This window comes from Saccostrea echinata, unplaced genomic scaffold (assembly GCF_033153115.1).
Source record: "Saccostrea echinata isolate AGI-Se365-2 ecotype Australia unplaced genomic scaffold, CSIRO_AGI_Sech_v1 ptg000030l, whole genome shotgun sequence".
Classification (NCBI taxonomy): Eukaryota; Metazoa; Mollusca; class Bivalvia; order Ostreida; family Ostreidae; genus Saccostrea; species Saccostrea echinata.
This window is the reverse complement of record NW_026889779.1, coordinates 19213176-19325372: the sequence shown is the minus strand read 5'-3', so window position 1 is coordinate 19325372 and position 112197 is coordinate 19213176. Positions and strand designations below refer to the sequence as shown.

The 112197-nt window shown below is 32.3% G+C and overlaps 6 protein-coding genes across 6 annotated transcripts; 4 read left to right on the top strand and 2 right to left on the bottom strand.

Annotated features, from left to right (window-relative positions):
• Positions 1-30234: 30234 nt before the first annotated feature.
• Positions 30235-40344, top strand: LOC133196501 (uncharacterized). Its single transcript, XM_061332381.1, has 10 exons — positions 30235-30419; positions 30501-30560; positions 30764-30809; positions 30950-31051; positions 34595-34759; positions 34906-34959; positions 35257-35364; positions 39470-39562; positions 39678-39716; positions 40064-40344. The coding sequence occupies exons 1-10, from the start codon at positions 30255-30257 to the stop codon at positions 40123-40125; spliced, it is 894 nt and encodes a 297-aa protein (XP_061188365.1). The 5' UTR covers positions 30235-30254; the 3' UTR covers positions 40126-40344.
• A 4261-nt stretch (positions 40345-44605) lies between these two features.
• On the top strand, positions 44606-49546 carry LOC133196500 (neuropilin and tolloid-like protein 1). Its single transcript, XM_061332380.1, has 5 exons — positions 44606-44736; positions 46263-46416; positions 46567-46790; positions 48042-48155; positions 48341-49546. The coding sequence occupies exons 1-5, from the start codon at positions 44637-44639 to the stop codon at positions 48751-48753; spliced, it is 1005 nt and encodes a 334-aa protein (XP_061188364.1). The 5' UTR covers positions 44606-44636; the 3' UTR covers positions 48754-49546.
• Positions 49547-50160: 614 nt separating this feature from the next.
• Positions 50161-54514, bottom strand: LOC133196910 (uncharacterized). The gene is made up of 7 exons (XM_061332758.1): positions 54432-54514; positions 53853-54335; positions 52670-52834; positions 51865-52053; positions 51415-51522; positions 51186-51272; positions 50161-50409 (listed from the first exon to the last, which is right to left on the bottom strand). Exons 1-7 carry the CDS (start codon positions 54511-54513, stop codon positions 50168-50170), a joined length of 1356 nt encoding a protein of 451 aa, XP_061188742.1. The 5' UTR covers position 54514; the 3' UTR covers positions 50161-50167.
• A 342-nt stretch (positions 54515-54856) lies between these two features.
• LOC133196909 (uncharacterized) lies at positions 54857-57857 on the bottom strand. Its single transcript, XM_061332757.1, has 6 exons — positions 57746-57857; positions 56816-57343; positions 56541-56705; positions 56159-56377; positions 55186-55272; positions 54857-55074 (listed from the first exon to the last, which is right to left on the bottom strand). The coding sequence occupies exons 1-6, from the start codon at positions 57855-57857 to the stop codon at positions 54857-54859; spliced, it is 1329 nt and encodes a 442-aa protein (XP_061188741.1).
• An 850-nt stretch (positions 57858-58707) lies between these two features.
• LOC133196499 (membrane frizzled-related protein-like) lies at positions 58708-61874 on the top strand. Its single transcript, XM_061332379.1, has 5 exons — positions 58708-58806; positions 58902-59111; positions 60015-60176; positions 60319-60456; positions 61715-61874. The coding sequence occupies exons 1-5, from the start codon at positions 58725-58727 to the stop codon at positions 61867-61869; spliced, it is 747 nt and encodes a 248-aa protein (XP_061188363.1). The 5' UTR covers positions 58708-58724; the 3' UTR covers positions 61870-61874.
• Positions 61875-70443: 8569 nt separating this feature from the next.
• On the top strand, positions 70444-81823 carry LOC133196908 (uncharacterized). Its single transcript, XM_061332756.1, has 2 exons — positions 70444-70666; positions 81340-81823. Exons 1-2 carry the CDS (start codon positions 70444-70446, stop codon positions 81795-81797), a joined length of 681 nt encoding a protein of 226 aa, XP_061188740.1. The 3' UTR covers positions 81798-81823.
• Positions 81824-112197: the final 30374 nt, after the last annotated feature.

The window sequence follows — 112197 nt, the reverse complement described above, 5'->3', positions numbered from 1 at the left end:
CCTTTCATTTCGTTTTTTTTTTTCAAAGGAGTTTTGTGAGATTTTCTACATTAACTATTGTATATATAGGTTACTATCAGATGCTTTCATGTACATATTCTGTGAATTTGAAAAGCTTCTATAAGGTTTTAATATTACTACTTTATTTTGTGAGGTAAATTTGACATACATGTAATAAAATTCAGGAATCTAATCTGACTTAAGTGACTTTGCTACATTATACGATAGAAGTATAATATATATGTATAGCAACGCATCAAAGCTTGCCTTCAAAGAAAAACTATCTAAATTCTAATTTAAATTTATACCAGCTAGGCATATGCAATATAAATATGTGGAGTATCGAAGTATTCTCGTAGGTTGAGTCGAAGATATATCCAGAATTTGCTATAACAATGGCTACAAATATCTTGAACCTAGGGGATCGTAATTTGGACCTATCAGCGAGTCGCCCGCGTGGCGCAGTGGTTAGAGCGTCTGCTCTAGAGTCGAGGAGTAATGAGTTGATCCTTACGTCGCGGGTTGGAATCCCACTGTGGGGCGTGGAGACCGGTCTTTCGGATGAGACCGTATAAACAGAGGTCCCGTGTCGCAGTAGTTGCTGGCACGAAAAAGATCCCTCACTGCCCAATGGCCCTGAGTGCCGAGTATAGGACAAAATTTGCAGTTCTCCACCGGCAAGTGGTGGCGTCTCCATACGAGTGGAAAATTCTCGAGAGGGACGTTAAACAACAGAAAGAAACAAACAAAAATCTATCAGCGAAGTCAATCAAATATTGGAGACGTAGTCATATTCTTGTGCGGTCAATTATAATATTTTTTTAAATTTCACTGCTACAATTACTGATGTACAACCTTACTTCACTAAATAAGGGAGTACAGAATAAATCACCTTTTTTATATATCTGAAGAGATACACATGTAGGCCACACAGTTTTATTTTAGTTCAACTGCCACAGTCTCACTTAAGAGATGACATTGAAATACGACACTTGTTTTTTTTTTTTTTTTTTTTTTTTTTTCTACGGGATATAATGTTAAAGTCGAGCGATGGCGAGAATGTGGAAAAATCTTAGTAACATACTATAAATGCTGCTTTGAGGATGATTAAAAATTTATACTTCTTGATAAATAGGACTCATCGATTCAATACGTTTAATGCAGTAGAAATATGGTTAACTATAGAATATAAAATTTTTCTTTTTATTTCGAAACTATGATTGTCGAGAGAAAACGAAAAATATATTTTGTAAAACTATCGTTAAATTGCATACTTTATTTTTCGAACAGATCATTCTATCAAAAATTTCACTGTCAGTATTCCAAACTTTATTTGAACAATTTTAAAAAAAGGATCTCCTTCATCTGCGTATAAGCTTCGAAAGTTTAAAAAAACTATACGCTTTGTTATTCAGGTATTTCTAATAAATATTTAAGTGAAAGATCATCTTCTCCGTCGTCAACAAGACTGTCCAATGGATCTTCTCCAAAAAACTTTATGCAATATTTTTTTTAAATTGAGGGAGCACATGCAAACCTATACATTCAAATGTCATTGCTCATTGTCTATGATGAATGAGGAAGAGTATTATGTTAATCATTCATTTATTTTTAAAATGTTCACATAGCTTTTTTTTAAAGTATAACGTGAATTCACCCATCGATCGTGTGTAATGATCTATTTTGAATTGAATTGAATAATAATATGTAAAGGATACGAAATGAAAGAAAATATCTGAGCGTTATGGAATATAAAAATTGATATTTATTTGATTGAATTTAGATTTCTCAAGAGATTTGCACAAGTCTCCATGCCAAAAACCTTTTTGTGTTAATATTTGTTTCCATTAAAGCATTTTTAGATCACCTGAGTCACTCAGGTGACCTATTGCAATCTGCTTTCGTCCGTCGTTGTGCGTCGTTCGTCAGTCGTAAACTTTTCAACATCTTCAGCGTTTTTCTCTGAAACCACTGAACCAATTTCAAGAAATTTTGGTATAGAGCATCTTTAGGCAAAGGGGGAAAATTGTGAATTTCATGGTCCCCGCACCCCCCCCCCCCCACCAAAAGCATTAAAATTAATGTAATTTTCAAAACCTTTTTCTCTACTTCTTGGCCTCAGGGTCAGAGGTTCTGAAGTTAGGGTGGGGCTCTATTGATCATATAGTGAAATAACATAAATTCTTTAAAAAGCTTCTTCTCTCTCCTGCATATTAAACAAAGAAACTAAGTGCATCTTTGTGATGAGCAAAGGTTCCTCTTCTAAAATTATGAAAATTTTGAATGTCATGGCCCCTGGGGCAGAGGATCTGGTATAAGGTGGGCTCTATAGATTATACGATGAAAATACATTATTTCTCTAAATTTTTTTTTTTTTTTTTTTTTTGCTTCTAGGTATAATAATAATAATAACTAGATACTCGTTGCGAGCAACGAGAGGTCTTCCGTCCGAATAACCATCCTTAAATGTGATATTCTTTGCACGCAAATTTACATTCATATCTGCTCGTAGTAAAAACACCTAAAAAATTAACATGGGTTTTTAAAAAGATTTTTTATTTATAAAAAAAAAAATGAATAGAGCACAGAATTCACAAAGAGAAAAAAAAAAGTTCAACATCATCGATAAAGATGAAAACGTAAATTTAAGCAAAAAATTCAGACATAGTCGGGATTAAAGCAAGATCGGCTGCCTGAAAATTTAAAATTGAAACCACTACACTAGCGCAATGTACCAGCCATCATCGATGTTTACCTTGCACTCATTCCCTGAATTAAAGAGTGTCAGGCAGGTTATTTTTTTTTCTTATAGTGTGGAATTATAGGATGAAAACTAGGCAGCTAAATTTTGTGCAAGTACTAGTATATATACATCGGAATTTGTTACTTGAGTTTTAACAATAATATATAACTGTTAGCAGAAGAAATAATCTGATACTGATAAAAACTATTGAAAAAAAACTATTGTGTTTACTTCCTTCATTCTTTATGCATTCAATTTTCTATTCTATGCAATTCCAAATACAGACATGTCCGTGTAATCTTTTTCTGTTCTTCTACACTATACTGCATCAGACCATTTGTGAAAGGCGGGTCACGATACATTATTTCGCGCCAAGCGTCACGAGTACATCTTGACGCCTTTTCTTTAGAATGTGTCTTGAATAAGTGTACGTGATAGCTTCAATGAAATAAAAAAATTATCTTGTTATAGCTTGATTTTCGAGCCTAAGAATGTATATTTATCACACTGTACATAAAACGTACATATCGTATATGGGCAAGTAACATAAAGGCAGCGCTAAGTTTTCCTACATATTTTATATTCCCCTTTACCCCCAAAGTGAACTATTCCAATTAGTAATACATTAATGAAAAGACTGGAATGTTTTGCTACAAAACATGTCTCGCCATACGACGCTCAACGAATCTGATACCTATTATGTTCAGTAACTTGCATCTATAAACCCTACATGTACTAATATCATAGAAAAATATTGAAGAACATAAAAGTTGAAAAATTTGACTTTTAATTTGCTTCCGGTAGCTACCGGAAGTACTCATGACGCACAAAATGGCAAATCCGCACATCTAGAAGCCATGTTCTATGCTCTTCAATAAGTCTTCAGTTAATATCTTTAGCCGTTCTTTAGATTCTGCGCGAATGAAATTTCATTTAAAAATCAAAAAAATTTCTGTAATTTGGAACCGGAAACGAATTTCTCCGTAATTCTTTCAAATGTAAAAATGGCATTTTACAGCACATTATCCCTGAAAGTTTTATGCAAACCATTGAATAGAGATATTGCCTGCACAAAATTTATCTAAAAAATCTATTTTTAAAATGTCTTCTAGTGAACAATTTTAAACACGAATTATATATTAAGCATTTCGATAAGAATCTCTATTAACCCTACTAAAATCAAAGAAAAATATTGAAAATTGTAAAAGTTGACTTTTTAAATTCACTTCCGGTAGCGATCGGAAGTACTCGCGATGCACGAAAAAGCAAACCCGCACATCTAGAAGACACGTTCTATGATATCCAACAAGTCTCCAGTTTAGCCGTTCTTTAGATCTCGCGCGGATAAAATTTCATTTTACAATCAAAAATGTCCATAACTTGGAACGGGAAGCGAATTTCTCCAAAACTCTTTCAAATGTAACACTGGCATTTTATAGTGCATTATCCATGAAAGTTTAATGAAAAACCACTGAATAGTTCTCCCAATCAAGTTTTTCAAATAAAGGTTTTGATGGCGTGTCATAGACAGCATCTAGAATACAGCGAGCTGCCCGTTTCTGTAACTTATGAATCCTCTCGAGGCTAGAGGCTGATGCATTACCCCAAACTGTTAAACAGTATTCAATTGATGACATTATATAAGCATTATAGAATATCTTTCTTGTATTTAATGGAAGATATTTCTTAATTCTGCGTAATACAGATATCTTTCTAGAAACTAATTTACAAACAGCATCGATATGTGTATTTAAATTGAGTGAATTATCAATATGAATTTCAAGTATTTTTCATATGTGACACTCTCAAGAAAATGATCTGAAATTTGTAAATTTACATTTTGGTTCGTCAAATTTGATCGCCTTTGATGTGTGCCTAACAACATGCATTTTGCTTTACTAGTGTTCAAAATCATCTGATTCTGAGAGCACCATGTTTCTTTATCAATTGCTTATGTCAGAGGATAAGATATTTTGAATGGATTGATTCATTGATTGATTGTATGTTGTTTTACGTCCCATTCGAGAATTTTTCACTCATATAGAGACGTCACCATATACCGCTGAAGGGCTTCAAATTTTGACCTTTACTCGGCACTCAGGGCTATTGAGCAGTGAGGGATCTTTATCTTGCCAACGCCTGCCGTGACACGGGACCTCGGTTTTTAAGGTCTCATCCGAAGGACCCACAACTTTCACTTCAAAGTGCCGAGCGCATGGCGAAGGAACAGTTGCTACCCATTTTTAACGACTTAGGTCAGTCGCGGCCGAGATTCGAACTCACGACCTCCCGATCACGGAGCGAGCGCTCTACCGACTGAGCTACCGTGAACGGTGTTAAGATAGAACGCTGATATGAATTATATGTGCTTATAACATGAAACATGTATACATGTAAATAGCAAGGTACTGTTTCAATACAGGTCTGGCCCTGTATTTTTTTAAAATATGAAAAATGTAAGAACCAAAAACTCGTGTTTTCTGAATCGTTGAAATTCCACTCAGTAAGAACATACAAATGGATTTCTCATATGTCCTCCTAAATGCTAATTGTGACGTCATGAACGTCTGCATTCTCCCGTATTTCCTAAAAAAGTTGCAGAAGACATTAGCATATGCATCGGCCACAAAGATTTTGAGAAATGTGATTTTTCAATGGATTTTATAAAACGTATCCAAATCCAAAAATTGAAGTGGACGAGGGCTATGGACACTATTTTTTTTTAAGGAAAATAACTCCAGAGATGAGTCATTTTAAGGCTTTTCCTGATTAAAACTTCGGAATGCATCACTAATGTCACCATATTTCCAGAATGCCTCCCCCCTTTCTGCCATATTCTTCCATGATTTATCACATTCATATACTCAACTCGAATTTAAACCAATTTCATAATTTTTTGAAAACGTTAAAATTTTAGGGCACAATAAAGCCCAAACCGTACCTTCTTCTTTAAAAAAGTAATAGCAACTTTTATCAGATAGTGCATTTATGCGATTGACAAAACGGGGAAAGTAATTTAAGAAATGAAAGTAATATTTTTTTCTTTCACCGACGTATCAAACCAAAATTTGGACGGAAAACGGCATCAATGCGCGGAGCGCATTGATGAAAAAGAAAGAAAATATTACTTTCATTTCTTATCATTTAATTATGACTTCAAAATAATAAAAATGAAACTTCCTTTCATTTTAATATTTAATTTAAGCATCAAAGACAGTGCGTAGGAATACGTCACAACAACGTTGCTGAAATCACAGGGGCTTGCTCCTGGCGTGTGATAATTAAAATTTAAAATGACGGAATGTACAGATCTACGCGCATCAGATTGATGACGTATTACGTCCAAGCTTTCTATGATACATCGATCAGAGAAAAGGTTATAAAATTTATTACTTATCATTTAATATTTATTTTTCAAAGATAAGATTTAACTTGAGAACGAATGACTGTCCAATATAATGGCATGTATAGGTTAGGCCTAGCTTAGTTGCCTAAAGTATAACGAACAAACAACGTTTCCAAATATTGTCGTGTAAATACCAGCTTATTTTAAAAACAATAACAGTTTTAACACAAAAAAACTTACCTGTCGTGTTATTAATTTTTGCTATATCCCAATGGTTATATTCCCCAGGTAAGCTGAAATCTTTAGGTTCGTAAATGTAAAGGGAAGCTAATACATGTATAACCTTAACAACTCTTTCTAGGTCACAGAAATTTTGAATTTTATTTGCACATCTCTTCATCTGAATTTCAAACCGAACATATCTAGCCTACGTATCACAACATGTCCATGCATAACAAAACATGCTTCAAAATATGGAAGAGTCAGTTGCCGACTGTATAACTTTGAAAGAATTCCGTCCTCGCTCAGTGTCGCGTCGTTTTTCTCATGCATTCGTTTCCTAAGAATTTTAACGACAATTCCCCGCTTTGGTAGCATAAAACATTTCTTCACAGTTCTATTGTTCGTACCAGTTATCTCAAAGACAAACATTTAACATACGTATGATGATTTCTTTCCTTTTTTCCCGCAACTGCATTGTTGTCAATGCAGACGATCCGATTTGTTTACCAAAAGGAATAATTCGAAAAGAAACGAAAGTAGAAAATAACTCAGGAACGCAACGGACACGTTTTGAAATTCAGGAAAACAGAGTAAAAGTTTTTCATTTTACTTTCACAAAGTAATATGGAAGCAGGAAATATACATGTAAAGTTCGCCAAAGTAGCTCCGGCTGATAAGCGCAAGTGAACACCAGATTCTACCGATGCAGTTATCAAAAGAATTTTTAATCCAATCAGAATCAGTTATTTTATAGAAATTAAATGATATCAAAATGAATTTAAGTCAACACATTTTAGTTAGAATACCGTTCTCTTTTTTCGATCTATTTCGCTTCCCCAGTGTCATATACTTGTCGAGGTCTCAGATATCTAATATTTACGAGATGTCTTGATATGGAACGGAAGAATATAACCGATTTTACGTTTAAGAACAAAAGAAGTACATAAAACAATCGCATATCCCTAACAAAAAATACTATAGTAAACTATAGTTAACTATAATTTACTATAGTTAACTAATAGTTAACTTTAGTTAATCAAAGTTTCAAAGTTATCACTATAGTAAATCACAGTTTTCAAAGTTATCACTATAGCTAGTGTCACTGATCACTATAGCAAATTAAAGTTTTTAAAGCTCTCACTATTATAATAGTAAATCAAAGTTTTCAAAGTTATCATCCTAGTAAATCAAAGTTTTCATAGTGATCTCTATAGTATTTCAAAGTTTTCATAGTTATTACAATACTGTCAAAGTGCTCACTAAAGTAAATTAAAGTTTTCAGATTTATCACTATAGTAAATCATAGCTAACGTTAACTATAGTTTTCATAGTTTCAAAGTTATCACTATAGTTAACTACAATAACTTACAGTAAACTAAAGTTTACAGCAGTATTTTTTGTAAGGGATATTTCAATGAATATTGTTTTAATTTAATTTACCTGCTCATACCCCCGTCTTCTCTCTTTCTCTCTCTCTCTCAAACATACATCCAGCCAAGTCATTAATTCATTTCTTTTTCAAAAGGTCACGATGTGCGTCGTCTTCAGCTTTGATAACAAAGTAATGAATTTTAGATTTAAATTGTTAAATTTTACCGCAATTACTTTAAATATAATTTGTTTAAGGATACACCAAAGGTTTTTTTTTTCAAGATTTTCATCAATTTTGAGATTTTTGGCTAAGAAAAAGAAGTTAATCACTGCTTTATAATGCATGTAAAATTCTTGATAATTATGAAATGGTTTTCTAATTATTTAACAATAATGAAACATAAACACTACCACATGTGAAAGCTTCAGATTTGATCTGTGACTGCCTGCTCATGAAAGATGCAATAAATCACTGTGACCACTTGGGGAATTCTTCACTAGCCACACAGAGGTTATCAGTAATTAAACTACAGGGACTCTAGATTAAGAGAAGGAGATCTAACAGATCACTGATGATCATAAAATTGGAGGTGGAGCTTAGCTCTTGCCATTTTGCCGGGAAATCTTTCTGAATTGAACCTATTTTACTTAATTAAAAGCATCTAAATACAGAAAAGAACCTCCCATTCTTGTAAATATGCATGGGAAATATGGCTAAGTGACAGGTATCCAAAGCTGAATCTCCAAGGTGTCATATATTTCTAGCTTTGGCACATTTTGTTGTGTAATGGGTTTTTGCCCTCTACTGTAAAGTAAGATCAGGTAGTTTGTGGTATTATTTCAGAGGATTCAGCTCCCTTATTTATTGACCAATTTATCTGAAAATTGGATGGGTTGCTTCTCAAATGTGTGTTCACAAAACCGTATCTCAGATTTTTGATATCTAGCTTAGTTTTGGAATTATTGAGGGAAATGTTAATAGCGATTCTCTGTAACCACTTAAACTTCTTTGCCACGCATGGTCACCGATTTTGATGAAACTTTGCCCATTATTACAACTTGACACCAGAAACATATATCAAATAAAATTTCGTTGCTATGTGTTTTGGTTGCCATGGTAACAGCCAGAAAAGTTGAAAAAAATTGAGATTTTCAGCTACTTTGAATCTTTATTGAGCCTTAATAAAGACCAAGAAAAACAAACAAATCATTCTCCCAAAAACATGACACCTTGTTGCCACTTATGCTATAAAGAAACTATTTAGAATTTATCTCTAAGTAAGTGGTAACCATGGGTACATTTGGAATACATTTTAGATTCTAAAAAATGCTAAAAAACGCTCAATATTCACAAATGATAGATGTTACATGATCAAACTCAATCAACAACCTAAGAAAAACAATAAAAAATATTTGACCTTAAGTAACTACGTATTGGCAATTTTATTCTAAATATAACTTTCATGGTTGCCATGGTAACACAGTGTTACAATGCAAAATCTGTTGCTATGATTGGGTTAATGCTACTATCTTGAGGAAAAACAATAAAATTCATGACTGGCACATATACATCCTTATGACCTTGCAACACCGACAACATAAGAAAAATTTGGATAAATTTTTACTTTGCAGTGTAACCATGGAAACAACGTAGTAGCTGTTTAAAGTGATATTTTTTGCTGCTTTAGGAATTTACTGACCTTGTAACCAAGAAACATATTATTTGACCTACCTTGATTAGTACTTATCTGGTAGAACTAAAGTTTAATATCATATATTGATAAAGTTTGTTGAAAAATACAACACTGTTGCTATGGTTACCAAGAAGAGAAAATGTTCGATTTTGTTAATTTTATGTCAATATTAAACCCTATGTGCCAGCTTTTTGCATCCAGTTAGAGATTGGGTGGTAGTCAAAATTGAAAGTCAGGTTAGTTGTTCATATATATCAATCATTAAAGTTTTGGGAATCTACATACAAGTGTACGTATCCAAGGAAACAGAATATTTTTCAGATTTTTATGCATGTTTTTTCGCCCTATTTCCATAGCAACGCTCTATTTAAAGAATTGAATATGAATTTTTTGAAATGTGAAAATTATGGTCACACCAACGCCTTTAAAAATTGATCATCAGTTATACAGAAATATGCTTTTTAAAAAGATTGGATAAGATTAAAACACTAAGAGAGTAAATTTAAAATCCCTTAGTGGTATTAAAACCATGGCAACCATTGCTAACCTATGGGAAATATCATATTTCGTCCTTGGAATATGTTACAAGGATCTCTTGTCTATTATTTGCTCGCATTTCAACCTATAATTGTTTTTATTCTTAAGTGTATGACTTTTTAAAATTAAATGAACAAAATTATTACTTTTGAATACTTTGTTTCCATAGTAACGTATATAATAGTTGATTTACCAAACATGTTTATCATGCATTTAAGACTTCAGGCCTTCAACTTTCAGAAACAGTCATTGCCACTTGTTTGCTTTGCTGCAAACGTTAACTGTGGGACTCTGAACATGTTAAAAAATGCCATTTTTCAAACTTTAGGACACGTTGCTATGGTAACCATGTCAAGTAGCAACCAATTTTTGCCTGATTTGAGTTTACGGTATTAAAGACTTTTATCATAGAGAGTTTGGAGAAATTCTGTGACTATGCGTGCCACAGCTCCTATATAAAAGTTCAAGTCATTACAGAGAATGGCTTTTAAATAAGCCAATAAATTGGAAACATTGAAGGGCAAATGGCTGTAACTTTTGAATTAGAAGACCACTTTGAGGGGTTAAAAACAAAAAAGTTGATTTATAAAATATTTATGCACTTAAATTTACATTAATATTTAAATAATTTTTAAACAAATTATTAATTAAAGTTTAAATTAGGATAATTAAATAGTATATTTAACAAGCTTTCAAATGATATATACTAATATATATCATGTTATCTTTGATAATTAAAGAATTGCATGCAAATTAAATTCTGGCATTTGGAAACCTTTGGTGTATCCTTAATCATAAAAATTACATGTTTGTTGTGAATAAATCCTCTAAGAAGACCTCATCCGTATATTTCTGTTTTTTTCTTCGTTTTATTTGTCTATTTCAAATGGGAAATAACTTCAAATTCAAAATTGCGCAATATTTTCTGTTGCTTTGACTGACTTATCCCTCCTGTCTCCTATCTTTGATTAAATGGAACATGCATAATCATTACATTTCTCTCTCTCATTTCCTATTATTTCTAAATTTTTTTTAATTTTTGAAGAAATTAAACACAAATTCATGTCGATAAATTGACCAATTACTTAGGTCATTTATGTTGTAACGTTTAAATCATTAAGTTATTCTAAAGCATTTCAACCTGAAATCACATCATAAACAATGATATTTAAAGTAAAATTGTTTGTAATTTTAGTATACCTTTGTTTATGTAATAAAATTTATTAAAATAAGACTACCATTTGATAAAAATATGACTTTCTTGAGTATATAACTATTTATTTCTTTAATACTATCTTCATGCTTTATACATGTATCAGCCTATTGATAAGAAAGATTTCACAAATAATCGCAGATAACCCTATTTGACACCTGACGACGGCTAACTTTCTGAACGACCACGCTTTAACTGCGCTGAATTTATACCTATTTTCAGACTTATAAAGTTAGAGTTGTCGATGTAACATAACTGCAGTTTAACTATATATTATTTACTTTTTTCCTTTTCCCATGAAATCTGATGTTTCATTTGTAACTATCAAATCGCTATGACTTTGGTGTTTCAGATTTTGTACATATTAAGTACGCTATGACTTTGAACGAAGAAGGAAGTGTACATTTCTGAAGTATTTTTTTATCTAGAGAGTCGAAGTTACTACAGAAGTTATCTTATATGACATGATCCAGTCACCTGTTAAAGTGACTTTGGGGACATTTATTTTGTCTCCTTATTGCATGTGCCCCATGGTAAAGTTTGATTAGCTTAGGAGTGAAATAATGACTAAAAAACACGAAGTAATGTGTTAAAGCTGAAAAATAGCTTCTAGATATGAAATGCATTATAAGTATGATTGAAAGAAGCTTTAAATACATATTGTATTGACAAAATCTTAAAATTTTTCCTTACTCTCTTAAAATTGATGTTTTTTCGGTTTCATGATTACATGATTCAAAAGCGCACATTAATTCACACACTGTAACCTACATCATAGACATATTTTCGTCATTTCTGGTCTCTTGATTTTAAAGAAAAGGATTTCTGGAACGAATCCACTCATTTTGAATTCTTTCTTAATCTTTTCATCTGAAAGGGATTTTGGTAATTTTCACATTAGTGTTTTTGCTTTTTACAGATTTTGTTTTTATTTTGCTCAGAGTTTAGTTTTACCTATACCTGAAAAAGGGTATATGTTTATAATTTTTGTAGCATTAGTTTCAATTTTACACTTACATGTAGCTCATTAAGTCAGACATATTACAACTATGAAGACCGTTTCTTGGATTTCTTGTTCGGACCCAATCCTCTATCGATATAGAGGAGATCAGTTTATAAAACCTATACGCAGAGTTCTTGAATTAACTCTTTTACATGTACAACTGAGGTATTTAGGTTTAAGTTTATGAATAGACACTTTACTCAATAATAAAGGTAATAAATAAATAAATTATTTTTATTATATTTTTAACATTTGAATACAAATAGGATCTCCCATTGGTTTGTTTATGATTTTTTATCCAATTTAATGAGTTGTGTGTTTTTATCCCCGAGCCTTGGTGAGGGGATAAAAACACACGAGTTGGCTAAAAAATCATATCTAACCATAAACCATGGGATATTCTTTGTTTTATATATGTAAATCCACAATATTTGATCTAATCAAATTCACGCTAAAACCATTGTGACTTCACAGCCGTGGATATGAAAACGATATTCTATGAGCAATATACACCATATAATGCGTAAACATGTGATAATGTAACTTATCCATTGAATAAAAGTAACATGTTCGAGTAATATTTTTCAACGTTAAAATACCGAAGTGCGACAGAACTCTCGATTTTCATTCCTTTCGCAAAGGGCCGGTGTTATAAAGTATTCCATGTGATATGGTATAGCGATAGTAAATAAACATCCTGACACAGACGAATTTTACCAAAGCTTATTAAGTATTGTTGTTCATATTGTTATTCAAATCCATGTTTCCAACTTTTAAATTTACAATCGCCTAGCCATTGAATCTCACAGTCCCTTAACTATATAACGTCACAGTTAATGACACTGCGTTATGAAAAGACAGAAGCAAAAGGAAAATCAAAGGAAATGCATTTAACCGAAAATCCAATGTCTTGTAGCTCTCACCCGAGCTGAAAGCTAAAGTGAGCTCTTCTTATCACATTTTGTTCGTTGTCTGTCTGTCTGTCCGTCCGTCTGTAAACTTTTTCACACTTTCGACTTCTTCTCCAGAAACACTGGGCCAATATCAACCAAACTTGCCACAAAACATCCTTGGGTGAAGGGAATTCAAGTTTGTGCGAATGAAGAGCCACTTCCGTTTTTAAGGGAACATAATCAAGAATAAGTGAACATTTGGTGGTATCTTTTAAAAATCTTCTCAAGAACGACTGAGCCAGAAAAGTTGAAACTTAAATAAAACCTTCATTAAATAAGGAAGATTCAAGTTTCTTCAATTCATGTCGCCCGGGGGTAGGGTGGGGCAACAGTGGGAGATCAAAGTTTTACATTTAGAAATATATAAGGAAAAATCTTCAAAAATCTTCTCAAGAACAGCAAAGGTGATAAGTTATAATGATAAGTTACACTGATATGAAAGATTCAAGTCGTTCAAAGCGTGACCCCGGGGTAGGATCGGGTACCTATGGACGATCAAAGTTTTTTCATAGAAATATATAGTTTAAAACTGTTCTCAAGAACAGCAAAGCCATGAGTAGTCATATTGATATGGAAGCATCCTCAGGTTGTGTAGATTAAATTGTGTCTAAATTATGACCTCCGGGCGTTGGGTGGGGCCACAGTTGTGGATCAGAGTTTTACATAGGGATATACATATATAGGAAAAAATCTTGAAAAATCTTTCTCAAGAACAGCAAACCCATTGATATGGAAGCATACTCAGGTAGTGTAGATTCAGGTTTGTCCAAAACATGACCCCAAGGGTGGATGGCGCCACAGTTTTGGATCAAAGTTTTACAAAGGAAAAATAAAAATCTTCTTTTCAAGATCAGCAAAGACATTATTAGTCGCATTTGATATGGAAGCATTCTCAGATATTGTAGATTCAACTTATAACCCCCGGGAGTAGGACGTGGTCAAAATTGTTTGGGGGATATATAAAAGTTAAATATTTCTTCTCAAGAACAGCAAAGACATGAGAGAAGCATCCTCGGTGTAGATTCAAGTTTGTTCAAGTCATGAGACCAGGGGTTAGGGAGAGTCCACAATGGGGGATCAAGGATTTACAAGGGGATATATAAAAAAATCTTAAAATCTTTCCAAGAACAGCAAAGCCATGCTTAGTCATATTAATATGGAAGTATCTTCAGGTAGTGTAGATTCAAGTTTGTTCATATCATGACACCTGGTGGGAGGTTGAGGTCACAACAAGGATGCAATATGTGGAGATAACAATCAGTATTCGAGGTCAAAAGTCAATTAAACATTACAAAATAGGAGCAGAGCAAACACGAACCTCTAAGACATCAGAGGTGGGATCAGGTGCCATGGAGAAAGGAGCATCCCCTGCCGACCGGTCACACAGCCGTGTGCTCCTTGTCATGATCGGGAAATAACGGAAAAATCCGTCGACAATTCAGTGTGTAAATAATGGCCTAACAATTAGTATGAAAAAAGTTAGTCAGCATTTGACTTAATGAACGATTGCATTTGCTGACAAGGTCATTGTATCGACCATAGAACTTACGAAATGATGACTTTAAACGACACTGCTGATATTCTTGTTTCATCAACTTGTTTGTCAATAACTTACCTCGTTTTAGAAATTGTTCATACGTAGAGCATGCTCTGGGGGTATCGAATCAACTGAGAGATATAAACTCCGTATGCAGGTGATAAGGGTATATTGCATAGGTAAGGGAAGTTGACGATTGAAAAGTTAAAGTCATCACGTTTATCATAAAGCTTTGTTGTTAGATTACCATTAACGTCTCTTTCTAATAAAATATCCAAATATGAAACAGATGTGTCAGGCTCTGTGGTATCTTTTATCTCAAGCTCAACGGGATATATCGTGTCGACATAAGAATGAAAATAACCATTGTTGATTGGCAATACGTCGTCGATATATCTAAATGGCGAGTTGAAGGCCACAGCAAGTGTTTTCTTCTTTTCTCGTAAAAGATTTTGAACAAATTCTGCTTCATATGAATACAAAAATAGGTCTGCTAATAACGGGGCGCAATTGGTACCCATAAGAATTCCAATAGATTGTTGGAAGACCTGGTTTCCAAAAACCACAAAGATATTGTCAATCAGAAACTCGAGCATCTTTTTAATGTCAACTTCAGAGTACTTGTGTGTACAATCAGGTATATGAAATTTATTTCAATCGTGTGACAATATTTTATCTCACGCTTGGCATTCGTGAAAATATAAGGAAAAAATCATGCCCTACACATGAAATAAAGTTAATATTCAACTTCAATACAATGAATATCCTCTGTACATGCATATGGTTTGAAAAAAATACAGGAACATAATCTGTAACTTATGATCTTAAAGCGTATATAGCTTTAATAAATTAAGCAACGGGGATCGAAGGATAATTATAGATCATAAAAAAAGCTTCTAATAATCAGTATGATTTTTTTTAGCTCAATCATGGTTCTTCCGTATTTTATGTCATACGTTTAGTTAGGTACATTGTATTTCTTATCAACAAACCTTCAGACATTCATTATGTCGGTCAAAAGCTTTTCAGGGCTTATGTTTCATGATATATACACACATGTTGACTTGAATATTATATACACATGTTGACTTGAATATTATATACACATGTTGACTTGAATATTTTTTAATTTATTAAATAATATATTATTATTTCATTATTATTATAGTTATTACATAATCATGCTGGCCCATACCGTCTGAAATTATCACCTAAAATACACAAAACGATTTACATTATTTTAGTGTACAGAAGATCTTAAATTCCTTTCAACGATTTACTAATTATGTATTAAAATAAATATGATTTCGCACTGTGACAATGGTCTGTAGCATCCTTTTGCTGACGTGACAAAGAAATTTAAGAATATCTTAAGCCAAAAGGCACAGTAGGGGTGCCAAAATTACTCCGCTCCATTTTGGAAAAGTTCATGTACCCCTCAAGGTGACTTCACTTATTTCAAAATAACCAAATAAAATATTTTCGGCACAATAAATTAAATCATTTATGATGCCGTGACAACATATATCTTTTTATGCATTCAGCTGTGTATTTAGATACCCTATAACGTACAACGTCTTTGAAGCCAATTATAGATAGATTGAAAAAAGCAAGGACCTCTAATAGATGCTCTGGTGATCATCGCTGAACCTTTTAAATTACATATTTTTGGTATTCTAACATGGATATGCTTTATACTGGGGTTAATTGATTTTTTGTGAAAAAAGTATATATATGTAATTCATTGTATAATTATCTTAATTTTGTAAAATAAAACAAATAAATATCCCTGTGATGACCGTTCATAAACTAAAAAGAAAACAATACCTGAGAAATGCAACATTGATTTACAGGTTGTTCAGGTAAAATAAGGATACAAATAAGTATAATCGTGTTTAATTAAAGCATAATTACTAAAGTTTTCATTTTGTAAATCTTTGTAAGAAAATAGTTGGGTTTTCTCTTCTTCTTTTTTATATAGAAATTTAATGATTGGTGATTTTATTATGCTCTTAAAATATTTTTTAAATTAGTAGTTATAGAATATTGAATTTATTTTTCTTTTTCATTTTCAAAATTTACAATGTGAAAAAATGGATAAATAGTAGGGATGTCAAAATATTTATTTCCCTTAGTCAATTATTCAATTGCATTATTCGAACGATAGTCGAATATTCGGAACATGTTCTGAAAATAAAAGTTTATTTAAACTTCATGGGTACTTGACGTATTTATAACTCAAAAATCTTTTTTATCTAAAGTTACATTAAATGTCTGTGTTGCACACAGATGTTCAAAGGCACCTAGCTAACGTGTGGATAGCGTGATTATATGAAATTAATGTAGACCATCAATTTCTCCTTCGTAAATCGATCTGAAAAGTCAGTTTTTATTTTAGTAAGCATTAAAAAAATGCCAGCACGATATTTTTCTTCTTAAAATAAATGGGAGAGGGTTTGGGGTTAGGGAGGTTAAACACACATTATCCACACGTCTAATGTCTGTGATATTGTTAAACAGTTAAATACTGCTTGTTAAATTGTTGACTGATAATTTTATCAAATGCCCTTACAATGTTAGTAAATTGTTTTAATAATAATTTGTCAAAACATTTCACAGCTACTGTGTGTTCCCTGCATTTGAACATTCCTAAAATAACAAAATATAATTGGTGCATGGTATGAAATCAGGTTTAATTTAAAAATATATACAAAGTCCAGTAAAGTGATGCATAATTTATTACAAAAACAACTCATACAGTAATTGATAAATGATTCTCGCGGTAGTAAAGCAATTATAATTACTTTCTGTATGTACATAGAAAGTCAAGAGTGAGACTGTTGAACTGTAACACCAACATATTTGTCAGTTGCCGTTTGTCTTACAGTTTACCCAGGATGAAATAACAACATTCAGTCGACGGGATGGTAACTGAATGCCCTCTGAAAGGTCACTGAAAAGTCATTTAAAAGACCCTTTTCCGTGACTTTTCTGTGACCTTTCAGTACTATCAGGCGACTGAATGGCGAATACATTTCAGTGACTTTTCAGTTATCTTTCGGTTGTATAGTTTTATTAAATAATCTGCCTTTATAAGAAATTTTATTTCACTTTATTCCCAATATACTTGTAATAGTATTAAATTAATATATTTTCGAATTTTGAAAAAATGAAAAAAGTGAAACTGAGAAAAAAAAAATGCTGGCCAAAACTCGGGTTCCACCTGCTTGATAGTCTGAAACCTTATCCATTACGCCACGGCGTATTGTTGAGTAATCAATAAATTTGTAGAAACTAGGTCAACTCTTGTATCGAGATGTATAAATCTTGTGCACATTTCGTATATTCTATGTTAATTGCGCTGATTTTTGGGGCAGACATAAATTTATAACACATCTTCTATCGGGATAATGACAATTATCGGCGACGGGTACCTGGTTTTCAAAGAAATGATTCAAGATAAATTTTCACCTTAGAGATCACTGTAAATTCAACATCTAGAGAATTATGTTCAATAATTTTAAAACTATATATATTTTAAAAATCGAAAATATCAGTTGAATTTAAGAATTAAGAAACAAAATTTCAATATTGTTTTCTTCCACAAGAGGAATAAATAATTAATTCTGTCTCTTCTTTCACTGCGACCAGTCACGGTACCCTAGTGGTCGGGCGCTCGCTTCGTGATCGGGAGGCCTGGGTTTGATTCTCGTTCGCCGCTCCGGGTCAAACCTAAGGCGTAAACATAGGTAGTGCCCGGCACTAGAAGTGTAAGTCACGGGTCTTTCGGACGAAACCTTAAAAACCGAGTTGCCGTGTCACGGAAGACGTTGGACCATCAAAAAAACCCTCACTGCTCAATGGCCCTAAGAGCCGAGTATAGGTCCAAATTTGTAGCCCTTCGCCGGCATACGGTGACGTCTCCATATGAGTAAAAAATTCGCAAACGGGATGTTAAACAATATACAACCCACCAATCAATAAATCTTTCACTGCGAGATTTTTTCCATGAAAACTAACCGCACTAAATGGACATAAGAATAATAAAAAAAACTATATTACAGCTGAAAAAAATTAAAGAAAACGTTTTTCTTTTTTTCTTGTTTATATTACGAGCAAATTGACCAATATACTCGATTTTTTTAACATTGGCTGTATTCATTTAAGAACCTATGGAATTGAATAAGCTTGTAAAAGTATTCATCACTGATTAAGAGATTTTCTAGAAAGAAAAAAATAGGACAAATCTATGTCAATAAATTAAATTCTGATACGAATATTGGCTATTATTTTTTTTTATCATTTGAATAATTTTCTTTTCTAAATCAATTTTCATGCAACAAATTAATAATTCGAAAATCATTTTGAGTTTTATGAGTCCACAGTTAAATCTTTAATGTTACTTAAATTATATAAGGCATAAATTTTAAAGTCAATAATCAATTTTTTTTTCATTTTGGTAAACAATTTAAACACGACTGAACATCTTACCATTACCAGTTCAACGTATCTGAATATTCTTTTCACAATAACAGATACATATTTTAATATAGATAAGAATAATTTTATTGTTTGGAAATAACTACTGATATACCAATGAAAAGTCGAAGAAAAAGTCGTTGAATTACGACTGAAAGGTCACTGCAAGATGACTACTGAAAGATGACGGAAGGGGTCGGAATGATTGCTGAAAGATAACTGAAATGTGCCCGCCGAATGTTGACTGAAATTTGCTTGAAATTTGACTGAAAGATAACCTAAATGTCACTGAAATGTACCTGCCATTCAGTGACTAAATGGTCACGGAAAAGTCATTGAAAGCCGCTTTTAAATTTTAACTGAAAGGTCTTGTTTCTCCCTGTGTTAGTTGCTAGTTTCCCATCAACTTCTGTAGTCATATTCGGTCAGATTCAAATTTATGCCATGGCACCATTATTTATGTGAGGCCGGTTTAGGGATTCAAATATTCACATCAAATATCTAGAAAAATGAAATATGAAGATAACAAACAGTAACCAAGCTCAAAAGTCTAATGAAACGGTACCATTGGAAACAAAACAAACACGGATCTCTAAAAAATCAGTGGTGGGATAAGAAACCATGGAGAAATAAGCATCCCCTGTCGACCTGTCACGCCTTTCGTGTGCTCTTGCCCTGCGGGCAAGCGGCAAAATCCGTAGACGATTCAATGTGAAAATATTGGCCCAACAATTCGTATGGAAAACGTCGGTTTATATTCGACTTAATGATAGATTGTGTGTGCTGATAGGGTCTTTGTATCGACCAAAGAATTTTCGAAACCTTTCAAAATTCTCTTAATAGCTGCAGTGCATCAATTACTCATAACAATACAAGCATACAAATAAAGTGCAGGTAAATATTTGTTCAAATCATGAGCTTTGGGGCTACAGTACCAACCAGACCCAACCTGACACCAAAGCAGTCCCAGAAAGCAGTCCCCGGGACTGCTGTGGGACTGCTCTAGAAAGCAGACCCAGCAGTCCCAGCAGTCCCTGGGACTGCTTTCTGGGACTGCTTTGTTCACTCATGCGTGAAAAAGGATAGCTCCGCCCCTTGTGTATTCTGAATTTCCAGCTCCTTGTTGTTGTTTTGTTTACTTTCTTTAGAGAGGTGTTTAAGATAAAAACAAATATAAAAAAAACAAGTATTGATTTCTTACAGAAATTAAATCGATAGAGAAAGTTATACATGTAATTACTAAATGTCTTCAGAGGGCTGTAAATTTACACAATTGTAGTCTAGAATAAATTTTAAGAAAATAGAAGTAGTTAAAAAGGGAAGTCAGGGGATGATTTTAATCTCTTGAATTAAACTTCAATACAGGTGTTTGAAAAAAAATTTATCTAGGCCTATTTAATAAATTAATGCTGTCAAATTACATATGTACTCAAAGTTTGCATTAGCACTATTTAAAAAAACAAAACAAAAAAAAAACAAACTTGTCATTTCAGTAAGATACATGTATTCAGAGGAACGTACTGTACCGGATTTTTTTTCCTTAATTGAAAAAGCTAATACCATGCTTAAAAAAGAGCACTCCATGCTATTTTTTACCACCCTCAAATAAAACTTAATAATTTATTTAATGACCATGAAATAAAATTATTCTACCATTCTTCTGTCACATAAACAATGTGAACAATTATTCCGGGATTTATTTATGAATTAGTTTTTAATTTATAGACAAGTCATTAAAAGAGTACATTTATTTAAAAAATAAACATTTGAAAATATCGGGAATTGTGACTTGTTTCTTATTTCTTTTGTTTGTGTTTACCTGGCCAGTTAATACAATGGGATTGTATAAAATGGTGTCAACACCTGAGGTTTCAATCGCCTTTGGGCATAATTAGCAGAAAGTCAATGCATGTTATTTGGGTATCAGTGTTACACAGTGTTCAACGTTGAAACTAATTTCAAACTATGTAATGCAAAAAATTTTAGTTGCATTAATTGAGTATCAATTTATTTCGGGATTAACTAATTTTGAACATAATCTGAGGGTTCCATTTGCGTGATTTACAGATGTACACTCGAACATCTATATAATAAAACACTTTAAAACTGAGAATCTAAAGATAATTAAATTGGGAAGTCATTGAAAATAATCATGACTGAAATATAATACTCGACAATGTTTAACAAACAATTTTTTAAAAGCTCCAATACTTAAGAAAAATGCATTCAGAGTATAGTATGGGAATCGGCCTTGCTCTATAATTGTTATTATCTATTTAAAGCTAATTCTGGTATAAAATAAACAATTCAAGTTTAATTTTCTATATAAAAAAAATAAATATGAAAACCAATATCAATCACAACAAATGAAGAAGTTGGTTTATTTTGGTTAAAAATTAATATACCAAATAATTGTGTTTAAATATTCATGTTATTAATAGGTGTGAACGTCTTCTTCATTCAATAATTATAATTTGTTTCTATACGCGTAATGTGATTTACTTAACAGTTCAGAAATGACTGTTGCGTAAGAATTGTAAATATTTGTTGATACTACTCAGAAAGAATTGCTCATCAATTTCAACTGACTTTTATATAGTTATATTGTTTATTGGTAATCTCATTCTGAGTAAGCTCCGCCAATTAAATTCATTAACCCCGCCCACTGGGACTGCTGGGACTGCTTTCTGGGACCGCTGGGACTGCTGTGGGACTGCTCTGGAACTGCTCTGGGACCGCTGTGGGACTGCTTTAGCAGTCCCAAAAAGCTCCCCGGGACTGCTCTGGGACTGCTTTGTGTCAGGTTGGGTCTGGTTGGTACTGTACATGTAGGTGTTTCTAAATTAGGCATTCAAAATTTTACAATGGAATGTATAGAGATTTTTTTCAATAGTAGATTGATTGATTGATTGTATGTTGTTTTACGTCCCGTTCGAGAATTCTTCACTCATACAGAGACGTCACCATATGCCGGTGAAAGGCTTTAAATATAGACCTTTAGCTTTACTCGGCACTCAGGGCCATTGAGCAGTGAGGGTTCTTTATCGTGCCAACGCCTACCGTGAAACAGGTCCTCGGTTTTTAAGGTCTCATCCAAAAGATCCGCAACTTTCACTTCAAAGTGCCGAATGCTTGATGAAGGAACAATTGCAACCTATTTTTTATCGACCTAGGTCAGTCGCTTCCGATCACGGAGCGTGCGATCTACCGACTGAGCTACCGTGAAGGCTCGAGAGTAGAATAGTGACATTGAATCACATTGAAATGCAAACATTCCAGCGTCGTGTCAATTTAAGCTTGTAATGAATATTTGGGTAAGATTGGGACTAAATTTAGTGATACAGTTTACAATATAGATGTATACAAAAAAAATCTTTAACCTATCTTCTGTTCAGATCAACATCACCACTTAAGTTATCATATTGGTGTTCACAATCCAAATGTGAATTCAAGCTTAGTTAAGTTATCGCCCCTTGGAGATGGGATTAGGCTTCAATATGACATCAAATTTTTCTTGACAATATAGAAGGAAGAAGATAACAGAACCAAGGTGACTCAGTCGAGCCTTGTGATCCTCTATATTTTTCGCTGATGAATTTATATTAATCTTACTATTTGCACCACTCTGGGACTCCCTCTTTACATAACTTTTACATGTATATTAGAAAAAGCATTTTATGACAGTTGCTATGTTGGATTTAAAAAATGAAATTTGTGGGTGAAACGTTTTACAAAGTAATGATCTTGCGGTCTCATCAAAATACATAATATACGATATCATCATTATGCATATTACTGTAACCCAAATGATGTATACGTAGCCTTAATGTTTGCAGTAATGGTAGGTGCAATGCAGGACATTGATGACAGCAACAATATGTGTCGTCAAGATATCTTCTGCTGTTTTGCAATACGCAGTTAACTACTAATTATGCCCCTTTGAACTAATGCATTGCTCATTATGAATTCCGAATTTTTTCCCTTCTTTCAATGAAACTTTGGTACAGTGAAATATAAGGTATTATTTAATGATTTAAAAAATCAACAATGCTTGAATTCAGTGGGGAGATGTTTAATCCCATTTAACACGCCTGGATGATTTTGATCGTGATTGAAAAAAGCCAACAAGTGGTTAAGCAGAATTTGCAATCGTTTCTTTGATCTGCTGTCCGCTATACTCGAATAAGCAGAAATTGAAAGTCGTGAGGGAAAAGTTCAAATTCAGCACTAAAATAAATCGTTCTATATATTTTGAATAAGTATTAAGATTTTTATATTCAGTTTTTAATGATACACACCCTGACGGTTAAAAGCACACAAATTACATTATGCCATCTTCTTTTTTAAAATATTTTCTTTTATAAACAACATTTTGTGTTCATTTGAGAGTAAAATATGATTACATTACTGACACATCCAAGCACTGAAAGGCGACAAACAAACTTTTGATTAAGTTTTCCAAAGTTCGTCTATAAAAATCGGCCCCACTTGAAATCCTTTTTCACATGATTTATTGTTGTTTATGAAAAGAGAAGGTTAATGCGTTTGTTAAAGATTTTTCCATTTTTTTTAAATAGGTAGGAAACTTAAATAAATCAAGAATTGGCTTCTTTATGACTGTGTTTGGTTGAGAGAGACAGAGAGAGGATATATGTTACTTAAAATCTACACATTCTGAAGACAGAGCCAAATGATATTGTTGATAATTTGTATGAGAGCTAAAATCACATTCCTACTATATCAAGTTATAGAAATCTATCTAACTTCTACTTTTCTCCACCCCTCCCTTACCTACACTTGATCAATCCTTCCTATGTACATCGTTGAAGCAGTATGTGATTTTCTGATACAGACATTCTGATTTATGAACAGACAAACATATACGGAAAGATACCTGTGAAATAAATCATAACTTCTTTTAACCTTGCTACTGGTGGCATGTTAAAAAATTAGCAACAAATTCGATAATCATCAATATCCGGAATTGATTTCTGTATAATATCCATATATCTTTTATGAGGTGGTATTCAGCCTCAGAGGGCATACACGATATAAAATGCTGTGTTTATTATACGGATAACATTAGTTGCAACTTTAAGAGAAAAAACCCAACAGATTTTGCATTAACGTAATAGGTATTTTTTTCAGCAATGGTAAGTTGCAACCTTTATACCCCGTATAACACAACAGAGTATGACCGCATAGGGGGTTTCTTTAGCGGGTGTAAAATTTGGCGTTTTGCATGCTCAGGGGTATGCCAATAATTTTGACGGAACCATTTTGGCGGACACGGTATTCCATGAAGCTGCAAGCCAGTAACATTATTTTGTATGGCTTAACAGAAGACTGTTTGTGGAACCTTAGATACGTAATTATATCTTCAAGGGAGCCTTCTGTACGTTTTAATACCGATTTATAGAATAGTTAAGAAAGTTTAAATGTTCATTAATGGACTGATCAAAATTGTTTTCCTGTGTTTAGTACTTTTCAGTATAGTACAAGTTTAGCCATTAAAATTTTAGCGGGCTACTACCAAACCGCTAATAAGTCGCCCGCGTGGCGCAGTGGTAGAAAGAAAAACATTTTAACTTTTAAAATAGAAGTAGGCATCACATGATTAGCAACAGTATGTTTTTACTCTTAATGTCAAGGGAAAAGATAATGACCTTGACCTGACCTTGCTTCTAAAATAAAACGGTCAAATTCAATTTAACTGATACCATCACTTAGTGATAATGTCTTCTTGAATCTATCAACTTTTCATTAATTTTTAAATACAAGAAATATGAGAAGAATCCCTCCTTAAGGTCAAGATCTAGTAAATGACTTTAGAATAACTTTTTAGTGCTAGATCCATTATGACGTCATAATCAATTTTAACTTTATTTTTCCGGTACTTTACGGCTGTAATAGAATTTTGTAGAAAATAAGGTACTTTCCTGGAATTCAATTTGAAATCATGTGAAAAGTAATCCCGAAACCTATATTTAATTTAATATTATTTTAAAGAAGAGGCCAAGAACATATAAATTATCGTTTTCCGAGAGACTGTAGGCAATCTGGATGCATTTCTTTGTCTGATATGGAAAGAAACTCCCATATTCATGACTGGTTTTCTTAATTTTTCATTGAAAATGACAGTTCAAAATGTGATTTTTCGTCCTGTTCATCTACATATTATGCCCCGAAACACCTTATTTGACCAAGCTAAAGTTATAAAGCACCATTAAAGGAATTTATTTCTTAAATTTGAGAAATCTGTAGGCACCTTTCATTTACTAGATCTTGACCTTAATTAAGCATGGTCTAATTAGACTTATGTACCCTTCATGTTACGACCTCCTGGTAGAGGTAACTTAAATTTGCCCTACTGTAAGTTTCATTTCACATATTTACAATTATTTATTGTTAAATCTCGACATTAGAACATTTCTTGATTCATATTATGCATTAAACAAAATAAATGTCTATATGTAGTAGCGGCATATAAACGGCCTCCTGCGTCCTCATGAAAGGGGGGAGGCACAGAGATAAGTAAATAATGGCGTTATAGAATTTAAGGTTTACTATATATTTAAAAGATTATACATCAGAATGTTCTTTCCCTTTATAAATTACAAGATACACAATATATTTACTTCCATGAGGTACATCTTTAAAAAAAAAAAGTTTTTCATATGTAATATACAAAGTTGCTTATCATTTACTGTCAACAAAACGGCAAGTCCCTTTTTTAAAAACATTATACAATTATGGACTCTTTCGGTGGTGAATATGGTTTGTTATTCACCAGAAAAATATCAATATTGACCGAGGCGAAGCCGAGGTCAATATTGATATTTTTCTGGTGAATAACAAACCATATTCACCACCGAAAGAGTCCATAATTGTTTTATTATATAGTCCGGATTTAAATAAATAAGACATTGAAGGCTGCATGATGATATCACTTTCATTTACGAACTTTTGTCGTGGAAAAATTAAAAAAAAAATGTCCAGATTACAAGTTATAGCTTCCGTGTTTTCCTTTTGCTGTTTGTAAGACATCGAAATGTTTAGAAAATAATCCTGCGATAGGCTTGGCTACTGTTTTTCCTGCTCAGATACACAGCTGGCTCTTGCCGTTGCAACCATTGTTTACAACGTTGTTTGAGATGTTGATTGTGACGTCACAATGCCGCTGCACGCGCACCGACCCTCCGGTGAATACGGCTTCAAAACCAGTGAATATGTAGTATTATGAACTGTTTGCGTTTGTATAGATTATATAGGGACTATAAATAGACTATATCATAATAAATTTTACTTATCGCATAAGAACGTACGTTACACAGTTTGCGTTCTATATTCATTAAGTCAAATGTATTTTTGATGATAGGTGATACATGTATCTGAGTCTAATTTATATTTTATGCAGCCAACAGTTACTTGAGGAAATATGAAAATTTAAAACGGTATCTTTTATGTTCGAATTCAATCCGATTAGAAGCCTTCCGTAAGTCAATCTCGATCGTTCAGACGTATGCCTTTATCACACAAATCGAAGCCCTTTAATGATCAAGATTTTACTTCATTTTTTTTTTTTGTTGTTGATCGCAACATCAATGTATTCTTGTTACTAATTATTTTAATAGTATCATAATAATTATAATTTGATACGAAGTCCACTATAACCTTTAATTGGGAATGACGTTCAACTTTAAGTTAAATATAAAACATAACTAAATGTTTCATTGATAATTTTTTCCTTAAAAAAATTTATCAAAATATGTAAATATATTGAAAAAATATAGGATATTTCAGAAGTTTTGAGAACATAAATTTGAATTAGCTAAGACCTCGCTTAGTTCGTTCTATGTTACAGCATAAGACAGTACTTACCAAGTCCTAAGACAACGCCCAAGTCATGCTTATGACCTTACTTAAATTAAAATCTTAACACATTTTATGTTACGAGCCCCTGGTCTCCAAAGACATCATGGTCAATCTGAAATTCATGTTTGTTCTTTACATAATTTCAGGTTGGTTTTAATCGAGATTGTTGATATTCTTGTTCATTAACTCATTTGCCAGTAGCTTGTCTCGTTTCAGAACTTGTTCATACGTAAAGAATGCTCTTGCGTATCGAATCAACTGGGAGACTTAAACTCCATATGCAGGTGATAATGATACATTGCTATATAAATAAGGGAAGTGACGATAGAAAAGATGAAATCATTTATCATAAAGATTTGATGTTAGGTTGCTATTAACATCCTTTTCTAATGAAAATATGTTCCAAATATGAAACAGATGTGTCAGACTGTGGTATCTTTTATTTCGAGTTCAAAGGGCTATATCAAATCAACGTAGAAATGAATATAATGTATATTGTTAACTTATAAAACGTCGTCGATAAATCAAAATGTTGAATTGAAGGCCACTGCAATAGACTTCTTTTCATGTAGAAGTTTTTGAATAAATTCTGCTCCATATGAGTACAAAAATATGCCTGATAAAACCAGGGCGCCCCTAACAAAAAAATACTTTAATAAACTATAGTTAACTATAGTTTACTATAGTTAACTATAGTACCAAAGTAAAAACTTTGGAACTTTGATTTACTATAGTGAAAACTTTGGAACTTTGATTTACTATAGTAAAAACTTTGGAACTTTGATTTACTATAGTAAAAACTTTGAAACTTTGATTAAGTACGATAAATCCTGTGGAATTATGTTTTTGATTTCCATTCTTTACATTTTATGATATTTCAAGTTTAAGATTCATAAAAGCTTTAGAGAACATTTTTAAAACCCGACCCCTCCCCTAAAAGAATAATGTACAAGATATGAATTTTAATGTAAAGGTTGTCGCTTGCGCCGATAAATAAGCAATATTTATTTCAATGTATTTAATTTTAATATTATGCAGATGTAACGTAAGTCTTATTTATGGAGAAAAAATAATATATTATTGTGTCATTTAGAATCAAAATATCTGCTTCATCAACTTCAGTCAACATGTATTTTTTTAAATTTATAAATGTAAATATTGCATTTGAATTAACTACTTTGTATATTTAAATAAAGATGTACAATAAAAACCAGCCCCAACCAACCCCATATCCACCCCTCCCCTAAAACGGCTAAATAATAAAAAAAATTAATAAAAATACATAAGTTGTTAAACTAATGAAAAAACTTTGAAACTTTGATTAAGTATAGGGAAAACTTTGAAACTTTAATTAACTATAGTAAAAACTTTGGAACTTTGATTTACTATAGTGAAAACTTTGGAACTTTGATTTACTATAGTGAAAACTTTGGAACTTTGATTTACTATAGAAAAACTTTGGAACTTTGATCTACTATAGTGAAAACTTTGGAACTTTGATTTACTATAGTAGAAACTTTGGAACTTTCATTTACTATAGTGAAAACTTTGGAACTTTGATTTACTATAGTGAAAACTTTGGAACTTTGATTTACTATAGTAAAAACTTTGGAACTTTGATTTACTATGGTAAAAACTTTGGAACTTTGATTTACTATAGTTAACTATAGTAAACTATAGTTAACTATAGTTTACTATAGTATTTTTTGTTAGGGGCAATTAGTATCCATGGGAATTCCGACAGACTGTTCGAAGACTTGATCTCCAAAAACTACAAAGATGTTGTCAATCTGAAATTCAAGCATCTTTTTAACATCAGCATCGGAGTACTCGTGTGTACAATCAGAATATTTTAACAAAATAATTTTGCAAATGACCAATGACAAGGTAAGTAAATTTACGAGTTTCATTTGTATTGAAAAGCAGCTTTCTATGATGTCAAAAAGCCTGGACTTTAATTTATCGTGGGGAATCGTTTCATAAATAAAATGTTGAAAAGTCGAATGTTTTGATGTTATTTATATCCGTAAAATACTGTGATTTTGTTTTGATGTTATTTATTTCGGAAAAATACTGTGATTTCGAATTTTGTAAAGTTCCTAGGAGATATGAAGTATCCACATCTGATTTACACTACTTCTCGAATACTTACAATCATGTAGTGTGCTGTTGTACAGTACTCCTGAAGTATATCTCGCTCACTGCTGTTAATATTTTAGTGAGTAGTAAAGATAGAGGCTTAGTAGAACATTTACTGGAACCCACTGTATATCTTTCTTTTGTAGCAAACACAGTTAAGTTTCATCTGCCAAAATATTTTTCTTACTTATGCAATTTTACACATTTTTTGTGCTTTAGACTTTAATGGTAGTCTAACAAGAAAACCTTATAATAAACGTGATGACTTTAACTTTTCAATCGTCAACTTCCCTTACTTATGCAGTAATATACCCTTGTCACCTGCATACGGGGTTTATATCTCTCAGTTGATTCGATACCCCAGAGCATGCTCTACGTATGAACAATTTCTAAAACGAGGTAAGTTACTGACAAACAAGTTGATGAAACAAGAATATCAGCAGTCTCGTTTAAAGTCATCATTTCGTAAGTCCTATGGTCGATACAATGACCTTGTCAGCAAATACAATCTATCATTAAGACAAATGCTGACTGACTTTTTCATACTAATTGTTAGGCCATTATTTACACACTGACTTGTCGACGGATTTTTCCGTTATTTCCCGATCATGACTAGGAGCACACGTCGGGTGTGACCGATCGGCAGGGGATGCTCACTCCTCCATGGCACCTGATCACACCTCTGATGTCTTAGAGGATCGTGTTTGCTTTGCTCCTATTTTGTAATGTTAAATGGACTTTTGAGCTCAAATACTGTTCGTTATCTCCACATTTTTCCTACTAAAATATCGCTGGCATATTGCTCAAAACATCAACTCGCCAAACAATAGAAAGATGCATTATTATGATTTACCTTTGATCTCCGTCGTTCATTATAAGGTGATTCACGATTTATATTATATAACTGACAAATCTAAATTTAATCAAAATTTGTGGTCTTATGCACGACAAAAATATGAAAAACATGACTATTTATGGTCCAATAGCTTTTAAAGTCATTCTTATGTATTTCCATTTACATCTTTTAAAATCATCCCGAGCTAGCATATAGGTTATGTGGTTTCACCCATCCATGAAGAAAACCACGTGTTCTTTCTGCGCATAAAAACTCCGTCATCTTCTAGAACAGCAATTGAATAGAGATGGAGAAAGTGGTGTGTTGCACCGCTCTTTTGCTGGCCTTATATTTTGTGCAGGAGTCCAGCTGTTTTCCACGATCAGTTTCTAAATCATCCTCCAATCTTCTGAAAGCAAAGCTGCAGAGAAAATCTATTTTATCACAACCGTTGAATGTTGCCCATGGAAACGTACGTATATTACATTTACTTGATCTTTAAGAAAAACGCTCATTTCTCGTAAAACTGTTTACATTTGATGTTTTCTTACAGACTGCATTCAAACGGCAAGGCAACCCTCCGCCGCCACCACCTCCACCCCTGCCACCAATGGTGAATATGTTTATTTCCTTTCAAAAAAAACCCCCAAACTTTTATTATTAATTACTATGTCTGAGAAGACAAGAGAAACACAGGTTTCTATATACTCGCTATTTTGTGGCTCTCTCTTAAGCATTTTGTATACTCTCACACTGACAATAATTTTAGGGGACAGATTTCTGGAAGAAAATTATTGATATTTATATATATTGCAGTCTGTATGGGATTTCATAGGAATAACAAGAGAAGACTTCATTGATGGTAAATATAATTCTTTTTCTGAACTAAAATTCAAAGAAATAATGCATTTAACAGTAAATAAAAGTTCTGTTTCTCCTTCTCTCTCTATCTGAAAAAATATATTTCTTTTATGTTTTCTTTCACTCTATTGACGCGTACAGACCACAAAGATAATCTTACGTCCGAAGTAAGGACCAGTATTACAGAGGAAATGGAGAATATAGTGACAAATATCAAGAGGGGCATGGAAGAATTTGCTAGGTGTAAGTAAACCATATTTTCTTTTGTCAAGGTCAACCAACAACAGCATTTCATTTTAATGTTATTTTATTGTTTTTACAAAGAGGGTGTTGCAGAAACTCGCGATTATTCCCTAAATCGAGAAGGACATTTAAATACCCACAATGCATGAAGAGTTATCTCTAAATATTGATAATGCTACCTAGATGACTTTATTTATACGACGGGTATGTCCAGCTTGTTATAACAAAACATTTCACATTTTACGTTTATTTAATTTCATGCATAGTTTTTTTTTCTAACATAGACGGCGACCTGTACGTAAACTTTTTTCACATCTATGGTCACTGTTGCCATATTGCACGAGAAAAGTTCGAACGATAAAAAGCACAATTAATGGCAAGTGCACCTCGTACATCATTTTGAAAGATGTATTGTAGACAGCATGCATTAATATTTTTCAATATATAAAAATGTGTCCAATAACCAAGCTGTTGATGCAATATCCAAGAAATTCCATTGAGTCATTTCAATTTAGTTGTTTCAAGTCAAATCTGAGCCATTAATTAACAGAACAATAATGAAACGAAATCCGTATGAAAAAATTAAATTATTTAAAATAATAGTACTTTATTTTTTAAGACATCGACACTAAATAATAACATTAAATATATCTCTTATTAGTTTTAGATTACAATATCAATGAAAACAATTTAATTCTGCATGCATTTAAAATTTTACCCATTACCTTTCTGACATTTTCTTCCTCTCTCTTTCTCTCTCAAGAGAGATGTTACATTGTACTGTATACAGGGAAATATTTGCCCCTTTTTTTATTTTCGCCCCTTTCACCCTAGACAGAAGTGGGCGAATTTAAGACGGGGCGAATTCAAAGAAAAAAGTATAATTTCTTAAACAATACTGTGACTGGGCGAAATTAAAACTGGGCAAATTTGTTTGAAAGTGTGAGAGGACGAAAATAACATGGGGTGAAAATAACCCTGTATACAGTACTTCCATCATATAATATATATATATATATATATATATATATATATATATATATATATATATATATATATATATATATATATATATATATATATATATATATATATATATATAAACTTTCATGTAAATTAGTTGAATCTGATTCGTCGAGAAACATTTGTTATAAAACACTATTACCCCCTGAATAATGAAGCCACGCCCTCCAGCGTAGCAACAGTCAACATTGCTTGACGACGGGTGTTATTACAAAAAATACTGACTGCGTAGAATTGATGCGCGCAAGGTTCTCTGCAATATGTTTTTGTATAAAACATTCAGTATAATATGATACATATAAATATTGTATGTAGTTGAGTGTAACATTGAAAATTTTCACCCCTCGAAAACCATTGTCAATCTCGGCTGCGCTTCGGTTGACAACGGTTTTCTTGAGGTAAAAATTTTCAATGTTACACTCAAATACATGCAGTATTTATATAATATATACCAGCCATTCCAGGATTCGAACCCATTTTCAGGTAAAAGAATCTGTATAGAGTCCACACGCTTTACCACTAGACAAGCTCCGACAGTGACGTATCATCTGCTATTTTATGTGCACATTTTACATTTCGGATGGATAATAATTTTTATTCGATTTTTGTGATTTTCAAAACTATGCCTCTTTGAAACAAAAATCGGAAATGGCAGTTTTGAAGAAAAATTCTGTCTCTTAATGCGTATATCAAATTCATTCTGTTTCAAGGGGACAATTTTTCAGAACAATGGGGATTCCCTATTTGAAAAACAGAAAACTTGACTTATTTTGCTATGTGACTAATTTACACTTCATTTAATGGCTAATTGGAAGTCGATATGCATTTACTAAATATTGTTCTACATTGTGTTGTATTTACCGTTGTATCTGAAAAATTTAAGACCGTTTTCTTTAACTTAAAATTTTTCTTTTAAACTGCTACAACTTTAGGGAAAATAACAAAAAAACTGCAACACCCTCTATGTTTTAATAACATATTTTCAACTTTTATTTTTTCTCTGAACATATATAAATTTTAAATACATGTAACATATTACAAAATATATTAAACTTTTGAGGATTTTCTAACGAGGAAGCTTTCTTCTTTCTAATGGCTCAGAGTATAGTTGTGAAATCCTCCAGGATGATAAGATATGCTTCAAGTATTATTATTTTTTTCTTGGACACTGTAATTCAAAAAAGGTTTGTATAAGTTTTATGAGTATATTTTAAAACTAGGTGGGTCGTAACGCCACGAATGCCCCCGCAGGCAGCCAAATTTCAAAAGTCATATATAGTTCTAAATTATTTGCACAAAAGATTTTTTCCTCAGTTCAAAGGGCATAACTAAAACTATACAAACTATATATTAAGTTAACCTTATTAAGGTGGCTCTATACATGTACATCGAAGCTTATTCTTTTTTAAGACACTGCGTCACAAGATGGCAATTTAAATGGTTAATGAAATTGTTTGTATAGATCGATTTGGTCAACTATTATTATAGCGAAGTCTCTACAGTAGTAAGAGGGCGGAAAGCCGGAAACTGAAAATTTCTTGTTTTTTCTGAGTTCAAGTGGGATAACTTTGTCAAAAATCATCGGACCAAATTCGAGCTTCACTTGTATTTTCTGGTAAAAACCCGCATACGCAATTTCAACCTTATACATACATCCCTACAAAAGTTAGAGAGCGGAAACTGAAAATTTCTTATTTTTTTCTAAGTTCAAGAGGGATAAGTCTGTCAAAAATCATTGGAACATGACCAAATTCAAACATAACCTTCATATTCCTATGATGTATCTATATGTTGAATGTGTGCAACTGTTGCCGAGATAATGAACGGAAAGTCAATGATGACGGGATGACGGAACAGCGTAACAATATATGCCCCGGCCATTTCATCTGCAAACATTTATATCTGTAAAACGTACGAGTGTCTTCCGTAATAACAAGTATTTATTGATTTATTTTATGTTGTTTTACGTCCCGTTCGAGAATTTTTCACTCATATAGAGACGTCACCATATACCGGTGAAGGGCTTCAAATTTAGACTTTACTCGGCACTCAGGGCCGTTGATCAGTGAGGGTTCTTTATCGTACCTATGCCTACTGTGACAAGGGGCCTCGGTTTTTAAGGTCCCATCCGAAAGACCCTCAACTTTCACTTCAAAGTGCCGATCGCTTTGCGAAGGAACAGTTGCTACCTATTTTTTTTTTATCGACTTAGGTCAGTCACGGCCGTGATTCGAACACACGACCTTACAATCACGGAGCGAGCGCTCTACCGACTGAACTACCGTGACGGCACGAGTAGTTGAACAAATGACTGTACGAATCTAGGAGATTTGTAAAGATAGTTTCACTAGTATTATGTTTTTTAACATCTTCTTTATTGATAGTTTATACTAAAGCTGTGTAGAAACATTTTTTCTGGAATTTCCATCCCTGTGATGTTTTCAAAAATAATAAATATTTGTCAAATTTATTTAATTTGTATACTTTTTTAGTATTCTTATATTTTTTTCTTTAATTTAGACTTGTCCTGCATGGTGATATCAATGTCACAGGGGACGCGTTCAGTTGATGCTGGCGCCGATTTAAATGCAGTTAAAACAGATATCGTGGCAGAGGAAGAGGCAGAGGAGAAGGAATTGGATGACTTGTTTAAGTATCTTGGACTGGAAGACGAGGAGAAAGTTTGTACGTTCAAGTAAAACCCTATTTATTCGACATTTTATAAACGTTTTATGTTAAAAAAAAAGTTTATCCCATATATTCCATCAAAGTCATTCCATTTAAAAAAAAGTACACTTCAATGTGCTTTTTCAATTCCATATTATTTCCAGTGGACATGGTACAAAGCTTCCCGTTACCTAGATATGTGAAGGACTGTCAAAAGAGTAAGTCTCAAATTTCTGATTGATTTCATGTTACTTTTAAAATAAACTAAATACCAACCAATTTTACAGAGAAATATTCGATAAACATTGTATTAAGATAACAGTGCATGTGTCGTAAAGTTTAGAAACAATAAATAGATAAACCCTTAAAGCGAAACATTTTAAACAAGGTTTTAAACTTTTCTTCACTTTTCAATTTATCTCTGTGGTACACATGTATTAGCATTTAAATTAGATATTTTATTTCGTAAATACATATATACAGTGAAAACAATCACAAAACATTTATATATCAAGGTCCAATTATAATGGATATTGGCGATGAAGACTTCGATGATGTACAAGAATTTGCTGTGTGTTCAAGACTCGCTGCTCTACATACCGAAAAGAAAATGGAAAGTAATGGTATGTATTACATGTACGTACACAGTATAACAAAAATGAATTTCATATTCCAGGTAAAGGGTTTTCTTTAAATGCAGAGAGTTTATATACATGTATTTGAATCCTTTTACAAAGATTCTTCTCTTTTTTCAAAGCAAAATTAAACTTCTGAATTAAATAATGGCCGTTCCACACTCTATATTTACGAAATCGCATGCCGCACAAACCAAAATAAGTATACCATTTTCCTACAGACGTATAAAATGATTTTAGGATATCTACGAATCCTAATTACTACAAATATGTGTAAAATGTAACTTTTTTGACTTAGTACTTGCACAGCTATATTTCAATAATTGAAACATCACACTGGATCCAAGAGCAAAATTGTCTTCCCACATACATCTATATAATCAGGTCTTTACCCTTAAGCTAAGAGAGCTGTTCGGAAAGTTTGCTTACTTCTGTTATAACTTTTTTTACCTAACATCAAATTATAATCACTTAGATTAACATGACTTAACACAAACGGTTTTATTTTATAATTTGAATATATATCATGATATATTTCAAACTTACTCAAATTCTAAAATTGTAAAAATGGGATCACGGAGCAGATCAATATTTAGTAATTTACAAACAATGCACTTGATAATTTCTGTCGTCATATCTCTGTAAAATGGCGAAAAAATAAAACAAAATATAGCCGTTCATAGTTGGAATCGTTTTATTATTTAATATTCCAAGTAACAATTTAATAATTTGCTTCGTTGAAAAGATATCAGTTGCGGGAGATTTGTAGTCCTCATTAAAAAGAAAAAAAGGCAAGAGAGAGAGAGTGAGAGAGAGATGAAGTTATAGCACATAATGGAGATGCGCCTAAAGATACAATTTTGTGTTGCACTCTGGCAAACCCCAGAATAAACTCTGAAAAATGTAAAAAGAAGCAGAATACATGTATATGCCGAAAGTGAAATCTGTATTTGTGTGTAAATAGCATAGGCCGTTCTTGGGTGGAAGAGACTCTGTATCAGATTGATCTGTGAGGAAACGTATTATAAGGTAAAAAAAGAGATCAAAAGTTCATAATGTAATGGAAGGAGAGATGAGCGCTTTACTGTTGCGGGTCTTGTGACAACAGAGTTACGCGGTAAGAAAATGAAATACTAACAAAAGAACTTATGCTACTGAAACATTTGTTAGCAAACTAAATGTTAAGTGGTTTTAAGTGGATATGGCGTCAGACTGTGTCTGATATATATATATAAGGTGAGAATTTTTGAGAAACTCATTAGTTATGTTTTTGACATTACAATGCAATTAATTGTGCTCCGTTGTAACAAAACATGTTTTAAAATTTTAGAATTAAGTAACATAAGTTTCATTTAATCAAATCGAATCAAAGACTACTAATCAACACAAGAAATATTTTTTACATATATGATAATGTACGGATCTTATTCTTTTTATTATAATATAAATATAACAAAAATGACACTGTTTTTGAACAGCCCTCGTATTGAGTGTAATGAGACTAAACTCTATTTGCTGATCATTTCAGAAATATTGGATATAAAAAAAAAACAACGGCGAAAAGGTTCATACTGGAAAATAATAGTTTTAGCAAGAGTATTCTGAAATTTAAAAAAATATATATGTGTTTTAATATGTACATGGTTTGCAAGTACATGTTCATAGTATTTTAGTATGTGTATTTAATGCTACGGCGGTGGTAAATGATTGATTGTATGTTGTTTACGTCCCGTTCGAGAATTTTTCACTCCTACAGAGACGTCTCCGTATGCCGGTGAAGGGCTTCAAATTTCGACCTTTACTCGGCATTTAGGGTCATTGAGCAGTGAACGTTCTTTATCGTGCCAACGCCTACCGTGACACGAGGTCTCGGTTAATAAGGTCTCATCCGAATAACGCACAACTTCCACATCAAAGTTCGAGCGTTTGGCAAAGGAACAGTTGATACCACCTTTTTTTATCGACTTAGGTCAGTCGCGGCCGTGATTCGAACACACGACCCTCCGATCACGGAGTAAGCGCTTGGTAGTGGTAAAGGAACATGATATGATTTTTTTTTTTAATTCGTTGTCCGAAATAAAAATTTGTGTCTACGAATCAGCGGGAAAAAACATGTCCAACAGTGTGTGTCAGCCACTGTTTAATGCTGCAAATGTTGCAACAAACAAGGAAACAAGGACTATGGGTCTTAATTTTTATAAATAAAAAATTCGCCAAAACCTCTTTATATGTTGCGGTTAATTTCCATTATACTAGTAACTTGATAATTTCATAACATAAAGTTCCATTCAAATAAGAACTTGTTCAATTTCAAAGTCAATCATACTAAGTTGGCTTCAGAATCTGATGGACTTTTGTTTAGTTTATCATGGAACATGATCATATTTAATTTTTTCTTATTGGCAAAGTAACCATCTTTTTACAGTATGTAAAGCAACAATAATAATTGACATTAAACAAATAGAAATTCATAAAAAGCTGTATTATCGTGTGTTTACCTTGATTCTATTGATGATAATTCAAAGCCTAGATTAAATTTGGCTCCTGGTTTTAAATATTTGTCAAATACAAGTATGTAAGCCAGTGAGCCTTTAAATGATGCTGGAATCAAAATAGGTTTTTATATTTTTTTTAATTAGTTTCGATTTTCAGTATAAACAGAGGTCATAGGAGGGTCGAGATTAATGCATTGATTATCATATATAAAATTTCTATTGATATGATGAAGGGAAATGGCGCAATGTTTAAATATTTAAATCTCATGAATAGGCTAGTTTATGCTCGTTATTTAAATTGACGAAAATACAGTGATATTGAGATCATTTTAAATTAACAAACTCGGATTGACCTGACTGTAACCTTTGTGTAATTCCTTCTTTAAAATGAAAAGAAACACCTTATTTTGAGATAATCACAAGTTGGACAAAATCTATGGAAGAACGTAGTGAGTTATCCGGCTTTGGTTAACATTAGAACAATGTACTGCATTAGTAGCAATAGTAGTAGTGTCACAGTAGGTGTTGGCACGAAAGAGATCCCTCACTGCTCAAAGGCCCTAAAAGTGCCGAGTACAGGTCTAAAGAACAAAGTTCACTTAAGGCCTTTTTGGCCCTGTGAATTTCTCAAATCTGCTCAGTTTTCGTTGAAAATACATGTATGATAAATTTCACTTGCAGCCTTGGTGACTGCATACCAATTAAAAATGACACAATTTTCTCTCTATTCCATGTATTTTGACATCATGGATTGCGAAATTTGGGAAAGTTATTTATTACTGAGGAACGTGTCATCTGACCTTTAAGCGTGTCTATAAATGATACCTATTTCAGCCAGAATAAGTCGAATGATCATGTTGCACAAATCATATCCTTATTGAAATATCTAAATGTTTTGGTTTTAGGAGAAAGTTCACTGTAACAAACATTATGTTTTCCATGCTTTAAAAAAATTTTTTTTTCGTCTTTTGTTTACATTTATAATCTGTCGTAATTCTCGCTTATTATCATCACAATCAAAATAAAGTTCCTAATGTAAAATACAGTTAACTCGTATGTCACAATTCTGATTGCATCGTAGATTATTTATTGAGGGACTTAAAATCTATTGCACATGTATTCGTGGTGAATCGATTGATTGATTGATAGTATGTTGTTTTACATCCTGTTCGAGAATAATTCACTCATATTCATATAGAGACGTCACCATATACCGGTGAAGGGCTTCAAATTTAGACCTTTACTCGGCACTTAGGGCCATTGAGCGTGAGGGTTCTTTATCGTGCCAACATCTACCGTGACACGGGGCCTCGGTTTTTAAGGTCTCATCCGAAAGACCTTCAACTTTCACTTCAAAGTGCCGAGCGCTTGGCGAAGGAACAGTTGCTACCTATTTTTTTTATCGAGTTAGGTCAGTCGTGGCCAAGATTCGAACACACGACCTTCCAATCACGGAGCGAACGCTCTACCGACTGAGCTACAGTGACGGTCTATTGGTGGTGTAAATGTGTGTGTAATTTGAATAAAAGTATCACAGTTTTTAACTAAAGGTCATGAAATTTAAATTGCTTAACATTCTCTGTATTTTGATAATTTAGATGGAGACACTCTGTCCAGTTTTGTAGACAGACTTGAAGATTTCATTGATGGTGTTTTCTCCTTAACACGTCTTTACTTGGACTATGATTTCGGTGAGAAACTAAAGTGAAATCAAACCAAAATATTATTTTAAACATTGAATACATTTATTGTAGAATTCACAGACATAAAAGAAATTGTATGTTCAAAATTTAAAATCTATTTCAGATGAGGGTAGTGAAACACGGCGCAAACTGAGCGATGAAAGTGAGTGTCACTCCGCACCCTATATCACCATTTTGACTAAAAAATTGATATTCACAGCATTATGTAGTTGAAATGATTTTTATGGAAACTAAAATTATTCTTTCATTATTTGCTTTATTTTTTTCTTACTTTAAATCTTTACATTTGCACTGCAATTCGGTTGTATACATATACCTACATATTTAAAAACCACGATTAAGATTTTTTTGAATTGCTATCGTTTATTTATTCACCCCTAAAGATTTTCATCGATTTTCTAAGTTAAAAAAAGCCCCTTTTTGAATTTTTCAGTGACGCTTGACTGTAAACTTAGTCAGTTTTTTTATACATCTTTTTTTTATTTTCAGAACTTAGAGAAATCAAGCGAGTCCTGGAGAAGTACCTGAGTGCACCATTATATAAGAAATAAAGATATTTTTTTTTCTTTCTAAGTTTCTGGATTAAAAGAAAAACTCATTGTGTAATATTCATATATCAATCAATATCGGATGATTACAATGTTCTCTTTGTAAACAATTTGTTACCTTCTACTCTTAATTACTCGGTTTCTTTATATATATGCCTATATACTATTTGTACCTTTCCTCATACATTATATTTATTCAATAAAAACAAGATTTTCTTTAAATTTTGAGTTGTAAATTTATCAGGTTAAAAAAGATTTTTTTTTAAAATCTAAATGATGGTGTATTGCTCTCGTTCTTTCTTTTGAGAGAAAATTTATATAAGTATACTTAGATATATTTGAAACAGCAATATTCTGAAGAATACTACATGTATATTAAGGACAAATGCTACAAACTGTAATATGGATGCAAGGATTTGTATACATTTTTTGACTTAATTTGGGTATACATAATCCATATATTAAATATCTAACGTATTAAGAAATGGTAGACTTTCTGAAATGTTGAACAATTTTGAACGGTCTTGTAAAGCTCTTTTGTTCGACTCCCTTAACTTTTTTTTTTAGTAAAAACACGCAATAATAATGATACCAAACGCCTAGTTTATAACTAAGTCCATGAATAGTCAATGACTAAGTCCATGAATATTCTTTGATAAGCCTATGAAATAAATGTGCACCAAACATACATGTGTTTAGGGTGAATTAAAAAAAATGACCACCAAACTGAATTCAACTACTTATAACATATTTTTCACTTAAATCATCATATTGCAAATGCATTCTAGTTTAAAATCCTGAAGTGGCAATAGAATAGACAATTGGATTAAAAAGTTTCAGAATTTTTATTAGTAAAATTTCTTTTGAAAAAAGAAAATATCATTACACCTTAAAAGACTTTCTAAAATACATAATCACAAGAAATTATAGTTTTTTATGCTTCAAAATGGTAAAAGGGGTATAAATGATTAAATCTAGACCTTGAATGAGTATCTTCTCTTGTACATGTGACAAAAAATTGGTTTTTTGATTGTTATTTTACATTATTTTTTCAATTCTGGTTTGAAAAGTTTTAATATGAAAAAAAAAAGGAAGCAATAAAATTCCCGAAAATTCACTTTTTTGTCCGTTCAAGTCAATTCTTTAAATCTAAGCCAAAAAAGAATTGTTATATACCAGTTCTCTTACAAAAAATACTAGATTTTGAAGTCACCCTATGTTACATTATTGTGTTGCACTCCTGACATCTGATATGTATTTTATTTAACATTGTTTTAAAAATTATAACACACAATAACCCATTCTTACTTTGTAAATCAATTTGTCGTGTTGATATTTTTCATCATTTACAGCAGGTTTTTCATATTTTGAAGACCTTAAAACATGATTATTTGCAAAGTGTAATATATATAAATTGTATTTAAAATATATGTGATATGATGAAAACTATTCCCTGAATTGACTGTTAAATTTCTGTAATTTGTTGATAAACATAGTGTTTTGAACATCAAATAGTATCAAGCATTTTTTTCAACTTATTTTTTAGAAAAGATAGTTAAAAAGCATCGGTAATTATGAAGCAGTTTTGTTGCACTCCTGACTGCAGTAAAGTTTAAAATTAAAACCATAGAACACAAAAATTCATAAAGTGTTGGCAACATCAAGTGGTCATGAAATTGTGCAATACTTATAGTCCAATACTTCATAATTAAAACAGATGAAAGTATTTAAAATTCGCATTTTATCTGGAATTATACCCTATTTTATGCCAAAAAACTAGCTTAAATGTATATTTAGAAGATAAAATATATTTTAAAGCATATTTTCCTTTAGAAGACAAACACAGTAACTCACCAGAAAAATTCTACTCATCATTTTTTCTTTATTTTTATTCTTATTGGATGATTTATAATTCTAACATATTTGTTGCACTCCTGACCAAAAACATTAGGGCCTTTAAAGTAGAATTGTGAAGTGAAAATTACATAAGAACTTGTTCTATTGTTTCAGTGAAGTTGAGGAGGAATTACTTGAATTTTATGACAATGTTTTAGTGTGTTTATTTTTAACGTTCATTAAAAAAATCACAAAAAAGATAAAAACACAACTGAATTGATAAAATTGAAAAAGAAAGGATTTTGATAATAAAACTGTCAATAATATAGCATTAAATTATACAAAAAGATCATTATTAATTAATGAATACTTCTAAGCATGAATAGAAGTCTTTTCGTCACAGAACTTGAATCTTTAAAAAAATGTGTTGCACTCCTGACCATAGAAATATGGATCTGAAGCACAGACAGATCCTGTAATTGATAAATCTATTTGGTAAAAATGTTCTTTGTGTCTTTATTTTAAAAAATAAAAATCAGAAAATCATATAATGATAATAGTTTTTTCATGCTTGGAAGCAAAACATCAAATGTTGCACTCCTGACATTTTTGGGTATGCACATATACTTGACTCTCATTAATGCTGCTTGTGATTTATATAACATTTTAAAGTTTTAAAATGTATATCAGTTATTATTTTACACTTCCAAAATTCTTTTTTGTCTTAATTTTCTATCAGAATTTTACAATCGATGTTTTTTTGGCAACACTACATTTTTTCTGTTGCACTATTGACATGGTTTAACATTTTTTTAAACATCAGCCATGACCACAACTTGATTAAACAAAAGTTTCAATAGTCCACATTTAAAGCTCAATACTTTGAATATTATCAGGAAAGTCTTTATTTTCAACATGAAGCATTATTTTTTATTTCACAGATCTCCAAAAAATATTGAAATTTCAGAATGTCACAATAAGGTGTTGCACTCCTGACAATTTTAGCATCATTTTTGGGCATAACTTTTTTGTTAATTGAGATATCAACGAGATATTTGGCAGGTATTTAGACACTATCTAAAGACATATGCTGAGACATAGAAATCTATTTTCATTGCCTGTATTTTTAGTGTGGGTTGATAAATATGCGTTTGGTCATTTTTTTTTTAATTCACCCTTTACTGATAATTGGAAAGACGAAGACTTATAGAACTATCTGATTAGAAGTACAGGATGACTACACGCCATACATCCAGGACACAGAGAGCTGTAGAACCATACTTAATGGCATAGGAAATTAGGAATAACTCGCATATTTCAGCTTTCCTCCTTGAATTTTATGACACATCAAACGTATATATGATCTTGTAGTTTCTACATGTATAAGCCCATTTTCACGTACTTTCTTGGCCGAATACATGTATAACTGTAAAAATCCACACATAAGTTGGAGCTAGAAAAAATAAAGTGAATAGTCAACCAAGAACCACAACTCCAATTGATCAATGTTCATACTTTCTTTCCTCCATAGGAAATAACTTCCAGCGTATTGTTTTCTATTAATGAATAAGAAATATTATTTTCTAGACTTTACATAAAATATTTGTAAAATGCATTATGTAATTACTTATTTCTTCTTGATGAATTATTTATTTTAATCATAGCCTTTTGATTGCCTTATTCAAATCACGATATTTTAAGAATAATTACCTGTCGCCTCGCTGATTATTTAAAAAAACGGAGCTACAACATATTCACTATATTTTTATCAAATCCTCACCATAAAAAGCACCATCATTTATTTATAAAATTAAACGTTTAGATCAGAGTAGCCCAGTCTAAGGATATCAAATAACATTATTAATTAATTTGTTCATTAATGAACTGTTTGCGTTTGTAAAGATTATATAGGAACTATAAATAGACTATATAGTAATAGAAATTATTAACTTAAGTTAATGTATTATTAAATTCAATCTGCAAAATATTTAGCACAAATTACTCTAACAAATCAGTATTGCCCAAATCACAAAATGCTACCAAAAAAAAAAAAAAAAAAAAAAAAATACTAGGAATCATTAATTAGTATTTTTTTTAAATATATAATCTTTACGTAAATATTTCCATTAAAAAGTATATAATTGTTCTTTTAAAAATTATCAACTGAAATTTTGAAGTTAATTTTGAAATAAAATTAAACAGCAGAATTTTCTCTTTGTAAAAAATAATAATTTATCATTTCAAATTTATAATTTTTAGTAATTCAGAGTCATTACATACATGTACATGTATAAGTAATTTGAATTGACTAATTATTAATTACAGGTCACCCCTATCTAAGCGTACATTATTATCACATAATAGCAACGAGGAAAAATGTTGTATTCTAAATCGATTATTCGTTTTATTATTGATCATGAATACATTGTATTTCCATTTTAAATTTTAAAAGTTACGAAAATAGATATTCATTTATTGACACCATAAATTTCCTGACATTTAGAATTTTCACAAACATTAAATATGCTGTTGTGAAGGATTTGCCAACACTAATAAACTGACTTCAATTTAAACGAGTTAAATACCCCGCCTAGTGTAAATGATCCCAGCATGTTTACATTGTTGCCTGGCAATGCCGCAGTGTCCAAAAACTTGTAAACAACCAAAATGGCCGTCGAATGATTTACAAATACAAAATCATGAAAATGGATTTTGTATCGACTTTCGTGTTAATAAGTACCCTGTGTATATCAGTTTCCAAAGGTTCACTGCAGGCAGGTAGGAGTATATGGACATGTTATGAAATACTCAGTTTAATTTTTAATGAACTGAATTACATGCATTTGATAAATCTGCTGATTAAACAGCTTTTTGTTATTTTATTTCAATTAGTAAACAAGTCTGGCTTTCCGGAGAGCCTGCTTTGGTGTCATTAATGTCACGGAATAAACAGTGGAATATGACTTTTTTCCAGCTATTATTCAACCTGTATGAAAATTTATTCATTTCAAATATTGTTTTTTGAGTATAGTATCTGTAAAAAAAAAATTAACCATTAAGCAAATCGTAAAAAAAAAATGTTCATAGCTGTTCTGCCAAAAGGTGACTGAAACCTTATCATTCCTTTAGTCTTTATTTCACAATCGTTTACTCCGACTGCAGCCAAGGAATTTTAAATCGTTAACTGAAATCATTTTATTATAGCCCCGCAATGGATTTCCATAAATTGGATTCTCCTTAATCTTATCCTCCTAAGTGACTTTGCTATAGAGCTACTGGGAAATAAAAGTCACAATCATGGTCGTTAAATAACTAGTAAATAGATTCAAATATCCTTGCTACTTTTTGTATCGAGTCTACATGTACGTCCAATGACTTTTTCCCATTAACCAACGATGCAATTCACAGGTACAAAGAAAAAGATAACAGCTAGGTGCTTAAAATCTGAGCCAGGTGAAAATAAAAAAAAAATGTGTCTTCTCAAACTTTTATTCGAGGTTTACAATCTTATAACTATGAAATTAAGTTTTTAAAGGAAAAGAAAAATAAACAAATATTAATACATTGTATAGTGCAGACCTCGGCGAAAATACCCACTCTGCAGTGATTCTTGATGATCTTTAATTCAATGCCTGCAGAAATTGTACTTTTAAGTTCAAAAATTTCTTTTCGTCGAAATATTTTTGCTGAATACTGTTTAATTTAACACACGGCAGTGAGTTATCGAATGACTAAAGTACAGGAAAAACAATAAGTTTTTCGCCATTAGTTTGATTCATATCAATTGTATTTATTCATTTACACTAGAACATCACTTCCGGCTTTGAAAATTAATGTTTCGTCTCCCAAGGGGGATGGGAATAAGTGCTACTATTACAATTTCAATTTAATTTAGTTATATACTTACAGTATTTTTATGTCACACTCTTGTGAAGGAATGCAAGCATTTGTATTTGAGTTTTTAACATAAGTATAGTGATTTTCAATATATTGCCGGGTATACATTGTATCTATTGAAAAGACTCCTCATTTTCGTTTTCGTAGTAGATCTACATGTAGTTTATGGTAAAATATTTTATAATACTACTGAATTATTTTTATTTTTAAAAATTATATATTTTTTTAGAATGCATTTCTTCTTCCATAGCATGCATAATGATATTGAAAAGTTGATTATACCGATATTATCTGAATGTGAATACCCAACTTAAATGTTTTATGTATACTGTAGTTGCCTTACATTTCAAGCTAGAGTCTTATTTAAAAAAAAAGATTAATCATTCTTTGATATTACTGTTCTGTAGTGTACTTACCGTCAACATGTTCCTCGCCTCAGGCATCCTCTTTCACAACTAGCATGAGGGTACAGTCGAGCACTGCTCTGACGTACAGTAACGACGTCAACTGCGTCATCACCGTCACAGCGCCCTCTGGACACAAAGTTCTAGCCATACCTAGGTATGAAATTTCATTTTATCTTTTTAACAATGAATATTTATTTCATATCTAACACGTTTAACGACTTGAGACGTCTGGTTTCATGTAATAAATGTTCTGTAAAAGAAAAGAAAAAAGAAAGAGTTAATTGAAAATTATTTTGGATTACAGGAGATTTGAACTCGAAGAGCAAAGATCTGGAGCATGCGTGGACTATCTAAATTTTTACGATGGCACTTCTACTGGTTCTGCAAAGATAAATACGCAGCCTTATTGTGACAGAGCTGGACCGCATAATGTCAGCTCTTCCTCTACGGCAATGACCTTGGAATTTGTCACCGACAGTAGTGCGCGGTACAGGGGATTCGATATTATATTTGCAGCCATCAAAAATGGTAATTTTATGTTTGACGGTGTGACTGTTACGGCGAGCGCAGTTATACCTTATTATTTATTCACTTAACTTTGATCTGCCACTTCAAATAGCACAAGATTTTTGAAAGGTCAGGATTGTGATGTCACATAATTCGTATGTCAGAACTACAAATGTAGGATTCTAAAAGAGCGCTTTTAAACAAAGAACGTTTAATCTGCTTTCTATATGCAATTTTTTCTAAAGTAAGGCAAATTTCTTTCTTGATTTTTTTTTTAAATTTTGTTTGGGTATTGCAAGAACGTACGGTTTCTGGAGGATTGTGAGTACTGAGACTACTATTAATAGAAAAAAAGTCAGATGGTGCAAACCCTCTAAATTTTTTCCTCGCCCAAGTGTTGTTGTAAGAGATCCCTGCGCTGGCTATTATATAATTAAGAATAATAAGAGTTAATAGTAAACAGTTTTAGTGTCGATGAAATATTTTCACTTTGATGTGTTCATAAATACACTATTAATCATTCTATTAATGAACTTTACCTACTCCTTTCTCAAGTGAAACATTGATCACGTTTATTATTACAAAATTGGACCAACAATATGGGTCTCCGCTTTATATCGGAATTTATAGGAAACTATTATAGTAAGATCTTTTAGATGCTGGGAGATGGTTAATATTAAATTAAAAAGTCTGTGCCTGTTGCCAAATCTCATTCATTTTATATTATTGTTTAAATTAAAATATTTTATTAGTCTGTCTTCACAAGAACAGCCAAGTCACATATGGAAACATCTCAATAACATAGACTCAAGTTACTTTACGTTATGGTGTTTAGGGCAAAAATAGGGCCAGTAGGTCATGGGGGTTACTGGAGTTTTACAGGGGCACATGTTTTAAAATCTCATTGACAGGAGTTCCAAAAAAAATCAGTAACACTAGCATTCCATACGCTTAAAATGAACGATTTCAAAGAAGGCTAGGGGTGGGGCCATAGGGGAACAAATTTTTTCCAAAAAATAAATTTCCGCAGCAATAATGGTTAGGGCTACAACTTGTAAATCTGAAGTCTCCAGTATGCTGTACTTTAGTAATTCAAATTGATCCTAACAATGGACCTGAGTAATGGACCAAAAATCTATAAATCTACATCATAATTCATTTGTCAGGAGAAGAATGTTCGTTGACTCATGTGGACCTGTTGTTGCTTACAGACTTCTTGTTTTTATTTATCATCTTTTGTAGCCAACCCAATATCTAAATTTGTCCTTTCAGCACCATGTGCCACAGATTATTTCGGTTGTAGTAATGGACTCTGTGTAGACAGAACCTTGCGATGTGACAGTTTTAATCAGTGTGGGGACGAATCGGACGAAAATGCTTGCACAGGTAACCATAAAAACTGCTGAATTCTTTATATGATATATTCAAAATTTGTATATTAAAATCATGTTGTGTAATTTTGGAGAGCAAGATGGCAAGAAGAAAATAAACAACAGTCTTGTGTTTCCTATCTGATAGTGGTAGAGGTACTCTTAAGATTTATATTTCAGACTATTTTAAATCTTTTGTAGCGGAGGAGCTTGGTATTGTTGACGATAATTCAGCTCTGATTTATGGACTAGCATTTGGCCTGGGTTTTCTTGTTATACTAAGTATCCTTATTGGAGTTTTAGTTTACAGACATTATAAATGGAAACGTTTTTTGAGAGAACCTATACCTAAGGACCATTATCAAAGCTCTTCTAGTAACTATCCTGTCACCAAGAAATATTACAAACGAGCTTACCAGAATTATGCATACAAAAGCGTAGACTCACGACTTCCTTCGCGCATGTCCAATGACTTTGAAACGGATGACGACCTTGACGTGGGGTCAAGGCCTGTTTCGTCAACTTCATCCTCCAAACAGCATAACCTTACAGTTCCTGGACCAAACCACGGAAAAGTGAACTTAAAGACAAAAACGGGAGCTAGCAATTGTTAGCTAAAATTGTATTTTATCTTAAGATATTCTTACAATAATGTTGGGCTTTTGTCTTAAAACACCTTGTATGATAAAAGCGGTATATTTGTATATTTTTGCTCATGTTAAGGTGACAATTTCGTGTAAAATATTAGACAAATTAATATTTCATTAAGGCATAAAAGTTTGTTTCCATGTGTCATGAATAGTGCAATATAACACGAGTTATGGAACGTAGCCTTTCATTTATTCTACACCCAGTTCAATTTGTCATTATTCTAATCCTATTGAGAGCTCTCTATACACTGCACTAAAGGATTCTGGTTTTGTGGTATTTTTATGCAGATTGAATAATCTCCCTTTTGATCTACAATACAATAAATTGTAATGTACAGTGTATTACTTAGTTTGTGATCAAATGAAGCATTCATAACATTTTAATAAGCCAAGTTGAATAGATTGAACTCTTTATTTGCAGGTACATGTAATTTGCCCATTTAAAGTAAACAAAATTGTAGTGATTTCTGTTCATTAATACTTTATTGTCTTTGAACATTTTTCCAGGGGGTTAATGCAAAGTACCCTATATTGAAAATGTAAAAGATGTACTCAATATTTACACACTATAATTTACTCAAGGTCCAAAAAAAACTTTTCCTTAAGTGTATAGAGAGTCGTTAACAACTGTGCAATGCAAGCAAATATTTAATGAATAAAATTCTTTGTTTTTCTGTAAATTACAAATCATTTTTCGCTGGCGAAAATTATTATATTAATATATATTAATCATTTAATAAAGTGAAAAAAAACGTTTTGTGTTGTGTGACAAATTTACTTAATTCTTTGAAAATACTGTGATATACAAGTAGAGAACTTTCCCACGCTATTTTATGTACATTCTGGACAGCTGTACACACTTGCGTACTTGTATTTGTTGGAATTGGATGAAAATACCTTTTATTTATCGCCCAAGTATAGATTTTAATCAAAATGTTATATTAGTGGGCGATAGTCCTCATTGTCTACCAGACTGAACATCGCGATGTTAACTTGTACTTGCTGCACTTCAATAAGTTCCGACTATACTTCCATGACGTTCAAAGCCATCTCAGGTCATCTTTGATCTTCTAGTGCGTTTTCAAAATCACGTGCTTGAAAATCAAGTACTTTTCACGGAAGTTCTAGTTCGAAGGGTCACTTAAGCACTCTACCGAGTGCCCAAATTGCAAGTGTCTCTTATGCATGTTTGACCTTTAACGTTTACACTGGAAATTAATTACTATTTAGTTCACTTTATTTTGTTTCATGAAAAATAAATGCATGCAAAACTGTTGATAAATATACTAATTTTAATAAAACAAAATTTAATAATTTGAATTTTACATCTGAGTACATAATTATACTTTTAAAGTTAAAAGACATTGCAGCATTATAATCAGCGATGCTCTCTCAAATGACAACCATCGTTTGTCAGCAACTTGGTCCAGTCATTGGCAAAGTTGATATCACTCGCTGATATGATAGGTTTTTGTTTTTCAGTCATGCCTTGATTTTTGCTTCTCGATCTATCCTCATTGTTTCGTTTGTTCTGTCCGGTGTTATCTCGGCTAAATATCTGGTCTTCTGGTGTAGACTGTAAGGGACAAACTGTTGCCTGTCTCAGCCGAACTTTTCCACCTAAAACACGATGTAGACGCTTAGCTTTACTTAAAAAAAGGAGAGGGAAAGGTCAGATGGGCATAGTGCTAACATAAGCGTGCCCGGGGGGGATTACACACACACACACCCTCACACACACAACAAACAAACACACCAACTAAGTTTTCGCCTCCACAAAAGCCATTTGTAATTGAGAGTGGTAAGATGATGAGGTGGGTGAAAGTTCGAAACGTTGAACGCCATCACCAGGACACTGATATGACAAATCTATTTTTCATTTTTAAATGTTTTCAGTCAAAGGGTGTACTAGTAATTTATATTACAAGTTCAGGGGCGTAGCTTCCATTGTGGCAATGAGGCAACTGCCTCACTAGATTTTTCAGCACCACCCCCTTTCTATAATTTAATTTTGATTTGTTTTTTCTTTAGGCTCCTCTGTTAAATCCTTTTGAATTTATAGTATTATATGCACGATGAAGTCTTCAATAACGAAACCGATAAAATTTAATATGAACTGAATTTCTGTCCAGGACAGGTATGAATTTTGCATTCTAAAACCCCAAAATTCATTTTCCATCAGGGGGCTTCACCCCCTGAACCCCCACCCCACCCCACCCCACCAGGGTTCCGCCCTGAACTTGCTGGGAGCCTAAGGCAACATCCAGACCCCAAGCCACAATAGTTTTTCCTCACTAGAATTTTAAGTCAAGCTACGCCCCTGAAGTTGCGTTTTACTTCCTCAAATATATTATAATTTCCTTTGGGAATCAAGGATGTAGATATTGATGTACTACCTTGTTTTTCCGGCTCGTGCTTTCTCGGAAAACATGGTAAAATCTGCTTTGTAATCTTCCCTGAATAACCCTGAGAAGTCCCGCTCGCTGACCAAATAACAATAAGATTGATCAAATATATACACTGCTTTTAATTTTTTTTCATGTTCTGTTGAAACTATGAGAAATTCAAATGAAACCTAATTCAAGAGGATATTACAATGTAGTCATCATTTATGCTTACATGTACCAATGAGCGAGTTGCTGTCTTCTTTTGCCATAGTGGTCGGGTGTTCCGATTCACTTTCCTGAAGTTCCCTCCAAGCTGCTGCTCCAGTTGGGCTTGGCTGATAACCACCTTGGAATATCATTATTTACTTAAGGCCAAAATATAATTCCAGAGAAATGCATGGAGTTGAAAAAAAATTTAGTAAAGTAAAAGGATCAAAATTAAATTTACATTGATTGTTTTCCTTGTATATCTTTCACATTCCTTGGATATGCCCTCTCGTGTTTAATATATAATTATATTTATAAATATATATCTACACAAATACTTCAAAACAAAGCGATATCTTGTAACGACCAAAACATGGCCAGTGAAAGAGATCTCGTTTCAATTTCGCATTTTCTTTACCTGCGCAACAAGTACTACAACTGCAACATTTCAAACACATAACAGAACATGGGATGCATGTACCACATGCCCTCACGCATGGATGATTGCGCAATCGTCCCATCCGCCAGATCAGGTATCCAGGCCTCCAAAAGCACCAGAAGAAGAAAGCAAAGATAGCAACCAGACCTAAGACTACATACAGGGCTGAGTAGTCAGGTTCCGTTGGTGGCACTGGGGGAGGAGGGGTGGTCGTTGTGGTAGTTGCAATCTCTGATAAAGAGATACGCATTTCAAGGTTTACTGTTAACTTTTTAAAAAAATAATTTTGACTTGTGAATTTTAGCCCTGTATTACTTTCAGAGCAATAGCACGTTTAGGCACGTAGTATCGTTTCTAAAAGTGGGGCGGGTGGGGGGGGGGGCAGAAAAAAATGACAACTTAAAAAATACTTTGACAAGCAAAAGAAATGGAAAATTATCCAAACTCGAAAATCCTATTTCATGAAAAAGGGGGGGGGGATTTAGGTCCCAGCTTCCTTCACAGCCAAATTTTATTCAAATATTACAACATTACCCTGATTTGATTATACTGCAACAAAAAGTGGGGGGGGGGGGCTAATCTTTAATAAACATTTTCAATTAAACATTAAAAGATTATGCTTTGAGAATGGGGGGGGCCCTTCCTACATGTATCTCCCCCCCCCCCCCGATACTACGTGGAGTTTTTCCACGCTAAAGCACAATCTTTCGATTAGTCTTTAACTTATAATTAAGACAAGGTAATTTAAAATTTTCATCTAAATGAGCAGCAGTTTTAATTATGTACATTTTATCTCAGTTATTTCTTGATATGAAGACTTTAATGAGTGCAAAATTGTTGTAGTTACTGAAGCAGTTTCCTGGCATCTTTCTACTTGTATCCGAATTATCACGTGGGTAGGATTCTGATTGACAGTTGCGGGAAAACCAGAAATCACATCGTAAAGAGTCATCTAAACAGCGCTTGCTGTCGTTACATAGCATTACAATGCCCTCTTTCGTTTCCGTACATTCTAAATTGAAAAGAAATTGCAAAAGATCCATCACATTTGTAACTGCACATTAAACGGCATATATATATATATATATATATATATATATATATATATATATATATATATATATATATAGGGATGGCAATTTGTAACCGGTTAACCGATTACTCGGTCGGAAGGATGGTAATCGATTAGAAAATCTGTAATCGGTTAATCGGAAAAAATAAAATATTTGTTATATTGAACACATTTTTAAAAAATTTATTTAAAAAAAGAAGAAATCTCTGCACAAAGGATGATCATTTAGGATTTAACGGATCTAATTTGGACGTACATGTAATTATGAATCTCCAGATTGAGACCGTAGCGTAATTGGTCAGTTTATAGTGTTAATTACTGTGAAAACACCATGTCGTTACCCCTACTGTCCTGTAATTCTTTAATGATAATAATTGAATCATTGAGCACTGTGAATGGGCGTGTTTGTCGTTTTCAGTTTTCTATCCAATTTAATTATTAAACAAACATTGTAAATTAAGGGCTATAGAGTTCACATGTCGTTTTGATTATCATAGTGAAAATGCAGAAAGAACTTTTTTTGACATCTGCTTTGGAAAATTATCAAAGATTCCTTTGGGTTTTTTCATTGTTTTTCTCAATGTTTTCTTGTCTACTGAAAAAATATGTACCCGTAATTTTCTGATCCAGAATCAAGACTAATGGAATGTTTTAACTTCTATCGTCTTATTTGGGTCTATTTGTGTATATGGACAGAGCTACTTGTAAAAGAATTGTCAAGAAAACGTACATTTTGATACGATTAACCGGTTAATCGGTCGGAACGTCTGGCGGTTAACCGATTAGTAATTCTGTAATCGATTGCCATCCCTAATATATATATATATATATATATATATATAATTCTTAGATGTCTCATTTAAATTTTTGGATTTTAAAATCTATAAAAAATTATTTTACATAATTCGGGAATGAATTCCCACAAATCTTGCTCTTCATACATTTAATATTTCCTCACCGTAATCAAAAGAGGTAATGTCAAGACGGAAAAAGATCTCAGAATATGTGAAATTGGAGGAACCATCAGCTGTTGGAGTGGAAGGGGAGCGATAGTCAACGTAGAAAAACAGTGTCGCGTATTCTCCCTCCCATTCAATGTGCGTGGGCAACGCTCCACGACCGCAAAATGTCTCCTGGTCCGCAACATTAGTTCCCTTGCCTTTGTAAAGTGTAACGTACGCTTTCCCACATCTTTGGGGGTCTTTTTCTATGTTGTCAACTTCTGGTGCCTTGAAACGGAAGTTTCGCCAATAGACGGACATATACCTTTTCTCCCCCGTAGAAGGCGCCCCACGGACTGTTATGGTGCACTGTAATTCCTTCCCAATTAAATTTGGCGGAACAAACTTTCCATCAGTGGCTAAAATTCCATCTTTGTCAAACTCAAGATACGCACCAAAGTCCGGTCCTATTTCTTGTCCACAGATGTCCGTAACAAAATCTAGGTATTGAAATATTTAATTAAACAACTGAGGAAACTCAAATTGAATATTTTGATTTAAAATTTTGTAGGAAAAAAAGTTAAGTGAATACTTACAACGTATATTCCCCGAGTGGACTGTTGGTAAATACATCACATTAAACATTAAAAAAAGAAAGGGGTATGACAGAACTGTCATTTTAGATTGACTTTAGGTTGATTGAAAAATTTTCTCCGTCTCTTGTTTTAACACGTTTTCTTAAAAAAATAGAACTAGTTCTATTCGTGCTGTATGTCTTGTGGGACTAAACAAAATTAAAGCTAGGCTAATGACACATTGTAGCAACACTTTTTGATGCAAATGATGAAAAGTATTAGATCAGTAATAAAAAAAAATAATTCTCATGGATCTTCCAAAGAAGAATTTATCTGCAGCTGAAAATTTAATACGTATTGACAATAGCAGGTTTACGATCGTATTTCTACCAGTTCAGCATTGTATTATGAATAGTAATAAATGTATTTATGAAGCTTAAATCAATTTAACGATGTCCTCGAAGGTGATTTCCGTCATACGATAGAAGTTTAATCCATTCTACTTCAATATTTGTCTTGGTCCGACTTGTTTCCGTGACGCGGGCCTCGCCAAGTGCTGGGATCACAACGCTTCCATCGAACTGCTGAATAGGAAACACTTTGTTTGATACAGGGCGCCTGTCTGTGACGGCTGTCATTGAAATAATTCCACTGGCATCGTTGTCTGTAATAATTACATTACACATGTTTCACAGTACGAGAAAACTAATAATAATATGACTTCTATTTAAAAAAAACAACAACTAAGTAATGTTGAAAAAATAGAATAGAATACCACAAGATTCTGCAATGCTATTGGTAGAGGAAATTTTTCTATGCTTCTGTAACCATGGGGATGGACCCGAAAGACAAACACTATAACCTTCAAATAGAAATTACTGCATTTAAGGGACTTTTTTTTCTATATTACATATATTTTCGTTCATATTCAACCACACCATAATATCACTTGAACTTCTTACTATATAAAATAAAATGATCGTTTTAAATACAGTGTACACTTAGATAAAAAAGATATCGAAAAACGTCTACCATTATACAGTATAAGATATATATACACATTATCAGATAAACACGCTATAACTTGCGTCAGTTAAAAATAAATCTGTAAATTTATTTATTTTGTTTACCAAATAAAGTAAAGAAAATATTGTAAATTACACAATTGGAAATGAACGAATTATAAAGATCTCAAATTATAATTATTTATTATCCTACTAGGATAGTAATCCCTATATTTTAAATTCATGCATCATGTGACACCGTCGCTACTTCTAGATTGATAAACAAAAATGGCGTCAAGAAAACGAGGTAGGCCGTTTGGTATACAAAATAACTTTTGACATGGATGGCATACGTTTTATGCTTAAAGATACTTATCTTTGAAAACAACCAGTATTAACTATCTACTCTGTAATGACAGATATTAACTTTTATTCAAAATCGCAGTCAAAATGCAACGAAACTCGTTGTCTATGATTTCCCGCGGACATGCGTGTCTATATACTGTTTACGCACTTCCTTCATCAATATTCATGAATAGATTGAATTCTTAAATGCAGATCTTGCTTAATTGTTTTGTAATTACAACGACTTATTTAGTAAAACTTTGTGGAAAGCATTATTTTTTATTACACATCATGTTTTTCAAATCATTTAATCATTTTGTTTCACATAAAAAATCGCGTTTATATAGCGTGTATATCTTTAAGAAAGTGGATGTTAATCAGCACTTGGTGTATAATTACATCTCAAGCATCTTTTGTTCTGACATGCTAAACATGTTCGGCAAAAAGGAATATTCCGGAAGCGTGCACATCTCCATGGGAGATAACCGGGCCTCCAGCAGCACCAGATCGAGGCTATTGCCAGAATGATGATACCGAAGCTGAAGTAGATAGGTCTGAGATCAGGAGGATCTGGACGTGGAGTTTGAACAGGTGTTGTAGGAAGAGTTGTTGTACCTTCTGCCAAGCAAAGAAATAACCATTAATTACACAAAAATCAGCAAAAGATCAGACAAAATTGTATGTCTTTCTAGTAATAGGCAGAATAAATTACAACGTGACTAAAACATATAATAAAAACATTTTTAAAAAAAAAGAAGTGAAGAGGTTAATCATTAATTACTGAAACAGTTTCCAGGTGGATTTATGGCTACATCTGAATCGTCTCTAGGGTGGAGACTGGAACGGCAGTTTCTTGACAACCAGTTATCACAGCGGAGGGAGTCATCCAGACATCGTCTGCTCTCATTACAAAGCATCACCACCCCTGGAACACTGTCATTACAGTCTGACCAAAAACATATTAGGGAGTTTCATACACGAGAAAATACAAACAATATGATTAATTTAGATGTTCGGAAGTGCATGCATTTCATCTCTTAAAAAGTAGAAACATACCGTAAGTAAACGATGTAACGTCAAGTCTGAAGAAAACGTCTGGATATGGATACGGGTCTCTAGCGATCGTTGTTTGATTGACTTCCGTTTGTGACTGAATATTTTCTTGAACAGTTATATTTTTTCTGAAGTCAATGTAAAATTTTAATGTTATGAATTCGGTTCCTTCAAATTGATAGAAAGATGGAAACGCACTTCCCCCGCAGAGTGTGTACTTCTCCGGGGCTTTTACGTCTTTGCCGTTATAAATTGTTAAGTATGCCTTTCCACAGTTAGCAACCGTATTTTCAATTGTTTCAAGAGTCTTTTCTTTTAGTGTAAAATATCGAAATGACAGGGACATGTGTCGTTTCTCTCCGGTAGATGGCATTCCTTGCAACAGTATAATGCAGTTAAATTCTGTTCCCTTGACGCGATCTGGTACTGTAATGTTATTGGTTTTCCATTCTATGTCGGAGTTTCTATCGAACTCTAAGTATGCACCAAAGTCTGGTCCTATTACTTTCCCACAAAAGTCGGTCACAAAGTCTATAAATACAAGCAAACTGAGAGAAAAAATAATTTTAGTTCATGACCTAAATTTATCCATTTAATTTTTATAGTCTACTACTTTGACATATTCAAAATGGAGCATTAAAAATGATTAGAAACGCTGTGAAACATTCGAAAAATACAGCAAAAATGAAACAATAAGAAAAAAAAATATCCTCTTTTGATTTTAAGTGGAATACAAACAAACTATACGATACCAGAAAATAAATAAATGAATAAACAAGATAAATAGATAGATGAATAAAACAAAATATATAAAAAAAAGAATAATAAAAATAATTTTAAAAACTTTAATGATTTATTTGCTTGAAACTGAATGATGTGTAATTAAAAAGTACAAATATGGTATGATTAAAAAACGTTTTAAACAAAACTTACATCTACGATTTCCCGCAGTTACAAACGAGAAAATCAAACTCTGCAGGAACAAGCACCTGTCCATGACACCTGTATACGTGGAATATGGATGAAACACCAGTTCTATGGCCATTATAATGACTGGGGTTTAAAAAAATCCATTTCAATTCATGTAACTGCGTAAGATGTTTGATTTATGTATGATGAATTTATTAATACTGCTTCTAAGATTTTCCTCCAATGAAAGAAGTTTTTGCGAAACCGAAGATTTGTATGAAAGAAATTAGACTATGACTGCTTCAAAAACCCTACCTAAAATGATGAATAGAAATAAAGCAGTCTTGTAGTTTCATTGCTGTAATGCGTTTTTAAAAAAGATATCACTACATGTTTTATTCAAAAGAACAAGGGTGAATATACCAATTGATGTACTCGAACACCGTTATCTCGAATACGATGGATATACATGTATGCATGGAAAAGAACCTGCATATCAAACCGGTTTATATTTAAATTTAATCTCCTCGAAAGGAGCTAATAACACACTTTAATTCATTTTTCTTCACCATGCAATAATTTTTTTCGAAATAATTTTCTGTGATAAAGTATTGATCTGTACAATTCATATCATATTAACGAAAAAAAAAAATTAAACTTGCAATATACAGTATTGAGTAAGTTCCAAAAATTTGATTTTGACTTTTACGCAGTCGAACATCCTATGCTTGTTCTTTTATTGATATTTCTTGCAGTAAATCCTTTTTTTTCGGCAGGTGTATAAAGTATTCAATTACAGTCTAAATTACTAAAATTGTTTTTTTTTTGTTTTTTTTTTTTTGTTTTGTTTTTTTTTTTTTGTAATTTGTTATTACAATATGTAAAATATTCTTATCAGTGATGTCTACAACTCCCAGCTATATTGTGCGTTCATGTACTTATCGACTAAGACAGAAATCCTTATCGGATAGAAAGTTCTGGTTTAGTTGTTTTGATCATTATAATGTTGCCGTCCAATCTTCTTTTTGAAATTATTATTTTATACGGAACTTTTATTTGCTGTCTTGGAAATCATGAGAAAAAAGGTAGGAATACCTAAAGAATGTTTAATACCATTTGGTAAATATAAAGTTTAATCTTCATGTCGACAGCATATGTATTAATACGTATTATTTTTCAGTTTATATGGAGGACTACTGTGATAAGAAAATAAAGATAACATCCGCTCAGGAGATACACCTTTCTAAGGACGTATTTTACCCCACAGGGTGGAGATGTCAAACTACAATAGAAGCTCCCCCAAATCACGTGATCTGGTTCAACTTCCATTACTTTGATGTAGGAAGGCCTTCCGTGATATACTGTACTGACGTATTAAGGATTTACGATGGTTTGTAGCATCTCATTACCCCCTCCCAATTCCTCCAAATTGGAGAAAAATACAAAAAAAGAGAATCACAAATGTTGCGACAACGTTGAGACGTAGATAATTTACATGTACAATGTCATGTGACAAATTTGAGCATGATATAAGCAAATCGACAACATTATGCATAAATTATCCCACGTTTCCAACTATCGTTGATGTCCCTGGCATTCTCTACTAACTAGACAGTGATTCCTTATATTTCCATTTCATTGTGAAATAAAATTGTAAATTTAGATTTTAAATGTAAACTAATAGATTTAAATTACACGAGGCCTCACATGTCAATTTCAATAGTCCCCGCCCACTGACGTCAAACACAAAGAAAGCCGCACGAGAATTACATGCATATTAGGCCTTCTTAGCTCCTGACCTTTCGCTTGGCAAAATTTGCATTCCGGTGGAATGATCAAGAATGATCAAGAAATCAACTCTCCTAACTTTCAAAGAGTTATCACAGAAAAAACAAATAGAAATGGAAATATATATATATATATATATATATATAAGTTTTCAAAGGGTGTTTGCCTCTCCGTCTTTATTCCAATGAAAAGCAGACTGGCATTTCTTATATCTTAATTTACAAGTCGTATGACGGACAGATGATGATGGCAAAAAGCACGTCTTCTCCTAGCTGTTTTGGACTGAGACATAAACAATGTAACATAACATAATGCTTTGAACATTCTTTACATATAATTACATACTAGTATATGAAGTGAGATGTTTCAAAAACAAAAGCTAATGCAGTTTTCCTCTTGAAGTCTGTACAAAAATAAAGTACTTGATGTATTGACAATACCTGCAGAATACGTATTACATTAATTAGTAAAACAAATTAATTACCAAATTTTTCACGTTTCACAGGTGACAGTACTCGGTCTCTTGAGATTTCGCCGAATAAAGGTATGTGTGGACGGTATATTCCTAGACCTATAGCTACTAGTGGTAACCAGGCAACGTTTAAATTCAAGAGTATGGTAGTTACAACCAGTACTGGGTTTAAGTTAATTGCAACAGTCCAAAGAAGTAAGTCATACTTTTTTGTTGTTTTTTTTTACTAAGCCAAAACTTAAGGGCTCATGTAAGTGGTCTGATTTGAATTTCAACGCAAAGTGTAAATCGTAAATCTTTAAAGGTTTCATGTTTTACTGAAGTGTCAATATTGTAGAGCCCGAGAACAAGATCTGCTCCAAGAACGAATTTCAATGTCTTGACGATTTCTGTATTGACAAAAGTCTGAAGTGTGATCGGGAGATTAACTGCCGGGATCAATCCGATGAGTCTGCGCACTACGCCGGATGTGAAGGTAAGTCCTTATGTACCGTGCCTTTATTAAATAAAAACATGACATTATTTGTCATGTTTAATTTTGTATATTTACTGATGGAATGCATTTATACATTTATGCTTATAAAATAATTTCAATTAGAGAATGCTTTAAAACTTTTTATTTACATCATAATGTTGATTTCAAAGTACAGCATACGTGTATGTATTTTAAAAAGATTTCTCAAATTATATTTATTTTTGACACACAACAACAACAACGGCAAAAATCCATAAATTAAATTTAATACATGCATGCACACCGAAACAATGCTTTACAGGAGCATATGGATAGGTAACGATTTTATCAGTATTTACATTTGTAACAAATATTAAGACACTGTTGTGACGAATGAGGGAGTCGTGCTTTAGAACGCTTTTGTATCTCATAAAGCTGTTTTCTTTGTCTTGTCTTGTTTACTTTCTTTGTTTTCAGATTAAGTTTTTTTAAAATTAAGTTTGGTGCATGTTAATCACTGTTAATGTTAAATTCGCCAAAAAAGCATTTAAATTCTTTCAATTGCCCCTTTTCTATGAAATCTGGCTTTAATTCATTTTTTTTTTCAAAAGTGCCAACAGCAACGACTCCTTCAGACAAACCTACCAAGACGCACCTATCATATCATGTTAAGTTTGTTGCTATAACAATGAACCTCCACAAGGTTACATCTCAAGGTCATGGTGATTCAAATGATCAAATCATCGCCCTCAAACTTTGAAAACAGGAATGATAAAATAGTATTTTCATTGAAATTTTGTGATTGTATCTCATACTCAGTATTGTTTGTAAAGAAATTCAGATTATGTCATCGATAATTTTAAAAGAATACAGTTATAAATGTAGAATCAATGCACCATTTTCATAAAAAAAGAAAGAAACAAGGAATTAAATAATCAGATTGAATAATTGATTGGCTGAAATCCAACATTGTATAAATCATCGTTATGTTCACTTAGCTGTACGAGCCTTTTGGGCTCGGTGAATATTGTACTCCTCGCGAAGCTAAATAATCTTTAGTTACTGGCCTCGAAAATGCAATAATTGCATGTTTTCCTTGATATCAAATAGCAGTGTCGACCACAGAAACTGTTAATAGATTTTTTTAAAAAATGAAATCAAGAGAAAAAGCTTTTGATGTTATCAGAATTTCATATTGAAAATTCAAGTTCATAATTCATTTTTCTGGTAAATAATACCTTATTTTAGTATATACTGTTGCAAAAAACCTATTTTTCAGGACTGCTTGCAAAATGGACGGATTTAAGCACAGCTGCAAAAGTTGGAATAATTGTGGGAACGTTTACTGCATCTTGTTTGCTTCTGTGTTTACTGGTGATATGTTGTTGTTCCTGTTCCTCCTCATCGAGGAGATATAAACGACTTAAAGATTGAAAATGCCAGAATTTACTCGAAAAAAAATCAACTTTTTTGGAAATTAACCTTTCTAAAAGTCGATACAATCGGTTAGAAACTCTGTAATCGGTTCGTTGAAAATAAAAAAAAAAATATATGTAACATGTAATTTGAACGCAGTTTTCTTAAAATTCATTTTTGAAAAAGAATACTTTTTTTACTTAATAGCTTGTATTTATTATTTTGATGAGCCAGTTGGCTTAAGGAAATAAAGAAATTTGAAACTTGATAGATAAATTAGCGTTTTCCTATATCTATAATTTAAGGTGATTTAAAGGTAATTATGGCTCTACTGATTGAGATCGTGGGGTAATTGGTCAGTTTGTGAAGTGTAAATTACAGGTTAAACACCATGTCGTAGCCATGACTGTCCTGTAATTCTTTAATATTACATCAATTAATTTATCATTGAGCACTGTGAATTGGTATGCCTATTTTTTAGTTATTTATTGAGCTATATTATTAAACAAACATTTTCAATAAAATGATAGATCAGACTTAGTTCTGATTATGGTACATGTAACAATGCAGAATGAATTTGTGTGACATCCAGCTGTACTGGATAATATCAATGGCGATATCTCAGGCATGTTTCATGACTTTCTCTCGTTTTTCTCATCTATTAAAATAAAATCTACATAGATGAAGTTTTCTGATCAAAATAAACAGAACGTTTCTAACTTCTAATATCTTTTTTTAGACTACTTGGCTGAAAAAGATGTTAGAAGCTTATTTATTTTGATACGATTAACCGGTTAATCGGTCGGAACGTATCCAATTGCCAACTCTAATATATATAATATATATATATATATATATATATATATATATATATATATATATATATATATATATATATATATATATATATATATATATATATATATATATTGTTTGTTTGTTTTGAACATATTTTATTGTAATAATACATACAAAAGGATTGGATGCAAGTTCTTTCAACTTAATAAATCCTCTCCTTATTATACAAACAATGAATACAATATGCTTGTCATAATAAATAAATAGAGATAATTAACGAAAATTTATGTTGTACATGTAATATATATATGAAAATTATAAAGACACATACTCTGAGTAATCTACCAGAGCTCTAATGTTACATATACACTGATTACAATGTTTTTGAACAGAAGGCTTTCATATTTGCTAAAACATTTAAAATTTTCATTCTGCATATATATATTGAAATCAAAGACACTGTTTTGAATTAGAATCTATCTGATTCTCGAATAAATTTCTGGACACTACAGAAAATTTGAATACTTACATCGGTAGACAAAGATTCGTTTCCACACAATAAAAAATGAGTATCTATTATATTTTGCTGGTTAAGTTGAAGAATAGTGTTTATTAAGTCATTTCTTGGACGTTCATATTTCTTGCATACAAAGAAAAAATGATAAATGTCTTCAGTTTGACCGCAAGTACATTTGGGGGAAGAAATTCTATTTCTCCGATACAAGTCGCTATTTAAGATACAATTATGTCTTAGTTTAGTGTGAATTATATTCCAAAAACGTTTTCCATCTGAAAAATAAGAGGGAGGTTTAGAGGATGGTGTACAAATACTTTTCTTAAATTGATTGATGGACTTTAATTCCCTCACTCCCAGACTGAGAGAATTCCAGTTGTTAATTACGTCTGGGACAAAGGATTTTTTTTAAAGATTTCAAGTCTACATTTCGGAATTGTGTAGTTTTCTGTGTTACGAGTATTGTATGATGAAATGTTCCCTCGAGTATTTGGAAAAATCTCATTTAAGTAATCAGGGACAGTGTTATTATGTATTTCAAACATTGTAGTTAATTTAGCTTTCTTCCTTCTCTCTACAAGAGGTTCCCATCCCGTTTCTGAATAGAGCGATTCACTAGAAAAAAAAATGGGGAGACCTGTAATGATTCGTGCGGCAGTAAGTTGGACTTTTTCTAGCTTTTCAATATCATATTGTGTACATCCATCCATCTATATATATATATATATATATATATATATATATATATATATATATATATATATATATATATATATATATATGGTGTATTACGTGTATGTCATATTTTATTATATTATTATTATTATTTTTTGTAGTTCAATTACTTAAGGACTATTCATATTTCTAACTGCAATCTTAGTGAAAAACGTTGATCGTGAAACTTGACTATATTCAATATGAAATAAATCATATAATAAAATATAAGCGCCACCAGACACACTTTTTTCAGCTTTAATCGTAAATAGAGAAGTTGGATAATTGACATATAATTGGTTTTTCTCTCTTCCTTATGTATCTATTGAAGTTGACACATTACAATAGTAAACATTTCACGATTCGCTAAATTCAATGTCTAGATATTTTGTAAAATTGAGTATAGTTTTATGAAATGTACAATATATATTGTAATACTTGTGTAAGTCTTAATTACTTTTAGTATGTGTAATGCTGCATATTGCGGAAAAATAGTAGACCCACTCTTACAAATGTGAGAAATAGTTCGAAAACAACTTTAAAATGAAGTGCATGAAAGTAAATTTATGATAAGTGGAAGGAAACATTTCCATCGCATGCACTCAAACAAATTTGTAACGGACACAAAACAGCGACAGTAAATGAGTAGCTTTCAACATTCAGCCTTGTGCCAACACAGGTGAAGCTTTTAAAACTCTCTGTGGCGCGAATGTATGCTCCAATTAGCAAAAAAAACAAAAACAAAAACAAAACAAAACAAAACCCATTTTATTTCTATTGAGACATTGCTCAATCTATGTTCTCTAGTGCGTACTGAGGAGTACGGCCTTATTGTCGTTTCCAGCATGTATTTTCTCTTGTTCAGTTGTGGTCATCAAGTCAAATTGTTTTTTTCCTAATATCAACTAAATCGCACATTTTTAATATACAAGCTCTCTTCGATGTAAACACAGTCATTGAGTCATTGAAGACTTCCTGTGTAGATTTTAACCAGTCTTACATATTTGACAGCACAGGCTCTTCTTCAAATATTCTTCCACTGATTTGGAAGCCATAAGGGTTATCACCAGCCGTCGTGCTTTGAGACGAATTCCAAGTTGTAAGATTTTCTCTGTTCACAATTAAACTGAGAGTGCTGTAATCCGAATTTCCTATGTCATTCAGTGTTTCATTAGGTCCAGCCTCTGAGTGATCAGTAACATTTTCTTCATTCACACCCTAAATAGGAATTTGGTGATCTTGACATCACAACGCAAGAATAGACAAAGGTAACATAAGCAGAGAGTCCGATAAAAAGAGCAAATCTTTAAAAAATTAAAATGTAGTACAAGTGGCTAGGTCATAGGAAAGCGGAGGAACAAAAAAAATCTTTCATTTCATATATTTACTTATTCAAATATTTAGCTGCAAGCATAGTTACAAAAGTGAAATACATTGTAGGATAGCTTATGTACAGAAGCCCGTTGAAGCCAGATCAGAGAAAGAAATAATTTTTATTGCGTTTAAACTCAAAGCACTTTGCGTTTAATCTCAAAAGATTGCGATTAAACGCAATTTTTTGCGTTTAAACGCAATACCTTTTGCGTTTAAACGCAATGATATTTTTGCGTTTAAATGCAATACTTTTGCGATTAAACGCAATAATTTTTGCGTTTAAGCGCAAAATTTCTGCGACTAAACGCAATAATTTTTTGCATTTAAACGCAATTATCTTTATGTTTAATGGAAATCATTTCTATCAAACTTTGCAGAGTACAATGGACCAACGCATACTGTATTGTTTAGCTTTATCTGATTCTATAAAGCTAAACAATACAGTATGCATTGTTTCAAAGTTTCAAAGTTGAAAAAACAACAAAAAATGAAAATATGATTTGTGTTTGTAAGCAACTGACCTAAACTTCGTGAAGAATATAGAAATCTATACAGCCAGACTTTTTTTTCCTCCTTGAATTCATATCAGCAATTTATCCTTTTAGAGAGCGTTTGCTCGGAGGAATCTGATTCTATAAAGCAAAACACTGCACAATTTCCTAATAAGTGAAAAAGAGAAAGAAATAAAAAGATATCAATATGTGTTGGTCCATTGTAGTCGATACAATGATTATCTTTAAACATTACGATTATTGCGTTTAAACTCGAATGATTATTGCGTTTAATCGCAAAAGTATTGCGTTAAAACGCAAAAAAACATTGCATTTAATCGCAAAAGTATTGCATTTAAACGCAAAAATTATTGCGATTAAACGCAAAACTTATTGCGATTAAACGCAAAAATTACTGCAATTAAACGTAGAAAGTATTGCAATTAAACGCAAAAGTATTGCGTTTAATCGTAAAAGTATTGCGTTTAATCGCAAAAGTATTGCGTTTAAACGCAAAAGATTGCGTTTAAACACAATCTTTTGCGATTAAACACAAAGTGCTTTTCGTTTAAATGCAATGACCTTTGCGATTAAACGCAATGCTTAGCGTTTAAACGCAATGATTATTGCGATTAATCGCAAGAATTATTGCATTTAAACGCAATTAAAAAATTTTTCTCTGATCTGGCCTCAGCGGACTTCCGTTCTTATGATATATATCCAAGAAATTGTACACAAAAACTTGTTCTGAATTTAATTTCTGCTGTAAGTACATGTAATACATTTATTACAATACTTTGAGAAACAAATATTTGTCACTTAAGACTTTCAATGTAAATTCAAAGGAAATTTTTCTTTGTCATTCTACTATGAAAAAGGTGAAGATAACGAACAATAATAAGCCTTTAAAAACTTACAAACAATACAAATCGGTGAATAGGATATAAAACACGGACCCGAGAAATTCCAGAGGTGGATGAGGTACCTAGGAGAAGTAGGCATTCCCTGTGGACCGGTCACACCCGCAGTGAGCCCAATGTGTTGATCAGGCAGAGGGAATATTCCGTGGGCAAATTTAATATAAAAACGAAGGCCTAACAATTGGTATAAAATATGTCAAACAAAATACGATCTTATGATAGGTTACATTTTCTAACAAGGTCATTATAACGACCATAGCATTTACGAAATGCTGACTTTGAACGAGGTTGTCGAAATCTCGGTAACATCAACTTATCTGTCAGTAGTCTGCCTCGGTTTAAAAGTTGAACGTACTCCTGAGTTTCGAATAAGCTGGGAGACAAAAACACATAATGTATTGAATGATTATTCCTGAACACTGAGTCAGCAATATTTCGGCGGAAAACATATGGAAGAAGGTATCACACAATGTCAACAAATCTTATCAGGACAATTATTAAGTCACCATCCGTTAACATTTGAACATTTTCAGCTTCTTCTTCGAACCAATTTCAACCAATTTTGGAATAAAGTATCTTTTGGTTAAGGGAACAAATTGTGAATTTCAATGTCCATGCCACCTGGGGCCTGAGTGTTGAGACTAAAACCATCAAAAATAGTGAAATCTTTAAAAATTTTCTTTACTACTGGATATCAAGCAGTCAAAATGTTGACATGATTGTAATAAGCATTGAGTCCTCTACCAAAATGGTGAAATTCGTGACCCTAGGGTCAGGGTTTCTGTTGCCAGGGCGAGGCTATATGGATCATAGAGTGAAAGTGCATTATTTCTTATCTGCTCCTGAGTATTAAACAAATTAAATAAGTGCGTAGTTATGATGAGCAAGGGTGCCTTTTTCAAAATTTTGAAATTATGTGGTGCTAGGGTCAGTGTTTCTGGTGTGCGTGTGTGTGTGTGTGTGTTTTGGGTTAGGGCTCTATTGATAATATAGTGAAAATGTGTTAATTCTTTAATTTTTTGAAAGTCGTCGACTAAGTGCAAATTTGTAAATTTCATAGCCATGGATCATAGATTCTGGTGTTAGGTTGGGACTCTGTTGAATCTATAGTGAAAATGCATTATTTCTTGAAAATCTTCTCTGCTACTAGGCATCTGGGAGGCAAGCAGAGTATAAATTTTAATTTTTGATAAGCAATGATATTTTTTTTACCAGATTTGGACAAATGTTCTGATGCTGACCAGGAATCTATTAATTTGTATTATACTAAGAGAAGTCATTCCTCTTTGTTATTTTATTTGATAATTAATCACTGTAAATAATGTATTTTGAAGGTTAATAAAATAAGAGAATTACGAGGGTTGTCCGGTAAAATCGTGGACAAGTTGTCTAGATTGAAAAATAATCATCACTGCGTTCTAAAACTTTCACTACTTTTTAGTACATTTTTCATCAATATATATAGCAAATTTCAAATAGATATCTGCTCAAATAAACAAAATATGAGACTTAATGGTATGTGTGGTATCGCCTTACGGAGCACGGATGATAACGTCAAAGTGTCTAAAGCAGCGTCACGTTTCCTCTTTGCTAAATTAAAGTTGGATAAGCCCCACTTAAATTCGGGGATTTCATTGATGCACAAACTTGATTTCCTCTTTATTCCTCCATAAACAGTCGAGGAACCAATCTCGCACACACATGGGACCTTCTGAAGGTTTTTTAGTAAGTTATGGACAGCACTCTCACTATTATTCAACTAAATAGGCTATCTTATATCGACGATCTACAGTGACAGCGTCTTCTGCTCTTGCCAGAAGCTATTTGTTCGTATGTTTCGTTCTACCCGGGGACATAAATTTTCGTAAATTATCTCAATTTATTTATTATGACAATCTGATTGTATTCATTGTTTGTATAATAAGGAGAGGATTTATTAAGTTGAAAGAACTTGTATCCAATCCTTTTGTATGTATTATTACAATAAAATATGTTCAAATCACAAAAACCCGGGGACCCGATCAAAAGCTTCCGCTTAGAAATCTCCAATTTCACTTGTATATTAAAGATCTAGTGATATTTTTATATATTTCTTCTTCTGTTGTCATTTAAAGTTTCTTGGGGCGTCATTCCTATATCTAAATCAAACTGAACTGCTCTCCAGTGCGCCGTAACGTCACCAAACGTCGCCATTTTCGTGTGTTGCGTTTACCACTATCCAATTTCAAATGCTTGGGAAACCGCCAAAAATTAAGCAAAGTCCTTGATATTTTACAAAAGACGAAATAATAGATAATGGATTAAAAATAGGATAAATTTTACCCCAGTCTTATCTATTTAATACTTTTATTTCGAAATAATACTCGTGTATTCGCTAAAGAAACCCTGGTTTTTTGATCGTGCGCCGTAGGACCGTACCCTGTGAACATTCAAGCATAATAAAATCTTTATTTTTGTCTTTATTTTATCAAAAATATTAAGATGCACTTAAATATGATGAATAAACATTTGCTGAAAATTTCAGCTAAGTGTGCCTATTATTTTTCGAGAAAAACGCTTTGTCCACGATTTTACCGGACAAGCCTCGTATATATATGACAGAATTTTATTTGTATAATACAAAAAAACTTTCATAGTTTTAATGATCAGGTACACTTGTAAATAATAGATAATTAATAGTGAGACAAAAATAACTTTACTTTTTAGATGTTTTTCAAGGACCAAGAGAGGTAATTACGTTGGGTTAAAAAAAAGTACAGAAACATTATTGGTTTGTTACATGTAATAGTCTGCATGGTGATGGTGATAAATGGGGACAAGTAGAACTTAATTACTTTATGAGTTGTTACTGACCACTGGACTAATTATTTTTTTTATCATGGTCATCCTTTTTCTCTTGCTTTTGGGTAAGGATGCCCCATCTATCAGTTTATTTAATACTTCTATGGATCCTCTAAATTGTTTTATTATAATCAGGTTACCGTTAAGGTCCTTAGGCCTCTTTTACTACTACTACTATATACAATTCTGTATGAACATATTTTTTTTGTACCTGAACATAATCTGCATATTTTTATCAATCAACACGTGATCGTTTTATGCTTTGTTGTTATTCCTGTCACATGTTCGCGATTTAATGTTATCTTATGAATCAACTTCCGCAGTGTATTGGATTTATTCATGATAAAACATAGAGTTTCCATATTGAGTGAAAATTTCCATATGAGTCTGACGATGTACCAAAAGTGATAATGATAATTAATGGATTTTTCATATTAATGGACTTTTTGCTGATTCCGCCCTACTTTATTGATTCAGCATATGCATTGATTGGGAAACACATATGTTCAAATATAACTGAGAGGTAATTACATGTAAATTCAACAATGGATCATTCCGAACAATTACCTCTAATTTTCATTCATTATGCATTTTTGTTGTCTCCATTTATAGAGGGAATGTAACTTTCTGTTGCCCTGGCTATGAAGAAAGAGATAACATGTGTGTTGGTATGGTACAAACATGTTTAGAGATTCTTCATCGATCAAATTATTCACAAAACTGAGTTTACGCTATGATGTTAAAATAAAACAAATCTTTTTTCTAAACGGATTCTAAAATATAAATGCTTTTTATGTGCCTTTAAAATGTTTTAATTTTATTTCTATTTCTTTCCAATTCTGTGAAATATCGATGTTGACTAATAGAGTGCAAACATGGATTTTGGGGGAGTAATTGCGACTCAACATGTCCCACCAACTATTATGGTCGGAAATGTGGGATGGAATGCAAGTGTAACAACTATGAGTACTGTCACCACGTATGTGGCTGTGTGTCAAATCTGTCAGAAAGTTTTGGAAACGCAACGATGTTCCATAATGTTACCAAAATAGAACGTGATATTAGCATAAATGAGACTAAGCAGATACTTTTCATGGGACAATGTTTATCTTCAACAGAAAATACGATCAACTTAGCAGTCAGCACTACTGGAATCGATATTGGTAATATATTTTAACTTCTTACAATGAACGAATGGTAAGAAAAATTAATGTTACCGAAAACTCTCTTTGATAATTCAAAAAGTTATATTTTTAGAGTTAAAGTGACATTTTTGATTATTTAACAATTTGGTCCTTTTTATTAAATATAACATTCCGTGATCATGCAAAGAAAACCCTTAATTTTTAACTATTATGGTCGGAAGTGTGAAATTAAATGCCATTGAAGTAAATTAAGTACTGCCATCATGTGGTTGACTATATGTCAAATTTGTCAGAATGGTTTTGCAACATAGTATTATGGAATATGAGATTGGCGTTGCTTATCTTTAACAGAAAATAACACTTTGAATAATAGGAGACAGTACTGATGAAACAGATGATTATAATTAATGCTTTACAAATTACATGTATAATGAACGAATGATGAGAAAAGTCAATATATCCCTAACAAAAATACTCAAAAACCCTCTGCTGGTGGACTGTTAGTCCAAAAGAGCCTCTACAGCCCAGTAGCTAAGTACTTCGGTACTAGCTTAAAAATACCTATATATATTTAATTGCTGTGGTATGATTTAGAAATTAATTCAAAATTAAGGATTATCTCCCTCATGCATAGTTCTGATCCTTCGACGTATTTGGTGCCAGTCTTTGGCATACCCCTTTTGTCAGTTTTTCTTATTTAAATATTTCGGATTTCCAACGTTTTGGTATGAGTATCACTGAAGAGATATAATTTGTCGAAATGCGCATCTGGTTCAGCAAAATTGGTATGTATAAAATTCATATTGTGACCCCTGGGTCGAGGCCTGGTGTTGGGGCGGGGCTCTATTGATTATACAGTGAAAATGCATTTATTCTTTCAAAATCATCTTCTCTGCTTCTGGGTATTATTTAAACAAACTAAGTGCATGGTTATGATAAGCAAGGATGCCTCTTGTAAAATTATGAAATGGATGGGTGGGTGGGCTCTATTGATTTTATAGTAAAAAGCATAATTTCTTTCAAAAACTTCTCTTCTGCTTATGTTATAAAGCAAAGAATCTAAGTGTATACATGTAGTTATGATGAGCAAGGGTGCTTCTTCCAGAATTGTGAGTTTCATGGCCTCTGGCCTGAAGGGCGTTATAGTAGATTTGATCACGAAACAACTTCATGTCATATCCCAATGAAACTCTAAAAATGATATTTTAATTGTTATATTTATATTTTTGTATTACAAAAAAATAAAAATCCCATTTTAGACTCCGTTATGGAAATTCAAGTAACGACGTCATATGACGTCACAATCTAAACCCTCCCGATGTCTCGCCGTTTTGCTTTCCATATTCAAGAAAGTCTTATCACATGACCAACTTCATGTCATTGAAAATTGAATCTTAATTTCTTTACTATTGTCACTCAAGGAAACTCATTGGCAAATGTTAATATCATAAAAACACTTGGATTTCTAGCCTTTATTTTTTTAGATAACCCACCTTTTTTGGTGGACAGGCAGGTTGTGTTTTGTAGGTAATTGAGAAGTTGATTCTCATGTAATTTTATGTTATGTTTGTTGGGGGTCAGATTGCATAATACTTATTGAAGATACTCTTTGTTTGTCTATGTTTTCTAGTCTTTTCTGACCCCCATTATTTGTACAAGTTTTATATTCGTCATTTTTGATTAAATGACATTTTTTCAATTCAACACTGTGTTACTGGTTCTGCCTGTCAGGTCAAAAAACAAGCTTCGTCAACTCGGCAAGGTATTTAGACAATCAATGGAACATAAAACACTTTTATAGTTTTAACGATCAGGTAGACTTGTAAATAAATAAAAATGAGACAAAATAACTTATCATATTAGATGTTCTTATAAGACCAAGAGAGGCTAATATGAGAGGTTTTAATATGGAGTTAAACATAGAACAGAAGCACTAATAGTTTGTTAATAGTCTGCATGGTGATAGTGATAAATGGACAGAATAGAACTTAATGTACGAGTTGTTACTGATTACTTGACTTATTTCAATGAACTTGATCATCCTATTTTTCTTGCTTTTGGCCAACAAAGTTTCATCTATCAGTATATTTTAAACTCTGTGGATCCTCTAAATTGTTGTATTATACTCAGGTGACCGTTAAAGCCCTATGACCTCTTGTTTGATTGATTGATTGTATGTTGTTTTATGTCCCATTCGAGAATTTTTCACACATATAGAGACGTCACCATATACTGGTGAAGGGCTCCAAATTTGGACCTTTACTCGGCACCCAGGGCTATTGAGCAGTGAGGGATCTTTAAAGTCCCAACGCCTGCCGAGACACGGGGCCTCGATTTTTAAGGTTTCATCCGAAGCACCTGCAACTTTCACTTCAAAGTGCCGAGCGCATGACGAAGGAACAGTTGCTACCCATTTTTTATCGACTAAGGTCAGTCGCGGCCGAAATTCGAACTCACGACCTCCTGATCACGAAGCGAGCGCTCTACCGACTGAGCTACCGTGAACGCTGCCTCTTGTTTGAAGACAATATCTCGTATACAAGTGAGGGGATTTTTTTTCTCTTCAAAATAAAATCCTTATAGGAACTAGCACGCACGTAGACAAATTTTAATCCTACTCAAAATAACTTTGTTGATGATCTTTTAAGAGTCTAAAAAGAATCAATAATTTTTAATATGGAGTGTTGAAGGAGGGCACGGCGGGTGTGGCCGGTCGAAAGGGATGCTTAATCCTCCGTGGTACCCGATCCCAGCTCTGATGTTTATTGGAGGTTCACTCAGAGTTTATGCTCTTCCAATGGACTTTTGAACCTAACCACTGTTCATTCTCTTCATTTTTCATTTAGAAGTGATGATTTAAAAGCATCAAATAATCCTTGTTTGAATATGTATGTTCGTGATACACCGTATGAGTATTTAAAGGTGCTTGGACACAGATTCGAAGTTAATATTTTTTTTTTTAAATTTCGGTATAATATCATGACATATATGTTTTTATAGCATTTCACATGGAAATAAAATTAAAAAAAATATTTTATCTGGAAATTATTGAAACTACAAATTTCGGGACACGTTTCATTGACACATTTATGCACTTTCACAAAGTAAACTTCATCCTTAATACTTAAGAAAAGTAGAAATTTTGTTGTGCATTAATGAAAAATATTAAACTATAATCCAGAAAATAAAGAGTAGAAATGTGAGAAAGCAAAACCAACTCACCAGTATTGTCAGTCCGTGCTCAGTGATGTGTGCTGAGTTTAACAAATTGAACCCACCTGTGAAACGTAAACTGGTTTTGTAAACATATGTACGAGCTCTGTTATTGTTAATGTTTATGTTTCACCGGGTATGTTCAATTTGTTAAACTCTGCACTCATCACTGAGCACGGACTGACAATATTGGTGAGTTGGTTTTGCTTTCTTACATTTCTACTCTGAATTTTCTGGATTATAATTTGAATATATTCCATTAATACACAACAAAAATTTTAATTTTCTTAAGTATTAAGGATAAAGTTTGCTTTATGAAAGTGCTAGGATGCATCAATCAAACGCGTCCCGAAATTTGTAATTTCAATAATTTCCAGATAAAATAATTTTTCTTATTTTATTTCCATGTGAAATGCTATAACAACATATAAGTCATTATATTATACCGAAAACTTGAGCAAATATTAACTTCAAGTCTGTGTCCAAGCACCTTTAATATTTTACAGCCTAAGGTAATTTTGTGAGCATATTTAGCAGCTGTTTCAGTGGTAAGAGACGTGGGTTTAAATGTACTTTGGAACTATATGATTAATTGAAAAATTTCAACAAGTATATGCATATTCATTAAATAGCAAGCTGCAACTAAACACAACTCTGTCTTTTGTTCTCTATTATCAACAAGATGAAGTTCCAGTCAGTAGTGACCATGGAGTGTATAAGACAATGAGAACTGTGTTCCTTGTTGTATTACCATTTTTGATATCTGTCTACTTACTCTTCTCTTTTGGAATAGTTTACAGGTAAAATTAACTTTTTTAAGTTTTTGAACTCCTAGAGAAACCAAATAAGACCGCACTCTTCTTACTGTGTTTGTATTATTATCTTGTAGAAGATGTTGTTCCGAAAAGAAACAAGATTTGCAAGGTAAACTAATATATGTATTAAAATTACATTTTATCCTATGTTCCTTGCAGGTAAACTATGAAATAACTAGCTCTTAAATTCCCTGTAGAACTTCCAGTTTAAATGCATTTTGAATTTTTTCCTTTATCTTCAATGTAAAATTTTGGAAATGATGTGGATCGTTAAGAGTAAAAGCATGAAAATTCAGTTACAGTATGAAAAAGTTAACATTCCGAATGAAAAATATTTTGAAAAAAAGATAATCATTTCAGGGATTTCAAGGGCCCATTCAGGAATAGGGACCTTCCTTTATATCTCTAATTTTATTTCTTAACCAAATTCCAGTGATATTTCACGTTTTAGTTAAAATGGTACTAAACAACAAACGAAGTTAATATTTTCAGACGTATATTAGACTATTTTTATGATGTCTCTATTTTTTTAATATGACAAAGTTTGCATGCTATTAAATCATCCATTTAAAATTCTTTCCTAGAAAATTAATATTTTCAATGTTTCAGCGATTCAAAGTTTGAATTTCTCAATATGTATGTTTTGTAGGGAAGGCAACGAATATTCGAACATTCGAATATTCATTCGATGAGTTGATATTCGAATATGAATTTAAGATTCGAATATTCGGTGTTTTCAGACGTTTTTCATAAGAAGAAGTACTGTGATTAATAAATTTTGATTAGAACAGTGCTGGAATTATACCCGTTTAATTTACTAGCGATCAATTTCGATCGCCTGATTTCTTTCACTACTTTCTTATCTTATAAATCAACTAAATTACATGTGTTTTGTTTTGAGTAAGGTGTTAAAGAATTGTACAATAATGCTTTATGTATAATACAAAACGTACTTTCATATTTTTTATTAGTTAGATACTATCGGATCTAGAATCGAGGACAGCAAATAAAATCTAGGAATGTCTAGAAGAGTATACTTATCAAAATAAAATTAATTGATCATTGAATGAATGCCCGATAGAATTAATCTGTAATTAATATTGTAAAGGGCTTAATTTCAGAATAAATGTGTAAATTACTTGATTATCTCAGGTTGTGCATAATCCTGAATTTTATATTCATTATCGGGAAATTAGTTAATTTCATAGGAAAATTGTCTATGGAAATATTTATTTACATTGTATCAAAGATTATAATCGTATCTCTTTTCAGGCAGATAATTGTAATTTATTACACGTATTGAAATCGGAACAGTATACCATTACGACTATCTTGCCTTTTGTAAGTCGACTGATTCCTCAGTTGGAGCTACCATAAATATACGTTTCATTTGTTAAAATTATACTTTTCTACATTTAAATCAATTATTTATTTCAAACATTGACAAATATCACATGGAATTTCTTATTTTACACCTACAAAAGTCTTCATACAATTTTACTTCCAATATAAGCATACCTACGCTAAACCTTTCATGAGAGTAGGATGATGCATATTTAAAATAAAACAGATTTATTTATTTTATCGAATATTCGAATATATTCGAATACTTTTATTGAATATTCGAATATGAATTATTGACATCCCTAATATTTTGATAGCCGATGTTCTGACGTCACGGGTTTCAATCCTGGTCATTGTGTTTACAAAACGGTAAAAGATTATAGGATAATTGACAGCTAGTAAAGTATACTTTGAGGCACTTGGATGCAGAAATGTGCACAAGAAAGGTTTTAGGAAGATTGTTTTTTACATGCCCTGGACTTGGTCGGGAGGTGAAAGGGGAGCCTTTTTCTGCAATTGCGAGGGCTTTGTCTCCATTCAAAACAACCGACCGTCACGGTAGCTCATTCGGTAGAGCGCTCGCTCCGTGATCGGAAGGTCGTGTGTTCAAATCACGGCCACGGCTGACCTAAGTCGATAAAAAATAGGTAGCAACTGTTCCTTCGCCAAGCGCTTGGCACTTTGAAGTGAAAGTTGCGGTTCTTTCGGATGAGATCTTAAAACCGAGACCCAATGTCACGGTAGGCGTTGGCACAATAAAAACCCTCACTGCTCAATGACCCTGAGTCCCGAGTAAAGGTCCAAATTTGAAGCCCTTCACCGGTATATGGTGACGTCTCTATATAAGTGAAAATTCTCGCACGGGACGTAAAACAAATAACAATCAATCAATCAGAACAACCGTTTATGCCCGATCATTCTGAAATTTGTAAAGGCGTACGACGCCATTGAACTGTTAAAGAAGTTTCATTTCTAGTACATGATATTCACTGTTGGAACAGATAGAAAATATACAGGATTTACATGTATTTATATGTAATTAATTAAAAAACGAAGAAAGAAAATTTAAAATTTTCATTTCTATAAATATTTACGAAATCATACTTTAGAAATTCGTTCTATTCAGTCGAAGTCCCAAGTTGTCAACGTCTTCGTCTTTGCTTTCCTCTCTCTTGTCGGCATGTTTCCTTGGTTATTTCTCTTTAGTAGACGTTCATAAATAAAGATAGACCGTCCATAGTCAAAGGAATATCGTCGATGTCAAAATTTCTTCCGAGAAATTGTGTAGTCTACTTATTATACGTTAAAATCTATTCGACATATGTTTTCTTATGATAAGCTTTACGAGTTCTAATTGGCCACTGACACTATAAAGTTTCAGTACCATGTGACCCTTATCTAATGAGTGGAGATTTGTACTTCAGAGGACCCTATGTTACGGGCGTTTTATTGCCTAATTACGACCGTTTTTACGATTATTTAATAATTTATCGATAATTATATGTTTCAAGAATATCATATTGTAGTGTTTCATTTTTAAGAAATTTAGATACGTGATTAAAACCCCTTAAGGAATTAATATTTCACTTTGAAATAATACAAAACATTCTGCAATATGATTAAATTCCACGTTATGGGTCCATTGCATTTTTTAAAGTCCTTCAAAGAACTTTGCAGTGATATCTATGTTCTTAGAACAAACTTAAGATTTCAAGGAAATAAAGCTTGGAATGAATATTTAACAAGAGCAGTAATTGATAATTGGTTTTCCGTCAAATCTCTGTTATTTTATCATCAGTTTTCATCCTGATTTCTATTTTGAATTTATATTAAAAAAAACACAATATAAACATTGCAGACATAAGCATAATGACACGTTTTCTCCTAATATTACTTTAATACAAAGAATAATTATTTGGTAATAATCAAATGTTCACAAACTTATCATTTTTATTTAAATGTTTGAGTCTAACTTGACTTCCATACACGAGCTTCTAATATCTTCGAAGATATAAATCAGCATTTAACGAAGAACCGGAAAGGAGAGTTTTGTCCTCCAGAGAAGACATGTCGGTTAACTTACAAAAGATTGCAGCTTGCAATTGTATTCTCTGAAATAAATGAAAGGAAGTTAAAGAATTTTGTTGTCGGAGCTTTATGCATGTTACATGTGTACACATAGTGAATCCTAAAGTGTACGATTAACGTACTATTGGTTGAATTGAAAATTGTTCATCTGAAGTGAAATTAATTTAAAACATAAATTAATTTACTCTTATTATTCTAAGTAAATACGTAAGGTAATTAAGTACATAAGGGTGAATTAAAAACAATGACCAAACGCATATTTATCATCCCACACTAAAAATACAGGCAATGAAAATAGATTTCTATGTCTCTGCATATGTCTTTAGACAGTGTCTAAATACCTGCCAAATATCTCGTTGATATTTCAATTAACAAGAAAGTAATGCCCAAAAATGATGCTAAAATTGTCAGGAGTGCAACATCTTTTTTGTGACATTTTGAAATTTCAATATTTTTTGAAGATCTGTGAAATAAATAATAATGCATTATGTTGAAAATAAAGACTCTCCTGATAGTATTCAAAGTATAGAGCTTTACAGTGCAGGAAACTAATTTTGTTACAGCATCGATGCTGATTTGAATGCTTCCTTTGCTTGCTGATTTGAATGCTTCCTTTGCTTGCTGATTTAATGCTAGTAATCCTTATCCTGATGCTGTTTTATAATTAGGTCAATGCTACCGGAAGTAGCATCATGCTACCGGAAGTAGATAATGAATTTCAGCATTGCCGTTTAAAGCAATAAAAGTGCCTTTTACAATTATTTGATCATAATATCTCACTATGTATCAATAATGTGAATACTTTAACCAATATTCTTTTTTTCTTTTTTAATTTTGTACTGAATTAAAACTCATTGATTTTCTGATGCTAGTAGGATAATGCTGATTTTATGTAGGTCAATGCTGGTTTTATCCTTTGCTTGCTGATGCTGATCCTGGTAATGCTGTTTTTTAAATGCTGATGCTGATGCTAGCTCGATCCTGATGCTACTAATGCTTATGCTGATGCTGGTTTATGTAACAAAATTAGTTCCCTGCACTGTAAGTGTGGACTGTAGCAACTCTTGTTTAATTAAGTTGTGGTCATGGCTGATGTTTAAAAAAATGTTATACCATGTCAGGAGTGCAACAGAAAAAATGTAGTGTTTCCACAAAAAACATCAATTGTAATATTCTGAAAGAAAATTAAGACAAAAAAGAATTTTCGAAGTGTAAAACAATAACTGATATACATTTTAAAACTTAAAAATGTTATATAAATCACAAGCAGCATTAATGAGAGTCAAGTATATGTGCATACCCAATAATGTCAGGAGTGCAACATTTGATGTTTTGCTCCCAAGCATGAAAAAACTATTATCATTATATGATTTTCTGATTTTTATTTTGGAAAATAAAGACACAAAGAACATTTTTATCAAATAGATTTATCAATTACAGGATCTGTCTGTGCTTCAGATATATATTTCTATAGTCAGGAGTGCAACACATTTTTTTTAAAGATTCAAGTTGTGTGACGAAAACACTTCTATTCATGCTTAGAAGTATTCATTAATTAATAATGATATTTTTGTATAATTTAGTACTAAATTATTGACAGTTTTATAATTAAAATCCTCCCTTTTTCAATTTTATCAACTCAGATGTGTTTTTATCTTTTTTTGTGATCTTTTTAATGAACGTTAAAAATGAACACACTAAAAAATTGTCATAAAATTCAAGTAATTCCTCCTCAACTTCACTGAATCAACAGAACAAGTTCTTATGTAATTTTCACTTCACAATTCTTCTTTAAAGGCCCCTTTGCATTTGGTCAGGAGTGCAGCAAATATGTTAGAATTATAAATCATCCAATAAGAATAAAAATAAAGAAAACAATGATGAGTAGAATTTTTCTGTTGGGTTACTGTGTTTGTTCTCTAAAGGAAAATATGCTATAAAATATATTTTATCTTCTAAATGTACATTTAAGTAAGTTTTTTGACATGAATAGGGAATAATTCCAGAAAAAATGCGAATTTTAAATACTTTCATCTTTTTTAATTATGAAGTATTGGACTATAAATATTGCAATTTTATTATCACTTGATGTTGCCAACACTTTATGAATTTTTATGTTCTATGGTTTTAATTTTAAATTTTACTGCAGTCAGGAGTGCAACAAAACTGCTTTATAATTATCAATGCTTTTTTACTATCTTTACTAAAAAATAAGTTGAAAAAAATGTTTGATACAATTTGACGTTCAAAACATTATGTCTATCAACAAATTACAGAAATTTTACAGTCAGTTCAGGGAATAGTTTTCATCATTTCACATATATTTATAAATACAATTTATATATATTACACTTTGCAAATAATCATGCTTTAAGGTCTTCAAAATATGAAAAACCTGCCGTAAACGATGAAAAATATCAAAACGCCAAATTGATTTACAAATTAAGAATGGATTATTGGGTGTTATAATTTTTAAAACAATGTTAAATAAAATACATATCAGATGTCAGGAGTGCAACACAATAATGTAACACAGGGTCACTTCAAAATCTAATATTTTTTGTAAGAGAACTCGTATATAAAAAATCTTTTTTTGGCTTAGATTTAAAAAATTGACTTGGATGGACAAAAAAGTGAATTTTCGGGAATTTCATTGCTACATATTTTTTTCATATTAAAACTTTTCAAACCGAAATTGAAAAAAATAATGTAAAATAACAATCAAAAAGCCAATTTTTTGTCACATATACAAGAGAAGATACTCAATCAAGGTCTAGATTTAATCATTTAAACCCATTTTACCATTTTGAAGCATAAAAAACTATAATTTCTTGTGATTATGTATTTTAGAAAGTCTTTTAAGGTGTAATGATATTTTCTTTTTTCAAAAGAAATTTTACTAATAAAAATTCTGAATTTTTTTTTTATCCAATTGTCTTTTCTATTGCCACGTCAGGATTTTAAACTAGAATGCATGTGCAATATGATGATACAAGTGAAACATATGTTATAAGTAGTTGAATTTTTCCAAAAAATTCAGTTTGGTGGTCATTTTTTTAAAATTCACCCGTAACCAAATTTAAGATCAAAATTTAAATTTGTGAATGACAAAAAAGGTCTTCTTCAATTTGTTTAATTTTGAGCCGGAATCAAAAAGATGAAAAAGGACAAAGAAATTTACTTGCTACTTCATATCTAACAATAAAATTTCATTTCTTTTTATTAAAAAAGACGGAGTTCATAATGCGATATACATTACTGAAGAAGGAAACAGAGAAAGCAACACTCAAAGTAGAGAAGATACGACTGGAGATCCACTCTACGGGACCTTCGAAGATCCTTGTTACAGTACATTAACACTGAGGGTAAACTACGGCCCTGTACATTCTAGTGATGGAAAAGGATCTTCTGAAGATTTTAATCCATATGACTTAATGTATGAAGGGAAGGGAAATGTGGCTAGAGTACAAGAATCGAACGACAATAATTTCTATTTGGATAAAGAAAGTGTACAAACGCAAATCAGCTCAACTCAAAGACTGTATGAAGACCCGTGGAGAAATGATTATAGTAACTCCCTTTTGCATCACTCTTCACAAAGGCGGTTTGACCTCATGCCAGTTGATGAATGTTGCAGTGCTCCACGGGGAAAAGAATACGGGCCCTACGAGCTGGCATCTAGCGACTAACTAGGAAAGTTTAATCGACAAAGAAATAAATGGAAATAATTGAAATATTTTCTTAATTGTAATTCAAGTTAAAAAATAAGAAACAGATGTAACATTTATTAGCATGTCAATGTTTCAAATAAAATGTTTGATAAAAATCTAAAAATAGAAAATTAAAGATACTTAGACTCCTTTTTAAAAAGTTGACATTAAGAAGTACGAAGACAAGCAGCTTATCAATGTGATAATACTGTTTCGAACCCCCATCCCCACTTTATAAAACGCTTCTTTTTGATTGATTGTTTTTTTAATTTGATAATTATTACGACTATGTGACCTTCCCCTTCCAAGAAATATCCTGTATTCGCCTGGATAAATCTTAAATTATATGAATATGCTGATGTTCAGAGAGATGGTATGGAATTTTCATTATGAATATAAAAGGACTTTGTTTAATATAGAAATAAAAATACATACATACACACACACACACACACACACACACACACTCACACACACACACGCACACCCTTACACACACACACACACACACACACACACACACACCCTCACACACACACACATATATATATATATATACATGTATATATATATATATATATATATATATATATATATATATATATATATATATATATATATATATATATATATATATATATATATATATATATATAAAATGATATTTGGTACTTAATTTATGTATCAAACAAACACAAAAGACATGACCAATGACTACAAAATTAATGCTTAAGTTTACAGTTCTTGTTTAGGAAAACATTTTGATCAACGGAAAGAAGGATGCAACTTAGTAATGATTAGACTAGCGAAAAATGAATATCGTTGGCGTGATCGAGTGTCGTATATTATTGACATTTCCAAATGGGTTTTTTTTGGGTGATAACTCTGAAAATTAAATATGACGATTTCTTCTTCCCAAAAAACTAGACAGTGATTCCTTAAATATATATTGCCCCCCCCCCCCTCAGTATACGCTTAATTTTCTACGCACAGCTTACTTTTAACATTTTTTTTTAAATTTTCGGTTATTTTTAAACATTTCTCCACTTCTGAATTGGTAGCGGTATTTCTAGGTATGTCCGATTTCGCTACAGTATGCTAATTAAATAATTAATGTATCTAATTAAACGATTGAAACATTGAAATCAAATAATTGAAGCCATCCAAAAATTAAGGCCACAAGAGATGAGGACAGCTGTGTTCAGTGTCAGGTGATTGGTCACGGTAATTACTGTGTATCCATGTACACAGCCACAAGCGATAACGGGTATTAACTGGTGGAGGTGACGCTCATTACTGTATGGACATGGACAGTGCATATTTAGATAAAAGTTTTTAATAAATATTTGCAATTTGAAATACGAAAAAATATACATCCGAGTAACCGAGTACCGATTTTAGTATTCGATACTCGGACGTTCGATCGAGTACCCGGTTAACCGGGTACTCATTGACATCCCTAATATATATATATTTGATATTCTTCAAATGCACTGAAAAAGGCGGGTTTGTATAAAACTCCTCCATTATTTAAAAATAAAAACTTGCATGCATGCAGTTCGATGTTAAATTCTGATTGGCTGGCTCTTTGATTAGTAATTATTTTTCACAAAACAAACTAGACTTTATGAATAAATAAAGTGATCTTAAAGGTGCTTGGACACAGATTTGAAGTTAATATTTACTCAAATTTTCTGTATAATTTCATGACTTATATGTTGTTATAGCATTTCATACGAAAATTTGATAAAAATCTTATTTTATCTGGAAGTTATTGAAACTTTGAATTTCTGGACGCGTTTGATAGACACATCCTTGCACTTTCACAAATTTTAACTTTATCCTTATTACTTTAGAAAAGTAGCAATTTTGTTGTTTATTAATGAAAAATATTAAAACTATAATGCAGATATTTCAGAGTAGAAATTTAGAAAGCAAAATCCTCTCACCAGTATTGTCAGTCCGTGCTCAGTGGTGTGTGCAGAGTTTAACAATTGAACACACCCGGTGAAACGTAAACATTAACAACAACAGAGCTCGTGCCCTGTTTACAAAAACAGTTTACGTTTCACGGGTGTATTCAATTTGTTAAACTCTGTACACAACTACAGAACACTGAGCACGGGCTGACAATACTTAAGTGAGTGGGATTTGCTTTTGCACATTTTTACTCTGAATTTCCTGGATTATACATGTAATATTATTCATTAATACACAACAAAATTGCTACTTTTCTTAAGTATTAAGGATAAGGTTAAAAATTGTGAAAGTGCAAGGATGTGTTAATCAAACGCCTCCCGAAATTCGTAGTTTCAATAATTTGCAGATTAAATAACTTTTTAATTTTATTTTCGTGTAAAATGCTATAGCAATATATAAGTTATGATATTATACAGAAAATTTGAGAAAATATGAACTTCAAATCTGTGTCTATGCACCTTTAAGTTCTGTCTATCAGGATATAAAAATTAAGGCTGATGACGCTACATGTGCATAGTGCTAGAATGTGGACTGTCACTGTACATCCAAAATATGTTATATCCTATTTAAAAAGGACACTCAAAACTTGTTTACGTATTAATTATATATGCCATCATCGACTATACGCAGACTACAAAGCAATCAATTAATATAACGTCATCTGTAAAAAATTGAATGTGTATGCAAAGAATATTTTAAAAACTACCTTTCACCCCATAAAAGCATATAGGTTAGTGGGAGGAAATGGTCGAATCTTTCCTCTTTGAATGAAAAGGTGAAGATAACGAACAGTGATCGATATCAAAAAATCTATAAACAATACAAATCTGTGAAGAGGCATAAAACACGGACCCCTGGAAATTCCAGAGGTGGGATCAGGAGCCTCGGAGGAATAAGCATCCCCAGTACAAATCTTTGAAGTGGGCATAAAACACGAACCCTTGTAAACTCCAGAGGTGGGATCAGGTGTCTAGGAGGAGTAAGCATCCCCTGTTGACCGGCCACTTCCGCCGTGAGTCCTATGTATTGATCAGGTAGACGGATCATTCCGTAGTCAAATTCGAGATAAAAACAAAGGTCTCGCAATTGCTATGAAACAAGACAGCCAAAATACGACCCTATGATGTTATATTTGCTTAAAAGGTCACTATAACGACCATAAAATTTACGAAATGCGAACTTTAAACGTGGTTGTTGAAATCCATGAACATCAACTTATCTGTCAGTTAACCTGCCTCTGTTAAAAATTGATTGTACTCGGATCATGCTCTTGAGTATCGAATAAGTTGGGAGATGAAAACACCATATGCAGATGATAGCGGAATATTTCTACATAAATAAGGAAAGTTGGCAATGGAAAAGTTGAAGTCATCTCGTTTGTGATACAATTTAGTTGTTAGTTGGCCCTTATAATGAACAAATATCAATAAATAATGAGACCACAGGAGAAAGAGGACTAAGGGGATCAAAAATTTCAGTTCAAGTTGAAAATGAGATTAAAAAAAACATTACAGCAAATTTGCCATAAATTCGTGGATTGTAAAGTGTGGTGTATATTGCAACTGACAGATAATAAGAAAATGTACATGTGCGTAGCTCTCATCCCCCTAAATAAAAAAAAATGTTCTACTTAAAAAGCATGTAAACATTAAAACTGTTTTCATTAAAAATGAGTGGTTTCATGGATAAAGTTTAAAAACATTTGCTGAATATGTTTTTTTCTTCTCACATTTAAAATTATAGACAATATTTCAAATAAATAGTGATTATAATACTTACCTTTAAAAAAATCTATGTAGTTTATGACCAAGGGATTTTCAATGAATCCCAGTGCTTTTGTCCCTGTTTGTTATCTTTATGATATTAACGGGCTTAATATTTAGAATACATGTATATTTTGAAATCCCATATAACATTACAAAGAATGACCTTTTTGTTGTTGGGGAAGTACAAACACCTTTTCAAGTCAGTTACCCCTATTAACACTCAACTGATTCATGGGGCAATAACTTTTTTTAAAAAAAAGGTATTTTCCTTTTTCTTGTGCATATGTATATAAAATTATGAACATAATTTTTGTTCAATTTAGCGCCTTGGTACATGACTAAATCTTATGAACATGAAAGTTTTTGCACATCCGTTTCATTGAACAAACCAAACCTTGTCTCTATGAAATATTTCGGTCTGTCTTGAATTACCGGAAATGTTTTTAAAATGTTGACCAGCGAGCTATGCCGTGACACCCTTAAATTTACGAAAGAAAAGAGGCTTTCATTGCAATTTTTGCTAATTGTAATCCAATAGACGTTGTTCTTGATGTGAAATTGTAAAATGTTATTTCTTTATATATAGCTGTATTTTATCTTCAACTCTTTGCTGAGATAAACACTCGAAACAGAGCAATGGTCATTATATAAATTAAAGATGCTTTCTCATATTCTGTATCGTTTGCCCTATGGTTCTAAAATAGATACATTCGTATAAGAAGAAAAAAATGCTTATACATCAACCTGATTTAAATATTATTTAAAATATGGAACAGTATTTCCTGTTTTTGGGTAACGTGCTTGCACAAAAATGTAAGTTTCAAGTTAACTTTAGATGTCACAGTCGTTTAGAGAAGAAGTCCAAAAGTTTAAAAAACAGCGCGATTTTCAAACAGACAACATGATGACATGCACATATATTTCACTTTAGCCCCTGGCTCAGATGGGTAATAGTAAACTCTGATAAATATTAGAAGTCAATGATCGAAAGCAATTTAACAATGTTTGTATAGTGAGTGTAACTTTCATTCCTAGTATCTGAAAGACCATATTCATTTTATAAAGTTAACACAAAACGTAATGTTCTACATATCAGGAAGTGAGGGCCATGTCCATGCATTTAATCAGTACAAGATATTTATGTTATTTTATATTTAAATTGTATATCCTTAGTGAGCTTATGGTATCATGAGAACAAGATAAAACAAGTTGTTACATACAAAAAAAATTAATGTGCGTTTGTTTTTTTTTTCGAATACCTCTTATCTTTGAATGTTTTCTATATTTGAAATATGTACATTTTTTTTACTTCCATGAAAGCTTATTATAAAACCTACCTGATGACGATAAAATATAAAATTGATTATGCGGGATCTATCAGATTTTGCTTTATCAAAACAATATCATACTATAACGATACCAAAAGCAGCTTGCTGTAGATTCTTTCTTTCCCAACTGAAAAAAAATACAAATGAATCAAAATTCACTTTTATCTAAGCATTTATTAAAGTCGCATATTTTTAAAATGTCAATAAGAATAATAATACTTTATTAAATATACTAACATAGAATCAATAATTGTGTCCTTGTATGTTTGGTTTAATTAATTAAGTTTTGTTATATGTTAAATGGATGCCAATATGTACAGTCAGGTTAGGTGCATATTATTGCCGATTACAATATTTACAGGAAGCCACTCCAACAAAATTGATTAAAGAAATTCAAGAAAATTAATACATTCTTGGATAGATACCTTGTTCTGGGGAAAGTCCGCACAATAACACTATCAATTTAAGTTTTCTCATGTGATACAAGGGTAATTTTAAGTCATGGTCCTGGGTCTGCATGATCGAGACAAACACTTTTCCTTAGCGCTTTGCTTCATTTGAGCAAGGGTTTTGGGTTTCTTTTTGTCCAGATGTTAGTGCTTGCAAATAATGGCGAATTGTCACTATAATGGACCTCCACGATAGCTCAGTCGGTAGAGCGCTCGCTCCGTGATTGGAAGGTCATAGGTTCAAACCCCGGCTGCGACTGACCTAAGGCGATAAAAAAATAGAAAGCAACTGTTCCTTCCGAAAGCGCTCCGCACGTTGAAGTGAAAGTTTCGGGTCTTTCGGATGAAACATTAAAAAATGAGGCCCCATGTCACAGCAGACGTTGGCAAGATCAAGATTCCTCACTGGTTAATGGCCCTGAGAGCCGAGTCAAGGTCTAAATTTGAAGCTCTTTACATGTATATCCTTACTAAAAAAAATAGTTGACTAAGTACTATTGTAAATTAAAGTTTTCAAAGTTATCACTATAGTTTTATAATGATTACTGTAGTAAAATAAAATTTTCAAATATATCACTGTAGTAAATCAAAGTTTTCAAGATTATCACTAAAGTAAATCAAAGTGTTAAAGTTATCAGTATGGTAATTCAAAGTTAAAGATTAATCACAACTGTATATTATGTTTTGTGATAGAAGTTTTAAATAATTTCACAACATAGCTAGTAGCCAGTTTTACAGATTTTTTTTTTCATTTTATCGAAGTTATATGGCTGATATCTTAAATTTTAAATAATACCATGCACGTTGCTTGCAGTACATTTTATCTTAAATTTTTAAGTGAGACTTTTAAAAAAAAAAGTCATGTTTTTCTTTGATTGCTACCGACTAAACTTTCATTTTACTTGGTCTTTTGAATATTAGTAAATCACATAATAATAGCATTAAGTGTAACAAACAAGATATATAGATTTATTATTTTATATACACTGATATAAATTACGTTAAATTGATAATTTTAGTAAATCAAAGTTTTCATAGCGATCACTATAGTATTTCAAAGTTATCATTATAGTGTCATAGCGATCAATATAGAAAATCAAAGTTTTTAAAGTTATCACTATAATAAATCAAAATGTCAAATTTATCACTTTTATAGTTAACTATAGTTTTCATAATGTCGAAATTATCACTATAGTTAAATATAGTAAACTGTTATAGTTAACTATCGTAAACAATAGTTAACTATAGTAAACTTAAGTTACATGTAACTATAGTTAACCATAAAAAATTGTAAGGGTATGTGATGTCTCTATATGAGTGAAAAAATTCTTGAATGGGACTTAAAAACATACAACCTATCACTATACTGAACAAGCTTAAGTAAAATATTTCTTCTTACTTACATCTACACTAACACCAAATGAAATTTCAAACAAATGAAAGTCATTTTCAAGAATACTAAATTATTTTGCCCTACATATAAGTATGATACTTATCAAAGCTGGGTTCATTATAGCAAACATCAATTGGAATTACTTTCTTTCTTCATGTTTTGCAATTAGAATATTGGAGCGATATCAACAAATGTATTTAGAAGTTTAATACACTTGGAACGGCTGTTGTGGATGTATAAACTATGATGATATTTTAGATCTCTTGTCGTCTTATAATTGACATGTTAGTTCAGTTTGATTTAACCGTGCTTTTAACTAACAGAAATTAAGATTTTGTAACATTATAAGGAAGTCTAGTGTAATTCAACTTTCTTGCTAACAGGTAAAATACTAAGTAATTAAATATTTCATGTGAAGAGTTTGTTTCAGGTGGTTTAACAATGTCCAAATCCTGGAGTCGACCAAGTGCCTATCCATGTATTTCATTTATGTCGATATGTAATACAATAAGGAAATTCTCTTCTCATAAAAATGATATTTGAATAAAGAAAGTTCATTAAAATCTTGATTTTTTCTAATCAATGTATTGATGAAAACTTTCAGCTTGGTCTTAAATATAAAAAATGATTCTTTAAATTTTTGTTGAATTAAAAAAAGATGTTATAAATTCACTTAATATTTTATATTTAATAGCCGATTTATTAGAAATCGGGTTTGTGATATAGATGGAATATGTGATTCGCCCTTCTAATGATTATAAGGGGTGATCAAAACGTTCGCGAACTATCCTTGTATTCACATAACCACAATTCAGTTCAAAATGAAGTATGGCATACATTTAAGGACGACGGACCTACTTCGAGATTTCAACCTAAATATATCTAAATGTCTAGTTGAAGGCCACAGCAAGTGTTTTCTTCTTCCCATGTAGATGTTGTTGAATTAATTCTGCTTCATATGAATAGAAAAATAGGTCTATTAATAAGGGGACGTAATTGGTACCCATGGTAATAAGTTTTCCGAAGCCCCGAGCATTGAAGATTAAACTCATGTAAAATCCCTTCTTTAAAGATTGGGCTGTATTTCGATCTGGATAATTGTTTAAATATTTCAATAATTATTCAACTTTTGATAGGGGTTTTCCCAGGGTTCATATTTTTCTGTGGTCTATATTGTTTGGGGTCTTGGAATACTGTTGGCACATGGAACTCGATAGGGGTAAATCGGGATATTCCACAGGAAGGAAAGTGACCACTTTGTTCATAATAACCTTGATATGATTCCCTATTAAATGACTTAAATTGAGCAACATTTACTTGTTGCGAGGTAAATGGGGTGGCTATTGTTATATTTCATGCGCATTGCAGATACCCACATGCATGCCTGTTACAGAAGCCCTTTTACTTAAAGTCAATACATTTGTTGTGTAATACAAGCGAGGATTGGGTTGAGATAGGCTGTGGCCATTAGGCTTGCGTGAAGATAAACCATAGCTCAGGGTCTATACTTGCCCAAGAAATTCACAAGTTAACATTTCGGCTTAATCTGAATAGTTAAGCGTACTTTTTCCATCCCATATCATCCCTTACAAAGCATAACCTAATGTTGTGTCTTGTATGTATTTAAAAAGACCCTGCACTGCATCTTGATGGGCTGAAGCATAGATGCTGCTATTAAGCAGAAAAGCACCAGTCTATATTTCGATTGTGTTAATGTTAATTTTAGCTTTTGATCTTTCTTATGTTACAAGCTCTCCTTTTATATTAAAGCAAATTTTCTTCTCAGATGCTTCATTTATAGATTATTATCTAATAATAAACCTATATCAACATATTTAAAATTGAAAATTTTTCTATTAGGAAGTTTAATTAATTTAGTTTGTCAAAATATAACTCTTTTACTTCAATTACTTTAATAAAATGAGCTAGCAATCTATTAAGATGTATAAATGTGTCTACTGCATCTTCGATGTTCTGAGAAACATTGACAACAAACTGTTGACATGAATCATGTACAGTGCTTCAGAATGATTCGCCGAAAAGCGACTTAGACTACCTGATGTTTCTGATGATTGTTAGTGCATCCTACTGACTGCTAGTTGAAAAGATTTGTGATTCTGTAGTTGCTTGGGTTAGGATCTTTGGGCTTATCATTATTAGCTATTGCAGTGGCTGTGCGCCATCTTTTTGGAGTGCCCCTGTCAAATGTTCGAGATTATTGAAGCAACCTCTCTAGCTGTCATCTGACTGGACCCACGAGGAAGGGGTGGGGTGGGGTAACGGACCTAGGATCGCTCCCCTCAGTAGCACCTACCGTCGAAGTAGCAATCAGCTTTCTTTTTGGCATTTTTCATGCAATATAAAAAATTACCAAATTATCACAAATTGAAACAAAAACAATAAATCAAATTTTTTTAAATATACTTGCAATTGATAACGCATTGCTAAATTACCCAATCTCTTACAACTCATGAGCTAGATATTTCAGCAACATACAGTGTAACATGTACATTAAATCAAAATTTCTTTGATATGCTTGATAATAGATAAAAAAAAATTACTAAATTTTAATCAGCTCACGAGCTACGGTGTATTTACACAGCAGACAATAATCCCACAACATCCTTCGTTTCAATATCAAAATAATTTGCTCATATCATAAAATTTTATCAAACCTTCTATATTATAACAATATCAATAACAATTGATAATTTTTTAACAGTCAACTTATGTAATTTTTACTAATCTAAGTCCTTGATGAAACTGTGACCCTTCCCTGTTCAACAAATCAGATTTTAAAGGAAGCCTGAGCCTGATATTAATTTTGAAGGTTGTATATCATCAATCAAAGCCGACTTTTTTTGTCATAAAAAGGGCATTTATTTTTAATCATTAAATAGATGCATAGCTCTGATCCTTCTATCTATTTGGCTCCAGTATTTGGCAACCCCCGCCATTTTTCAGCTCTTCAAATTATTTTTTAATTAAATTTTTCGGATCTCCAATGTTTTGGTATGAACATCACTGAAGAGACATAATATGTCGAAATGCGCATTTGGTGCATCAAAATTGGTACCGTATAAGATTTTACATGCTAGTATTTCAAACTTTTGTGAAAATTTAAGAAGAGTGTCTAAGTCAGTTCAAAAATAGTAAAAACTGGTTTCCATGCTAACATGAATTAAAATACACTCCTACGTTTTACATGTCACTAAAAATATTAGTGCATCACAATATATCCTCGCTTAAGGTGGCGTAATATTTTAAATAAATAGCATATTACCAATTAGAATAGCTCTTTATAATCGATATTATTTTTCATCGATTCTTAGAAGAGTATTTCCTTATTCTATTTCATTTAACAGTATTAAAATTATCATTAAAGGGATAAATTATTGATCCTGATACATGTATAAGATACTATTAATTTTTATTGTTAGCAACATGTTATACGCATTTGTCTCAAATAAATACATTGCATCATCAAGCAATTTGTTTAATTTCTTGATTAATTTAAGAACGAATTTGACGAATTGATGCGCTGGTTTAAAAAATGACATACATGTAACGTTTATTATTTTCATTATTTTTGTGAACATGTGCAACTTTCATAAAAGATTTAAATGCTATATATATATATATATATATATATATATATATATATATATATATATATATATATATATATATATATATATATATATATATATATATATATATATATATATATATATAATCCAATAAAAAAGTCTCAGTGGTCGGAATAAAATACTTAAAATAAAGAAGAAAAACACGAAAAACCTCACTAAAACAAATCTTTTTTTTGTAAAGCTTCTGAAGATAAAATGAAAGGCCTAAAGCTTTACTCTGTGTGTGTGTGTGTTTAATTTCAATTCCGTTGCATTCTTATTTTATGCAATCTGGTAACAGGCATTACAACATGTAAACAACAGTTGTACGTGATTTTTAATTATTACATTCTTTCTAATTACAATCCCTACAGGTAATGAAAAACTTTGATCGGGCCATCATTAAAAATATCTTTGTTTCCCCTAACCCGACCCTAAAATTTCAAGTTGAGTAGGTAGGTAGGTAAATAATTTTTTTTCTGACAGCAGTTTTGAAAATACATTCTGAAAATTGAATAATATCTCTATAAATAAGAAAGAACAAAAGAAACCGATTTTTAAACCGAATATCATACAAATGAAATTTAAAAGCAACATGTATGGTAAATTAATTCACAAATATTATTCATTTGAACTTGTGATATATCTCAGGCCAGCGTAAATTTATTGAAATTGAATTTTGAATTATTGAATTTTTACAAAAAGACATGATTCGCAAATACTCAACCATCGGCCATCCGAGTATATATTTTTCAAACCTACTATCATCTTCGAGTGCTTACACAGATAAAATGTCAAGGGCCTTGCGTGGCGAAGTAATTCTAGTGTTTCGTTTTGAAGTCACGACGTAATTCAGGAGCTTATTCTAAGTCACAGGTCCCGACGTGGGGCGTGGAAACTAGTCAGTCAAATGAGACCGTAAAAAAACGTAGGGCCATGCAGTGTCACAGTGTACATGTAGATGTTGGCACGATAAAGATCCCTTACTGATGCTTTATGATCAATGGCCATAAGTACCGAGAAAAAGTCTAAATTAGGAGCCCTCCACCAGGCAGGTGTTCAAATGTCAACCCAGCAATTTTTAAAGGTATTTTAAAGCAAAGAAACAAACTAATTTACACTTAATACACTGGACAGGAAGCCGTACCATAAGCCAACTTTAAAGATTTCAACACTATTTGAAAAGAGAGTAACTGTATAAACAATATTTAACTCAACCAAACCATATCAAAAATGATTAAAGTTTCATATATCTAATGTTATAGTCACGAAGTTTACCCCATAAATAAAAGAAATGAAGAAACGACATCTGAATTATATTCACCAAGATGAAATAATTATACAAAGATATATTTACAAATCCTATGGTCCTATATAGTAAAAATATACATGAAGTGTTTTTTTAGATCGAAACGAATGAAATGGAAGTGAAATTTATTGATATGCATACACAAATTGGGCCCCTCCTCTGCTCATGAGGCAGGCTTTGTCATGCTTACTACGTAAGTTAATTTTAGAAGACACATTTGTAAATACCATCTTAACACTCCTTAGTCATGGTATATTTAATTCACGAAATGTTTCAAAAGTGTAGGATTCTAATAAGTTAAAGATGTATATTAAGATTGATACATCGCCGTTGTTTTATAACACTAAATAACCCTCTGTGGCCACATGTTGTGGGCGCCAAATGAGAGCAAAACAAAAGCCGCCGTTCTGATAAAAAACGAATTTTGATGAAAATGTGTTTTATAAAGTTGAAAAACAATAAAAATAAATATTTGAATAATCTTATTAAAAAAACTTTTCAGTCGGCACGATTTAAGTGGGTCGGTCGCGTTAGGGGAAACAAACCTATTTTTTATTTTGGCCTCGTGTTTCTTTTTTATTGTCGATGCGTATTGCAGAATGTCAGTCCTACCAGACACGGTCATCTCGTTGCCTTGTCTGAAACTGATTAATTGATATATAATTGGTGTTTGTTTCTTCCTTATTACTGATGTTTCCTCAACATAGGACTACTATTAATGAATAATTTATAATCATTGACTTTAATTATATTAGTAATAACTAATGGAAGATGGGAAAGAAAATTTGTGATTAGTCCAAGAGAACAATTCTCATCTTCTCGCGCAGAGTGCATATATGCATGTATACATGTAAAACGACCACAGTAAAAGAGTTACTGTAGCTTAAATTATAACGTTCATGCCTGAAGTTTTATTAAATACGCTCTGTCGCTAATTAATTAAGGTGGATTTTCAAGAGGAAATACCGTTTTACATTGAAATATGTAGGAAAAATCGTTGATAAAAATTTTCTTAAGAACGCGGTTATGTTAAGGAAGCATTCAAATCATTTCTTGGGAAATTTAGACTTTTAAAAGAAATTTAAATTTGGTCATTTATCAAAGCCGCTGATAAAACATTGCATTAAGGAGGCGATTGCAAGGCGTCACGTGATCAACTCATGTGATGTTTAAAAAAAGAAGATTTACGGTAACCATTTCCGGAATAACAGCTGAATAAGGATTATGATTACGCCCATGACAAAAAATTTTCGTGGCAATATTTTTAAAACAGAAAAAGAATAAGATAAAGTGTTGTTAAGCGTCGACGCAATTTTTTTTATTTTACCTGTGTTTTTTTTTTCCTTTTGACACATCTACCTTTTGTCGTAGTTCTGAACACTGAAATCTATTTCATGAATAAATTTAATTCATATCTGGATTTTTATGTCCTCTAGTTTTATTTAAAATATTAGAATTTTATTTGAGATCGGTTTCTTTACTATAGGATCTACATCTATGAATAGATAGATATTCATTTCCTAGAAACTTCAGACGGTGTGATTTTCTAAGTGATTATAATGAATATAGGCCTATTTGGATGAACAGATAAACGAATGCGATTTTCATATATACGTGTATCTATAGACCAGTTAAAGTTTCGTTTTGCAAGTTTTCACAAATCTAGCAAAAAATACGCGTGTAAGAATGACAGACGAAACTAAGAGAGGTTAACTCTGACAATCGAGGTACTACGGAGGTACCAGGAAAATTATTTTTAGCATATATATAACGTTACATTTAAAAAAAAAACACATTTCAACTCATCATGCTCACAGGAATATATTTGAAAAATGAATTTAATTTTTTAAAATTCACGAGGACATGAACAAAGACGCTTCACCTCAGCATATTTTATGAACCGCGTGAGCATAAAGCGCAAATTTATAAATGTCATTCAACAATATACACTTATTTCATGACTACGAGGGGAACAGTCAAACTGTTGTCCCGAGGTAATGGGGAAGACCTGGGAAACTGTTGCCCGAGGCCGAGGGCAACAGTTTCCCAGGTCTTCCCCATTATCGAGGGACAACAGTCTGACTGTTTCCCGAGTTGTCATGAAATAAGTGTTTTATTACCTAACCTACTGTATAATTTCTCAAAGTAATGATATCAACATAATAATCAATGGCTTTTAAAATACATCGACAAAAGTTTGTATTATTTTTAAAACCAAACTAACAAGACGAATATTAATCAAATTCTCACACTGATTGGTGTTCAGAAAAATTAATGGGTGTGATATTATCATGCACTAATTAATTGAAAAAATTAGTAAACAACATAATGATGTCTTGAAGATTTGAATATTACACGTTTATAAATAGCAAAGATCTATACTGAGTGAAAGGGGCCTACATTTTGCCAAAATTACCCTCAGAAAATGTGTTCATGGCCTCTTCTTTGAAATGATATTAAACTGAATATATATATTTATATTGGTATCAGGATTACGTTTCAGATGATAATTTCAAATTGAATGAATATGCTTCAATTAATACATAATTCAATATTATAGCTGTAAAGTACGGGGAATTAATTGTGACGTCATAATGGAACAGTTCAGCCATGCAACAGTTCATTCTGTGACCGGGTAAACAGTTTTGACTGTTTCATGATTTGCAAAAACATTAAAAAGAATCAGAAAACAGTTCAAAATGCCTAATTACAATTTATATAGTAGGTTAGTTAATAATACTAATTATTTTTGAAACAAAACAGTTTGCACTATAGTCTTGACGTCAAGTGTGGCATTATGACGTCACAATGGAGATATATGTAGGCTTACCTAGTTCAAGAGAAAATGAATTGTTTTCAAACTTGCAATGAATCTGAAGGAAAAATATTCACAAATGTAAATATTGAATAGCAAATCAATAAAATTTGTCAAATAAAATAGCTAGGATTTTTATATACGGTATATATTGCAGGTACAAGTTCTCTGAAATAACCTTTTCATTCAAAGTGTTCAACTGACTACCCCCCCCCCCCCTTTCCGATTCCAAGTCACAGAGCGTAGAACTCGATGAGTGTTCAGAGCATGAACAATTTTGCCCTTGGATCACTGTGCACTGGTTTAGAATATATATATCTATATTGATATAATAACGGAATGAATATTTTGGAGATGGGAAAATAAAAAAAAATATATGCATATTGTTGTTTTTTTTGTGTACACTGTTCGTATCAGGTAGTGCATGATACTTTTATCATTCTGCTCTACGTATAAAATGAGCAACCACCATAAGATTTTCCCAAAAAAATATTTATTAATCTATACGTATTTTCTATAGTTTTTTAACAGATTATGCATATTAGAGGTTCAGCAACAGACCATCAGATTAAAATTAATGAAATCTTTAAATATATAGGAAGGGGGGGGGTATTGAAATGCATGTAGCTTAAAAAAGAATGTGATGACCCCACTTCATTTTTTAACCATAAGTCACTTATAATAATTGTTACAAAATATATTAATTTTAGGAAAATTCATTGGGCAGTTTTTATTCAAGACGTTGAAAACTGCTCTTGGGGTGAAAATATTACTGTAAATTTACAATGACTACTCCCCAAAGCGACTGTGGCATTACTACATCTATCAATAGTTTCCGATCCAATTTTTATTTTCAATGAATATAAAACATACTATTTAATATCTGGTGAAAATTATTTAATTTGTTTCAATTTTGAAACCTGTATGGCATACTTAAAATTTCACTACATAAATATCAAAATATTGAAAAACGGTGGTAACCATGGCAACCATATCTTTCTTATAACCCTGATGACCTTGGTTGACATTTTCGTATTATGATACCATAAACGTAAGGCAAATTATATGTAAAAATGAGAAAAATTCATAGAGCGGATTTTTTTCATGGACCCTTGCAATCTCTTCCTTAAGACAACAGAGTGTCTGAGGCCAAGAAATGCACCACCATGACGTCATCACGTAATTGATATTAATAGAGAAATATTCCCTAATAAAAAAGTTAACAGAACAACAGCACCCCATGGCCAGGGTTGAATAATTTCTTTGAGTAAATAATATAGTTGAAAAACATGTTATGCCTAAAAAGTGCTGCTAGGATCCCACTGTTCCATTGAGAAAAATAGTTATTCCACACATTCGAAACCTTCCCGATGTTTTGCATAACTTAAGAAATGAGTTTAATTTTTGAAGATTCATGAGGACATGAACAACGACGCTTCACGGCATATTTCATGAAGCGCGTTAGCGCTTCATGATAAAAATGCCGGTGTAAAGACAAATAATGACCCCCATGGAATAATGACCGGGGGTCATTTTTCAACGGCGAAAAATGACCCCCGGACATTATTTGACGTCGAAAAATGACCCTTTTGCCCGTAGAAAAAGTGTCATCACCCTAAAAACCTGCATACCCCACGTGAAGAAAAATGACCCCCGTAGAATAATGACCCCTTGTGAATTAAAGCGGATTAAAGTTGAAACTTTTAGGTGGCAAAATAAGAAAAATAAATCAAGAGACCTGTTGGCCAAAATGCTCACTTGAGCTTCATTGGGAATAAATCGATGATATATTGATCTCATTACATTATACAATCATTGCTGTTTTTAAGGTCAATTCAATGATTCGGAATCTTGTGGAGTTAAAGATTTATCGAGTCCAAAGGGCGAGGAGAGCATTGTTTTTCGATGGTGGAAAATCACTGATCGTCCTGACAGAAAAAACAGCAATAATTGTTTTATTATATGATTCAACGATTAAATTGATACAAACTGTTTAAGCAGACATGTCAAGTTTCTTGTTTACATTTACTCAAGTCCTAACCAAACACAGTGAAAGAATAGGAGTTAACATAAGCATAACCAGTATTAATTTTGCATTTGAAATCTAGTTTTGGTGCAATGTAGAAAAAATAAATGTCAGGCATAGCATCGAAAGGGGAAATGGCGCATTACAAGAGGCAAAAAATACTTTTAGTTAAAAATACCCCTCAAAAAGTGTATTGATGTAAGTGGGATTTTCTTTTACTCTACTGTATCAAAAAGTTGGGGGTAGGACAACCAGACTTGCAATGACCATTTTCAAGCGAAAAAAATTACGTTCATGGAAATGGAAGGGGGTGGACACCCCATCCCTGATTCTATGTGCCTGAATGTTATGTTCATCTTGTTCATTCAAGTAGGAGAGATTTTTTAACTATACTGTATAAGAAAGAGGGGGTGGTTAAAAGACTTTCTATGAACATTTTCAAATTAGAAATTGCTAAAATTTACATTCAGAAAAGGGGGGAAAATCCTTTCCTCTTCTCCGATTCTTTGTGCCTGAATTTTATGTTCACTTGAGTAGAATTCAGATGCAGGTGAAATAACTTTTCAGAATTGTTTTCAATCTATTTTTAGTTCAGTGTAGGAAAAATAAATCCTTATATATGTATTCACCTTGAAGGTCAATAAAATAGTCCGTCTTTAATTATAAATTGAAAACAATCGACTTCAATATACACTGTATTAAAAATGTTTCCATATTGATTTGACAAATGTATCACTGTTTTAAAGTGGATTAAAAAATATTCCTCTTACTTGTATGTATCCTATTCTCAGACGACCATGTTAACTACTGAAGCCCAATAGTGCAAACCAAAAATAAATAAACAAAAACGAAATTATTAAATAAAGAAAACGAAATTATTAAATAAAAAGCAAACGAAATTATTAAATAAAGAAAACGAAATTATTAAATTAAGAAAACGAAATTATTAAATAAAGAAAACGAAATTATTAAATAAAAAACTGAAACTAAAATACGGAATTTATAGATGTGCATGGCAAGGGCCTGAACCCATGAATCATTCCATAAAGCACACGTGTTCTATGACCTGATTTTGTTTCGACATTAAAACAAGTGTGATATTTCCATTTACACTCAGCTATTACCGTATCGATAACATAACCAGTTGGAGTAAACAATCATAATAGATGAATACGGGAGAATTTTACATTTGGTTATCCAATATGCTTAGATCTATGTTTTTATCTTACACTAACATGATTAATGTGAACTTAATTTGACCAGTCTGATGATTTGGCCAGTGATGACAAGTTTACGTTAGTATTAGCTTTCTTAAACCCTCAACTCAGAAGGTCTTATTATTAGCAAACAATAAATCTGGACGTGAAACATCAAAGAGATTATGCTAATAAATTGCACAAATATTTAAGATATACATGTCTGTTAAGATTCCGTTGTTTACAACTGCTGAACCTTATAACATTTAGGAAATTCCCATGGTTATACATCTTTTTTTTCAATTATATATAACACAGTACAAAAAATGCTGTAAATTGATATGTTACCGATCAGAACCCATTATAAATTATTGTTTAAAGAGAGCGAAAATTAAACAAGACAAAGTTGTTACAACGAGTAGATTTTAATGATTGCTTATTTTATTAAAAATTAAGCAAAACACCTCTAATTTCTTGCACAGGCGCTCCCCATGTAATTCTGTAAATGACGAATGATAAGTATATATATATATATATATATATATATATATATATATATATATATATATATATATATATATATATATATATATATATATATATATATATATATATATATATATATATATATATATATAGGTCTACCCCTCAATACTATAAAATCAACAAGGTCTAAGACAGAATTACATGGGGAGCGCCTGTGATTTCTTGGTCATTTATCAAAGTATAATTAGAAGTGATGCACTAACTATTTGTTCTCACATATTCTAAATGACAAATTCTCAATCTGTATTTATAAGTCAGTGATAGTTGTGAACAAACAATGCACACACTTGCATAACAAATCCAACAAGTATTCAAATCATTCTCTTTATTGTTTCAACAACCTAAGATTTATGGGTACACAGATAGGGCACTAGGTTTAGTTCGGGGGGAATTCAGCGATGCGATACGCAAGGCCTTGACGTTTCAGCAATTCATGACCTCTTTTGGAATGTCATTAATTTTATGTAAGCAGAAACAGCCATCCTTGCTACGTCCAGGCTTACAGGCTCAAACTTTGACGTTGCGGGGATGCGACACAGCATCAAATTCCCGTAAACAAAATTGAACAGTTATTAATCATTTACTTTACAAATGGGAATTATAGGCTGTGAGCACATAATGTTTTTCTACGTTTGTCAATTTGACATTTATCTAAGTTTTTTTTTCCATCCCCCCCCCACTTGTTTCAATGTCGAAACAAAATCAAGTCTATAGAATTACTAAGTGATGCTTTATAACACGTGCGCTTTATGGAATGATTCATGGGTTCAGGCCCTTACCATGCACATCTATAAATTCCGTATTTCAATTTCAGTTTTTTATTTAATAATTTCGTTTTCTTTATTTAATAATTTCGTTTTCTTTATTTAATAATTTTGTTTTTCTTTTATTTAATAATTTCGTTTTCTTTATTTAATAATTTCGTTTTCTTTACTTAATAATTTCGTTTTCTTTATTTAATAATTTCGTTTGTCTTTTATTTATTAATTTCGTTTTCTTTATTTAATAATTTCGTTTTCTTTATTTAATAATTTCGTTTGTTTCTTTATTTAGTAATTTCGTTTTCTTTATTTAATAATTCCGTTTTTATATTTAATAATTTCGTTTTTTATTTAATAATTTCGTTTTCTTTATATAATAATTTCGTTTTCTTGTTTCTTATTTTTTTGGTTTGCACTATTGGGCTTCCGTAGTTAACAGACTTGAATGTATATTTTACTGGGATTCTCCTGTACGTATTACTTCTATATACTTGAAAAGAAATTCCCATAGAGTAGACCACTGTTTATAAATAAAATTGAATGCACATTATAAGATTGTATATATTTTAGACATGCAGAAATTTTACGTCCTCATGTTTGTCACGTCTGCTTCATATTTGGACGTTCTAATGACTATAGACGATAAAGACCAACTAACAACTAAATTGTCTGACAAACGGGATGACTTCAGCCTTTTCTATTGTCAATTTTCCTTATTTATGAAGTAATATTCTGCAACCATTTGCATATAATCTTTACGTCTACCAACTTATTCGATACCCAAGAACACGATTAATTTCTAAATCGAGGCAGGCTACTGACAGATACATGTAAGTTGATGTTACAGGGATTTCAACAACCTCGTTTAAAGTCAGCATTTCGTAGATTCAATGGTCGTATCAATGACCCTGTCAACAAATATAACTTATAATTGGGTCACTTGTTTGGCCCTTGTTTTTTTATACAAAATTCAACAACGGAATGTCCCGTTTACCTGATTTATTCATAGCGCTCACGGCGGTTGTGACGGCCAACAGGAGATGCTTACTCTTTCTAGGCATCTGATCTGACCTCTGCAATTTTTGGGGGTCCTTTTCTATGCCCTGTTAACAAAATTGTACTGCTTGTGGATATTTTAGAATCATCACTGTTCGTTATCTTCACCATTTTTTCATTAAGAAATATATTTATCGACAGAATGTCGTTCGCACGAGTTATTACGTCATTTTCGATACATTCTACCTCATTTGCACGACTTTTTATGTCATTCAAAATATACATATATATCACATTGCATACCTTTCCGTATTTATTTCTGAAAACTTATCTCATTCCTTTTTTCCCTTCATTTTTAGGTCACCTTAGTCACTCAGGTGACCTATTGCTATCTCATTTCGTCCGTCGTCGTACGTCGTCCGTCGTTCGTCAGTCGTAAACTTTTGAACATTTTCAGCTTCTTCTCTGGAACCAGCAAACCAATTTCAACCAATTTCGGCATATAGCATCTATGGGCAAAGGGAAACAAAAATTGTGAAATTCGTTGCCCCTGCCCCCCTGGGGCCTGAGGGGTGGGGACAAGAACATCAAAATTAATGCAATTTTCAATCCTTTAGTTACAGTAAAACTTGTCTTATCTGGATGTTGTGCATTCTGAAAGCTTGCCTATGGCTGTGCAAACTTTTAGCCCCTTTCAGTAAATTTAATTGTTAAATCTTTAAAAATCTTCTTCTTTACTCCTGGACATCAAGCAGTCAAACTGTTGGCATGATTGTAATAAGCATTGAGCCCTCCATCAAAATGTGAAATTCATGGACCCAGGGTCAGGGGTTCTGGTGCTAGGGCGGGGCTATATAGATCATATAGTGAAAGTGCATTATTTCTTTGAAAATCTTCTTCTCTACTCCTGGGAATTATTGAAACAAATTGAATACATAGTTATGATTAGCAAGAGTGACTCTACCAAATTTGTGAAATTCATAGCCGAAGGATCAGGGATTCCGGTGCGAGGGCGGGGCTATATAGATCATATAGTAAAAGTGCATTATTTCTTTGAAAATCTTTTCTACTCCTGGGTATTATTTAAACAAATTAAATACATAGTTAAGCAAGAGTGACTCTACCAAAGTTGTGAAATTCATGACCCCAGGGTCAGGGGTTCTGGTGCTAGGGCGGGTCTATATAGATCATATAGTGAAAGTGCATTATTTCTTTGAAAATCTTCTTCTCTACTCCTGGGTATTATTGAAACAAATTGAATACATAGTTATGATAAGCAAGAGTGACTCTACCAAAATTGTGAAATTCATAGCCCCAGGACCAGGGATTCTGGTGCTAGGGCGGGGCTATATAGATCATATAGTAAAAGTGCATAATTTCTTTGAAAATCTTTTCTACTCCTGGGTATTATTCAAACAAATTAGATACATAGTTATGATAAGCAAGAGTGACTCTACCAAAATTGTGAAATTCATAGCCCCAGGACCAGGGATTCTGGTGCTAGGGCGGGGCTATATAGATCATATAGTAAAAGTGCATAATTTCTTTGAAAATCTTTTCTACTCCTGGGTATTATTCAAACAAATTAGATACATAGTTATGATAAGCAAGAGTGACTCTACCAAAATTGTGAAATTCATGACCCCAGGGTCAGGGGTTCTGGTGCTAGGGCGGGGCTATATAGATTATATAGTGAAAGTGCATTATTTCTTTGAAAATCTTCTTCTCTTCTCCTGGGTATTATTTAAACAAATACATAGTTATGATAAGCAAGGATGCCTCTTCCAAAACTGTGAATTTCATGCCCCCTGGATCAGAGGTTCTGATGTTAGGCCAGGGCTCTATTTATTATATAGTGAAAATGCATTAATGCTTTAAAAATCTTCTCTGCACCTGGGCATATCAGAGACAAAAAGAGTAAAAGTTTTAATAAGGAAGGGTACTTTTACCAGATTTTTGAACATCAGGACCATTTGGTCAAGTGTCCTGGTCCAGGCCAGGGCTCTATTAATTTGTATTCTTCTAAGAGGAGTTATTACCCTTTGCCATTTACTTGTGATAATAAATCACTGTAAATAATGTACTTCAACGGTTAATAGAATAAGAGAATTATGCAAGAATTTTTATTGTATAATACAAAAAGTACTTTCATAGTTTTAATGATCAGGTAGACTTGTAAGTAATAGATATATAAAAAATGAGACAAAAATAACTTGACTTATTAAATGTTCATCAAAGACCAAGAGAGGCCAATGTAAGCGATTTCAACAAGGATTAAAAGAGTGCAGAAGCACTGATAGTTTGTCTACTGTCTAGTGAGAGTGATAAATGGGGAACAGATTAGAACCTAATTTATGAACTGTTAATGAATACCAGATTAATTATTTTGATGATCCTGAACACCCTATTTTTCTTGATTTGGGGAACAAAGCTTCACCTTTCAGTTCATTTTATACTCTATGGATCCTCTTAATTGTTGTATTATACTCAGGTGACCGTTAAGGTCCTTGGGCCTCTTGTTTAAAAAAGAAGTTGATCCTACTCAAAGCATGCTGATTACTTTGGGAGACATCTTTACTAATGAAAAGCCAGAACATCCCGCTTGTCTGTTATTTAGCCATGAATGTCTATAATCAGTCAAATATCCAAATACGAAACAAATGGAAGACAGTCATAAAGGGAAATTACGTTAACAGTTATAACCAATAGTAGCCATTTTGCGATTTTCAATATGTGCTGAGAACACAATAGGCTTAAAAGATAGAAATATGCAGGTAAATGTAATGCGATTTTACTGCATTTTAATTGCGCGTTCGTCCAGTGATGGTCAAAAAGGGCATAAAGAAGAATATCAAACATTGAGGTTCAAACCTTGGCATCAATCACCCGTTATAAATTTTGTATCATGCACTCTGTTGGAAAGGGGGTCATTTTTCAACGGGGGTCAATTTTTTATATGACGCACACATAAAAAAAATGACCCCTACGTCTCTTTTTCTACAAGAAATTATTTTTTTCTACGGTTGGGGGTCATTTTTTGTCGTTGAAATATGACCCCTCGGTCATTATTCTATGGGGGTCATTATTCGTCTTTACACCGGCGTGAAGCATTGTAGTTCATGTACCTCATGAATTTTCAAAATTATATTCATTTTTTATATTTACATTATATTCCTGATTAACCTTATTTCACTTTTGTATATTTACTATGGAATTCTATCAATTTGCACCAAATTTAAATCTTAAATGATTTTAGACTGTGACACAGTCGAATAATTCTGTGTTTTTTTGTCCCTACTTCTTTTCAAATATAGAGATTGTCCACTTATCTGCCCTTGATTAAACATTAGGTATGCATGAGAGGTGGAGCTAACATTGTAAGAATGTCTATAAGATTAGACTAGATAAATAACAATGACATGTGTTAAAATACGTGATCACTCTTTCCCATCTCTCTCTTTATCTTTTACGGCACGCGTACATTACTATAGTATTTACAAAGGTTTCAAAACGAAATTAACAATATGAGCACGTACATGTAAGTAAAGAATACTTCGAATCGATGACTGACAATTCAAAGTGTTCGAGAAGAGTGTCCTAGTTAGCACAAAACATGCTATCTTACAAGTCACGTGACGGAATTTAGTATTTCTCAGAGTTACCTAAGGTAGGACATCATGTGGTGAATTATAATATTCAACATGCCATAGCCCTTGGTTACAACAGTGAGAGCGAATGTAAGAAGAAGCAGTCTTTTCTCTTTTAAACCATGAACCCATTTTTGTCTATTAATCTCCTTTTGATAAATGCAAATATACAACTACTGTTAAACGGAGAACAATAGACAAACATGCGCTATGTACAAAGTCAGTGAAAAAGTGAATTCAAGATATTGTGATGACCCCCGCCTTTTAAAACAGCTTCGTACTTCGTAAATACATACTTTTATTTAATGTAATTACGTAAAGTTGTAGATTACATATTAACCATTCCTGCAATTAAAAGAAAATTGCCTGTTTCGAAAGTTTATTTTGTCGCGATTTTCGCATGTCCTTACATGTAAGTGCAGTCATCCTTTGCCGTTATATGTTTTCCCTCAATTTCAACGTTATCTGAAGCTTTCTGACCCCCCCCCCCCATCCCTCCTTCTCCTGTTGTTTCCTTATTTCTTACATGAAAGATTCTGATTTCCTCCCTTCACCTATACACTTAACAAAACTTCTAAGTGTTCACTCTAATAAAAGTATCTATTTAAAAACTACAAGATAGAATGGTATGATATTTTCAAATTATTATAACCAACGAGTCTTCTCAACAATTGTTGAAAGAAAATCAATTATCACCGATGAAAACCAATGTACCGTGACGAAGCGTAAAAACAATAAATCTGTACTTTGCGGCAAGTGTTTTGTGTTATTAGCATCTTTTTGTGACCATTTTCAATTTTTGAAAACTGGTTTAACTAAAAAACACAAAACATTGGCAAAATGACCATTGAGAAAGGAGGAAGAGCCGTTGGAATGTTGCTATCCGGATCATCCTTGCACCATGTTTTACTCACTTTTATTTTAGTGTTTATTTGTCCTTGATATTACTTTTAAAAATTAACAACAAGTATAAAAACCCATTTAAACACATTTTTCTATAGGTTCTGCATCATTTTCATCGCCAACTTGTCACAATTTGAAAGTTTTGGACAAAATTTCATCAAACCGGAAGTGATCTGGATCTTCGTCTGAGGCCAACGTTTCGCATCAGGTAAAAAGTTTGTTACATTGTCCTAAAACAATTTTAGAAACATTAAAACAAACGACTTAAATGGTAAGAAAATGATAAGAAATTGGTGCTGGTGGCAGTCTAATATCATCTCAAACAGTCTGAATCATCCTTAAAGAGGTACGCTTACGCGCGAACCGCCCAAGAATATTGACCAAAAGTTATCTGTGACGATGCACTGTCAAATTCCCGGATCTGAATCCTATTGAATACATTTGGGATTTTTGTAAGGAAAGTCAAAGACACCCCCCTCCACACAATTTCAACGGTTTAGAAAGATCCATACAGTAGGTGTGGCAGCAGATGGGTCAATATCCTATTCAGGGGTGCATGGTACAGTTGTATCCATGAGAAAAGAATATGCCTTGCAGTAATTTAAGCGAGTGGTGGTCTTATTCCTTAGAGATTATTTTATGTGAATTTTCATTTTGAGGGTACATCATGTCCTTGACACTTTGCTTAAAATTCTGACCAGATACTTACACGAAATTTACGCAACATCGAACTGAAATATGCATCATTAACCATGAATTAAAGAAATTATTTATTGTATGCATTTGTTTTTTAAAACTTAAAAAATGTTAGGTGAACACTTAGAAGCTTGGTTCAGTGTATACATGTACTTACTAGGGGTGAAAAGTAGTATTAAAATATTGTTTACATACATATTTAATTTTCCACAGATGACGTTTCATGTAATATTGAGTACTTTTTACTGAGCATATAGTCAATTACGGCATATTTGAAAAGTAAAATGATATTTTTTTTAAGTGGCCTTTTTATGTAGTTTGTACCGTTCACGGTAGCTCAGTCGGTAGAGCGCTCGCTTCGTGATCGGGAGGTCGTGAGTTCGAATCTCGGCCGCGACAAACCTAAGTCGATAAAAAATATGTAGCAACTGTTCCTTCGCCATGCGCTCGGCACTTTGAAGTGAAAGTTGCGGGTCTTTCGGATGAGACCTTAAAAACCGAGGCCCCGTGTCACGGCAGGCGTTGGCACGATAAAGATCCCTCACTGCTCAATGGCCTTCAGTGCCGAGTAAAGGTCAAAATTTGAAGCCCTTCACCGGTATATGGTGACGTCTCTATATGAGTGAAAAATTCTCGAATGGGACGTAAAACAATATACAATCAATATGTAGTGTGTAACATACTTTGGAAATACAGTGACAGTCCATATTCTAGCACTATACACATGTAGCGTCCTCAGTATTAAATTTTATATCCTGATAGATGGTACTTAGGATTATGAATTCAGTCCTATTTGACAAGTCAAAAATAATAACTAATCAAGCCAATCAGAATTTAACATCGAAGTGCTTGCATATAAGTGCTTTTAATTAATCATTGAGGTTTTTTTTTTAAATAAAAACCCGCCTTTTTAGTTGTTTTTTTCAAGGATTTGAAAAAATAGGTTTTTTTAAGGAGATGGGTGAACATGACGAGCGATAAGCCTATAGTGTGACAAACATGGTGATGAAAAATTAAATTTCAATCATATCAAAATTTTCCTTGATATTTCGTCTAACATTTAAATATACTTTATGTAAAATCTCTACAATTTGCAAAAATCCCTCGAACATTGAAATTATTTGCCAGTGAAATATTAGACACACACTAAAGCGGGCAAAAAGAGTCATTTTCTCATACTATATCACTATTTTTCGATATGAGTGGGTCTTCGCTCCACCTTTTTGAAAGTTAATCCTCAAAGTTTGCATAAAAATACACATTTTTTTTGGTTACCAAAAATATGGAGCAATGGCCCACTATACCTTAAAAATATACTTTTATGACATAACATTCGCATGTTTTCGAGAAATACTTGAAGTCCATTAAGTCAAGGGTCATATCACAAACATGATTTAAATGCCACTGTTCGTCAGGACTTGTGTAGTCTAGTGGTTAGCGTGCTAGTCTCGAAAGAAAATGATACTCAGGATTTTTATTGCTAGGGTTCGAGCCCCACGAATACCACATTAATTCTTTTTTAATAAAAGAATAAATTTTACCGAGAAAATTTTCCTCAGAAAAAGTTTTGCTTGTTACAATTTCATAAATTTCAATAAAGAGAACTTTACCCTTAATATAATATTCACAAACTGAACATGATTTTTATATTTCTGAAGATATAGGCTTTCTGCACGCTATGTTCGCCCATCTCCTTTCTATATTAAACAAACGCCTGCTATTTTCATGATGAAGTCCCCCCCCCCTACATCTTGAACATCAGCATATTCACATAAGATTTACCCTGGCGGATACAGGGTTTTTCTTGGAAGTGGATCACTGCTCTAAATAACTATCAATTTAAAAAGCATTTTTTCCATCAGAAAATACGAAGGAAGTGGCTATTCAACAAAAAAAAACCATACAACTGAATGTGAAATTTTTTGATGGTTGAAAGTAGTAGTGGTGGTGGACGGGTTCGACACAGCATTATAACATGAATTAGCTGCAATTCTTCGCGTACATCAGTTTGAAGGATTGATTGATTGTATGTTGTTTTGCGTCCCTTTCGAGAATTTTTCACTCAGATAGGGACGTTACTATATACAAGTGAAACCGTTCACGGTAGCTTAGTCGGTATAGCGCTCGCTCCGTGATCGGGAGGTCGTTAGTTCGAATCTCGGCCGCGACTGACCTAAGTCGATAAAAAATGGGTAAATCGGTATATGGTGACGTCTCTATATGAGTGAAAAATTCTCGAATGGGACGTAAAACAACATACAATCAATCAATATACCGGTGAAGGGCTTCAAATTTAGACCTTTACTCGGCACTCAGGGTCATTGAGCAGTAAGGGTTCTTTATCGTGCCTATCGTGAAACGGGGCCTCGGTTTGTAAAGTCCCATCCGAAGGACCCGCAATTTTCACTTCAAAGTGTCAAGCGCTTGGCAAAGGAACAGTTGCTACCTATTTTTTTATCGACTTAGGTCAGTCCCGGCCATGATTAGAACACATGACCTTCCAATCACGGAGCGATCTACTGACTGACAGCTCAGTTTGAAGGAAGTCAGTGCTTCTAATAAGTCCAATTCCTTTTTTTTCTATTTTAGATTTTCATTATATAATTTTATTTATAACAAATATACAGTGTTCTCATATGATGTAAGTGATAACAATTGTTTTCTTAAAATGCTTCTTGATAAATCTGTTATGTTAGGCTTGAATAATAATCGAGATAGGAATTCCATTATTTACATTTATTTCTTTGTCAATCAAACTTTCCCATTTAGTTGCTAGATGCAAGCTCGTACGGTCCATATTCTTTTCCCTGTAAAGCACTGTAAGATTCATCAACTGGCATGAGGTCAAGCCGCCTTTGTGAAGAGTGACGCAAAAGCGAGTTATTATAATCATTTGCCCAGGGGTTTTCATACAGTCTTTGAGTTGAGCTCATATGTGTTTGTACACTTTCTTTCTCCAAATAAAAATTATTTTCGCTCTTTTCTTATACTCTGGCCACATTTCCCTCCTCTTCATACATAAAGTCGTAAGAATAAACCTCCTCCGAGGATCCCTCTCGATAACTGGAATAGTTTACCCTCAGTGTTAATGTACTATAACAAGGATCTTCATAGGTGCCGTAGAGTGGATCTCCGGACGTATCTTCATTATTTTGAGAACTGTTATCTCTGTTACCTTCCTCGGTAATGTATAACGCATTATGAACACCAACTTTAAAGAAAAAGAAATAAGATGTTATTTTCAAATATCAGTTACAAGCAAATTCCCCTTATGCTTCCGACTCAAAATCGAAGCATATTGATTTTTTGTCAGAAATAAATTAAAAACAGCGGACTTTTTGAAATGTCACTTTTAAAATTATGTAAGTTAGAAACAAAGAAATTCCCAACCTTCCTTTTATTTATTTCTCATATTGAATGCAACATTTCTAGTTTTTTTTTTTTCTTTTAGACTTTTCGACGCAGTCTTGTTATGTGAGTCACTGACACGGTCTGCTCTAGAAATGAAATATCCTGAAAGGACCTTACTGAACTATTAAAATCCATTGCAAGATTATAGTTCTTTTCAATTTTTTTTTTCAAGTCTTTATATGCCTTATATGTCTTATGCTTTAAAGAAATTTGAAAAGCTTTTTACTCTTATTCATGAACATAGGCGCTTGGGTCAAGGATAATGTATCTTTTCTATATAATGTATTGTCGAGGAAATTCGAACTATATTCGTAACATTTTTTTTTAAGCGCACAAAGGTAATTTTTAGTTTTTTGTAAATCTTTCTGCTTGATATAAACTAGGCTGCCACAGAAATTTGATATTATGCACGTTTTAAGAATGACATATTCCTACTGTATACTAAAAAGAAACAAGGCTTGCAACTACCTTCGCCCCTTTCCGTACCCCCGACACGAATTTTTCCTTTTAAGGGAATGAAGGACACATGGTCACATGACTGTTTAACTACGTCATAGTCTCCGTTTATATAAGTGTAAAATGTGTAAAGCATCAGTTCTTGTATAATTATTTGACAATTTTTTAACTTTAATTACCATCTTATATAAATAAAATTAAAAAGTTTTAACATTCTTGTAAACATCAACAAATTATGAAAAAGATTGATCCACTCCTCTGTTTCCCTAAACTGCGCGTCCAACAAGTCGGTGACGTCATACACGATCTATTAGTACAGCAAGATCATACTCGGTGAACACAGGGGCGGTATTATTATGTAAAAACAGGTCATAATCAGTGTAAGATGAAATATTTTTAGAAACGGGGAACACAAAAATTATTTTTGCATGGCTGATGACGGAAATCTTATGTAGGTATATTTTATTTCGCTTATTTAGCTTACATGTGACGTCATAGTTGGTTTTTCCCGTACTCGAGAAATGTAACATGACACGTTTTTGTCATGCTTATGTCCTCTTTAACGATGTCCTGTGCAATATTGAGGTCAGCTTCACCATTCGAGATTTTTACAGTTAATCAATAATATGAAGGATTTGCATTTCAACGTAAATTAAAAGATATTGAATGATAGAATTTTTTGTATATTACGTTTTTTATTGTTTAAGTTGTCTTAAAAAATGTGTAATTTTCCCTACCCAGATGCAGTGTGATAGACAAAACTTCCTTTTTCGATTTTTAAATCTGAAATATTTTAAAAGATACATGTCCACTTTGATATTTTTGTGTATGCTTTAAAAATCTCATTATGGACAGAGTAATGAGCCCGGAAACATGGAGAATTAAAACTCCACTTAGATACTGTAGGGCATAGTATTTATCAGTCAATATCTCCAAAATAAGGTAAGAAACCTAATGATATAACCGCTTTCAGATATGTGGGACATACTTAATTAGAAATATACAAAATATGAAAAAAATTGAATGACAAGTATTTTTTCAGCTCAAGGTCCTTCTCCTCCTTAAAAGTTAT

Coding starts and splice junctions, on each gene's coding strand:
- LOC133196910 (XM_061332758.1), bottom strand. CDS start 54,513: ATGACAGTTCTGTCATACCCCTTTCTTTTTTTAATGTTTAATGTGATG. Junction 54,336..54,431: donor CCACTCGGGGAATATACGTT/GTAAGTATTCAC, acceptor TTCAATACCTAG/ATTTTGTTACGGACATCTGT. Junction 50,410..51,185: donor GCACGAGCCGGAAAAACAAG/GTAGTACATCAA, acceptor ATCGTGTTTTAG/GTGGAAAAGTTCGGCTGAGA.
- LOC133196908 (XM_061332756.1), top strand. CDS start 70,444: ATGGAATGCAAGTGTAACAACTATGAGTACTGTCACCACGTATGTGGC. Junction 70,667..81,339: donor CACTACTGGAATCGATATTG/GTAATATATTTT, acceptor TTATTAAAAAAG/ACGGAGTTCATAATGCGATA.
- LOC133196909 (XM_061332757.1), bottom strand. CDS start 57,857: ATGGCCATAGAACTGGTGTTTCATCCATATTCCACGTATACAGGTGTC. Junction 55,273..56,158: donor GAACAAAAGATGCTTGAGAT/GTAATTATACAC, acceptor TTCTATTTGAAG/GTTATAGTGTTTGTCTTTCG. Junction 55,075..55,185: donor TAGCATTGCAGAATCTTGTG/GTATTCTATTCT, acceptor TAATTATTACAG/ACAACGATGCCAGTGGAATT.
- LOC133196501 (XM_061332381.1), top strand. CDS start 30,255: ATGGAGAAAGTGGTGTGTTGCACCGCTCTTTTGCTGGCCTTATATTTT. Junction 31,052..34,594: donor CATGGAAGAATTTGCTAGGT/GTAAGTAAACCA, acceptor TCTTTAATTTAG/ACTTGTCCTGCATGGTGATA. Junction 34,760..34,905: donor GGAAGACGAGGAGAAAGTTT/GTACGTTCAAGT, acceptor TATTATTTCCAG/TGGACATGGTACAAAGCTTC.
- LOC133196499 (XM_061332379.1), top strand. CDS start 58,725: ATGTTGCCGTCCAATCTTCTTTTTGAAATTATTATTTTATACGGAACT. Junction 58,807..58,901: donor TGGAAATCATGAGAAAAAAG/GTAGGAATACCT, acceptor ATTATTTTTCAG/TTTATATGGAGGACTACTGT. Junction 60,177..60,318: donor AATTGCAACAGTCCAAAGAA/GTAAGTCATACT, acceptor TCAATATTGTAG/AGCCCGAGAACAAGATCTGC.
- LOC133196500 (XM_061332380.1), top strand. CDS start 44,637: ATGATTTACAAATACAAAATCATGAAAATGGATTTTGTATCGACTTTC. Junction 46,417..46,566: donor AAAGTTCTAGCCATACCTAG/GTATGAAATTTC, acceptor TTTGGATTACAG/GAGATTTGAACTCGAAGAGC. Junction 46,791..48,041: donor ATTTGCAGCCATCAAAAATG/GTAATTTTATGT, acceptor TTGTCCTTTCAG/CACCATGTGCCACAGATTAT.